The 144,179-nt window shown below is 38.2% G+C and overlaps 2 protein-coding genes across 2 annotated transcripts in view; one reads left to right on the forward strand and one right to left on the reverse strand.

Annotated features, from left to right (window-relative positions):
* Nucleotides 1-928: 928 nt before the first annotated feature.
* Nucleotides 929-71,641, forward strand: slc39a8 (solute carrier family 39 member 8). Its single transcript, XM_028805169.2, has 8 exons — nt 929-1,590; nt 36,205-36,388; nt 41,311-41,480; nt 51,038-51,157; nt 52,479-52,667; nt 58,460-58,667; nt 59,146-59,330; nt 67,910-71,641. Exons 1-8 carry the CDS (start codon nt 1,345-1,347, stop codon nt 68,057-68,059), a joined length of 1,452 nt encoding a protein of 483 aa, XP_028661002.1. The 5' UTR covers nt 929-1,344; the 3' UTR covers nt 68,060-71,641.
* Nucleotides 71,642-132,464: 60,823 nt separating this feature from the next.
* The window catches only part of LOC114654558 (B-cell scaffold protein with ankyrin repeats-like), a 315,631-nt gene continuing 303,916 nt past the window's right edge, over nt 132,465-144,179 (reverse strand). The window contains exons 14-16 of the mRNA XM_028805170.2: nt 144,115-144,179; nt 141,248-141,291; nt 132,465-133,889 (exon numbers count right to left, since the gene is read on the reverse strand). The exon at nt 144,115-144,179 is cut by the window's right edge and continues 3 nt beyond it. Coding sequence (XP_028661003.1) covers nt 141,253-141,291; nt 144,115-144,179 — 104 coding nt within the window. The 3' untranslated portion in view covers nt 132,465-133,889; nt 141,248-141,252. The remainder of the gene's footprint in view (nt 133,890-141,247; nt 141,292-144,114) is intronic.

Consider the following 144,179-nt stretch of genomic DNA (forward strand, 5'->3'; position numbering starts at 1 on the left):
TTCCTATTTAATATCCAGAGATATTCTGAGTTATGATTCAATCTTTCTCAGTTTCTGTTCAGAAAGGTAAAGTCATATGCATACATTGATAAAGTCAGAATAAATGATTTCTGTTTTATTATTTCATCAAGCAGAACTACAATTTTTAATTCCATCTTTTAATGATAAACCTCTAACAAATCTTGTTAGTTTAGTAAATAATCTTTTTGGAAGCTGTGGAAAAAAATCTGTTCATTTCAAACATTATGACATAGAGTTGTGAGCCTAATACAATATTGTTGCCTGTGCTTATAAGCTTTGAAGAATGCCAAAGCTGCTTGGAATTTTAATAATGTACTTGCCAAACCACAGACCTGATATTATATTTTAATTATTCTTTAGGCACTTTGTCCATTTGTCTTTCAATTTTTTCAAGCACACTTTTTATAGTATATTAAGTCATTTTGATCTGCATCACAGTCAGTCAGAGGAGTCTGCAGTTTGCAGCTCATGGCTTAGCTGCCAGGACATTGTTATTCCTTTTACTGAATTTAGTTAACCTCAAAGTAACTCCTTATTTTTCGTATTCTCACTGTAATGCTGACCTAGATGAATTACAGTTAAATGCATTCCTTTAACTTGGCGTCTCCTCCCTGTTTAGTTTCTGCCTTTTGCTTGGTGATCTGGATTATGTGGCCTGATAATACGCCGATGGGTAACTCGGTTATTACAGTATTGCTGTACACATATGAAATTATTTTATTGAATACAATCACCTGTATTGAAGCTGTCTTTTGGGATTACTATTGAAATGTTATTAGCTTTGAGAGTAATCAGAAGGTCTTCCTAAATGACATTTTATTGTACCTCATTTGTGTATTACAGTCTCAACACAATTACTGTCGGAAGTGTGATGAGGGCGATGAACCAAGGTGTCCTCACGCCACAATTGGCTATGTTTCTATGCGTGGATTGGATTAGCAGTTTGTGATTTTTTTTTTCTGCTGACTACTGATATTTCACTTCTACAGGTAACAATAAAAAGGAATGCAACGTAGACCTCGCAAAAGTAAAGAGGCGTCCGAGACCAGACCAAACATATACTTAAAGAGGATTTATCGAAGTGAGAAAGGTTTAAACAGCAGGAAAAAAAGAAAGTTCTTTGTGAGTTGATCTTTGAGCGGCGCGGACCCCCACTGCGATCACTCTGCCCTGCGTTTTGTTTGTACAGGTAATCTGACTGGACAGAGAGGAGCGAGCGCTTGGGATCGCGCATTGGAAAGCAAAGTCATTTAGCCAGCCGGCCTCTACAGCTTCTTCACACAGTCGCACCCGTTCTGTACTCCTTAACCCGTCATCACCATCATGAATAACCCTAAGCTCACTCGATTGATCAGCGCTTTCCTTCTCATCATCTCCGCCGTAACTAACACCTTGGAAGGAACTCCACAAGACTTAGTCACGCAGGGTTTTCTCCAACGTATCTTCACTTTCTTCGGTCAGAATGGAAGTTTGTCCGCTGAGAATCTCGAGGAGCTGCTGGATCGACTTGGAGCTTCGAAGTTACCGGACAGCGCAGAAGCAGCACAGAATCTGCAGCATGATTTACAGGTAGTGGCAATTTAGGCAACCGGAACGTGAGTTCTGGTATTTCTCCTCATACATATTTACGGTATATCTTGAATAAATGGTCTGTAAAAGGTCCTGAAACAAGAATATGGAGCATGTCCATGGTTTTAAAATGTTTTAAAAGTCTGTCGGTAGCTGCTGATTTTTGTAGAGGTACTTCTTCAATGCAGCGACGAGTTTAGATCAGGTTTTATAGGACATTCATGTAAATTTATTTTTATTAAGACTAAAATATAGCAAAAAAAGTCATCATATTATGCATTTATTTATTATGCTAACTTGTTTAAAAATAGCTCTTTACTTATTCGTCGGTAAGGAATTCGACACATGTTCGAAAAAGGCAAATGTTCAGATGTATATAAGATAGATAGATAGATAGATAGATAGATAGATAGATAGATAGATAGATAGATAGATAGATAGATAGATAGATAGTACTTTATTTGACCCAAGGAGAAATTTAACATGTGTGTGAATAAACTCTGCAATGGCCCGGTGCCATATCCTTGACTGGTCCCTACTTTGCATACAATACGTCCAGGATAGACTCCATCCCACATAATCCTGAACTGGACTGAGTCGAGAAAAGTATTTGTTATGTTAAAATATGCAATATACTCTACTTGAGTTAAACATTCATTTAATGAAGATCATTAACATTGCCAAAAATAGATTTTTAAAACAGTTTTGGAAGTGTCTTTCAAAAATCTAGACTGTGCAGTTTCTCACCCTTCTTATACATTTACTGAAATTGGTCCATTCATTTTAAGGGTTGCTGGGAGTTGAAGAATCTGCTGAAGGCATACACCTTCAACAAATAGACACTTACTTGAACAGTATAGTGAGTATATTCTCTAGGTCTGTAATGAATAAACATTAAATTAAAGAATCAGAATCACATTTATTGGTCAAGTACAGCATGTTCAAATACAATGAATTTGACTCTTTTCTTCTTTTTTTGATGACTACTAGTATAGTTGTATGACAGACATACACATAATTAATGAGTATGTTCCTGAGACAAACACAAGACAAAGAATGTAAATATATGCATACAAAGTGCTAGAAATACCTAAATAAATTTTAGCTATCTGTAAGCATGGGTGGAGTGGTGCCTCTGAGGATGGGGATCTGCGCTGGAAATTTGAAGGTTGCCAGTTCAAATCCCATAAATGCCAGAAGTGATTCCACTCCATTGGGCCTTTGAGTAAGTCCCTTAACCTGCAATTGCTCTGTCCTGGCTATGACGTTAACCTGCATGCAAACCTGCAAGAGGCTTCTCCAACTCTGGGACTGGCACTCCAGCTACTGTAAAAAACCTCACATTGTTCCATTCTGTTCGAAGTAGTGTGATGCTCAGCTTGGGTCCTAATTTGGGATCCTGAGATGAATGTGTTGTATGGTGGGTGCAGTAATGTGCTGTATCAGTGCATGAACTGAACCTCTGTAAGCATATTTCAAGATAGTGAATATGTTTCCATGCACTTTATTAACCTGGTAATTATAGAAACCTGGTTTCCAAAATACCATGTGAATCCTTATTACAGTTAAAGAAACTGTGTTATTGGTCTCAGAGAAATCAATTAAAGACACATAGATATCTCTGTGAGTATCCTGATTAATTGGCCATGCAAACCCTTAACTGGGTTACTGTTAAGAATTTTGTAGTCTGTGCATATTCCAAATAAACAACAAACAAATCTGGTAAATCAATTAAATTATTACTTCTAGAAGAGTCAACACTAATATGACTTAAATTGTGGGGAAATTTTTATCATTAATCCCAATTCTGATCCAAAAAAGAAAAAATATTCTCTACTGTAAGGAGATTGACATCTCTTAATTTGATTAAATAGGTTAATCTATAAATACACCTCACACACTTACAAATATTTTAGTTTGGCAAGGCTTTTGTAAATGACTCCGGCTCCCCATGACCCTACAATTGGATTAGGCTAGTTCAGTAAATGAATGTGTATACAAGTAACGGTAATAATTAAAATGATTTAAAATCAGATATAAGCAAACATCTTAAGTCCCAAATTAATACTTGTATAAAGCAAAAGCATTTACGCCAGCTGATGATCAGTGCCAGCATAATGTATATTTTTTTTCAAGGTAGGTTCTGACTTTTCACAACTCCATTGTCCAAAAAGGTGAGTCTTAAAATGGATGGATAAATATGTAATTTTATTAACTCCACTGACTACTTTAAATTTAACCAAGTCAACTTTTTTCTAGAATCCCTGAAGCCTACGAAAAAAGTTGTAATCCCAGGCCACCTTAAATTCCTTTGCACCTCTTCATCAGCGTCTTTGTTTTGTAAATGTGTCGATCAGCACAAGCAGAAATCAGCCTGCTTTCCCATCCTCCCACCGATGCAGCTGAAGTTCTCCCAGCTTAAGTCTCTTAATTTGGGTGTGAGGTGCCTAGAGTTTTATAGGGAAAATAAAATATTGTTATTTGGAATACATGCATTTCATGTGTGTTCTGTGTCTACAATGATCTGGGTAAATGCTGGATGACAGGAAATACGAGGCAAGAAATGTTGAACACAAGATAAACAGACTTGAAGCGGCCCGGCATTATGACTCTTATCGTAGGCTTCAGAGATTCTAGTGTTAATTAACAGCCACATATTCATTGGTAGAGTGCTACGGTTTCGTCATGGATCCAGTATCCCACCTTGAATCCTCCCATTTCCTTTATGCAGCTTAGGTTAATTTGTGTTTACATATTGGTCAGCTGTGAGTGTGTGCATGAGTGGGTCCTGTGATGGACTGGTGTCCTGTCCAGGGCCGTTTGCTGACTTGCATCCAATGGATATGCGCCAACTCACTGCCAGTATGAGAATGTTATGTTAGGTTATGTTACACTAGCAGGAGTACCCAGCATTTCCTGGGATGGAATAAAGAGTAGGTATGGTCACTGAATAATTTTCTCTTAGATAAACATTTTGGCCCCAACCCAAAATTTAATTGACTAAACTCACCGTGTGAGGTAACTTTGCATACCTGTGCCAAGTTCCAAACATGGAAGTCTGAAATACATTAGTGAAACCAATTATTCTCATGTCCCAACATCACCACGCACGTAACATAATTGTTTTGGCAAATGAAGGAAGATACACTCACCATCCACTTTATTAGGTACACTTTGCAAGTACTGGATTGACCCCATTTTGTCTTCAGAACTGCTGTAAATCTTCTTGGCATTGATATAACAAGGTGCTGGAAACATTCCTCAGGGATTTTGATCTATATTGACATGATAGCACCAAGCAGTTGCTGCAGATTTGTCAGCTGCACATCCATGATGCAAATCTCACCACATCCCAAAGGTGCTCTATTGGATTGTGATCTGGTGACTATAGAGGTCATTTGAGTACAGTGAACTTATTGTCTTTTTCAAGAAACGAGTCTGAGATGATTTGACTTTGTGATATGATGCGTTATCCTGTTAGAATTAGCCATTAGAAGATGGTTATACTGTGGTCATAAAGGGATGAACATGGTCAGCAACAATACTCAGGTAGGCTGTGGCATTTAACCAATGCTCAGTAGGTACTTAGGGGCCCAATGTGTTCCAAAAAATATTCCCCACATCATTATACCACCAGCAGCAGCCTTAACCTTTGATACAAGGCAGGATGTATCCATGCTTTCATGTTATTGATGCCAATTTCTGACCCTTCCATCTGAATGTTGCAGCAGAAATCAAGATTAATCAGACCAGGCAACATTTTTTCCAATCTTCTCTTGTTTGATTTTGGTGAGCATATGCAAATTGTAGCCTCAGTGGTCTCCTGCTGCTGTACCCCATCTGCTTCAAGGTTCGACGGGTTGTGCACTCAGAGATGTTTTTCTGTATACCTCCATTCTAATGAATGGTTATTTGAGTTACTGTTGTCTTTCTATCAGCTTTAACCAGTCTGGCCATTCTCCTCTGACCTCAAGTATCAACAAGACATTTTTACCCAGAAGAACTGCTTCTCACTGGATATTTTCCCTTTTTTTGGACTATTCTCTGTTAACCCTAGAGATGGTTGTGCGTGAAAAATCCCGTTAGGTCAGCAGTTTCTGAAATACTCAGACCAGCCCATCTGGCACAAACAACCATGCCACATTCAGAGTCAGTTAAATCGCCTTTCTTTTCCATTCTGATGCTTGATATGAACTTCAGCAGGTCTACATGCCTAAAATTTTTTTGAGTTGCTTCCATGTGATTGGCTGCTAGATATCTGTGTTAACAAGCACTTGAACAGGGGCACTTAATAAAGTGGCTGGTGAGTGTATTTAAACAGTATCTGCTAGATTTTGTGCAAGCTCACATTTTACCTTTGACACAATTTCATGCAATGCAATTGTAATCCATGAGTAAAGCATGTTTGAGTAAGTTCTCCTTTTTTCAATAAAACAAAGTAGTGATTTTCTTTTCTTTGTTGCTAAAATACTGAACAAGTTCCAGGCGGCTGTGGAGTTAACTGTGTTTGATTAACAATGACTCAGGATCTAGCATTTTGGGCAAAATAAAATGTGAAAAAAAAATAAAATAAAGTGTGTTGATGCTTCCAGGAGGTTCTGTAAGAATCAGGCTTTTGAGGGGTAACACAACTACTGTTGATATTGAATTATAGCTCTCTAAGTAGTCAAAGAAAGATGACTTTCTATTGGCACTATATTATTATAGAAGTGTGACCTCAGGGTTTATTCAGGTTAGGAGTATCAGAATGGTAAACAACATCTAATCTAAAGTTTATTAGTAACCTGGGGCCTCATGTATAAACGGTGCGTACGCACAGAAATGTTGCGTACGAACGTTTCCACGCTCAAATCGCGATGTATAAAACCTAAACTTGGCGTAAAGCCACGTACATTTCCACGGTACTTCATACCCTGGCGTACGCAATTTCTCCGCTTGGTTTTGCTGACTGGCGGCACCCAGCGTCAAAGCAATGCTTCTGTTCCTGTGTGGTTACCCTTTCTTTCTTAGACCCACATTCCTGACGCGGCTTTACAAATACACTGAAACTAACTGCATATTGTTTATTAGTGTAATGCATCTGATTGTAATTAACCTGTAGCAATATAATGGTCCAGGGAATAGTCATAATATTCCAAATACCATAACTGCTTTAGCGTTGTTACTCTCACTGCATCTTCTTCTTCTTTCAGCTGCTCCCGTTAAGGGTTGCCACAGCGGATCATCTTTTTCCATATTACTCTCACTGCACCACTCGGAGTATTTATATCACTGTATCTGAGTGGGGAATCACAGCAGCAGCTGATCGGAAAGAGAATTATCGGTATACAGCATCAAGCAAATGCTTCAAAGCCTTTCCTGTACGGACCTCATGGTTCACAGACAGTTTCATCCCAAGAACTATAAACACACTCAATCAAGTACTCCTTGTAGAACCGTTTGTACTTATAAGTACAATTACCTCACTGTAAACTTGCGTAAGCGCGTATGATGACGATATCATTTTTAAGATGAAATACATAAAAATATGTTGATTATATTATACAGATAAAACTTTAACTTCATTTAAATAATCTGTATTGTTAATAATTAAACATGTGAGGGACACGGTGCAGCAGCGCTAGCTAGTTCACGGATTGCTCCTGCCTTGCGCTGTATTCTTGCTGGTGCTGACGCGACACTGGAAGGATAGACGGATAGAATAATTAAATATGTACTACTAGATATATCAATGTTCCTTAAAAGTTTTGAAGAATCTGCGTTCTAAGCTTACAGATGGCTTAACGTCTATTACAGAGCTGATTGTGTGGCGATTGGGTATTTGGATAAAGAAAAGTAAGGACAGGAATTGGAGGTTAGTGCGTTTGAAAGAGACAGTACTTCTGTAATAAATTATTTCATCGAAGGTTGCGCATGGCGCAGCAAGCCTCTTGCGTGAGATATGAACAATCACAATAACATGCTTTCATTCCTATCATCATGAAAAAGATATCACGTATACATCTCAGTATTTTAATTATTCAGAGAGCTGAAGCACGTAGTGATTCACACACACAGAGCATATAGAAGATCAAATACGGAACAAAGCATTTAACGTGCTACTTTAGTTACGATGGGATTTGAGAAACTAGTAAAATAAATGATTTTAAGATGAAGTTTATGATGTTCTACTTTAATGACAAAATAAACTACGTGATTAAAGTGGAAATTTCGAGATTAAAGTTGACATTTTGTGCTTTTTCCCCACTGTGTGCCTATTTTTTTTCTCTGTACCCTAATAAGCTTTCATATGACACTCAGACAGTGGGCTATGACTCGCCTTTTCACGGCGACTTTGATATGTGACAACTTTTTTATTTCGGGCACTGTGCAACTTTGTGAACTTGAGCTTTCAAGTTTCTCCGACACTATGTCACTCGATAAACTTCCTTTTGTTGATTATACCACTGTTTAAACCAACAAATAGAACCGTTTTTCCTTTGCCTCCACTTGGTATTCGCTGAAATTGTTATATTTTCCCCCGTGCTTTTCAAAGTTGTCTTTTCACAGAAGGCTGTTTATATTGATTTGCATATTCAAAGAGACGTAATTCTGGGAGGAGTTGGGGCGGGACAGAAGGCACGTGCACGTGCACAGATTCCTGCATCTGGATTTTTCTGTGCGTACGCACATTCCCGCTTTTGTGCTTACGCCATGTTATAGTGTGAGTTCTATGCATGGCGTTATACATGAGGCCCCTGGTCACCACAAGGTCACTCTCAGAATACTCTTTATATGCTACTGGGATGTGTTTTGGGAAAGAGGATATTTCTTTAAAAACAGGACATACTTGTTTTATTTCCTGAAGAGGTGTGCCTCTGGAGTTACTTTATTAATGACTCATATCAAATGTAGAATTCCTTCAATGTATACACGCAATTGTTCTTTACAGGGGTGGCAAAGGATACGTGGGTTAGCATTATTTCGTCCCATAGTCCAGAGACCCTATACTGGACAAGGTAATAAATTGGATATATAGGTGGGTTGTATGAACTATAAACTATGCAGGGGCTTCAGTTCATGCATTGCATTGCATAGCTTTTTGCCTTGAATCTACTCATATTAATGTTTTTGCTGGAATCCACTTTGCAAAATTAATTAAAATGGTTCCACTAAGATTCAAAGAAAAACAAAACCATAATTGTAGACATTCCTTATTTTTAAATGAAACAAATCATTTAGAAATTGTTATAAGAACACAGTTATCTGGTCAGACAGCCATCTACCCATTCATATATTATCTGTATAAAGCTGTAGAGCAATTTGGGGATTGAAAGTGTTGAAGAATACAGTGGCAGAAATGTTCAGATGTTAGTACAAGGCCTATACTGAAAAATCCCAGTGAAATAAAGGCAAACTAGCAAGGATGGTGAACTGGGAGCAAAAAGTATAGCATCTCCATGATAAGATATGTCAGCACACATCACAAGTGGTATAATCTCGCTTTTCAGGCAGGCAGGAGTTTACCTCAACAGACAAAGCCAACAGTTTCCACTGTGTACTGTTTAGGGGTTAAAGGAACAGTCGACAGGACTTTGTTAATTTACCAACAAGTTTTAATAGCATGGCTGGAGAAATTTACCAAGCTGTATCAGGATGTGCTGTACAATGTTTGCATGATCTCCTAACAAATTACCTGTTTGTCAAAAGAAGTTAAGAATCTTGTCATATCAGAAAAGTTGAACCTGCCTAGTGGCTGCTTTGATATCAAATAGTTTTGACAGCTAAAACACATTTAATTTATGCTTCTCATGGTTGCATAGAGTTTGATTTGCTGAAGTATCCTCTTTAATAAAATCCCTGTGTGCGTCCATGTGTCTGTGTGTGTGTGTCTTCTGGTGAAGTACGCATGTGCGGGGCACGGTGCGGTGCTTCAAAGGCCGCCTGACGCGTCACACAAGACAGAGAGGGCGGGACCTATAAAATATAGCGCGGACGATCCAATTGGATTTCGGTAAATGAGATAAGACCTAAAACATAACGCATGAAAAATCCAATTGGGTACTGAGACGCGGAGACCAGCTTCCCCAAAGAAGTGGGATTAGTGTTTGTTGTTGTGCAAGTGTTCACTCTGAGGATGTCAGATTTGTGATTAACAAACTTGACCCGGTATAGTGTAAAGTATTTTCCTAAATATACGAATTTTCATGATATTACAATAGGATGATTTTTAAAAGTAGATGTATTTTCTCGCACATAAAATCCGTTGCTGGGGAGATGCCATACATACAATAATCAGCTGCACACCAGCACAGATTAAAATACTTGCTGGAGAGACATATTACTATGAGAGAAAATTAAAGGCACACAATACAGTGACGCATATTACAGCCACATACAAGCCAGTATTACTGTAACAAAAAAATAGACGGTCCTTTGCCATTTAATATAGACTGTTCCTACTAATGTTTATGCACTACTATTCTAGCGCCCGTTATTGTAACGGGCTTAATAGATAGATAGATAGATAGATAGATAGATAGATAGATAGATAGATAGATAGATAGATAGATAGATAGATAGATAGATAGATAGATAGATAGATAGATAGATAGATAGATAGATAGATAGATAGATAGATAGATACTTTATTAATCCCAGGGGGAAATTCACATACTCCAGCAGCAAAAAATATTAAATTAAAGAGTAATAAAAAAATGCAGGTAAAAAACAGACAATAACTTGAATAATGTTCAACGTTTACCCCCTCTGGTGGAATTGAAGAGTCGCATAGTTTGGGGGAGGAATGATCTTCTCAGTCTGTCAGTGGAGCAGGACAGTGACAGCAGTCTGTCGCTGAAACTGCTCCTCTGTCTGGAGATGACACTGTTTAATGGATGTAGTGGATTCTCCATAATTGATAGGAGCCTGCTGAGTGCCCGTTGCTCTGCTACGGATGTCAAACCGTCCAGCTCTATGCCAACAATATAGCCTGCCTTCCTCACCAGTTTGTCCAGGCGTGAGGCATCCTTCTTTTTAATGCTGCCTCCCCAGCACACCACTGCGTAGAAGAGGGCACTCGCCACAACCATCTGATAGAACATCTGCAGCATCTTACTGCAGATGTTGAAGGATGCCAGTCTTCTAAGGAAGTACAGGCGGCTCTGTCCTTTCTTGCACAGAGAATCAGTATTGGCAGTCCAGTCCAATTTATTGTCCAGCTGCACTCCCAGGTATTTATAGGTCTGCACCCTCTGCACACAGTCACCTCAGATGATCACGGGGTCCATGAGGGGCCTGGGTCTCCTAAAATCCACCACCAGTTCCTTGGTTTTGCTGGTGTTCAGTTGTAGGTGGTTTAAGTCGCACCATTTAACAAAGTCCTTGATGAGGTTTCTATACTCCTCCTCCTGCCCACTCCTGATGCAGCCCACGATAGCAGTGTCGTCAGCAAACTTTTGCACGTGGCAGGACTCCGAGTTATATTGGAAGTCTGATGTATATAGGCTGAACAGGACCGGAGAAAGTACAGTCCCCTGCGGCGCTCCTGTGTTGCTGACCACAATGTCAGATCTGCAATTCCCGAGACGCACATACTGAGGTCTGTTTGTAAGATAGTCCACGATCCATGCCACTAGGTATGAATCTACTCCCATCTCTGTCATCTTGTCCCTAAGGAGCAGAGGTTGGATGGTGTTGAAGGCGCTAGAGAAGTCTAAAAACATAATTCTTACAGCACCATTGCCTCTGTCCAAGTGGGAGAGGGATCGATGTAGCATATAGATGATGGCATCTTCCGCTCCCACCTTCTCCTGGTATGCGAACTGCAGAGGGTCGAGGGCATGTTGGACCTGTGGCCTCAGGTGGTGAAGCAGCAGCCGCTCCATGGTCTTCATCACATGTGATGTTAGAGCGACAGGCCGGAAGTCATTCAGCTCACCAGGACGTGATACCTTTGGGACTGGGGTGATGCAAGATGTTTTCCAAAGCCTCGGGACTTTCCCCTGTTCCAGGCTCTAATGTCTAGTATATACATAAAATACAAGTATAAATGCACAGTATAAGTATAACTTTATTTATTATTCAATAGCAATTAGCATACTGCTCTCTTACTCAGTAACTCTGCTGGTTTAAGAGTAAACTACTAATTTAACAAAATACCTAGGATTTTTCACCAGACTCTCCTTCCAATTTATATTTCAAATTAAAATAAAATAGCAATATGGAGTTAAAGCCTGATTTACCTTATCAATCCCTCTCTTTTGCAAAATGTCATCCAATCGAGTGTTGAAGGTCTCCAGATTATTACTGCCCACCACCATATGTGATAATTTATTCCATATACTGTAACTATGGATCTCTGTGTAAAGAGGCATTTTCAGACATTTGTAGGAAATTTAATCTTAACCAGCTTTCCTCCATGTTCTATCCGAAGAAGTCATTTTGAAGTATAAGCTGGCATCCGCCATACCAGTTCTCTTCCTATCTGTGAACGTTTTCACCATATTGCCTCTTAAACTCTGTTTTATTATATTCAAAAGATTCACAAACTTTCAATCTTTCCTCTTAGTTATTACCCCGTTGTTCTGAAATCAGTCCAGTACCTCTTCACTGTACTTTCTCTAGTGTTCTTACATCTTCTTTGTGATACAGAGAACTTACATACACATGATAGCTGATGCCCCCCTGGTTTTTTGAATATTTTAGGAATAACCTCCTTTGATTTTTGCTCAGTGAATTGATTCTATTTGTTTTTTATTCTCTTCTGTGTTTAAATGTTGACAGTCATGAGTTCCCTACAACTCCGAAGTTCTTCCTGTGAAGCGTACTTACTTTCAAGTTTTTGACACACATTTTGGATTCATATCTAACAATGTACAATGTGGAACAATTTACATTTACTTATATTAAATATTATCTGCCACATTATCTCCTCAAGTGCGAATTATGTCCAGGGCCATTTATATGTTGCTTCTGACTTAATAGTACCTGACCAGTCTACCTGATTTAGTGTTACTAGCAGTTTGATCAGCTTGTTAGGTCGATTTTTATCATGAGAATTTATAGAAATTAAGAAGTGCAGTGGATCAAGCCTAATTCAAAAAAGTTCCTCTCACCTTAACTTTCTGCTTTTGTGTTTGAGCTAAATTGTACGCTTCTAGCAAATGTGCTTTCAACTCCCAATTCTTTTAGTTTAGCCGCTAAATAGACCTTGACTTAGTACATGTAAACTGTTGGTGTGGGGACCTCAGATGGCATATCTGAAACCTTCATTTTAGTCGGAGACCGCAGCGTGAATAGGTAAATTGTGTATGTCATATGTATTGTTTGCAAACTGCATCTAATTTACCTTAGAAGAATTTCTTTTAGGAATTGGGAAAAACGTGGATACCTTCCCTGAGAAAGTTTGTACAAAGTCAACAGATGTGCACACTACATTTGGAGAAAAGCAGAGGACTGTACTCCAGTTACAATAATATTGACCTTTGGCAAACACAGGACACTGTTTAGTCAAAATTTCTTTTCACATGACAAAAATCAAAAACTACATTGCTATTGTAAAACCTTAAAAATCTAGCTCAAAAATATTAAGAAAATAAAGCAGGTGAAGAGCTGAAATTAAAATGAGAGCAAGAATAAAGGAAAAAAAGCAAAAAAGCAAAAATTGATATATAAATCTAGTATTAGTAGCAGGGAGTGAACACAAAGTGTTTTCCTGCCAACACTGCAAACATACATTCCATTCCAGACACAGGAGTACTTTGTTAAGCGCAAGCTTTTGTACTTTTCATTTGTGAATGATTCAAGGGGAGATTCAAAAGCATGAGGGGGAAATAGCAGAAGGTTTTATAATTCAGTAAGAATTGTTTAGCAGAATATTTTTTCTTGTGAAAAATTATACTTATTCATGTCTAGTTTAAAAACATATTGATTGTTTCACTCCAGTGTTTCCATTTAATACATACCTGATTAAGTTTACATTCGGGGAGACATGAGTAGTACTGTTGTGGACTTTTGTTTATAAGGATACTTAATAAATCAATAGTATGACTGTGACTGCTGTTTTCACTTCAGCTGCAATACTAATAGAACTCCAAAATATGACTTAAAGTCAATTATTTCCTAAATAAAACATCTTTAACAGTCAAATGTATTTGAAAAGTTTACCAGGACGGGCTTAATTAAGACTGTTGATGATGCCAAAAGTGGAGTCCCTTAAGAAATCGTGCTTAGATCTTTGCTTTTCCTAAAATTTTTGATAAAACCAAATAAATACTTTAGTAACAGCAAAATCAGTTAAGACAAATACTGTCAAACATCAAACATAGGAAAGTGTCTAAAACTTTACAGTGGCCAACTGCAAGGTGCTCCATGCAACACTTTTAATTTGAACTGGAAAACTACACTTAACTTTAAACTGGGAACATTCATTTTGAGAATACCGTTAGTCTATATAAAGCTCACATGGTTATAAGATGTATAATCTTTTTTTATCAATTTATAAGTTTAAAATACAATTAGTGACTGTTTTAACATACCATCCATCCATTTTCCAACCCGCTGAATCCAAACACAGGGGTCTGCTGGAGCCAATCCCAGCCAACACAGGGCACAAGGCAGGAACCAGTCCCAGGCAGGGTGCCAACCTACCACAGGGCACACACAAACACACCAAGCACACACTAGGGCCAATTTAGAATCACCAATCCACCTAACCTGCATGTCTTTGGACTGTGGGAGGAAACCGGAGCACCCGGAGGAAACCCACAGGGAGAACATGCAAACTCCATGCAGGGAGGACCCAGGAAGTGAACCCAGGTCTCCTAACTGTGAGGCAGCCGTGCTACCACTGTGCCACCGTGCCGCCCTATTTTAACATACCTATAAATGTTAGCCACTCTCCTAACTTGTAAATACAATGTGCACTTGAAGAAGGCTGATTCCAAGAGCATCTTAATAAACATGAACATGTACTTAACAGTAAACATAAATCTCAAAAGAGACAGTATGTGCATATAAAGAATAATCCTTATTTAGAAAACAAAGAGGTGAATTATTAAATATTTCATAAACAGATTAAAACTTACTTGTAGACAAGATCAACATAACAAATGGCTTTGTTACCTAAAACTGGTGCGTACTGAAAATTGAGATGAGAGATTTGGTGACAAAATAATATCTTCATAATTTCCAGATGATTCTTCAAAATTATGGTAGTGCTTCCAAAATTTTTTGATAGTGCAAGGGAAAATTGTGATTTAAAAGTAATGGTTTATGTTTTTCAACTTTGGCTTTAAAGGAGACTAAAGGTAGAAAACAAGCTGCTGACCTGGCATCTATTCATTTTATAATTTGAAATTCTCAAACCCAGTTAATCCAATTCTAGATTACAGTGAGGCAGAGTCTATCTCAGCATTGATGAGTGCAAGACAGGAAACAGCCTTAAACAGGGCACCATTCCATCATAGAGTTTAGTTATACACACACCTACACAGACACAGGACCAATTTAGAGTCACCAACTAACTTGATACATGCCTTTAGGGGTTTGTGAGGAAGATCAAAGTACCCATAGGAAAATTCAAATTCAAACAGACTATTGAGAGAACATTGAAATTCCATACAGACAAACACTGTGAGCAGAAATTTGAATTTGGATCAATGTGAATGTAGAATACTTGATTCATGAGGTAGAAATGTCCTTCCGTTTCTTATTTAAGAAAAGTTGTTTATTGTGTTTTAAAATGTATTGATCCAGTAACAAGTCACAGAGAGACAGTCCCTATCCCTGCTGTACAATGTGCAAGGTGAGAAGCAATACTGCAGATGATACTAGTACACTGTAGAGCACTCTCAAGTGCATATCCACACTTTCTCATAATGGTTCAGTTTAAGGTCATCAGTCAATATAACACGCATCCTTAGGATATGTGAGTAAAACCAGAAGACCCAAAGGAAAAACCCTGCAGACACAGGATGAATATTTATGCACCACACAGGCAGTACAAAAAAGAAAACTGGAGGAAAAAAAAAACACGAATATTGTGCACATTAATTTGAGCTTCTAAGGTGTCTGTATTTGAGGTTATACATCAGGAATGATGTTCATCCGTTGAATCAGGTTTTCTGTTCAGCCCAGTGACAGGTTACAGTCTTCACTCCTGCTTTTCTGAGGGAGTGCTGCAGGCAGAATTCAAAATGCATTTCTTTTCAAGCTGGCCAACTCTGGGAAGACTGACCCTGTTCTATTCTACTCTGTTCAAGCGGAGACGTGTCCCTGTCTGCCTTTTCAATTAGCCAGTACCTTTTCAGGTCAATTTTCGGTACTTCTTTGGTAGAAAGTCCAGGTCTTGGTGATTCGACTTTCTTTTAAGTACCTGTAAGGGAAGCTTGCTTGTGTCTGTAAAGTGTAATGATCCCGGTTTAACAGACTGTTGCTGTTTGATTAGCCTCTTGCCATGAAGGTGAGGTTTAGTGGAGAAGTGTTTAAAAAGTTGAAGTGAAGAAGCCTTGTATTAAAAAAAAAAAAAGAGTATGATTGTACCGACTTTGTCGTGTGATGGGTGTGGGAACACGCTGTACCAGTGCATGCTCCCCGACCTGACCTGACCTGACCTGATTGTACAAGTGCACCTATGACTTTACCTGTCAATAGCCCTAATAGTATGCTCAGACTAGTAGGGCTTTCTGGTAGTTTTATTTGCTATGAAAGTTTAAGAATGACTGCTCCATGAGGAGTGTTTCACTTGCGCTCCACTTGTGGTTAAAGACAAATATACTACAGAAATAAGCTTCAGTTTACTCGTACTGCTCTACATGTTACATTCACTAACTTAATCTTTCTATTTATATTGTTTATACTGTATTCCTCTTATGTATGTATTTTATTTTACATAATTGTATATAAGTTATTTACGTTTGTGTTTTGGAATATGTGTGTTCGTGTATGTTTAATGTTTTTGTTTTTGTTTTTAAAAACACTTTTTCTGACTTTTATTTCATACTGTTACCTTTTATTCTATGTAAAGTACTTTAGTCAACTTCTAGTTGTTTTAAATGTCCTATATAAATTAATAAAACTAAACCAAATACAATATGAAATATATCATACAGATTACAGTAAAAATTTTTACAATAAACATTAATTTGACTAAAACAGTCTTAAAATAGATGTTTTTCAAATTTAAAATGACCATTTAAGTAAGCATGCTTATTTTGATTAATTATAAAGTAAATATAAGACATAACTAACAGAGTAAACGTATCATTTCATATAAAGATCAAAAATGTATCTATTTAGTCTTATGATTTGTTACATATTAACCAAGTGTTTTTTTTTGGTTAAAATGCAATTGTGACAGAATCCTGTGCAAAAGGCAAACATCCTAAAGGTAAACAGCAGTAGTCATAATGGCAATATAGAACAGTAACTACAGTGTACAGTATTTCCTTGTATAGTTTAGTTTTATATGACCTTTGTTTTTGAAAAGAGACTTTGGAAGACTATTATAAAATTCAGTCATTAAGCAAAACATTCAAAAATAGTAATTCATTACATTTATATAGCGCTTTACTCACAGATCAGTGCCCTGCAGTGAAATTGCAGAGCAATGCTACTGTTTTCAAGAAGAGGGAGAAAAACCATCACAGAACAGGAAAAATGACAAAAGGAAAGGTGGTCAAAAGAGGAGAACAGGCACAGCTTATCTCACTTTGATACGTGATAATTAATAACGATTGTGTGGTGCTGTGAGTGCACAATGAATGATTAACTGGACAAGATTTACTGTTCTACTGCTGTAAGCCCCCCGATGTCTTCAGCTGTTGTACAGCACATTTTTTAAATAAAGATGCCAGAGGGAGTAGTCAGACTGTAAGAATATAACAAGTCCTACCCCTGCAAATTTAAACAAAATTGGTCCACTGGGAGATGAATTGTTTCATGCGGAGAGACAGACAGGCAGAAATGGCTATTGCAGTAGGAGCTTTTCGCATAATATGTGAACATGTCTGAAATAATCATTACTGTCAAAGAAACCCAACACACATTTTGTCTTTTGCAGTAATGCATAACAGTAATTAAAGAAAGCAAACTGAAAAGGAATTAAGGGTTTACATCATCCACCAGGTAATGTGCAAAGCAACTATAATGGTAAATAAAATTTTAGGCCACAGTATAAATCAATTCAATTGAAATAAAACATGTTATATTCACACTCTAATATATGTGTGCTACAGTGAAAATCATATTTTTTTATCTGTTCATGGCTGTGTGCTAGGATTGGTAAACTGAATAAAGTACTCTGAGTTCAACTGTATGTCTCTTAATTGCACATATCGCTGGAAATTAGGTGAAAGTGCTCTCAAAACACAAACTGCTGCAAGGATGGTGATCTATTTATTTTTTCAGTGGGGACCCCAGGAATGCACCCAGCCTTGGCTCGACTCACACCACTCACACACAGGGATATGGAAACAAATTAAACCATAATAAACATCATTCCACAGGTAATCAACATGAATATATTAAATAAAAAAATAGCAGGACTAATCAACTACACAACAAACAAAACAATCCTTCCTTCAGTCACATACAGTATATAACAAAACTCGTAACAGTGCACTGTCCATGTGAAATGGCACCTGATGATGTGGAAATGATGCAGATGAGATAATCCAGAGAACAGCTCACTGTAAGCAAATTTAAACAGTTCTACCGATATTTCTGATGTGTTGAGGGGTGATGAGATTTGGAGCGCTTCCTCCTAATGAAATGAGAGAAAGACAAAAGAATGAAAACCAATCCAACACAGTACTCACATAACAGGCAGGCACAAGGCACTCTGTATATCCGTACAGGTGCGGTGATCCAGGAAAAAGCGATAATCCAAAGACAGATAATATGGATGGCAAAACAGAACACAAACTCCAGACTTCTTTTCCTACAGACTATCCAACTACCCTTTTCAAAGCACCAGCTGGCCAATCTTGTTCCCAGCAACTCCTACGCTCTCCTCAGATGTCCCATCACAGGATGGTCTGGTGGGTGTTGAAGTTCTTAAGTGATATTGCGTTGTTACAAGGGCAACAAGTTTATTAGATAATCAAACACATATGATATATTGAATGATGGCATCCTGGTTTGAAATTATATTAGGACATAAATGTTCTAAATTTACTTAATAGTAGACATTTAATAATGAGAACAAACAGGTCCTAATAACAGTGAATTAATGTGACCTTTGTAGGACTTTGTAGCAACACAATTTTGCATAATGTTAGTTTTTTCAATGAATAAAAGATCTTCAACAAAGTATTTTAAAAAATTAAATACTAAAAGAAGAAAGTATGTTGTTTTTGATGAAACTAATGATAAGAACCCACCAAGTTTAAAAAGTTCAATCAATAGCAAAAATAGCTTCCTGTTAATAAACTAGATGAAGGATAATTATAACCATGAACGTCTGAGACTGAAATTCATCATCCATCTTCTGGAGCTTACTGCTTCTCATTCATTGAATGCAATAGGCAGTGTTCTTCAGGCATAATAAAAGTCTATCTAAACTAACACAGGTTGAATTATCAGTAATTTCAGTAAGAATTCTTATGCACATTGCTTTGTTACTTTGTTGTAACTTCCTGTGAAACAGAAAAATGTTTAATACCTAATACTGCAACTACATATAGGCATGGAACTAAATGAGTTAACATTTAGTAGTATTTAAAACTTACAATTTGAAATACAATGCAAAATTTCTTACTATATTCTCCAATGATTAATTCAAACGTGTGTAACAATCAGCTTCTCACCAAGTTGAGCTACTAAAACACCAAGGTTGAATTGTAGAATGCTACCAAAAAAACCCCCAAAAACATATACCCCCTTTAATTTACGATGTTACGATGTACAGTAACAAAACCAGGCTGTTGAGTATGTATTATACTTTTCAATGTCCTTCACACACAATGACTCAGTACTGGGCAAAGCATGTTCTGAAAATTAATGTAATATATAGATTCCTTTAACATGTTGAAATTAAAAATATTAGATTTTTATCCCAAAGATATTGAAGCAGATTTAATGATTTGACAAATAGACAAAAGTTTTTTTAAACTGGTGGAATAGTTATTTTTTTTCTGTGAAGATGAGAAGTAATTATTAAGCACAATGCCAGTCAGTTAACAGGAAGGTATGGGACCCATCCTGGTGTCCTAGATATTTGGCAATGAAAACTAGCAGGGAAAAGCCAGAACTCATGTAGAAGTTTAAAAATGCTTGCTAGTCACAGTCTGACTCACCTCTGCACATAGCATTATTAGCCCTGGAACCAGACTTCTTAATCAAAGAGAAAGCCTTTCCTACTCTGCAGTTGGCAGAGAGAGAGACCGAAATAGTTTTGGATATACTTACTGTATAATCCACAGATGAGGTACCAGCTGCAGCTAGTTCTGGTTGATAAGGTCACCTCAATAGGAGATTGTGTTGTAGAGGGTCAAAGTCTGATAATTTGCACACATGCAATAAACAGCTATTCTGAGTATTCTGCCTTTTTAGAGACTTTGGATTTGGTGCTACTGACCATAGTTTTAAAGTAAGACTTTAATATCTACAGCATAATAATAGAGCTACATGGAGAGGAGTGAATGGGAGGGATGGCTGGTCTTATATTAATATTCATGCTGATTGTTTGGCAGATTTCAGTTTTAGGCATGGATAGTGTGTAAAGAACATATTATTGAAATACAAAGTTTTTCATACATATAGCAGGTACTGGTCAATGATCAGCTTTATAGTTGTGAAATCTGATATGAGGCTACATATTCAAGACACTTGGGTAAAGAGAGATGCTGAACTGTCAAGTGTTCACCATGTGGTGGTGAGCTGGCACTGGTGAAATGAGCACCTGTTGGTTAGATCTGGAAGACTGAAATGGCAAGTAACAGTATGCCGTGAAAGACTGTGACACTAGGGAATGGTTTGGGATGAGCTTAACTCTCACCTCTAGAAAATCTTCTACATCATGGGAAAGGTAAGAGACATAAAATCTGAATTTAGGCATTGTTCAGGATCTCAACAGTAAATACATGCTCAAAATGTAATTGGTGTCTGCCATGGTGGCAACCCTAGGACCTCATGGTAGGTAGTACGTCTTATAAAAACTGCATCATGGCACAAAGAAGTTTTCTGTAGCAATGTTAGTGTTTGTGGCACCAGGTTTGACTGAGAGATAACTGGCAGCCCAAATATGACAGTAGTAAAAGCAATGGCAAAAGTAATTGATTTTCATATGACATTGAAAAGGTCCTGACAAACCATTCAACCAATTAGCAAGGGTAGGTAAGGTGTTAACCAGGCTTTTATCATCAAAGGAGGTAAAATCTTGAATTTAACTGGGGATATCATTGAGAGGTGAATGGAGTACCTTTAGGAACACCGAAACCCAATGAATGTGCCCTACTTAGAGAAATCTTTGCTAAAAATATAAGAATCTCAGTGGCCGTTGTGTTAATAAAAAACTCTGTATATAAGAACATAGGAAATTTGACAAATGAAAGAGGACCTTTCAGTCCATCTAGCTGTTCCAATATGTCATCCAGATATTTCTTAAAGATTTTCAAAGTTTCTGCTTCAACTACATTTCTCAGTAGTTTATTCCAGATTCTGACAACTCTTTCAGCAAAGAAGTGTTTCATGGCTTCAGTCCTAAATGATCTTGCCCTTAATTTCCACTGGTGTCCTTGAGTATTTGATTAACTGTTAAGTTGAAAGAATTCATCTGGATTTACTTTGTCAATGCTTTTGAGAATTTTGAAGATCTTGATTAGGTCCCCACACAGTGTCCTCTGTGGTAATAGTAATGGCAAGGCCCCAGGGTAAGGTGAGGTTCGACTATAAATGCTGAAAGCAGTCACCGAGTCACTGAGCACTCGTCAGTCTTCTTACAAACGTTTATACTAGGTTGCTTTAATGATGACTCTGAGTGCTAAAACTCAGATCCAGGAGAAGTGTGTGTGGGTAGTGTTGATCAGCGAAATTCAACAAAGTGTTTTTTACTCGGGGCTCCCAAGTAATGTTGTTTCACTGAATATTTATCTGAAAATTCTCTATGCAGCTAGCTTAGATTCATTTTTTGTTCCCAGTGCCCCATGATGCATTGCAAGGCCAGCGGACATCACAGAGCTGCAGCAGTCAATGTTGGATGGGCCAGTCCCAGGCTATATAACACTAATCCTAGTAGTAGGCAATAGGTCGGATCAACTGTTATAGAATAAAATTCTTCTTCTGGTATGACTTTAAAAAAATTGGATTGCTGCTATGTTAAAAATTAGCAAAACACATGTTAATACATTTAAGCTCAAAATACACATGCAGAAGGAAGATGTATATTCATGTCTTAAAGATAATGCCTTTATGTATGGACTTATACTGTATGTGACCTGTGTGTAATACTTTAGCCTACCCCTATAACAGTATTACCCATAGTGCTGTACAGGTGATGCAAACAGTAAGGAGTGAAGAATCCACGTGCATTAGTGTTGTGCTTATTTGATAGCAGCATCAGTGAGTAAAGAAGTGTGTTTGGGTTAAAAAAGTTATACTTTACGGTTTAAGAGCAGTGAGTACCTGATATGAACTCTGTGAGGACTAAGCTTTAGTGAATTTGTGCTTCTTGCTAATGTTGCCACTGTATGTGTATTGTGAGATGAGTATGGCGTGAATAGTTTTAGTTTGTACCCTTTTCAGTGGTTGCGGCACCGCCCATTGCTTTACTTGGGGTTGGTGCAGGACATGTTCATGTTGGCATTCACAATTATTAATTAATGATTGCCAGGTGACAGTGGCACAGCAATCACCGGACACCAGTTGAGGTTTATTTTGGAGAATAAAAGGGAGCAGGGTTCATGGAATAAGGAAAGTAAAAAGAATAAAAAAAAATGGGAAGAAACTAAATGGAAAGCAATCGCTGATTTTGAAGAGGTAAATGAGTAAGTTTATGGGGAGCAGGACAGAGGGTTAGAGGAACTCTCATTGGCTGACAGACTGAAAGGTGGAGCTGGCAAGAAGGTGAGAGAGGCCATGGGAGCAGGTGGAAGGATGGGGTCCTGATGTGGCGGCATCCAGGAGAAGGCAATGATACCTTAGGAGTAGTGGTGAACAATGGAGGTGGCAGCTCTGGATCTACAGTTACTGCCTGAGGTGGCGGATCAGAAGGATGCAGTGGGCTGTGTCCATTACACACCTATTGATCCTGAAAAGGATGTAGAAAGACATAGAATGAACATACGTGGATTTTACGTGTCTCCAGTCCTACAGTCCTTCCATTATGGCAGACAGTCCAGGTAAGAACTCTGTCACTTTCCCGCTCGGGATGCCCATCTCTCCTCAATGGCATTTACAATAGATATAGATATATATTTTCTGTGGTTTAGCTTCAAGCTACTCAACAATGACAAAGGAAAAAGCAATGATGTACACATTGTTAAAAAAAGACTGTTTTGAAATTATTAAAATGTACATAAAGACTAGTCTCTGTTACAGAGATTTTTAAAATTATCTCTGCCAAGTGAACATGTTATCTAGCCTTTAATGATGAGGTGAAGGAATCAGTCTCTGAGGGGAATAATAAGTTAAACATTGACTTTTTCAGACTCAACAGGTCTTTGTAACACATTGTAAATTGTATGTTAGTTGCCTGTTGTATCAAGTAAGGCTTTAAGTAAATTTTATCAATGAGGACTGTGAGATTTACACTGGATAAAAGAAAACATTTCCATCATGTTTTATAGATGTTTGGTATGGGCTTCTCCTATGAACTCAGTATAACGGCTGTACTTTAAAAACAGTAGCATGGGCCTATGCAGATATGTGCTGAATTATGCAGAAGACGATAGCTTACCATTATGTTTATCTTAGCACTGACTCATCTTACTGATGTTTAGGGAGTAGAATAGCTTAAGTAGTTGACATTAATCAAAGTTCATCAAGAAAGGTTGTATCTTTATAAAAAATGTACTATATACCTCTGTTTTCCAGAAAATATTTGTCTAAAGCGCAACAATCTGCTATCTTTGTTAATTATTGTGCTGAACTGATGAAAATAGTGAAAAATTTTGAGGTTCACTGCCAATTAAATTTTTAAAGAATTTAACTATAAAGCCTGGAAATATTCTTTAAATTTTGAACGAATGTGTCAGCATTTCTTTTCATGCCAATCAAGATAAACACACATTCACTGTTTAAATAATGTCTAAAGCAATGTTTTGGGTAATATTTTGCTGAGTAAGTTTATTGTTGGGTGAACAAATTCCTAGATAGATTGGCCACAGAATTGTATTAAAAAATCTTAGTAAGTTAATTACTGATGTAGTTTGAAGACCTTGCTTAATTATATTGCTTATTTATTTGTAGTATTGGACCTACTACTGCACTATGATTTACTGTGATTCTCACCAGGAAAATAGTTTTTCAAAATCTGAGATATTTGAGAAATACTGCATTGAACCAATCCAAGTGTTAAATGGATTTATTATAACTTTCACATCATGGACGCTAAGAAACAATTTTTATGACACCAAAATCTACCCTTACTAATGTTGCGGAAGAAGAAAACAGACATATAGATAATCAAATTATCTCCTCCCAGATCTGGACCAGGGCATCATTGAGGTCCTGGGCAGTCTGAGATGCAACCTGGTGGTGTCAGATGGACCGAAACATAAAGTCCCAGAGGTGTTCTATTAGGTTTAGGTCAGGCAAGCGTGTGGGCCAGTCATTTCCTTCATCCTCCAAGTACTGCCTGCATACTCTCGCCACATGAGGCCAGGCATTGTTGTGCACCAGGAGGAACCCAGGACTCACTGCACCAGCATAGGGTCTCACAATGGGTCCAAGAATTTCATCCCGATACCTAATGGCAGTGAAGGTGCTGTTGTCTACCCTGTAGAGGTCTGTGTGTCCCTCCATGGATATGTCTCCCCAGACCATCACTGACTCATCACCCACCAAACCGCTCATGCTGAACGATGTTACAGGCAGCATAACGTTCTCCACGCCTTCTCCAGACCCTTTCACGAGTGTCACATGTGCTCAGGGTGAACCTGCTCTCATCTGTGAAAAGCACAGGGCGCCAGTGGTGGACCTGCCAATTTTGGTATTCTATGGCAAATGCCAATAGAGCTCCACGGTGCCAGGTAGTGAGCACAGGGCCCACTAGAGGATATCGGGCCCTCAGGTCACCCTCATGAAGTCTGAATCTGATTGTTCATTCGCATTCACACCAGTGGACTGCTGGAGGATAATTTGTAGGACTCTGGTAGTGCTCATCCTATTCCTCCTTGCCCAAAGGAGCATATACCAGTTCTGCTGATGGGTTAAGGACCTTCTATGGCCCTGTCCAGCTCTCCTAGAGTAACTGCCTGTCTCCTGGAATCTCCTGCATGCCCTTGAGACTGTGCTGGGAGACACAGCAAACCTTCTGGCAATCCATCCTGGAGCAGTTGGATTATCTGTGCACCCACTGTAGGGTCTAGGTATCACCTCATGCTACCATTAGTGACACTGACCGTAGGCAAATACAAAACTAGTGAAAAAACAGTCAGAAAAGATGAGGAGGGAAAAATGTCAGTGGCCTCCACCTGTTAAACCATTCCTGTTTTGGGGGTTGTCTCATTGTTGCCCCTCTAGTGCACCTGTTGTTAATTTTGTTAACACCAAAGCAGCTGAAACTGATTAACAACCCCCTCTGCTACTTAACTGACCAGATCAATATCCCAGAAGTTTCATTGACTTGATGCTATACTCTGATTGAAAAGTGTATGTATATAAAGCAAAAAATACAACCTTTAATCATTAATTTTTAAAATTTATTTATTTACTATTTTTTTCACTCAAATTCCACTTTAGGGTTAACATACACATTGAAAATGTTACCAAGTTAGCTACTTAACCTTTAGTTATTATGTGTACAGCTCCTTGTTAATTGGATACTAGGTGTGGAAAAGGGAAGCTATAAAGGGGCCAGTGTCTTAAAAAGCCAAAACAAAATTATTCAGTTCCTGTGCACTTAAAGCTATGGTGATTCAAAGACAAGAGTAGCAAGCGCTTTTCTTCTTTTTTCTTTTAGCTTCTAAAATTGTTGGCAGAAAGCAGGATCCACATTATCGCCCTAAGTGACTGATTGAGTTAAAAGTAGAGAGTACCATATCCTCTCCCAATTTTTCTTTGGTATAACTGGACAAAAAATGCAACCTGCACTTGTGTGTGTGTGTGTGTCTGCGTGTTTGTAAAGATTCCAGAGTCACTGTTCTGTTCTGTTCCCCTGTAAAATGGGATGCAGCTTGCAGCATTTCAACCTCATCTCACTCATGTAGTAAAAGCTATCTGCACTCAAACTCTGTGCAGGTAATGATAAATGCAGTTATATTAGAGGGTGAATAAGGTCGAGATAGAAGCTACTCATTTGGTGAAGTCAGTAAATATGTAGAGTAAATAGCTGCAGTGACAGGCAGTGTCTTTGATTTGTCTTAATGTGTTGGAGTTTTAGTTAAGGAATCTATTATGTAGTGGTAATTCATGGATTTTGATTAAGTTTAATGTTGCATAATAATGCTTATTACATTTTTGTTTTGTTACATTATTCCTAATCTTTCATTGTTATTAAATAAATAGTAAAGAAGTAAGCAACACCCTCTTATGAAGCACTGTTCTTATAATGCAGGAGTTCTCAGTTTTGGTCCTGGAAGGTTGCACCAGCCAGAAGTTTTCTTTCCAACGAAGTTTTTAATAAGCAGCTAATCACTGCAGTTAATGAAAGTTGTTATTTAATTGATTGGCAGGTTAGCACTCTTATTGTTTTTCCTAATAATTTATATTTTCCTTTTCTGAGAAGATCATCAAAATGTTTTTGTGTACTGGAATAGCTTTTGCTCTTTTCTTTCCAAATAAGTGCCATAGTGAGCTGTTGATTTCTATGCCATGTGCTTCTCATTGTTAATTGACAGCTGGGTAAGAAATTAAGAAGTATTTAAAATTGTGTTCAGCTGTTTTAAGACTGAAAGAACAATTCAATGTTTTGAATTTTAAACAAATGTGCTATGCACAATCAACTTCAAATAAGTACAGTATATTGAATCAACAGCACTCATTCTATATTAGACTCTGGCTGGAACAAAAACCACAACTACAAAAAAAGCCTCTGAGGCCTTCATGAACTGTGATTGAGGACCCCGGTAATCTAAAAAGATTCAATCTGATACAATGCAGACAAACATGGAAGAGCTAGAGGAGGTCCTAAGACACGGTCAGCTGAAATTCAGTAGGAAACCTGAACCTGCAATACTGGGGACCCAAATAAACAAACATACACACACACACACACCATACACAGCACATTCATAAGCGTACATACTAATCAATCATCAGGGTACATTTAAATACTTGTCACATGATGCACAGGCAGCCTGCTATTACTGCTGAGCAGATTGCAGGATCAGTATACTATTGTATATAATCTTCTTTTTGAAAACTTGGTCATGATAACTTTCACGTGAAAAGTTTTGCCTTATTTACCCCCCTCATGCCCCCCCCCCCCAATTTGGTTTCCACATAATCCTTCCTTGGACAAGTGCCCTGGTCTGTTGAAATTCTCCTTAATCCTTTAATACTTCACCTACAATTTAATCATTTCAGTTTTCTGACATTTTGTCATTCGTAATTTACTAAAGGAAAAGTGCTTTCATTTTTTTGTTTGCATGGGGAGAGCAGTTGGAAAAGAAAATGTCAAAGTAATGAATAAGGAAAGAAAAAATGCGCCTAATATTGCCTGTCATTGGTACCTGTGGGAGTTATTGCAGTACTTCATTTGTACTTGCAGAAGAACATTTCTTTCTCAACTGCTGACTGCAATTTACATCTTGTGTGGTGGATCCCTTTGCTGTCATTCTTGCTTCATTTTGGTATTGCTTTGGGTCTTATGATTTAGAGGTTTATATGGTTATTATTGTTACATTCACAGGGTACATTGGAATTTTTACTCGCATGTGCTAATCAACATGTAACACATTGCTACTCTTTGGCACCATGACTATTGAGTAAAACAAGCTTAACTTGAAACTTTTGTCTCCCAATCAAAATAGATTGGAGTTTCCCCCAAGCTTAGCAGCCTAGGATATCTAAACAGAAAATGTGCTCAGTTACCTTTAAGTTAAGTTGTTTATTATGCATTAAAAAACCCTGTAGAATTCACTTCACCATGAGTTTGGTGAAATTGCTGAAATATTTGGGAATTTCACCAAACTGAGATACATTGAAGTGAATGGGGAACAGAATTAGGTTTGAGTGGATATTAATAAGGCTTATGGTGGCCAAAAATGTGACCTGAACTGTGAAGCAGCAGTGCTAACCACTGTGCCTCAAACAACAAAATGTACAGATGGAAAGGTAACCACAAAGCATATACAGCAAATGGCCACAAACTAGAAATTTATATATATATATAATATATATTGTAACAGCCCAGGCCACAGACAGACACCACGCTGTTGTCACACAACACACTTTTATTCAACGTACTGGCACAGCACATAATAACCCACAGTGCTGACAATACCCTCAGTACTCAGTCCTTTTTTCCTTTGCTCCAACAAGCTCCACTCCTGTGCTCCCCTCCTAGCTCAGTCCACTGCCACCCGACTCCAGCTCCCGAGTTGTGGCAACTGTCTCCTTTTATAGAGGATCCGGAAGTGCTCTAGCTGTTCCCTGATTAGCTTTCGGCTGCACTTCCGGGTGAGATGGCAGTCCTGCACAGGAGGGCTCAGCCATTCTCCATACGCCCCCTGATGGTGTTCGTGAGCCACAGCAGGGTTCAACATCCCTGCTCTGTGGCAGTGTAGCAAACCTGGAGGGCTGTCCTCCGTCGTCCCGACCGGGTGAGTATCCCGGCCGCCCATTACACTGCCCTTACCTGCCGAGCTCTGTATGGCAAGATGTCCAGTCACGCGAGGGTCGTCCTCCTCCAGGAGAGTCCAGAGTCCACCGAATTGCCACCTTACCCAGAAAGACAGACACAACAAATCGGCAGGGAGACACACTGCCAACATCCCCATAGGGATTTCCAGTATAGACAATGTCTCCAGGTGTGACCCTGTTGGCGACATTCGTAGCACACCTGCCCCTCTCCATGCGTCCACATCCTGCGGAGATGGACACAGGATGGAATGTCCTGTTCTGCCCCACACACAGCCGAGGTTGGCCCATTTCTCCACCTACGCAGAGAGCGACCCTCGGACGTGTGGATTCACGTGCTGAAACGTCACCCGTTCTTTTTCTTATGGCTCCCCTCTTTTCTCTGGGGTGCGACAACGGTCTGGATTTCCTTACGTGAGACAGGGAGTCCTCGCACTATCTGCACCCCTTTTTCTTTCCGTGTGCTGATCGCCTGTTTGGCAGAGGTTCGCAGGGCCTGGATGACGGGGCCAGTTAAATGCTCCGTCCCTGGCATTTTCCGTTCGTCCTCCCCCGGCGCGAGCATCGTCCTCGGGGAGATCCCGATGTCAGATATCTTAGCTGAGTGATCGGCCACCATGTGTCAGACCCGATACTGTTCGACTCCCTTCAGTAAACTCCGGGGTCAATTTGCATTGAGTCCCCTTTTTTGTGTGTTACAAGGTGTCACTTACCTGTACCGCTGTGTCAACCCTAGGAAGAAGCCCGTTCATCAGTTGCCGCAGATACAAGTCTGCCTTCTCCAGCGGCACCTTGGCAGTCTTCTCCAGTTCCTCGATCACCGTCTTCAGTGTCCCGTTGATCTGTAAAACATCTCGTACTGGACGGAGAACCCTCTCCAGCTCCCGTACATCAAAGTTACTAGCCAAATCGACTGGCGACGTGTCCAGACATTCGGAAGTCGTGTTCGCCAGCCCTGAGCCTCTGAGCATGCAACCTCCCTGCACATGCCCAAGCGGGTCTTGCAAAGGCTTATGGGGAATGGAGTTCCAGGGTTTAGCCAATAGCTGGCCGGACTCCACCTGCGTAAGGCTCTCGATGGGGCTCTCAGCCACCCCCTGTTCCTCCTTACCTTTGCCGGAGGCGGTACTTCCGCTAGTCACAACATCCGGCCCATCCAGAAAACCAGCGTCCCATGGTTTAAGGCTCAGGTTCTCAGAGCAGCCCTGTAAACTCCAGTCGACCAACGAGCATCTGGAGCGACGCAGCAGGTCCACATCCGGGAGCAGAGCCGTGAGATCCTTGAGACTTGAATCGTCCGAGCAGGGGGCTGCATCTTTCTCCCATTCGCAGCCATCTAGCTGCTGGCAGGCTTCTGGGTTTCCACCCTTAAGGAGATGCAAAGCTGCGAGCGAGATAAAACACTTCCAGGGCTTATCAACTCTTCCACTCGCACATACCTCCTCCAATTCCCCGGATTAGCCTCCTTCTCTCCTGGGCCGGTTCCCTTGCTGTCAGTGACGCTGCTACGCTGGCCCCTGGCCGCTTTCCCAGGTTGCCAGGCTTTCCTCTTGCCCATAGTGGACGGGAGGGGACTTAGGTTAGCCTGTCTGGTTCTCAGGCTGACTGTAGCACGTGTTGCCGCACTGCCGTATGCGTGCGTGTGCGTGTGCGTGTGCAGTTGCTCTTTCTGTCTGGCACTGTCGTGCTGGGCCAGTTACAAAATTATTTAATGGGGCTCTTGCCAATAGACGGCCCAGAGTCCCATCTGGGATGCCACTGTAACAGATAGCCCAGACCACAGACAGACACCACGCTGTTGTCACACAACACACCTTTATTCAACGTACAGCACACAATAACCCAAGTGCTGACAATACCCTCAGTACTCAGTCCTTTCTTCCTTTGCTCCAACAAGCTCCACTCCTGTGCTCTCATCCTAGCTCAGTCCACTGCCACCCAACTCCAGCTCCCGAGTTGTGGAAAATGTCTCCTTTTATAGAGGACACAGAAGTGCTCCAACTGTTCCCTGATTAGCTTCTGGCTGCACTTCCAGGTGAGATGGCAGTCCTGGACAGGAGGGCTGAGCTGTTATCCATACGCCACCGATGGTGTTCATGAGCCACAGCAGGGTTGAACATCCCTGCTCTGTGGCAGTGTAGCAAACCTGGAGGGCTGTCCTCCATTTTACTGTATATATATATATATATATACAGTAAAAAAAGAGACAAGTGATGATATATCTTTTGGGCACCCAAAGGCCACCCACATATCTATATATATAAAATCCCTATGTGCGTCCAGGTGTCCGTGTGCGTGGGGCACGGTGCGATGCGCGATATTACTGTCAGAGAAAGTTAGAGGCGTTTTACGGAAATACAAACCAGTATTACTGCGAGAGGAAATTAAAGGTACACAATACAGTGACGCATATTACAGCCACATACAAGCCAGTATTACTGTCAGAGGAGATTAAAGGCATATTACCGACGCACACACCTGTATTACCGCCAGAGAAAATTAAAGGTATATTACGGACGTACAAGCCAGCGGACGTACAAGACGGTATCCTTCAATAAGGGAGCGCACAAAAAGGCGAGCCTCAAAAGGGCGACCTCAATTGGGCGCAGCGAATAAAGGCGCGCGTAAATAAAGATCTGCACCTTTGTTGCTCTTCACATATTCCAGAGCCATTTGAACTAAATTATCTATGAACGCCTTTATTCGACGCGCTCAATTGAGGTCGCCCTTTTGAAGCTCGCCTTTTTGTGCGTGCCCTTATTGAATAGAGCCGTACAAGACAGTATTACTGTCACAGAAAATTAAAGACACACAATACATGGCGGCAGCCCACGAAGAACGGTCAGCTCAGCAAGTAAACATCAACAAAAGAAAGGCTGAAAGAAAGAAAAATACGACCAACAAAAAGAATGAGGTCAAAGTCCCTTGCCATTTAATATAGACTGTTCCTACTAATGTTTATGCACTACTGTTCTAGCGCCTGTTATTGTAACAGGCTAAATGACTAGTATTATAAATAAAATACAAGTATTGACAAGTCAAAAAGAACAGAAATTGTTGTAATGATGCAAGTCTCCAAAACAGACTGCTCAAGATGCCAGAGCTTCTTGTATTATTGGCTCCTGGCAGGAAGAGACAGATCCAGGCAGGCAGACACCGGAGATGACATCAGAGATGTTATAGTCGTCAATCATCCAGTCTGCAGAGAGGGGAAGAGAAAAGGCATCAGCCGAGAGCGTCATCTGGCTTTAATAAAAGTGTAAGGATAATCCCTACCCATTACTCCAGTTTGCAGTATCTTCGCTAATGTATGCAAAGAAGGCAACATAACCATCAAGGTATTGCACAGTGTCGTCTTTTAAGTGAGATAGTAGTAGATCTTTTAAGAGCGCCAGGAACAAAGGTATAGGCTGAGCTGCGTTTTCCAGCCGTTTTTCTGTGGTGGCACACTTTTTGTAACCCAAAAAATCCCAAGGCACACCACAATTCCAATAACTACAAAAGCATTAAATCTATAGATGTGCTAAACTGTCTGAAGGGGCAGGACAGGGGGCCGAAAAAAATGCAGCTCGGAGATTGCCATTCACAGACACAGGACTTAGTGAGCACTTTGAACATATTTCTTGTCTGCTTCATCCCTTTGCCCACTCATACAGGTTGTCAACTCTCTGCCTCACTCCTCTCACTCACTGTCAGAGGCAACTCATATGCCCACAGTCCCTAAACTCTATGAGAGTCACTGGCGAACACACACCCAGACAGATGTACCCCTGACATATCTCCTGGCTGCTAAAGTGCTCTCTAAGCACTGTTTATGCAAAACAGCAATCACGGAGCTGCTTTTATGTTGACTTCTCCAGGTGGTCTCATCCTCCTCAGTCTCGACCACTTGAGGAGAGTGTCTCTCTCAGCTCTGAACACAGGACCACTAAACTGTTATGGCCACAGAGCACCAGTTGAAAATCACTTGTGTGGGGTATAATTTTCAAGTCGTTGATGGTGGTGAACAATTGAGGATAGTATTTTGTGGAGATTTAGCACAAGTTTCCAATGTATTCCTATTTAAAAGTTTTGTATTATTTCAATTAAATCATTCTTTAGCAGTGCTTTCAAAGTCAATAGTCATTTCAATCATTTAATTTTTACTTTGACACATCTGTGTCTCATATTCTATGCCAATCTGATAATTAATTAATTGGCCTTGTTTTCTTATTGCCTTCTTTTCAACTTGCCCTTTAGGAAGGCATTCAAATTCAGATTGTACTTGCTCAATTAGTATTTTTTTTAAAGTTGAGGCTTAAGGTCATTCTTGTTTAAGTTTAAACTATCCCATTATTTTTTTAATTCCTTTGTGTTGATTCTTCATTAATTTTGTTATTCAGTGTGTATTTACTTCATGATTTATGTATTAACTTTATAACTACATATATTAATGTTAGATGCCATTTATCATGATTAATTACATATATTTATGTTATTAATACATTTTTTTAATCGAGTCCCAGCCTTAATATATATATATATATATATATATATACAGTATATATATATATATATATATATATATATATATATATATATATATATATATATATATATATATACACTCAATATATATATATATATATATATATACAGTAATTCCTCCTCCATCGCGGGGGTTGCATTCCAGAGCCACCCGCGAAATAAGAAAATCCGCGAAGTAGAAACCATATGTTTATATGGTTATTTTTATATTGTCATGCTTGGGTCACAGGAGGTTGTAGAGAAACAGGAACGTTATTCAAACACTGCAAACAAACATTTGTCTCTTTTTCAAAAGTTTAAACTGTGCTCCATGACAAGACAGAGATGGCAGTTCTGTCTCACAATTAAAAGAATGCAAACATATCTTCCTCTTCAAAGGAGTGAAGCAAACAAATCAATAGGGCTGTTTGGCTTTTAAGTATGCGAAGCACCGCGGCACAAAGCTGTTGAAGGCGGCAGCTCACACCCCCTCCGTCAGGAGCAGGGAGAGAGAGAGAGAGAGAGAGAGACAGAGAAAAATCAATACATGCCCTTTGAGCTTTTAAGTATGCGAAGCACTTTGCAGCATGTCGCTTCACGAAGCAGCTGCACACAGCAGGTAGCAACGTGAAGATAATCTTTCAGCATTTTTAGACGAGCGTCCGTATAGTCTAGGTGTGCGAACAGCCCCCCTGCTCACACCCTCTACGTCAGGATCAGAGAGAGTCAGCGCAAGAGAGAGAGAGAAAAGTAAGTTGGGTAGCTTCTCAGCCATCTGCCAATAGCGTCCCTTGTATGAAATCAACTGGGCAAACCAACTGAGGAAGCATGTACCAGAAATTAAAAGACCCATTGTCCGCAGAAATCCGCGAACCAGCAAAAAATCCGTGATATATATTTAAATATGCTTACATATAAAATCCGCGATGGAGTGAAGCCGCGAAAGGCGAAGCGCGATATAGCGAGGGATTACTGTATATATACTCACCAGATACTGACAAGCGTGTATTCACTGTAAATTGTTCATGCATACGCAAAACAGATTGGGCAGCACTGCAAAATATGAGATGGAGTACACTTACAGTACGTATACATAGAAGTTCTGTGCATGCATGATCAGGTAATGACATCCTCATTCAACATGGCTGCTACAGCTATGTGATATCAAGGCCTCACAACAAAATATGAAAAAAGTTTGCCTAAGCCGGTGACATGTTAGATTTTCCAGAAATAATTTAGCAAACAAAGTTGCCGGCAAATCTAGGAAATTCGTTGTGAAATTTTTTTGAACAACTCTAGTGTTTCCTCAAGTGAGTCTCATATATTGTTTTTGATTATTTCATTTAATTCAGCAAAATAAAAATCTGAGATATTATCTTTTTTAAGTACTTTGCCAAAAATAAGATTCTTGTGGCATGAAATTCAATATGCAAAACAGATTACATAACATAACATAACAATAAATAATTCCAAAACCAGATACACAACTGGGTTTTTAATAATTAATAATTGTGGAGTAAAATTCCCTAATTGGAGATACAAACAGAATCATGTCATACAGGGTCCAATAGGATCCTAAAAATTAATTGTCTGAGGAGAGTGTGGCATTAACTGTTCTTGATATGTCAGAATGTCTCGCACATGCTTGGTAGATAAAGAATGATGTCTCAGAAGACAGCAGTTGTATGTGAACAGACGTTGTCATTTTGGAATATGGCACTAGTCAGCCCAGCCACAAAAGTTCATCCAGTGTGTGACCAGTTTTTCCATCTCTTATAATCAGTAGAGAAAATCCACTGTTGTAAGAGATGGTGCATTTCAGAAATGTGTTTGGAAAAGATTACTCAGTGTTGGTTCATACTGATTAATACCCAAGTGAGACTGAGCTGATGATGGTAAATGATCATTGGTAGGCTAAATAATAGATGCCATCTCTACAACCTCACCTCTGTCAATCTACGGATCAGGGAGTTATACTCCATGGTTGTTCACCCATTGTAATTGTAATTGTTGTCCTGCAGTCATCTTGTGATGACCCTACCTAGTTATATTCTTTTTGTGTGACAAGCCCAATAACTACCTCTGAAGTCACAATAATGCAACCAAGACTGACCATGCAAATGTCACATGCTTAAGCTGATCTCCTTTTATGTGCAGCTGTTTTGTCATCAAGTGTAGTTTCTTAAAGAGTAGAACTCATGCAATTCCCTTAGAATAATATGCAACAATTCAAAAGCATGATAGCAAATATACCTTTTGTTTATTAAGTATGCCGAATATTTAAACACAAGCAAAAAAAAAAAAAAAACTGGTGCAAATGCATTCCTTTTTCTGAACTTTCAAACACTACTGAAATAAAATACAGTACAGAGAAGCAGATAGTGCAAAGCATATTATACTCCACCAATAAATAACATTGCATAATGCTACTCAAAAGTTGTTCACTTACAAAGAAATTCTGTCAATACCTAACCAGATATTATTCCAAAAAAGAGTCACTGCTGAGAACATCATGTTGAATATAATCTTTAAAAACATTACTGAGATAGCACATATCACATACGAAATAGTTTAATATGGTGACACATCCGGCACTAATTGCTGTGCCATAAACATTTAATGGGTTTAGAGCACACTGTCAGACTTTAAGAACATGAATTCAGCAGTAACAAAAACAGACCATAAAAAATTATGCTACAGAGGAAAATGTAAGTTTATGAATACAATTCATATTGAATACAGTTCACCCAATCTGGGCAAAGGTTAAAACTGGAGTGGGGGGCAATGCTAAAAATCCTTCAGTTTCTAGAATACAACACAGACTATTAAAGTATACACCTTTTTAAGCAAGATGAAAAGAAATGTTTTTCTTTCTAAATCTTATGATTTAAGTATTGAATAGTTACATCATAGTTAAATCTATCTATCTATCTATCTATCTATCTATCTATCTATCTATCTATCTATCTATCTATCTATCTATCTATCTATCTATCTATCTATCTATCTATCTATCTATCTATCTATCTAATGCTTAAACATTTACTACTTCTGGACAAAATGTTTCAAATATTTTTGTATCTGTAATTGTCATAGTATTTATTTTTTAAGGGGTCATTTTGCTTTGCAGAGTAATTATTATATTCTTCTGTTTTGTTTTTTCAGTGCCTATCAGTCAATGATTTCTTTTCACTTTATGGAATGAATAATCATAGTCGAATAACAGCAGAAAACTTAAAGAATATTTGCCCCGCCATAATTCAACAAGTTATTATTCGTCCCTGTGTCGTCAGAACACCTGAATCAGATGTTAATCCTGTTCATGCTGATAAACCATTACCTTACCAAGGTGAGAAATGCACTTGCTGCCTGGTTGCTGTCATCATCTGTATAACTAACAACGTTGCGTATAATTTGATGTTTCTTATCTTGTGCTTTCAGAATTCATTGACTTTAAACTGCAAGGAAAAATGTTTGTGGCATTTAAGTTATAATATTTGGTGGAAAGAAAATGTTAACTTTAGATATACTGTATTGTTATAATCCCAACCTTCATGTAAGACCATATTTGTATGTGTAAAAATTGATAGCCCACAAGTCTGTTACCCTTATATATATCAATAATTTGATGACTTACAGTAATAAATTACATTTGAAAGATACTGTATATGTTTAGGGCAGAGTATTGACAAAAAGTAGTTTTCTTTTTATTTCCTTTTTTCCCTTCTTAAAATTTTTCTAACATAAACCAATGTCACATTTAACTAATTTTGAGTTTCACCGGTTTGAAATATAGGGAATGTGTGTCTGTGTGCATTTGGATAAATCTAGTATATGTATGTCATCCCAGATTCAGCTAAACCCAATTCAGGATCATGAGGAGCACTGGATACAATGCTGGAAATTGCAGGAAACACCTGACAGGACTATTTTAAACTGACAGGTGCCCTTTCCATCCTTGCTCCTTTCAACAACCGTTTCAACCATTGTCTTCAGTGTCAATGTCCATTCAAGCACAAGGTCTGCTTTTTTAATGGCATATGCCACAAGTGTATTACAATTCATCCTCACAGGGACTCTCCTAACAGAACAATATGATAGAAATTTTGAAAGATGAAACTAACAAAGATAATGAGTTGTAGTACCATTCTGGTGACCCCATATAATTGAATGAAAGAAAATAACAAAAGCATGCAACAAATTTCAGCAACATCTTCTTAGACACGAGTGCCAAAGTGCCGTGAACAAAGCTGGCAGATCTTCTATTTATCAGTCCTTCTGGCAGAAAGAGGCAGGTCCAGTGGTTAGATACCGGAAGTAATGTCAGTGGTGGTGCAATCTTTCAGTCTGCAGAGAGAAAAAGAGAAAATGGCATTAGCACACAGTGCCAAGCCCTGACATGGCAGGAAATTATCATTACCAGAGCCCTTAAACTGTCCCCTGTGTGCACGCGTGTAACATAACAATAACCACAGAAATTCAGTAGCAAGCCATACATAATAGGACACTACAGACATTACCTACAATTCAAATAGGGCATTGAACACAAAGTGAAAATGTTATTATTACAATATTATAGTACAGCTGTACAGCTGGATTGCCTTAACATACTGACAGTATGTAAAAAACTGCCTCTGAATTGGCTAGTTTGTATAATCTGTGGAGTGTGACCACATGAAGACTGAGATGCCTGAGAACCCCAATAATGCTGAAATCATTAGTGTGAGTATGTTTGATTTTAATACACTGAAAAGAAGGCTTTTTTTCTGTGAATTTCTGTGCTGTCAAGATAGTGTTTTGAATGGCCTACATTGTAAACTGATGTGTTATCCTGGCATTGTTATTGGCAATTAATAACTCCATTCTCAGAGGTACAGATAAAAAGTACTAATAAATGTAAACCATTTTTGAATTCTTGTATAAAAAATGTCATGATCACTGCAGAAAGTACATCACTAAGTTAAAGATTTCATTGCCTATTTTGATAAACTTACAGACTGCATAGTTATCTTGAGAATGGCCTTAGAGGACTTGAGCTTTCTGACATACTTAAACAAAATAGTCACATTAAAAGCTCATTTAGCATGGTTTTTCAGGCCAAAGTTGCAGTAAGGTGGAGCATATGCCAGCAGAACTTGGTACAAAGCAGAAATTGGCCAGTGATGCCATTGCACTCCTACACACATCTAAACACTCTTATCTCTCTATTATATAAAAAAATCCTGGGACGAAACGAGACTTTTTAGCCTGGGATGAGACATGACTTTTTCAGAGAGATACTTTCAAGTCCCGCAAGACAAAACTTTGTGCCAAGGGATTTAACCACGCCCGGGGCTGGAAATAAAAGACAGAGCAGATGACAAAGTAGAACACCGTAAAGAGGTTCAAAAATGTTACGCAATACATGCGATACACATGCAGAGCAGGTTAGAGATAATGAAAGTACTAAAATTTGAAAGCCTGAAAAAAAATGATAGTAAAGATCGCATTAGCGCAAACAAATGGAAATTATATACTCAGTGAAATAACGGAACAGAGAAAAGAGATCGAATATATTGTTCGGATTTAAACTTTAAGTTGGAGACTTGTAGATCATCTAATTCGTGTTGCCATCAGGGAAAAGTAGTGTTTCTTCCTAATGAAGAGGTGTATCCGCGAGAATTAAAAGATTTGTCGTTTTGTGAAAGTGAAATCCACATACGCGAGCGGCAGAGACGCAAAGTGGCTGGCGCATAGTAAAGCCCCCTAGTAGTTAAATAAGAAAATAAATAAATGAAAGGTTATAGTTGCCCATCAACCTAACTGAATGCTTTTGGACTATTGGAAAAAGCTGGAGATCCTTTAGTTTCATAGCAGGAAGAAAACTGCATTTCACAAAGATGATGCTATCATCCAACACTACCACCTCCCACTGCTCCCTGCAGAGACAACATATTGCTGCATCATATGCACCTGTTTCTGCATTGAGGTGCTTTTTTCTATTTTTTTTATACAGAATGCTTCAACACATAAGTAATGATACGTTACTGTGAGGTAATCTTACGTGTGAAAGCGAGGTTTCATGCTAGCAGGTTAAAGTTGTCCTGCTTGACAAACTTCACCAAAGTAGCAATTCCTCAATCTTTCCTTCTCTGACTTCTCCTTAGTAAATACTCTTTTGCAAAAATATTTCGTAGCCCTTGATGCAAAAAAATCAAACCAAAATTAATTTTATTATTTATGATTGTCTACTTCTTCTTTGTATAAATGTGTGGTATTTGTGTTCCTCTAACAGCTAAAGCAAAAAAAAATACTTTTCATGAAACTTCACTTTTTACTTATCACTGTTACATTTTACAGTAGCAGACTTCGAACTTCCTTTGTGATAATTATATCAGTCATTGGCAAACTAAGTTGGTGTAAAGTGTAACCAACTTGATACTGGGTAATCTAACGATACACGTAACATTTCCTTAGCATACACATTCTTCTGCTAGGATTCTGCAATTCTAGCAAATATTTAAAACACATTAAAAAGCTTTACTACTTAAAGAATGAAGTGCAGCAAAAATATTTACAACCTGGAAGTGTTAGTGTCAACTCAAAAGCGTGTTGAAAAGCAATCGATTTATAACATTTTGGTTCTAGCCTTAACTCAGCAAATGGTCTTAATCAGACTTTTCTTTATTTGAAGCTATGATTGCGTACACAGATACTATAAACCACTTGTCTAACCTCTAGAGACGTCTGTTATATTCTCCCTCCAAAGATTGCAGAATGACTGTGTCACTTTGGACTCTGTATCATTGCTTTCTAGTTCTATACTGCACTCTATCTGGGGCACCTCCTGGGGTATGTTAATTTAAGATTCCAATCTTTTTTGAAGATTGAAATTATTCCTCTTCTCTCAGCTTTCTGAACCCGCCTAATCCAAGTCTCAGATTGAGGGGAATCAAAGCCTATCCTGGTAGAAAAAGGCATAAGACACTGTGCAGTCCCTTGCAGGGTGCTCTCAGTCAGACGGCTGCACTTTCAGTGTCTTGATTCATTTCAAACAACACATTTTTGTGCAAGAAAACCTTGCATAGACTTGTTCAAAAACCCCATAACACTGCTCAGTTTTGAGTTTGCTCTCCTGGAGTAGCAGTTTTAACCACTGTTCCACCATGCTGCCACTTATAACTTTTTGCAAAAGTTGATTCATTTTGAATTTACAGGCAAAATTATGTACTGTGAAGTCAGCCAGTTCAAGTGCTTTCACAGATCATTTGTGGTAGCAAAGAAAGCATTATCATATGGAATCTGCAGGTAGCACTGCTACAAAGAAATATGTTACGGAATTGATATTGTTTCTAAGAAATCATTAGTGGGTACAGTGCCTGCCTTACTAATTCACAGTGCTGTGATTTCAATTTTCAATTTTAAGTAGAGGGCGGCACGGTGGCACAGTGGGTAGCACTGCTGCCTCGCAGTTAGGATACCCGGGTTCGCTGCCCGTGCCCTCCCTGTGTGGAGTTTGCATGTTCTCCCCATGTGTGTGTGGGTTTCATCTGGGTGCTCCAGTTTCCTCCCACAGTCCAAAGACATGCAGGTGCACTGACGATTCTAAATTGTCCCTAGTGTGTACTTGGGGTGTGTGCGCGTCCTGCGGTGGGCTGGAGCCCTGCCCGGGGTTTGTTTCCTGCCTTGCCTTGTTGGCTGGGATTGGCTCCAGCAGACACCCGTGACCCTGTAGTTAGGATATATGATTGGATAATGGATGGATGGATGGAATTTTAAGTAGAGTATTTTGCCATATTTTTGTCAGATTTCACACAATGTGCTGACTTTAACAAACAGTTTAAAATATTTTGATAGTTTAATTGGTGATGTGATCAATTTGTGCCTGTGAGAAAGTGTGTGAAAGAGAGAACTGTGACAGCTCAGGATAAAGCACTGTCTTGAGCTTACTGTTTTTTTCAGTTAGTTTATAATCCTAAAAGGCACAGAGGCACAAGTGGCACATAATAGTCTCATAAAATTCTTTATTCAATATTGGGTCACAAGGCAGGAAAAAGACCAAGACAGGGTGCCAGTCCATCACAGGGTCAATTGGGGCAACTGACAATTGCCAATTAACTCTGCAGGGCTTGGTTATCAAATCAAAAATACTTGATCTGTAAGGCAGAAGCACTTACACTATTGTGCCAATGAAGGCATTGAGCCGATACTGAAAAGTGAAAAGATTTTCTCTGTGCAACTATTTTTTTTTAACAATTTACCATCACATTTTAATATTTGCTTGTTTTGCAGTGTGGGGGTTTGGAATCCTTGCAGTTACTCTTATCAACTTGGCAGCACTTCTTGGCCTGGCACTTATTCCTTGCACTAAAAAGCCATACTTCAACAAGGTCTTGACATATTTTATTGGACTAGCCATTGGAACTTTGTTTTCAAATGCTGTGCTACAGCTTATACCAGAGGTAAATTGTAATGCTTTTATAGTATATGTTTTCATTTTTGGAAGAGCATAGATTATCTATTAACTGTATTATTTTCAGGCTGACAAGAGGCATTTCAAATGTTTTCAATATGATTTAATTGTCTGCATAAAATATTTAGCAACCAGCTTTGTATCAGCCATAAATGACTTTACCTCCTTTAGCTTTAACTGCACAAGGTGAAAAAAGAATTTGAGCAGCGGCATGAATTAATGAATGTTAGGCAATGATCAGTTTAAATATATAATTTATAATCTATCTTTGATTGTTATTTCAGTAATGTAATTTTGTGTGTTTGTTTCTGTGGATGCTGCCATTTTATGTTTCTAGTTTTTATGTGCCCTGCAATTTTATATTAACACTAGAATCCCTGAAGCCTACGAAAAAACTTGTAATCCCGGGCCACCTTAAATTCCTGCCCACCTCTCCATTAGTGTCTTTTGTTTTGTAAATGTGTCAATCAGCACAAGCAGCAAGCAGCCTGCTATCCCATCCCCCCACTACCATAGTTCAACTCGGGCAAAAAGTTCTCTCAGCTCAAGTTTTGTTTATCTGGATGTGAGGTGCCTGGCATTGTGTAGGGTAAATAATATATTGTTATTTGGAACACATGCATTATAGTACTAATGACAAAATTTTGACATGAAGTGTATAATGTGTGAAGACTGAAGTCCAAATATCAAAAAAAGTATACCTTGACGAGCTCCGTAAACATTGCTGTTTCGTTGTAGGACATGCATGTGGCAGATTGACTGGCAGGATGACAGCCAACCTGTTGCAGCATTCAAACGGTGTCATCTTTCACCTTCACGACTGGTGCAGCTGCATTGTTCTTATGTGTGAGTGGACATTTCTTGCAGGGAGGGCTTCTGTCTCTTTCTCCGATGTAGAACCCTCATCCTCATCTGAGCTCACCTCTATTATACCATGTTTTTATTTGTAAACAGAAGTGTCAGATCAGGGGGAGTGTGAATGTGACTGAGAAAAATTGAATTAAAAAAAAAAATGCTAACCTTTACAAGTACCATAAATTAACATCGGCTGTTACAGACTCAAATCAAATGTATGTTTTTATTGTATAATGGTACCATTTAAAGTAGCTCACTACTCAAAATGGTAATTCTGGGAAGCAGCTGGAATTGAACCCAGGACCTCTTGATTATGAGGCAGCACTTCTTAGCGCTGCACCACCCAAGTGGTCATATCAGTGTTGTACCCTAACCCAATTTTTTTTTCTTCGGTTATATTCTTGAATAAAAGTGCACTTGTTTTGTTATATGTGTACCTTTTGTGAAAGTGTTTATTTGATATTTGGACTTCAGACTTCACACATTATACACGTCATGTCAAAATTTTGTCATTAGTACTATAACATGAAAAACGTTTCTGTTTTAGCTATGTGTTCAACATTTCTTGCATTCCTCGCATTTCCTATCATCCTACATTTACCCAGATCGTTGTGGACATGGAACACATATGAAATGCATGTATTCCAAATAATGATATATTATTTACCCTATACAGCTTCTTGTACCTCATACCCAGATAAACAGACTTGAGCTGGGAGGACTTTTTGCCCGAGTTCAGCTGCAGCAGTGGGGGGATGGGACAGCAGGCTGCTTGCTGCTTGTGCTGATCGACACATTTACAAAACAAAAGACACTAATGGAGAGGTGCGAAGAAAATTAAGGTGGCCCGGGATTATTAGTTGTTTCAAGGGCTTCAGGGATTCTAATGTTAATGGTATTTATTATGCTTTGCGGTTGTTATACAGCATATGTGAGGACCAAGTAACCAATGTCACTGTAGTGGTCATGCTAAGTAAAATGACCACATGCATTAAACAGTGTCAGATTCTGGTTATGACATTGTTCTGGTTTTTGACCACAACTTTAGTTTTGTCCTGAGAACTATGGTTGTTGATCTAAGATTCTAATGCACTGTCCTCTTCTGTGTCAAAATGTCCTTTGAATCAACATAAAAAAAGAACCAAAAGTAAACACCAGAGAAGTTTAAAACTATTTTGAGGACTACGATTAAGACAAACAATATCAGACACTACTACACTTAACTGTATTAATGGAGGAGGAGGAGGTTGGGAGCATACACTGATATTGTGTTGCCACACCCAACACACGACAAACCACCTGGATTGGGATCAGAGTGCAGTGGGGACATGGTTAAAACTTACCTGCTTTTGCTTAGTGCCATCGAAGTCATGGCAAAGATTGAAACCTCTGATTGAATATTTGAGGATGGTTCAAGTGATGTTACAATCATCTACAAAGTATTTCTGTTTTATTCTTTTATAATACACTGGATAAAGATAGTCCTCAGGTGCATGTTTTCCTTTTTTCAAATGTCACTACAAAGATTATTAAGCACCACTTTGTTGTTAGTTTGCTGCTTTACCTACATAGCTGTCAAAATACTAAAACAAAAATTCTCTTGGCAGATAAGAAGGCTGACATTTAACCATGACATATTCCAGGTTAGATGAGTAGTATTTGATGGACTTTGTACATTCAAGCACCAGAGGCTTTTGATCTCAAAACACACAATTTCCCCTTTGTTCTCCATTGTCCATTTTCCCGTTCACAGCACATACAATTGTTTGTACATCAAAATGAATGAATTATAATGTGAGCAATACTTTGTTTTAGATTAGTGTCTGTAAATTCATATTGTCAGAAATGTATCTAGGATTATACAGTATATACAGTAATTAGACTGTGGCCTCGTTCACTAATAGGATGGAAAGACGGCACGGTCCATGGTGTCTTATTACTTGCTTAGTGTATTGTTTTTAGCTTAACTTTTTTGATCTTCTGCACGTGTGGTCAACTGTGAAAGACCAGGGGCCTCATGCATAATGCCGTGCGTAGAATTTGCACTATAACATGACGTAAACACAAAAGTCGAAATGTGCTTACACACAGAAAAATCCAGATGCAGGAATCTGTGCGTATGCAAACTTGCGCTGTTACTTAGAGAGTCAGATCGGGGGAGGGGTGATGTTAGAGCGGGTGAGCTTATTCAGTGCTGCGGAAACAACGCACATGTTGATTTTTTTTTTCTTTCAGTACATGTGCCTTCCCTGTTTATTTGTATATCTCTGCCTGTCTGTCTCTGTATTACACAGTGCTCTGTCTGTCTGTGTGTTATGGATCTTGAAAACATAAGTTATAAGGACGGTTTGCTGACTTGGAGCACCACTGCCTTACTGTGCCACAGAGAGGCGAGTTCGTTTCCCAGCTTTGAAGAAAGTGTTTTTTTTTTCCTCAAACGGACATTGAATTTATAAATTGGTATGCACTGTAAATCGTTAACTTTAAAATGTCAATCGCGGTTATTTCTGTTGATTAATTCATGCTTTTTTACTTAGAGTCAGAACAGGAGCTTTTTCAGCTTATTCAGCTTCTGATCTGACTCAAACAGCGGCAATATAATTTCACACCCAACCTGACGCTGTTCGTTTTCAAATAATATTGCATTACTTCGACGATGTTTTCTGATTGGTACTATTCGCGTCATAAAATGATTTCTTCAAAACGTCACATATATCTGTCTTTTTCTTTTTTTAAAATGTGCGTTGTAGCACTCAGCAACTGGCCACTTGCATGTTCTTGCGCACACTAAATCAGACAGCGCTATATGCAATCATCAGATTCAAATGTTAACAGTTATATAGCACAGAATGGAAATCAGCAGTTCTTAGCATTCCACCTACTGTAACTTGCTTTCTTTTTTCTTCGGTTATAGTCTTGAATAAAAGTGCACTTGTTTTGTTATACTTTTACATCAACATATGTTCCTGTGTTTGAGCTACATGGGCATGCTCAAAAAATACACGTATAATGCCACGAAAAGTGCATGCAGACACTTCAGTTCGCAAGCATTGGTACGACAATGCAGTCACAAGTACACTGCAGAGCTTTAGCGCGTCTTTATGTGAAAACAGCATCAGATGGGGAGTGTCTGATGATTGCATATAGCGCTGAAGTTACTGCTCTTTACTATGCTTTCCTCTGCATGTCCTGGAGTACAAAAGAAACAGCATACAGCAACACGTGGGGACTGGCAATACTGGAGGAAAAAAACACGCGGTCGTATGTATCATGATACACTGCAGAACTTTAGCGCGTCTTTATGTAAAAACAGCAGTGTCAGGTGGGGGGCGGTAGGGATGGATCCTGAACGTGACTGAGACAATGAAAAGTGAATTTTAAAAAAATAAAGCTAACCTTTACAAATATCATAAATTACACCGGCTGTTACAGACTGAAATCAAATGTATCATTTTATTCTAAAATAGTGAAAATAAGAACACTTCTCAGATGGGAGATGTGCAGGATCGAACTCATGACCTGCTGATTCCCAGTCAGCGACTGATACTGTTACGCTACGGAAGCAGTGGTAGTTAAGCCATGTCAATGTCTCACACTAAGACGGGTTTTTTTGCCGGTGGCTTTTTTTTGTACCTTTTGTGAAAGTGTTTCTTTGATATTTGGACTTCAGGCTTCATACATTATATAGTTTATGCCTACATTTTGTCATTTGCTACTAGAATATTGTAAACCGTTTCTGTTTTAACAATGTGTTTACACAGATTACTGTAGAAATGCAACACATATGAAATGCATGTGTTCCAAATAACAATCTTATTATTTCTACTCTAAAACTCCACTTCACTCCCAGATAATCAATCAAGGCATTAGCTGGGAAAAGCTTGTTTACGTTGTAAGTCGTTGGGGGGATGGAATAGCCGGCTTCTGGCAGCTTGTCTTTATCAGTACATTTAGATGACAAAAGACGCTGGCGGAGAGGTGAGAAAGGTTTTAAGAAGCGATTTAAGGTGGGCCGGATCTACGAGTTTTTTCGTAGGCTCTGGTAATTCTAGTGTTAAGGAACATTGAAATATCTTCGTAGTACATGTTTAATTATTCTATTGTTCACGCCTGTCCCAGTGAAGCATACAGTGCTTTTATCTGTATAATATAATAAACATATTTTCCTGCATTTCATCTTAAAAATGATATCGTCATCATATGTAAATACGCGCTTTATAAAGTGCCTCAGGTTGTGCAATATTATAACTATAGTGCAAGTTTACAGTGAGGTGATTGTACTTATAAGTCCAAACAGTTCTACAAGGAGCAGTTGATGGACTGATTGAGTGCATTTACAGCTCCTGGGATGAAACTCTTTCTGAACCGCGAGGTCCGTACAGGAAAGGTTTGAAGCGTTTGCCTTGTGAGAAGCAGTTCAAATAGGAAGCATGGCTGAGGCAGCGTGTGCTTGATGCTGTATACCGATAATTCTCTTTCCGATCAGCTGCTCTGAGTGGTGCAGTGAGAGTAATATGGAAAAAGATGATCTGCTGTGGCAACCCCTAACGGGAGCAGCTTAAAGAAGAAGAAGAAGGTGCAGTGAGAATAACAATGTTAAAGCAGTTATGGTATTTGCAATAGTTTGACCATTCCATGGACCATTATATTGTTACTGGTTAATTATAATCAGATGCATTAAACTAATAAATAATATGCGGTTAATTTCAGTGTATTTATAAAGCCGCGTCAGGGACGTGGATCTGAAAAAGAATGATAAACCCCACAAGAACAGTAGCACTGCTTTGACGCTGGGTGCTGCCAGTCTGCAAAACCAAGCTGAGAACTTGCGTACGACAGGGTATGAGGTACCATGGAAATGTGCGTGGCTTTACGCAAAGTTTAGGTTTTATACATCACGATTTGAACGTGGAAACGTTCTTACACAACATTTCTGTGCGTACGCACCGTTTATACATGAGGCCCCAGATCTCTTACTTCTATGTAAGAGAATCCTGATTTGTAAATTACAGCCAAAGCTGCATTTTCCATTAAGTAATTTTATTTATCTTCGCATGGTAAGTGAGTTATGTAGTATTTGCTCATCTGCTACCAACCCTTTCTCTGTGGAATTTCCATTCTTTACTGAGTAGGATACTGTAAACGAACTGGCTCACCTGAGGAAGGAGCTTCTGGAAGGGTGCTCTGCTTTGCAAAAATTTGTCTGAACTTGGATACAGATGATGTTCAGCAGCTGCTTGGTTACTCACTGTTAGGGACTGACTAAACTAGTCTTCCACTTAAACTTTAAGGTATAGGTGTCTACTTTTAACTGTTCAGATGGTAAGGTCATTTTAAAGCAGCAGGCAGTATGGTGTAATGGTGAAGGCTTTGACCTTCAAACCCATAGGTTGTGAGTTCAAATTACACTACTGACACTGTGTGACTGAGCAAGGAACTTAACCTGTCTGTGCTTCAATTGGTGAACCAAAAGAAATGTATCATTAATGTTATACGTTGCCTTGGATAAAGGAGTCAGGTAAAAAATTGGTCAATGTAAAATATTGCTTCTCATAGATAGGAATGTGCATGGAGGTCTCTTTATCTGCCTAGAGAATTTGTCCTCATTGTCCTTATGTCTGTTTATACAGTATTTCCCAACAAGCAAACAGTCGACAGCTAGTGGTAAAGAGCGCTGAGGTAGAAAATAGATATCCAGACTCTCTGATGTTAATTTCAACTATTTTAATCTGAAAAAAACTTTTTTCTCAGATATAACACTGCAGGTAAAAGTTGGATCCACAAACAACAACGTCCTGTTTTAATGTGACCTATAAAATTCCAAGGTTATTCATCCCAGAAATATACTATAATTTTCTCATTCACACATATCAAGACAACCTGGCAATTTCCGGGGTTGATGACATTCAAACTTAAAACTGTCATTCCAAGTAATCAAGTGAGCATTCAAAATGAGCATAAAAAGACCACAACCAGTGACTGCAGTCATTTTGTTGTTTTTTGGAAAAAAAAATAAATTTGTAAATAGTAGCACAAAATTATTAAGATTGAATGACATAGCATGACAGACCTGAACATTATTAAAAATTGTTTTTGGTTAAAAATAAAGTCTTGTATCCAAAGAATTTAGCAGTGCATTGCCATCTGCTATTATAGTCCTGTGTGGATCAAACCATATCACAGACTACTATTCATGGTGAAGGGACCAAAATGATTTTAAACTTCCTAAGTGTATGTAGAAAGTAACCAAAAAGATTAAGTTTCATGCAGTGCTGGTCGAAGCTCATGTGAAATCCTAGAAAAGGTTCACCCATGGCACATAAAAAAAAACACCATGCAAAAATAAATGCACAAACAATGGATGTACAAAACACAGTTTAACACAATAGACCAAAGAAATGGCAAACAAAAATTCATGCAAGGCTATTATAAATATAGTAATAATTAATGTACAGTATTAAACAGGTGCTTTGAGTCAAAGGCACAATTAAAATTGTATATATGTAAGAATACATTAAATAATACAATTGTCTCTGAAACTATGTACATTATACATTATATCACTTATACATAACACAATAATTGGAGTACTTTCACAACTGACATTTAACACAGTTTTAGGATTGATATGACATTCAGAGCTTTTCTGTTTACAGTTTTACCTTCTTGGACTTCTTTGCTACAAAGTGCTCTAGTGCATTGTCATTTGAAATATGACCAGCAACCTCAAGGTACTCATTACAGCCTGTTTAGATAGTAAAAATAATAATTCTTTACATTTACATAGCAGTTTTCTCACTACTCAAAGCATTCTCCATGCTGTGAGGACCTGGGACATGAACCCATGATTTCCTTACTGCAGGGCAGCAGTACTGCCTCTGTGTCTCATAGAATAATTATTATGACATTACATTAACTTCAGGCTGAATATGCAATCTTTTCTTTAAAGCCTTTCTGACCACTGCAGAACTTGGTGATGTCTATGATGTCTAGATAGCACTGTTATGCACAGGGACAGACTAAAGAGAGAAGGGGGCTCAGGGTTTGAACAATTGTTTATGTCTCCCCATTGGTGTTCTAAGGGACCACAGAAAAACTAGTATGTAATTTCAAAACTTAGGAGTCCTAAACTTGAAGAGGCACCGCACAAGAATAGCAAGGAGTATGTGAGTATGTAATATATGTGTGCATAGCAGGAAAAAAACACAAAAACAGCATGTGGGATTATAAGTGATAAAGAGTCAAGGAAGGAGTATACAACGACAAAGATTAAAATTATACTTGATAGCCATCAGAGCATAGTATGCCATGACAAATATCAAAACAAAAGACAGACTGATCCATCAACTATCTATTTTGAGAGAGTAACAGCCAAAAAAGGAGAGACAGAGGAAAATTTTTTAAAACTAGTATTTTAAGCTATTAAAATAAAACAAAGAATAATATGAAAATGAAAGTAAAAATAGATAAAAAATACATTTAAAATATCATTAAATTAAAAATGCATTAGTAGGTTTAGTTTTTCACCAGTTTTCACACTCTATAGGCATTTTTGTACTGCTTGTTCAGTATACAGAGATAGGACCAACTGAGTGATTTTACAAAGTACAATTTCTAGTTGGTCAACAACATTCTGCTTATGTATGTAAAGTGTAGAGAAATATTTTATTTTTAAAAAGGATTTTTTATGACTGTATGAAGTGGATGGAGTGGTGGCTCTGAGGCTGCGGATCTGCAGTGGCACTCGGAAGGTTGCTGGTTCATATCCTGTATGTGGCAGAAGTGACTCTACTCCATTGGGCCTGTAACCTTCCATTGCTTTGTCCTGGGTATAACGCTAACCTGCAGCCAGCCCTGCAAACAGGTCCTCCAACATGCAGGGAAAACTTGGGGGCTGGTGGAAGGGTCGAACTCACTTTGTTTTAGTGTGGTGCTGAGGTGTCACCCGCATTTGGGCCCCTATCTGGGTGGTTTGTGGTATGGTGGGTGTGGCAACGCACTGTAATTAGAGCACGCTCTCTACCTCACTCTTTCTCTGTGTGAAGTGACATGAAAGTTGACAAAAAATGCAAACACCTGACAAGTAAGCTGAAAGTGTTTCACTTGTGACCCACATCCAGGATGGTCCATGAGACGGTATGAGCAAAGGTTTTGTTGATCAATACATTTCAATGCTAGGTGTTTAAATTATTATATACAATAAGTGAAAAAAAAAGCCAGAAACTCGCAACAACTGACATCAGACCATATGTGCACCATGCAATTTTGTTTTAATGAGTGGTGCTGGACGAGAATCTGTGCTCATCTATTTAGCTCAGTTACAATTACACCAGGTTGTTCTCACTTACTGTATAAAAAAACTGATATTATGTAAGGGATCATCCATACATCATGCTTATGCCATTCACCCCAGAGATCAGTTAACATCAATTTTGAAAGTTGCTCATTTAGAAGTGGCATTCAGAATTTATCTTTTTATTTTTTACCAAGATCAGCAGCTAAGTGAATCCTATTCAAATCCTACATCAAAGGTCATGTGTTTCAATGTTCAACTTGTTTAGTTATATTCGCATTGAGAATGCAAGTGAGCATCTTTTTAAATCTTTTAGGAACTGGTATTAGCTTTTCTCTTATACTTTTATTTATTTTTTCTTCTCTTTTGTTAATTATTAATATATGACTTTTTAACAGGCTTTCGGATTTGATCCTAAGGTGGATGATTATGCTTTTCAAGCAGTTGGAATATTTGGAGGATTCTATGTGCTTTTCTTTATGGAAAAAGTATTGAAGATGATATTAAAAACAGACCAGGTAAGGTTATTCCTGGATGTAATATAAGTGTTTAATTTTTAGATTACAAATGATATTTTGAGCAAGTTGGTATACAGAAATCCTAATGTGTTTGATGGATACATTTACTTAAAAAATATGTTGCCAATAAAAGGAAGGGTATTTTGTGTCTACTTTGCAGAGTAAAGACGGTTGAGTTTTGATGCTTGTGCAGATTCATTAGAGTGTTTGAAATTTCTTGTATTTGCTGCTGCACAGATGGAAAGTGTGGTATAAAGGAGCTCCAGTAGTGTCTGTTTACACATTCTGATAAGTTACTTGTTGGCTGAAAGTACTCAGTGTTAGTGTGTCACAGAGAGTATGTGCAGCATTGTTCATAATGGCCATCAGTTTTTTTTTCATTCTCTCCATTGCTGCTATCTCCTGGGGGCGATAGTATGTCTCATAAATGAGCTTGCCTTTTTAATCAGCTTATTTATTCGGTGGGCTTCTCTTGAAATGATGTCACCAGCCCAGTATACCATAGCGTAGAAAATCGCACTGGCCACCGCAGTTGTGGAGTATGTAAAGAATGTAACTACCCACATTAAAGGAGTGCAGACTCCTAAGTAAAAAAGAGCCTGCTCTTCCCTTTCTTGTATAGTTCCTCTCTGTTCACTTCAGCTGAGACCAGTCCAGCCTTTTAGTAATTGTAGGAGTGCACCACTTCTATATTCATTCTCTGAATAGTGATCTGACATAGAGGCTCTTTGGTGCAGTGAAAGTCAATAACCAGTTCCTTGGTTTTGCTGAAATTAAGTTGCAGACAATTTTCTTTGCACCAAGAAACAAAGTTCTTCCCCTGACTCCACGATTCAGTCTCATCCCCTTTATCAGTACACCCCATAAGTGTAGAATCATCTGAGAATTTGTACAAGTGATATGACCTGGGGTTATATTTATAGTGTGAGGTGTACTGAGTGAAGAGAAAAGGAGACAGGCTTGTTCCTCATGGTGTTCCAGTGTTGCTCACATCCATTTCAGAAACACAGTCCTGATTGCTGCCACTGCTGTGAATATTGCATCATACATTGCATTTAACAGTTTTGTTATCATGTAAAAATCTGTTTTATTATTATGTAAATTTAGACATGTGAAAACAACTAATAACATATAAAGTATAATAACAGCATTAGTCTTAAAAAATACAGCTCTTATCTTTAGAAAATTGGTTCTTTTAGCATAGAAAGCACAATTGGGTAACTGTAGATATTGGATTTGTTTTGGTATTTTCAGTTGTTTTAAGCATATCTTTGCAGCTCAGTGATAGTCTAATGCAGATGCTATTCTTTTGCAATGACAGCATGGGCACAGTCATTCTCATCTTGGTCCTTCAGAAGAGTGTCCACCTCCATCTGATGGTGCTGAGAAAATGGTCATGGAGAGCAATAAAAATGGAGACACCATATTTAACACACAAATTGTCACCATAACCAATTTTGGTACCATAAGTGACAGGGGCAGTATTGATTCAAGCATTAATGCAATATCGGTAAGTTGCCTTGCAATGCAAGTTTAGATCTATGTTGTAAATAAAATTGAAATTGAAGTTATGTTATTTTTTTAATTTGTGAAATTAGCACCAGCCTGACTGAAAAAAAATACTTAGGAAAAGTCAAAAATATTTAAGTCCTTCAGGAACGTTAACTGAATTAAATTAAAAGTTTTCTTGTGCATCATTACTTTCTTTCACAAATTCTGTGAAATGAAGAGCTAGTGTAAAAGAAAACAAGATGTCTGGGTATCATTCAGTTTGGCTGCCATAAACAAATAAAAATAAAGAAAACAACTGGAGTTTGGCCTAAAGGTTTATTGCTATAGGAAGCAATCAGTTCTAAGCAGATCATTGCAGATGGATGTTTCACATTTGGCATGTTGATAATATTTTGATTACTAAGCAACATGTGGTATGTGCAGGGTGTACACATTTCATTACATTTAAGCAACTTAACAGTGAAGATATAACCTCCATGAAAAGCACTGTTAACTATTAACAAAGTATTTTGCAAGCTGTGCTATATACTGGCCTTGAAGCAGCTGCAACTGAATAAACACATTTATTTCTTTTTGAACCCAGCTGTATATCTAGGTATGTTTATTTCTATACTCTGTAGTACTTCTATATAGTATGTGCCATCAGTAGATTTTAAATTTAGTGGAATTATTTGGTCTTTACTATATCTTTAGTAATTGTTTTACATTATGAATTAATTCAAAAAGGCCCGCTGCATTGTGCAGGACCCTTCTCATCTCTCTCACGGATTCTTCATTCTTTTACCATCTACAGTATCAGAGTCAGATTCATCAGGTTATGCAGTAGCTTTCTCCTCTAGGCTGTCAGACACTTCAACATGATGCAGACCCCAATGATCTTTCACCTTACCTTAATATCTTAGATCACAATCTCTTACTCCGCTTTATGTGCAAGTCACATAATTTATCATATGAAAAGATCATTCACTGCATTGACATATCTAACTTGTATTAAATGAGCGTCTATTGAAGCGCAATGTGCAAAAACAAATTAAATCATGCAAAATCAGAAAACACAAAAACAAACTGGAAACACAAATCAGAAAATGCAAAAACAAACTGAATATACAAAAGCAAATCAGAATGTGCAAAAACAAATTTGAAACACAAAAACAAATTAAATGCACAAAAACATATTGAATGCTCATAAACACATTGGATAAGCAAAAACAAATGAGAAAATGCAAAAACAAATGAGAAAATGCAAAAACAAATTGAATACGCAAAAACAAATCAGAAACAACAAATGCAAATGGAGCAGCACACAAACAAAATGAAGACTGTGCAAACAAATTGAGATGCATGAAAACAGCGCATAACCCAAATGGAGGCGGAAAAAACAGTGAAAACTGAAGTTGTAGCGGGGCTACATAATAATAGTATGCTCAATGTTTGTGCTAAGTGTGTTTTGTTTTCATCGTCCCGTTTACTGTCCGTTATATGTGCGTCAGTAAATGTTGTCCCTGTAAGTACAGAGGGGAAGTTTGATGAAGGGAGGCTGCAGCCCTGAGACGGAAATCACCTGTTGGATCCACCAGTTACATTTGGGACATTTTGCATTTAAAAAAGAGGAGTGAAGGCGAGAGAGATAGAGAGGTGAGGAGAGAGGAGACAAATCGAGAGGAGAAAGGAGACAATTTACCCAATCATGTACAAACTCATCACTGCCATTTATTGCATTATTCCACTGCTTGCTTTTTCCACCACCGATTCAACATCACAACAACCAGAGCCGAGAAACCCTGGGGTTCGGATTCATGCCAGCCATTGCCAGGACTTTTCACGGTGAGGTTGTTTTGGTTTCGGGAAGGAGCACTATACACTACAGCCAGTATCAGTACCGCCGGACTTTATTTTGGACTAATTTTTCACCACATTTCAATTGTTGTATTAACCTAATCCGTGTTTGTATTTACTGTATGTTACATGTTTTTGTTTATTGTTTAGGGGCAAGGGAAGGTTCAATGTAAATATTTGTATATTTATGTTCTTATATAGTAATTAGTCACTGGTGTTTTTGGGATAGTGGTGTTTTGTGTGCACATATATATATTTTTGAATATTTGTTTGTCTTTTACAATATATCCGTGTTTGATTTTACATATCTGTTATTGTTTTCTGGTTATTTTGTCATGTTTGGAAAAGTAAGACAACTTGAAAAGAGTACGGCTTGTTATTAGAGCAAGATACCTCAGGTGATCCAAGGAATAAGTCTTGGTAGTATAGTGGCCAGTCTGAGTAAGGGGTCGGCCATTACAAAGTTCATCACGATTTAATCCCAGCTTTTCAACGAGTGGTGTTGGGAAAGCCAGAACGCTAAAAGGTAAAAGACAACTCTTATCTTTTTTAGGTATTTTATATACTTTAGCAGAAAAGATTACATAACTTTGAGCATTTTCAGCCAAAGCAGTGGCAGTGCTAACTGGAGTTTCACCAGTAAATGGGTTTGTATCCAGGAGAAATCTGCAAGAATAGCAGAAAGAATTTGACGTCTTGGTATCAGATATAATAGTTTTGTCTAAAATCAGCCAACTAACAAATCACGTTAAATCACTGGATCTGGGACTGAAATAATCAAAAGTGCTCTTGCAAGAAACTGCTATGAGAAACTCCACAAAGTAAAATAGTTTTCTGTTTCATTCACAAATGATAATACTATAGCAGCCCAGGTCTGAATGTGAGAGGGACACACTCTTCCGGTGGACGTGCACTGTCTGTCTGGAAATACCCATAGAAGCCATCTATAAAAGCTGTCCTGTGAGTAACAGGTACAAGGGGTTGTAGACCATGCTTCCCCCGACGGCTAAAAGCCGGTTGTGATGCTTGGCCTCTGGTGAGCATCATATGAGAAAGTTGGCCTTGGGTCGGTTCATGGAACCTGGTGATAGTGTGGTGTATGGGTCGCCTCTGACCCTGAGAGAGCAAAGTGCAATGGAGCCGGTTGGCGTGTATGAGCTGAAGAAGTGAATGATAATTTTTTAGGGACACATCCAGCAGTCTGACGTCAAGTTACTGATTCCATCTCTCCTTCTCTCTCACCCCTGAGTCGTTACAATACATTTTAGGTTGCCGCCTAATTCTACAACGGTGTTGACATGAAAAATGAAGAATACTAGGAATACAACCTGTCATACAAACACTATATTGAGCATGTTAAATAACACATCCATAGTTTGTATACTATTGTAAATAAACAAGGTCAGCATCAAACATTTTTTAGCATTCTTGCTTCCACCACACCACTTGTTGAAAAGCTGGGATTAAATCGTGGTGAACTTCAGTTTTCACTGTTTTTTGTTGTTTCTGAATTGTTTTTGCGTATTGTGATTTGTTGTTGTGTATGCAATTTGCTTTTGTACATTCAATTCGTTTTTGCGTTTTCTGATTTGTTTTTGCATATTCAGTTTGTTTTTGCAGGTTTTGATTTGTTTTTGCATTTTAAATTTGCTTTTGTGTGTTCAGTTTGTTTTTGTGTTTTCTAATTTACTTTTGTGTATTCAATTTGTTTTTGCATATTCAGTTTGTTTTTGTGTTTGCTAATTTGTTTTTGCATGATTTAATTTTTTTTTTTGCGCATTGCACTTCAGGGTCACCGTATTAGGTATTGGCATATTACAAATGAAAAATTGTACATTTCATGGTTTTGTCTATTTGTGTACAATGTCCTGTCTTAATTGCACTATTTGTACACTCTGAGCCTTGAGCTTTGTCATTTTGACTCTCTTTATACTTGTATGAGATTGGAATGACAAAGTTTACTTTGACTTAATGTGAAAATCAGAATTTGAATTCTGACCTTCAATAATAAAATGGTATTTCAATTCAAGACACATTTACATTCTATCAGGTCCATTGATTAATGGTGTGGGTGCCCAGGAGGAAGGGCAGGCATCCTGGCTGGGGTAACAGGTTTTATACACGGCAAGGAGGCCATAATGGAGGGACTGGGAGAATGGACTCACCAGGAGCAGATCATTCCCCTACACAGCAGGTGGCAGTGTCTGAGGTTTGGGGCTCTCTTGCACCACCTTATGGTTGCAATTGTTAGGACAAAGCTGTCTTCTCATGAAAAATACCCTACAATGTATTTCTCTTAACTATATATCAGAGGTTTTGCTTTAGAAACAGTGTGATCACACGCTGACAGTTTTAGAATACTGGATTTGAATATCTGCCTGGACAATGTCTGTGTGCAGTTAGCATATTCTCTCTGTATCAGTTTAGTTTTATTTCTAGATATTTTGATTTTCCTCAATTGTCAAAGAACATGTGCAAGTTGGACAGGATGTACACAATTGTGCCCTGTGAAAGACTAGCAACCTGTCCTGGGCCAGACCCAATGCCTGATAGAGCCCTCACAATCCTGAATTGCAGAATGTAGGCACAGAAAATTGATAAGTTAATATAATAATTGCCATGTATAAAAATTCAGGGCACTTAAATGTATTTTGGAAACACTGAAAAATCCTTGCTGCAGAGCATGGGTTAAATCTAACATCACATTACTGTTAGCATTGCTTATGGACATTTAACACAATGCAAATAACAGAGACATTACCTTTACTGAGATCCTTGTTTTTCAACAGTGATAACTGATGAAATACCTGAATTACTAGAGCATTAATGGTCAATATTATAGCATAGAAGCCAGCATTATGAGCACACAATGCCTGGATCCTAGCTTGATTCTGGCTGCTCAGTGTCTGCATGTTTTCCCCATGTTTGTGAGATGATTCTGGTTTTCTCCCAAAACTTTAAATACTTTTAGGTTTCTTGTAAATAGTAAATATTGCCCATTGTAGGCTCCAACTCTCAGCAATCCAGTAATTGAATAATTAATGAATGGAGTGCAATGTAACAATGCATTATTACAGTATGCTTACTGTATGTATAAGAACAAACAATATTTTAATTGAGTACAGACACTGTGGAGCAAAATATATGTATTTTCAAGTAACAGTTACAGTAAGACAATACTTGCTACTGGCAATGATGTACAAATGTAATTAGAAATACTTGCTGAAAAGTTAGATCACAGTGTGCAACTTGTGTTTTCACTGATTTTAAGACAAATATGATTATTATACAATAAGATGATTAAGTATAGACAACAGTATCAATTGCATTATTAAAGTAATAATAATATTTACAATTTAGATTAACTGCAAACTCTGTATAGGCCAGATATGAGTATGTGTAGAAGCTGGTTCATTCATTATGCCCATGTTGTGTCAGTGTAAATTCAATCTCCTCATGACCTAGAGATTAGATTAAGCGTATTCAGAAATGGATGGATGGATGTTCACAGTCCTAGGGCCATATGGTATTAGTTGTAGTTGGTGCTGCTGCCAGAAATCCACAACGACCAGAGACTGATTCCCAGCTCTGGTACTCTCTGTATTTTCTGGGTATATCAGTTTCCTTCCTCATCCTTATAATTTATGTGTTAATAACGGGTGACTGAATTTGTGTGGAGTGAAGAAGAGCAAGAATGGGTGTGAGTGTGCCTAGTGATATTCCTGCTTTATGCCAAATCTTGCTGAGAGAGGTGAAACCCTGTAGTATACTAAGGGAATTCTAAAAGTAGCTGCAATGATATTTACAGTGCTGTGCACCTCACAGTATTAAAATCTAATAACAGGAACAGCACACTTTCCTTTATTAGAGCTGTAACCTGCCTTATATTTAATAACCACTGTTCTTTCAAACCTTTTTTCAAGTAACATTGACTCTCTCTCAAACTGTTTTTAGGATACACAAGTCAAACAGAGCAGATGTTCTTGGATGAAGTGGCAGAAAATTGGTAACATTAAAACTATCGCTTGGATGATAACACTAAGTGATGCTCTGCATAATTTTATTGATGGCTTAGCCATTGGTGCATCTTTCACCGTCTCCATGTTTCAAGGATTGAGCACTTCAATAGCCATAGTGTGTGAGGAGTTTCCACATGAGCTGGGTAAGCTGCTGCTTTGTTTGAACATTATTAAGGAGCTTTCATTCTTAAGTTTTGTGTGCACACTACTAGAGCATAACTTGTGCATGGCGTTCATAAAGCAGTGTAGATATTTTCTTCCAGTAATTAGGTCTTTCTTGTTCAAGACATGGTAAGGAATTAAATCATTATTATTGTAATGGATTAACAGAATTATTCAATGTATTTTGAGATGCTATGACATGTCAAGTGTATTTTTAATTATAAACAAATGCAAAAACAAGTTATTGCTTTATTTAGTAACAAAAATATGTAAGAAATATTTTAATGGAAAAATACAGAGAAATTAAATATAAAAACCTGTGAACAAACTACGTTCTGCTCTTGGCTCATTGTCTCACAGAATTCTTCTGTCATTAGGCATCAATAATTTTTTATACAAAAGGATCTTTTTATAGAAAACATCACCCAGTATCCTCATCATTTTTTTTTGTTGTTGTAGGTGACTTCATTATCCTGCTGAATGCAGGCATGAGTATTCCACAAGCCATGTTCTTTAATCTCCTATCAGCTTGCTCTTGTTATTTTGGACTCATTTTGGGAATTATCATAGGAAACAACTTCTCTCCTAACATCATTTTTGCTTTGGCTGGTGGAATGTTTTTGTATATTGCGCTGGCAGATATGGTGAGTGATCCTAATTGCAAGTCAGGGGCCTTCTGCACCTGACCAAACTCCATTTCACAATGGCTAATTTACAAATAATGTGAACATGTGCCAAAATCAGAAGAATACCTACTTGTTTCTCTTTTCATAAGACAAAGGCTCACTCTTGTACTTTGAAACTGAGCTCCCTGAGTTTGTTTCTTATGTTACTTCAAATTTACAGCATGAAAACACTAAATTATTTGTTTTCAAAACTGTTGTACAACCGGAAAATATGTTTCCTACTGCTCAGCCTGTGAATACAGGAACATTTTTCATCATTGAAAAGACAAGTCCAAATCTAGTTGTGTACATATTGCGTAAGTTCCATGTATCCACAGCATTTTAATTCTGAAGGATTTCAGTGTATGCAATCTAAATCTTAACAAACTACTGCAGGGCCCCCTACTGAACACACATGAACATTACAAAAAGCCACATTTACAGTAGATAAAATATCATTCTTTTGAACTAAACTTTGAGAATACCATCCTAATTTATTATTTAAAAAATGTGACTGTGATTATGGATCTGTAATTATATCGTAGCACCAATATTGGATTTAGGCAAAACATAAATGCATGGATACACATTTTGATTATTCCAAATTCATTATAGTTAATAGAATATAAAATAAAATAAAAATTGGATCTATTAAATCTACTAAATTATAATAACAGCACAGAGATGCAGGAAAAAAGCATTATAATAAGAGGTGGAAAAAAAAATCATTACAACATTGTATAGAATTTTTTTTCTTTATAATACAAAATATTTTGAATTTATTGAAGTATCAGGATTTATGTTTTTGCATCATATTTGGAAATGCATCTTATTGCATGATTGAAAACAGAGCTACTTATTTTTTCTATAGATGAAGCACTAACATTAGCAATGCACCAACAAAGATTTCAATACAGAATGTGGCATCCACATTTTAGTACAGTATTTGGATTCATTTGGGTTTAGTTAGATTTTGCTTTACTGTGTTTGTAGACAAATTTATATAGGATTGATTTGGTAAGTTTTGCTTATGTTTAATTGTTATGATGTTAGTCCGATGTTAAGCTAGCAGGTTTTTTCCCCCTCAAGAAACCATTTAGTTTCGTCCTGCTGCAGGATTAACCATGAAGGAATGACTTTCGCCTTGTAAGGCTTGTGACAGCAAAGAGAAGGGGTTTGGATTGAGTAAAACTGTGTGTTCTACGCCATGTATACAATGTGGATGAAATAAAACAACACAAATATAGTCTAAGAAATTATAAATAATGCATTCAAGTTTGATATTTTTACAATATTAGGTTACAAATCTATGCAATCATTTGCGTTTTTTTATCTACAGTGAGTGCAGCATTATTTGGTAGTGTTAATAGCACATTCACGTATTTTTCCTTGAATCAGCAGGAAAAAGCAATAAAATAAAATGAAGGCCTGACTCTGTTTCTCCAATATTAGCTTCTTTACACTGGCAGCCTGTCAGTTTTTGAATTGATTTTAAAATCTTGTTGCTAGTTTTTAAATCTTTACATGGGCTTGCTCCTGCCTATTTATCTGAATTGTGTGATTTACACCAGCCATCTAGAGTTCCTAGATCTTCTGGTCAGTTGTCTCTTGTTGTCCCTCGTACCAAGTGTAAAACTAAGGGGGTCAGGGCTTTTGCAGCTGCTGCTCCTCGTCTGTGGTACTCTTTACCTCATCATATAAAGGAGTCGTCTACAATTGAACTGTTCAAAACAAGATTAAAGACTCATTTCTATTCACTTGCATTCCGTGACCTTCAGTAATACTGATGGTTTCCTCATTGTGAGTATGTAACCTTATTTCTATTTATTATCTATTTTATTTATGTTCATTTATTTTATTTCTATTTATGTTATTTATGTTAATTGTATGTTTTTTCTTCTTTTATTGTAAAGCACTTTGGCCACAGCATTCCTATGTTGTTTTAAATGTGCTATATAAACAAATTGACATTGACAAAATACATGGCTGTTAGGTGATATTACTGTACTGCAAAGCATTTTTCTAATGTGATTTTCAGAATGTGTGTGTTTGGCCTCCTGATTCAGATCTAGGCTTAAAGACCCTAGGTCAAAAGTAAAGGAAGAATCAAATGTATAAAAATAATTAAAAACACATCCCCGGAATTTATAATGTGTTTTTAAAACATTTGAGTAAAAAAAAAATTAGAAGCATTACTTTATTTAATTAATACCATATAGAAATTTGGTTAATTACCTAAATTATGGAAACATACAATCATAATTCCAGTTGGAAAGCCTTGGAATATAATTTAATCTTCTAGCAGATCCTGTAAAAATGGCAGCTTCAGCTAGATTTGAATGTAACGCTTTTTACTTATGATGAAATTGCTGGACATGGGTGTAATGGTTGCAGTGCCAAGTCAGTAGTACACTGCTTAATTAGCAATTTTTTAAAGAAAATTTCAAAAAATAAACAGAAATGTCCGTGTCTGCGTGGGTTTCCTCCGGGAGCTCCGGTTTCCTCCCACAGTCCAAAGATATGCTGGTTAGGTGGATTGGCGATTCTAAATTGGCCCTAGTGTGTGTTTGGTGTGTGGGTGTGTTTGTGTGTGTCCTGCCGTGAGTTGGCACCCTGCTCGGGATTGGTTCCTGCCTTGTGCCCTGTGTTGGCTGGGATTGGCTCCAGCAGACCCCCGTGACTCTGTGTTCGGATTCAACGGGTTGGAAATGGATGGATGGAAACAGAAATGAATACACACTGTTGCACTAGCCATGCCTTTGCTTCCGAGAGCTCCATCTCTTTAGCTGCCCTGCTTGTCTGGGCCATCTGTTTTTATGGGCTCAGGCCCCTGATTGGTGCTGTGGATGAAACGGGAGATGTTGTTAGAGACAGCATCCCCTTTCATCTTAGGGTGGTAGACTTACCAGAGCCTTTTTGGTGGTGACATGTATGACAAGCTGTAATCTTTTTATAAAGTTTTGGAGAGTTTTGATCAAAAGCAACACACATGAAATCATTTCCTTTTACTTATTACATACAGCATTAACATTCACAGGCTGTAAATTTACATGATGCATGTAACAAACTGAAAATTTTAGGCACAGTACAGGTAAGAATAGGTAAAATGAAATAATATTGTGAATTATGTACAGTGTCCACCTACTTTATGTTCTGTCCAATGTGGATCGTTTTACTGAACTGCACAAGCATTTAAACCAAGGCACGCTGTTGACCCTAACTTGTGTGGTACCCAGGATTTGATAGTGAGTTGGTACTCTGTACCGGCAGTTCCCTGTTTCTGCTTTACAAACTACAGCGTAACAGCACATTGTGGTCTGACCTCCAAGAGGATACCTTAGTTCTCCGCAGTACTGCATTTATTTTACCACCATTTAATTATGATAACAAACATTATAGTAAGCAAAAACAAACAACCACCATACATAGCCTCAAAAAATCCAGTTTTGTACAGAGAAATTAAGAGTAATGAGTGATTATCTAGAGGAACTATTTTCCAAGGAATAAAAAAATCTTGTCCCTCTATTATTTAGTGATGAAACATTTGGCGAGGTACCCATCACTTTGATACATGACTTGCTAACACAGATACAAAGAATAACATTCAAGGAGTGAATTATAATGATACGGTTGAAAAACATTGTAGGTCTGAAATAAAGGTGCTTACAGTGCTGCATTTCCAGTAAAAACTGTCCTCTTTCTCCTGCTGGTGCTCATTTTTAAATGTTAAATCACAGCTTCTAATTCAAGTGGGTCTGTCAGCTATTCTAAGAAACACACCGCAGAAGTCAGGTTCCACATTTGACATCTGTACTGGAGGTAACAGCAGGCAACACAAACACATTGTCACAACCCTTCTGAAAATAAATCCAGCAATAATTTTTAAAAGTATGAAACGACAGTGCTAGATGCATCAAGTGGAAATATTTAATAGGTCTGGACAGAAAGTGTAAATGTCTTAGAATTCACTCAGAATATAAAACATTATGCTGAATGGTGAATGTTATAGTTAGAATCTGATAAACAGCACACTAAACCTGTACATTCAAATGCAGCAGATAAATTCTGAAGTAATTATATGAAGAATTAAAAGATGAAGGAAAAAGCAGCACAATTATGATACGGAGAGTCCTATTGACAGACCAAGGAATGAGTTCTTTTGAAAACGAGCCACAAAGCTGAATGAATATTCATTAAGACTTGCCTAGCAAGATTTTAAGAAGCTAAAAGTCAACATTGCAGCTTTACTCAAGGTAATCAGTGTAGAGCAATATTCTGGGCTGTTGGAAATTTAACCTTTTAAGTTAAAAGCACAGTATACTAGGATGACTTGTGTCAGAAATTACATTCTCCTGCTGAGGATTATGGTTCAGGTTTTTGTTAAAATGCTTATACTTTGTGGTGTAATTTATATTTTATAATAATAATAATGAGTGTATTCTGCAATAAATATGTGTGCCATGCTGGCTTATGTTGCCAGAATGTGGCCCGGCTCTCTGTCTTCCAAAAATTTGCCTAATTGCATTTTGTAAATTGATGAATGGATAACAACTGCATTCAGATAATAAAAATAAAAAAGTAACAATACCCAAAACATTAGTAAAATCATTATAAAATACCTCCCCTGTGGTTTGAGCCTTTGTCTTTTCCTGCTCATGCAAACATAAGGATAACTTTTTCACTCCAAACCAGTGGTATTTTTGGCATAAAAATTCTGGTGGGGTCACATTGACTTAGGAAAGAAATGCTGTCAACCTCGGCAGATCCAATCTAAGAAGCCTTTCAGGTTGTGTGAGAGAGTAAATGAGTAAGAAAGAGACAGAGAGAGAAAGTGTGAGATATGACCAAGAACTTAAAGAGCAAGACTTTCAAAACCTGATCCTCAGCTTAAATCCATTGGCCTGGGTAGGTGACCACAGACAATCTTGACAAGGATCCTGCCTTGCATTGGCTAATAGAGTTGGAGAAATTGAGTGGAGATGGTATTTCCTCCAACCTCAAGTGATCAATGTGAGGTAGAGCTTGCAGTGTGAGTATGCAAACAGGATACATAGCTGAGAAAAGCTGCATGGCAGGGGCCACAATAGATGGTGGAAGTGCAGCAGCAGTGGCATTGTACGTCAACCTGAGAAAGGAGATGGCCTCTAGTAAACTTCACATGAGGGAGCAAGAGAATGGCACTGCATTTCACAGTGTAGGCTACCAACCTCAGTGATGATAAAATTTCATCCAAATAACGGCATTAAAAATTAACACAAAATAAAGATCTATCATCATATTATTTTGCCATACTGTACAACCACCAAATGATGGTTTTAGTAGATATACCAACAACAACATTTATTTACATAGCACATTTTTATATAACAATGTAGCCCAAAGTGCTTTACAAGATAACAAAGAACGTTAAAAGGAAATACAAACAATTAAGATTAGGACAATAATATTAAAGAATAAGTACAGTAACAACAAAACAAGGTAAGGTGAGACGGCCAGGAGGACAGAAATAACAACAACAAAAAAAACATTCATATGTTTCCAATTTTTGGGCATTGGGCAAAGTGCTAAATTATAATTAATGTAAGTAATTGACGTGATTCATGAAAATGAAGACAAAAACTCCAAAATAGCAGGATGTACAAGTTCATGCGTCCTTTAAATTGTATCACAACGAAAGGGCAATGGGTCATTTAAAAGGGCTCCAGCCATCAAGACCCAAAGCAGAACTAAAAGGTTCAGGCTGCATATTTGCACATAAGCCAAGGTATGCCAAGAACATTCTTGGGTCCCAGTGCTTGCCCAATCAATCCAGAAACAAGCTGGTCATTCTGGGAATAAAGAAAATTTCAACTCCAAAAATAAATATTTTTCTAAATACTTTGATAGAGCATTGAGCATATCATGGGAAACTGGAAACATTTGATTATGACAGCTTAGCTGAGTTTGCTATAAATATTTTAACAATGCATTAAATTGTTGCCGTGGTGCAATGGTAGAGCTACTGCTTCACAACAAGGAGGCTAAGTGTGTATCACTGGTCTATCCTGAGTGGAGTTGGTATGCCTTCCTTGTGTTCGCTTGGGTTTCCTCCCACAGTCCAAAGATATACAGGATAGTTGGATTTGTGATGCTAAATTGGCTCTAATGTCTGTGTGTTCTCCCTGCAATGGACGGGAGCTCTTTTCAGGGTTTGTTTCTGCCTAGTGCACTGTGCTTGCTAGAACAGGCTCCAGCTTCCCATGACCCTGTTCAAAATAAAGCAGGTTTAGAAAATGAATGGATTAAATTTTTGAGGTCAGTTTACTAATTATTTAATTTGCACTATAGTGCAATCTACTGGGAGATGGTGGGGTAGAGCCCCACTTGACCTTAACACAAAGATGCCATTGCTCCGAACACATGGCTTTCCACCCAGTGACTAAATTGGGGCTGAGGTCCTGCAAGCTGCATCCTAATGCAGTGCTCTACATCTGCAAAAGTATTGCTGAATAAAATAGATAAAATTTAAAAAAATAAACAAAAAGGAGCGTAACTTGTCTTTCGAATGTTGGGAGTTGATTTTAATGTATAATCTCTGGTATTTTATAATGTTGGTCATATAAGTCAAATGCGGAAAACACACGCTATTAGTCCAAGAGATTATGATATGCTAATGCCCACCTGAGAGAGTAACCTCGGAGTACATTGCCTTTTTTTTTATGTGGGTGCGGCAATGCGCTATATCAACACATGCTCTTAACCTCTCTCTATTGTGCCTACGTGATCACACGGTAATACCCAAACTATTCCGAAGCGACATTTGCACTGTTTTTTATTTTTTGTATCTCACACCCTCATACACCTTTATCGTAAGAGCATCCCTTATCTACGATGGAGCATTCGCTCAGAAGAAAACATGAAGCTGGTTTTAAATTAAACGTCGATGAAGTAGAGAAAGAAATTGGTAACTGTGCTGCTGCAATAAACTTCAATGTGCCTGAGAAAGTGATGCAAGATTGGAGGAGGCAACAAGATGTAAAAAAAAAAAGATTAAGCATTGCATTTTTGAACGGGTGTATAAGTCGGGGTCTGATTTTATGATCAATTTTTCGGGTTTCAAGACTTGACATATATGTGAGTACATACGGTATATGTAATTATAGACAAATGCAAAGAAAGTAGATGGTGACATTTGAAAATGACTATTATCAATCTTAATGTAAGGAGGTGGCACCCATACTAATAATGTGGGTGAATTTCTTGGAAAGCATTTCTTTAAAATACAGTTGTATATGATATTATAAACCAGAATGTAGGAAGCTGGGTGGAAAAGTAAATGTACTTTAAAACTGTTCTTTTATGTACTACATGAAATTGATGTTTTGAGGTTTTTTTTTTGCAAAAGGTTCATCACAATATGCAAAATCAGTGCATAATAATTGTAATTATTTTTTTTACTTGGAGTATTTAGTCTGAATAAGCTGAGTACATTTTATAAGTGATTTGGAAATTAGGATTTAGTGGAGTATTATTTAAATGTATTTCTTCAACTTAAAGCTAATATTAAAGATTCACTAAAATATTACATTTATGATTTTTCAAGCGAATGGAAAGAGTGACATTCCCCTTCTTTCAGCACCCTGCACACCAGAACAGTTCTTAAAGTGAATTGTTTTAAAGCATACATTCAAAAAATAATTAGGCACGTGTTGTCTTAATTTGGGTCACGCAGAGTTGTGATTCACAATAGTAATAAATTGGAAAGGGTCTCAAGGTGGCTTGGGGTGGGCATTTAAATCAAATTGCATTACTGCGTTATGCCTTGCATTGGTGATTCTCGAATGGGGAACACAGCAGATGACGATTGCCAACGATTCTAGTTCTCAAAGGCACAAAAAAGGCAAAACTGGGTCACAAGTATTTAAAACGACAGCTTTAAAGTAGAGTTCATCAACTCAGTCCATATGGTACTATAGTAAATCTCCTATTCAGAAGCTGACTCTTTTAATTGAATTCCATTGTTAGCCTGACTTCTTGTTTTCCTGCTTTTTTTAATTTAGAATGAATATCTGAAGAGAGCTATGTATTATATTTACATCAGGTTAAATGAGTTCCAAAGTAATTTTCTCTCTTTTTTTGAAACATTAGTCATTTTGCTTAGAACAGGCTCTACTGTGAGTCTAGAATATGTAGCTCTTCTGCAGGGCTCATTATATGCCACAATATTGGGTTATTTGAATTGCGCACACACATTTTTCAGTTGTTCGGAAAGAAAGCTCAACGGGCATATCAAAGAGGCAGATTTGTGAAGAAATTCCAGCCAGTGAGCTCATTTAGAATATTCAGTGTAAATGTAGAAAGTGAGAAACAATAATCGAATTAAACAACTAGTTAATTGAAGTTAAATACATATTAGCTTCAGATTAAAAGGGTGACCACAATAAAAAAGGTATCTTCTGCATCCCACCGTGGACTCAATTCAGTATTCTGGGTGTATGCTATAGACTGGTTAAGTGAAGTGTCCTTCTTTTACATTATGTACCATGTCTAATTTTTCTTTTCATTGTTATCTTTTTTAGTTCCCAGAGATGAACAACATACTGAAGGATGAAGAAAGATCTACTAGAAACAATATAATATTTTTTCTTATACAGAATGCTGGCATGATTACAGGGTTTGCTATAATCTTATTAATAACCTTGTTTGCGGGTCATATAAACTTTGGATGAGTCAAATTCAGACTCAAACAATCATGCAACTTAAAAAATCTGAATTTATTCTTAAACCCAAAAGCCAAAGATTTCAAGTGTATGAAGTAAATGTAACTGATCTTTAAGAAGTTTGGCTGTAAGTGTAAATTTTTTTATCAAATTCCTACTCTCCTGTTTAAGGTGAGTATCAGCTTTCATGTTACAAGTTTTAGCTATCAACTAACATTTGGGCAGTAGCATTTTTATTTATAAGATCCATGAAATAGCATTTGAAATATTAACTTGACTTTTTTATTGACTGCAATGTAATTTAATGTTTCCTACCTCAGCTCTTGAAGACACTTGTGGTTGCAGGTTTTCATTCCTATTACTTTCCTAATAAAACAAATATTCCTTCCTTTAACTGAAATCATTTTCACTTAGTTGGGCTCTTTCTACTAGTTTTCCTGTAAACTGAAGAAAACAGAAGTAAATAATTGAATTTTATTCAAAGTTAGAAACGTTTTTATTTTTGTCATAGATATTAGCATACTTGAATTTCTTTGCAGTTTTATTCATTTAAATATTTTTAGTTTACTTGCTACAGAAGTGCCTCCTTATATTCTACTTCATTTTGTTTAATTTTTAATAAAAACAACATCTGTAGAGTAAATGGCTTATCACGCCACGACTTTGTGTGAGAGTCCGGCTGTGCCTTGTGTGCTTCACTTGCCACAGTTTCAAAGCATGCAGACAACAAACTATACACAAAACCAGGGCTCCTTGTTATTTCATGCCATCCTGAAGCATTTTGCACAGTGATGACTACCCTTCCACATACTGTACCACTCTCACTTATGTAAAAGTCAAAGAAACTCCCCTTCTCCTCAGCTAGTAAAACAATTTCTAGTTATGTACACACTATTTTCAATGATTTCTCAACAAAAGGTACTTTGAAGCGCTAATGTAGCAATGTAATATATTAGAGTATGTGGTGCAAAAGCTTGATGCTGGTCAATACAAAATTGATTGTGGTGCACGCTCCCTCTCCAGTGAGGTAGGGTATGGTGTATTTGCCATGGAAAATGTATAGTGTAGTTATTTTTACTGATTTCGTGGTCCATCTATAGTATCAACTACTCATGCCAGGTGACTGTGTGGAGCACAACATGCTTACACTTCATGCAGGATACCATTGAAATTAATAGGTAAACTCCTAGGTTGAGTAAATAATGGCAAACATGACACAGTAATTTCTCAGTCCAAGTCCTTCTTTAATTTTACAGGTCTATGCATATGTGACCTAATCCAAAAAATTGCAGACTTAAGTAATTGTTCAGATAGTCGTATGCAGAACACGCTGAAATAATGTAAGTGAACCATTCATAAAAGATCTGGGTGGAAATGATTAATTTAATCATTTCACAAAAGTTTATTTGCTTTTAAATGCAGCTATTTGAAAAGGGACTGGAAATTAGACTGAGAAATAAGGGAACTAATCTTCATCTTGACAAAGAAGAAACTTGTTTGTACCTGTATGTAGTGTTTAAATAGGGGATGTCCCACACTTGTCTGGTGCAGACTGAGTTTGTACAGTTTCTGTAAACAGTAAAAATACAGTAACACATGCCACTGTTATGATCTTAGGGAAAGATCTGTCCTGCTGGACAGAGAAAGTAAAGTGACCAGGAGATGGGGAAAAAGGTTAAAAGCATGAGACAGAGAGTAAGCCGAAAGGAAGCATTAAAATGACAGTTAAAACCAAAAGCGCCACTCAAAAGTTTTTAGCTTTTTTTGACCAGGAGATAACAAAAAAAAAGGGACCAGGAAAAAACCTCTTGTTAGAGGAAAAGGCAAGAATCAAAAATGACTGAAATGAAATATTTACTAATTATTATGGGAATAGCAATGAGTAACCTTGCCATACACAGCATGGCAGCGACAATGTAAAACAAATGGCGGTACCATTGAGAACCCAACTTAAATCAGCGGGGTACTTGATGTCATCTACATAACAAAACACAATGGCCATAAAACTGCAGTAAATTTGCACAAAACCATGCAGAATTGAAGCAGGAGCTATCAGAAAGGATGCTAAAGGCCCTAACTATAATTGTTAATTCTCTCCTCTCATTACTCTAATCAATCATCATTTGCTTTTAAGTTTATCCAAAGCTTTGGCATCAGTATTGTTTGTTGTGCCACTTTCTTTTATAAAGATGCCATGATGATGTCACATGTAGAGCCATTATATGTTACATGGACAGTAAAGTGTGTCATTTTTGTTTAAATTGGAGTCACAAAATTACAGAGCTCACAGTAAAAAAATGCATGCACAGTGGCACTATGCTGACATCACCAAAACAATATTAAACTAAAGAAGAATAAGGAAAGGAAAATGAATAATAGACCCTGTATAAACCTGCCGGTAATTAAGCACAGTTATGATTGCTGCTGTTATCCAGTTTACCTTCCATAGTATTGTTTATATTTTGAAAAACATCTTTGTGATTAAATACATTCTGTATGATTTGTTGTTTTGGACATTTTGGATCCCTAACTCAAATCTGAGACTGTACGTGTGACTGTTGTCAGCCCAGGAGAGTATTAGATCATTCTCAAAGGAGTGAAAGTCCCATTAAATTCCTAGGATGGTTAACCCAGATTCTATGTATTGTCTGAAAGTGGCCACTGACTGTCACTCATGCTCTGTTACTACTGCTGTAACCAAAAAAGCTGCTTACTCCCACACTGAAAGGTACGTGGTGAGGCTTGCTAATGAGTGCTTATGCATTTGCAAATGTGTGACACGATTCTACAGTGTTGTAATATCCATGAGTTGGAGGCAGTGTAGCAGCTCAGACCCTTCAAGTGGGGTACTTAGGCCACTCTGTGTCCATAGCCACTCATGACTACGAAAAAATTAGGTGGAAAGCTTATAATTTATATATAAATATATGAAGTGACACATCCAGGTAAAGTCGGCCTTCTCTTTGTGTATAGACATACATTACAGAACACAAAAAATAATTCTTAAATTCCTTTGAAAACTATACTCCAGTGAGTATTCCTGAATGAATACAATAAAATCAAAGCATGGAAAATAACTCATATGACTTAAGTAACAGACCAGTTTAAATAGGAGTTCACTTATAATTAGAATATTGGCTGAAACAATCAGAGAGCCAAAGTTAAGAGCTGCTATTTTAATCCAAATGATGAATATACTCTATCATGAATGGTAAACTACACAAATAAGGTTAGACATTATAATTATTATTATGGTGATCTTTTTAAAACATTTTAAAATATTTAAAAGTAAGATATATGAAAGTGAACCCTATGAACAGGTTCCTTTTTAATCAGTGCCTTTTGTCTCTTTTCATATGCTGTACACTTAGAAATGGACCAAAACATGAAAAAAATTATGATGCATTCTGAGATACTGTACAGTAAATAGTTAAACTAATATGTATTATGTACATTTTTTAAATGTTATTATGTATGTTTTAGGGAAAGAATGCAGAATGACTGTTAAATTTTATGTAAACTCTAATACTTTCAACTGACATATAACATATAACTGACATATTTAACAATAAAGATTGAATCTTTGTGGAATGTGTGTCCTTTTTCAGTTATAAGTAAAATATTTTCTTTGTTGGTAGGTAAAGTTTGATATACAGTACATAGACCTATTCATGACCACACACTTATTCAGATGTATCATATGATTGAGTCCCGTTTTTTCTGCTCAATGTCACTAATATTTAAGGTATCCTGAGAAAACATTGTTGACACAAGTGAAAATGAAAAAACATTATTTGGAACACATCATTTTTATAGCTTCAAAGAAGAGGGCATATTATGGAGATCCTTAACTCCATGTAACAGTTCATTTTCTTACCCCACTTTACCACTGCATAGCATACTCACTCCTATGGACCAATTTAGATTTGCATTTCAACCTAAATATTTATTTCTGGGAAATGGGTGTATGCCTAACATTGGACACATAGCTCCCTATAAATATACAGTATATATATTTTTTTCTTTTTTTTTTGAGTTGCAGCAATGCTAGAACCATATATCCCTCACTAGTAACCACAGCAGAGATACAAAAACTAGGAAGTACAGCACAAAATAAAATATATTATTAACTTTTAAAGGCAGCTACGACTCATATATATACATATAAACATAGGCTTAAAGCCAAAGAATGCATTTTAATAATGCAATTGTGTTACATTTCTTCAGCGGCATTCCAGACAATCATATGTTCATCTCTTAAGAGTTGGTGGTAATTTCCTAGGCACAGGTTAAAGGGAATGTCTTCAAGAAGACCTTCATGACACTTAATTTACTCCCAAAGCAGCCTGTCACTGGCTGAAAGAATAACAACTTCATTCTGACCAGTGCTATGTGTGGATCAATCTCTGTTCCTACCAGTATCTTATCCAATCCTATCCAATCAATTCCTTATCTTTATATGGCTGCTAATGTTGCACCAGTCTCACTCATTAACCTTCTAAAAGCTCCTGGGGAGCCCATCAAAAAAGTAGAAAGTACTCAGTCCCTACATCCCACAGTCATTACTGGTGCGGTTGAATATAATTTCCTTTGTTACATATAATAAGTGAAAAAATTGTCAGGTATGAATGACCGGACATATTCTCTCCCCCTACGCTTTCACTATACATTCTTCCATTGCAAACAAATTTACAATTCAGCATGTACAAACACATACATTATTGTGAAAGATCATTTCTTATTTTTTAACCCCTCTTTTAAAATGATTTTGCCTGATTCTCTATACAGTGCCTGTCTAACCCAGTGGTTTGTAGATAGTCATCTTTAATTGATTGTACCATACCGAAAATTATGCATTTTGTTCACTAATCTGCACAAGTTTACATCAGTATGTTTCATCTGTTCATAGTCATGGCATCACCATTGGCTTAATATTTTTAACACTTTAGCTATCAACTATAAGCAGCTATCAACAGTAAATACAGGGCAAATATTAATTAAACTAAACAATAATAAATAAGTCTTAAAAATAATTACACTCTTTAAATGTTATTATCATGTTCCATTGTTTTATTGAGTGCATAAAATTCACTGTACTTATGAATACTTTGTTTTTTTGTGTGGCGCCTTCTGACTTACTTGTATGAGAAAACCCGCACATATGAGGTGTGATCAAAAAATACGGTGAATGTTTTAAAAAAGAAACGTTTATTGCAGTAAAAGATTTACAACTACTAGTCCCCCTCAAAATACTCTCCACCACTTCGAACTCACTTACCCTAACGCTCCTGCCACTTTGTGAAGCAGTTCTGGAAGTTTTCTTTCGAGAGTGTCTTTAGTTGGGCTGTCGTGGCTGCCTGGATATCCGCAATGGATTGAAATCATTTGCCTTTCATGGTTATTTTCAATTTAGGGAACAGCCAGAAGTTGCATGGTGCCAGATCTGGCAAATAAGGTGCATGCAGACACAGCATAATGTTTTCATTTGGCAGAAATTGTCGTACTAAAAGGGATGTGTGAGAAGGAGTGTTGTCATGATGAAGACTGAAACTGTTTCAACATTTTCCTCGGTTATTGATGTTGAAGGATGTCCTGATCTTTTCTCGTCTTCAACCGAGTCAGATCCATTACGAAATCGATCAAACCACTTGTAAACAGTCTTAATTGTTGGTGCAGTGTCACCATAAACCAATTTTAACATCTGACGGGTTTTCTGAGCTTTTTGCAATTTGAAACCAAATGCCATGTTAATGCGTTGCTGGATATCCATTGTTAATGACAAACTTGAAAAACACACATGAACTCAACAGTGGCTCACAAACGACTTTCAGTATCAAACAAGTTGTCACAAACTAGGCTCTAGGATGGACATGTCAGAACCTGCATTGAATTGTTTTGCGTTGCTTTTTGGATGATGCTCTGCATCAACATTCACCGTACTTTTTGATCACACCTCGTATGATATACCTTGATGTTTAGATATGGTAAGCATTGTATGTTTCCCCTATTTTTGACCCTCAAGATGCAAAAAACCCTCATTATTTTGTTCAGGTAATTACACCCTTATGATAAAGAATAAACAAATAGGTGTCTTCAGGAAAAATGATCAGAAGGAGTTGAAGCTGTGCCTGCCACTTGAACTGACCCCATGGGATACGAGGGGTCAAAGTTACTTCTTTTCACAAAACTACAAAAAAATGGGAATCGTTAATAGAGGCATGTGGAATGTGGTTTTAAGCTGTTTCAAGGTTGCTGATCACAAAGATTATAATATTCTTGATATTTGATTCTTTATTGGTGGTCTTAGTCCTCTAACAGCCACTTGAAGAAGGTTAAAATGAGAAATTTCAAACATAAGCTTGTGGGGTATCATTTTAGACCAGTGTTTCCCAGCCTGTGAGCCGTGACAGCATTGCACCCATGATGGCTCATGATAAACAAACCTGTCCACTCCCACCGCTCTGATGATTATGCCCGATTCACAGCAATAGCATCGGAGGTGAATCGGATGGTGTAACCTCCACCTCCGCTTTTGATCTTGTGGGTCGTGACACAACAAAGTTTGGGAAACACTGTTTTAAGCTATTTCAGGGATTATAAATATGGTGTTATTTTTGATTTTCTGCCTTTTACAAGGGATCCAGCCCCTATTTGAAAATGACAATTTTCTGTTACAATTGTGAACATTTAGACTTTAAAGTGCAGCATACATTTTGATATTTCAAATATTTGTCACAACTATTCTTGTTTATTATGTGCTTCTACCTCATGAAACAGATCATTACATTTCTTCTGAACATGATGAATTAGTTCAGCTTATGCTACTGAAGACAATTATTCTTGGATCAGTAATATGAATATAAACTGAAATATGTACACAATATAATATATTAGTTAGATATTCTATAAATGCTTATTTTTGCTCTACACAATTTGAAAAATTTTACTTATTCTTTGTTTAGAACTTGTATGAATGTATCCATTATAGGCTGACAATTCATATTTATATTGAATACAATGATAAGTTTTGCCATATCTTAAACAGGAGATATTACAGTCTTCTGCGATATGGAGGTCAGGCGATTTAATTTGTAGAGAGGTGGCAGTAAGACAACAATAAACCTCACTGTGCAGAATTTTATAGTCCATGTTAACAAGAAATGTGATCAGAAGAAGGAGTAGCTCATGTATGGAAGTCAGACTATGTGTTTGGACATTTATTGCAGTCACCATATTAGATATGTGATGAATGATTTTTTTATCTTTGCACTACAGAAAGCATCCTGACCACTGGCATTACAGTGTGCTCTAGTGTCAGATATACGCAGCACATAATAGCCATTCAGATAGTTACAAGAACTGACTTATCCGTAAATTCTTTAGAGAAAAGCCAAGCAAAATGACACCTTTTATTGGCTAACTAAAAAGATTACAATATGCAAGCTTTCGAGGCAACTCAGGCCCCTTCTTCAGGCAAGATGTAATGTGATTACATCTTGCCTGAAGAAGGGGCCTGAGTTGCCTCGAAAGCTTGCATATTGTAATCTTTTTAGTTAGCCAATAAAAGGTGTCATTTTGCTTGGCTTTTCTCTACATTCATAATGGCTAACACGGTACAACACCCTAGTACTACAGATATACAAGACACCGTAATTCTTTATAAATTTAGCATCGTTGCTCTAGGTTAGTAGTTGTTTAGATAGGATGCATTTAATTATTCAAGATACAAACCTCAAGGGAGTATAAACTGATCAAGAATGTGGTAGTGTTGAGAACAGCTTATGTGCATTGATAGAATCCTTTATCAGGGACAAGGTGTTATTTATTTCAACATGTTAATTACAAATGATGGAAAATCAATTGAGCAAACATTATAATTAATTTGAAAGCCTGCATGTAATAAATTCTATTACATACCTAATAATACCTCCTTGAATTCATCCAGTATTTTTTCTCACTTAAAGGTTTTCCAAAGTTGTATCTGTCCTGGTGTCTATATAAACACAGGAAAATCCAGTTTCTGTATTACATCTTGCCTGAAGAAGGGGCCTGAGTTGCTTCGATCTTTTTTAGTTACCCAATAAAAGGTGTCATTTTACTTGACTTCTCACTACATTCATGAATAACGAAATTACTTTTAACAGCCTGATAAATAATGCATGTCATATTCATTGTGATGGATGATACGCATGGGCCAGGAAGGAGGGTGGTTCTTTAACCAGACAGGAGGCCAGCCCTATGCCACTCCAAGAAATGGGGCGAAGAAAATCCTATGTCACCCAGAAGACAGGCAGGGGATGCCTATGCCAGAATGAATACACTGGCATCCTGGCTGGCTGAGATCCAGGAACAATACCTAGCCAGGAGGCCTGTATATTGGAAGGACTAGGGAGGACATTTGATCCAGTACATTTCCCCCACCCAGACATTAGGTGGCAACCTCCCTGTTTTAAAGTTTCAACATGGGTTCTTGCAGGGCATGCTGGAACCTGTAATGCCTTAATGTAGTCATGTGGTGTTCTGTGGGGGCTGTCAGGGGGAGTTGAAGGGGCTAACAATCACTATACAGTAGGACCTCAAATTGACCCAGAAGTACTTCCATTGGGCTATGCATTAGCATTGGAAGTACTTCCGGTCCTAAGATAAAAGAGGCCACGCGACCTCATCCAGGTGAGTCAGAGTTGAGTGGAAGTGGACAAAGCTTGCCTGAGAGGTGCAGAGGAGGAGAAAAGGAAGAAGATATGTTAAGAGAATTGGGTTTATTGTGCTATTGGAACCTTTGTGGAAGGTAACTATAAAAATAAACCACTTTTGTTTAAACAGGTCTTGTGTCTGTGGGGTAATGTGTGTGGGGTTTGGGGCTCTCTGGTGCCCCTGATGATTCACAACATATTTTAAGCATTTTAACTTCATAGGCAATTGTATGAAAACTCGGGCATGGTTCCTATTGCTGATAAACCCATGCCCAATGTCGTGCCACATTGAATGCCATTTAAATCTTTAACTTTGCCCCTTCTCTAAATTAAATCCACATGTAATCTGTTGATACTGGCCTAAATGCATTGTCTGAATATTGGATTCTTCCATAGACTGAGCAGTCATTTGCATGGAGAAGGCTGGTTTACCTAATAAAGTGACAGACCCTGACCAAAATTTGACGTAATTTATATAAGCTTTCTTACTTTTTTAAATGACATTATAGTCCTTCCTAAAGTAACACTTCGGATATTGCTTTGTGGTAAGAAGCATAAGACTAATACTTCTGGATTTTGATTTCACCAGAATACTTTATGAGTTTGAACACCAGATGGCAGAATGTGACCATTAGATGTCCCATGAAAGACTTTAATGGAACTAACCTCAGCAATGCAAACAAAGCTTTCTGGCCTGATTTTTCTTGCTTAAGTTTGCTGGCAGCATTTGCATAATTACTGCCTAGTAATTTTTGCATAACTTCTGAACATTGAAATTTATTGAAAATGTAGAAAGTTAAACTATATCAGCTTAAGAAGTCATAGGGTAACCGGAAACCTTGAAGTGACTATGTATACATAAATTGGTGTGAGTGTGCTGCACTTTAGACTATTGTTCTGTACAGAGCTGCTGTCTGTCTTTTCCCAGATTCAACTTCATTAAACATCTAGGGATGTAGTATAGGAAAAGAGGGTGTGGAACATGAAAAACAGTATCTAGACTTCCAAAGATTTGGGTTAGGTTTAGCCCTAACCTTAACCTTAAAAGTATATGCCACGTGCATGTTCAATAAGCAGAAATTAATAATTTAAAAAGTACAAAGCCACATTTGGCAGCAATAAAGCTTTTTATCATAGAGACATCAGATTTTAGTGTTTCTTAATTTCCTATGTCTTCAAATGTACATTTGGAAAGCAACAGTTCAGTAAAGTTTATGTTCATGTTCTTAATTAATTATTTAGAAACTGGGTGCAGTGGCTACTGCTACCATTTCACAAATCTCAAGCTTGTTTTTGTGTAGTTTGCACATCTCACTCTGTCTGTGTGGATTTCCTCTCATATTACCCAAACACGTGTCAAGTTAACAGATGGATGTGTTCTGGACTGGGCCCCATGATGGACTGGCATCCTATTCAGAGCTGTTTCCTGTCTTGAACTAAGTGCTGCTGGGGAAATCTCTGATCCCCCAAAACCATCAATTAGACCAAGCATTTTCAAGAATTATACTGAAAAAAATAATATTTGTCTGCGGTGGGTTAGCACCCTGCCTGGGATTGGTTCCTGCCTTATGCCCTGTGTTGGCTGGGATTGGCTCCAGCAGACTCCCGTGACCCTGTGTTCGGATTCAGCGGGTTGGGAAATGGATGGATGGAAAATAATATTTTTAGAAATACATTAACCTCAAAAGAAAGATAACTCCTTGAGTCTCATTGCTGTTACATCTCATTCATCTATAATTACGTTTCCACAGACTCTAGGTGACGTCTTCCCCTTTAACTGTAGAATTGTGGCAGCATAATTTACCTGCATAAACACAGTCACTTTCACTTGTGCTATTTCAATTATTTCAAGTACTCTTTCCCCAAGAAAGAACATTTAATGGACCCTGAGTTGAAATCTGAAACTGTGCTTTGCACAGCTCATCAAACTATAAGCAGCAACACATGGAGCGAGAATTCTAATAAACACAGAAAATAACCTATCATGGTGCAAATTAATTAGTTATTTTTAGGAGTACACAAGTGCTGGGATGGGTGTTTTTTTATTGTTTTCACACATATATAAATTAAGCAAATAAAAAATGTACTGAACAACATTAAGGCCTGAATACATGACTTTTACATCGATTTACATATTCTTAGTAAGTCTGGGCGTATTGTGGCATGCTCCTGTGACCACCACTCGTGGAGTGAGACATATCCAGAGTTTCAGTCCAGCTAGTCTGCAACTTGCCCTGACAAAATCAAACCTGTCTTAAGTTTTATACAAGGGTTTAGAGTGCATTAGAGTTTACAACCAATCCCAAAAGGACAACACATGTAATAAAGCAAAAAGAAATAAGAAACTACGGTGTTTAGGACCTCACAAACAGAAGAGAGACTCGTCTGTCTGATGTCTTGTGTTTTATGTACCACGATGGAATGTAACAAAGGAAACAAGGGTCAAGATTGAGGCTGATCTTGCTGTATGTGTAAACCCATTGTAGAGCTCCGTCAGGCAGCACATTATTGCCTATCAAAAAAAAGGGCAAGCATGCAGTTGTTTGGAAGTGTGAAACTGTACTAGAAAGTTGTCAGGGAGTTGTGTAGTTTAACATTCCCAGTGGTTTCTTGTTGTATAAGCTGACATACACAGGAGACAATACACAGGCAAAATTTGACATTCCCTCTGACTGTAAGTCATGCGATGTGACATTGGCTTCTCAACACAGCCTAATCCAATTCAGGGTTACAGGAAGCCAAAGCCTATTCTTGCAGCATCAAGAGGAAGACAGGAACCAGTCCTTGACAGTCTATCATAGGTCACAAATACAAGTTCAACATATAATTGACAATTCACCTAACCCACATGTCTTTGGAGGAAAACCAAAACACTTAAGATAAACTCTTGTAGGCATGCGTGAAAGTTTGACATAAAGAGACACTGGTTGTGTGATTTTTAAAACACAGAACACGGGAACCATGAGACAGCTATGCTAATCAGTGTACAACTATGCTGCCTGGCTGGTGGAACGAACTGCCAACCTCCAATGGAAATTCTGACTCCATCAGTGTGTTTAAGAAGCCTTTGAAAACTTTTGTTTAATGAAGTTCTGTCTAACTGATATTAGCTATTAGGTTCTGTAAATTAGGAATTGTAATTAGATTGTATTTTGTTCTGAGTGCTTCACTTGTGATGATCAATTTTGTAACCTTGTCCTATAACACATGTTCCCAAACAGTCCCCAGAATGGTGGCTACTTAATTATTTTGACATATTTTGTAAGTTGATTTGGATATAAGGTTCTGCTAAGCAAAGAAATGTAAATGTAAATAGGACCCAAACTGGGATGGCATGTCACAATATGACAAGGCACACTGTGACATAACAAAACTGCCAATTACTTTAAAATAATGATGTGTAAAATATTAAAGGAAAGTGTAAGAGCCAATCTTTAAAAGTTAATACTTTAAGTTAAATTCATATTAGTGTTTGCTTAGTCATAGTCATAGCCAATGGAATAGTCTTTCCCCCAGTAAGTTAGTATGAGAACTTTCTTGCTATAACTAAGACACAATGTGTTAATTGAGTCAGTTGTTTAGAATACGTCCCAGTTCACATGGACTTAAAAGACCCACTTTCAACTTAGAAATGGGATAGGCATATAGTTTTCTAATGGTTCATAAACATTTGGAAATGCTTTAACTGAATAAGCTAACTTAAAGAAATAAAACAAGAATGTTAAGCTTTAAACATAATTTTTCTTAAGAACTTCTCTTTTATTGCTATATCAATTTTCTCTTTTTTGTGTGAACCGTTTTACTTAATTTTTTTACTAAAGCTTTTAAAAAACGAAGATATTTTGTCTGTGGAATCATTTCGACACGTCAGGCTTTTGCTGAATCCTATTTTGTATGCTAGAGCTGCTGAACTTTGGTAATTTTGGGAAAACACAGCTACAGAAAGCATACTAGGGGAAATGTAAGAGTCAGTTATACTGCTGGGAGAAAACTTGAATATTTTACATCTATTTAACTGAAGCATACTTGTTTTAAGAGAGAACACAATACAATTTATTTATAAATACAAAATTACAGAAATTGAAAAACTATTATTAACATGGAATGCAATGTTAATGCAGATTAGGCAAACATAAAAGAGGCTGTTCTTTGTTTTTTTTTTATTTTGCTGTCTAATTTGATTGTGTTAGTTAACACATGCCAGACCAAGGGGTGGCAGAGTGCACTGATCCTTCCTCTTTTTCATCGGCAGACCAACTTCGGGAAAATTTGCCTGGACTCAATGACGTCACTTCCGGTTCCAGTTCTGGGCCCAATGATGTCACTTCCCCTGCCAGACTTTAAATCCGCCGTGGTTGCCTGTCTGTACTATTCTGTGTTGGACTGAAGTCTGTTAAGACCTGTATCATTTGAACCACAACATCCAATATGGCAGGCTATTTCAAGTATATGGGAGACTGCCCCCAAACCATTCTCTGTGTTGTGTGAAATCCTTTCACCATAGATATATATATAATGAAGTACAGGACTGTGATACGGTTTGCATATTTGTAGCTAGAGATCCACAATGGGAGAAAACGAGTCAAATATTTTAATATAGTTTTTTATTCCTAAGCTTTCGACAACCTATCAGGTGTCACCATCAGAGGAAAATGATTGGACATACAGGAATCAAAGGCAATATATAAAAGGGGAGAGGTAGAGGGGGTTGTAAGGCGGAATGGGTTAATAAGGTGCGGTTTGGAAGGTGTTGGTCATGAAGTCTTTTTTATTATATGAGTGTTCTATTTTTTTTCTATTTTTTTCTGGGTTCAAGTCCAAGTGTCTGTTAATGGTATTTTCATTAGAAAGTCATGATTCAGCCAACTCTCTGGCACTCTTAGTACTGGCCCTGAATTTCACTTTCACAGTGTCCCACACATTATAATGTGACTGAAAAAAGCTTAAAGCAAAAGTGATTAAAACACATACAGACTTAGCCTAGTTTAATGAGAGTACTCATACTCTTAAATTAGAGTACAGAAAACTCGAGAGTCGATGGTGAGCAGCAAGGCTGCAAGTCTTCCGTATTGCATGGACAGACAGTGTTAAAATGTATAAAATTTAGACTTCTTAATGGGTGGCAGACAGACCATTAAAAATGCAGAACTTGAACATATTTACTTTACATTACATGTCACGTGTCATACATTGTTTGCAATATAAAGTTAATACAACCCAAATCTCACTTTAAACAACACATTTAAAACTTTGAAATTCTAAAAAGTTACACAAGGTCCATTAGCGATATTGAAGTGACACTATTTTGGTCAAGGATGTGACAGTCTCATGAAGAAGATGGTAGCTTGACTTCATCCAATTTGCTCACTTTTTAGCCACCCTTCAACAGCTTACCTGATTGCTGCCTCCACTCTACACAATGCTTTTGTCTTTTCTGCTGAGCTAGTTATTGTATATGGATAGAATACACATTTGCATTTAAATTTGGGTTAAATGTGGCTATTGCTATTGGAAACACTCCAGTGCTGAATTCAGAGGATAACAAAGAGGCATCTGTAATGAAATTATGCAAAAATGTCTGGATGTGTTCATTGAAGATTTATTCCACTTAGTAGAAAAAATTGAATTGTGATTCTTTTAAAGGCTGAGGTGGTCAGGTTCCATCCTAGGATACGGAAAACTAATGTTCAATGATTGGAGAAGTGAAAAATAACGATGTCCTAAAATGGACACCACTCCTAGGGTTTGTTCCTGCCTTGTGCCCAGTACTTGATGGACAGGCTTCAGCTTTGATGCCACCCTGCTCTGTAAAAGCAGATTAACAAAATAGATTGATGGATAATTTTAAAGTAATAACATTACTATTATTGAGAGAAATTTGCTAGTGCCTGTCCCAAAGACCAGGGGCCTCATGCATAACGCCGTGTGCAAAATTCACACTAAAACATGGCGTACGGACAAAAGTCAAAATAAATCCCAGTCTGCGTGAAATGTAACACTCATGCATGCGCCTGCAGCCCCTCCCAGACTCATCCCAGAATTATGCCTCTTTGAATATGCATGTCAATATAAACATTCCCTTAAGTTCAGCGTTCTGTGAAAAGACAATGGCAAAAGCATGGGGAAAAAAGAAGAATATCAGCGAATGCCAAGTGGAGGCAATGAAAAACGTACTATTTGTTGGTTTAAGCAGTTGTATAAAAACAAAAGGAAGTTGATCGAAAGTTGAAGTTCAAAAAGTCGCACAGTGCCCGAAGTAAAAAAGAAGTTGTTAGATATCAAAGTCACCGTGAAAAGGCAAGTCGTAGACAAACGTATGAGTGCCATATGGAAGCTTATTAGGGTACAAAGAAAAGAAAAACAAAATAGAGACTCAGTGTGAAAAAAAAGCTCGAAATGTCAACTTTATTCTCAAAATTTCCACTTCAATCACGCAGCTTATTTTGTCATTAAAGTAGAATATCATAAACTTCATCTTAAAATCTTTAAATTTACTAGTTTCTCAAATCTCATCATAACTAAAGTAGGATGTTAAATGCTTCGTATTCTGTTTGTTCTTCTATACTCTATGTGTGTGAATCACTACATGCTTCTTAAAAGGGCTTTCTCTTCCTCCTACAGGACACAGAATCCATTACATTCATGATATTATAACTCTCTGAACAATTTAAATACTAAGATGTATACTTGATATCATTTTCATGATGAAAAGAATGAAAGCATGTATTAAACATGGGGCCACAGTGGCGCAATGGTAGCGATGAGCTGGCGCCCCGTCCAGAGATTGTTTGTGCCTCATGCCAGATGCTTGCTGCACCATGCGCAACCCTCGATTAAATAATTTATTGCAGCAGTACTGCCTCTTTCAAATGTACTAACCCCCAATTCCTGCCCTTCCTTTTTTTTCTCCAAGTAACCAGTCACCACACAATCAGCTCTTTAATAAATTTCAAGCTATCTGTAAGCTCAGAACGCAGACTCTTCAAAACTTTTAAGGAACATTGAAATATTCTTGTAGTACATGTTTAATTATTCCACCCATCAATCCATCTAGGGTCACGCCAGTCCCAGGAAGCATACAGAGCGAGACAGGACCAATCCCTGAATGTTTGCCAGTTTGTCGCTACCACTGTCCACCGTGTCCACACATTTAATAACAGTATACATTATTTAAATGAAGTTAAAAATGTATCTGTATAATGTAATATATATATACTTTACTGCATTTCATCTGAAAAATGATATCAAGAGCTCCAAAAACAGCACCTGGAAATCTAAATTGTCTTAGAAGCCTGTCTTCATCACCTGTAAATTGAATTGAATTGAATTCCTTTATTGTTATTGTATGATACAATGAGATTCAATGAGCAAATCCTCCATAAACTTATTTTCTTATAAAATGGTAAAATAACAACAACAAAAACAACAACAATAATAATAATAATACAATAAAAACATTGAAAAATATACAATATGAAAGTATAAGTGGCTCAGGTTGTGCAATATTACAACTGTAATGCAAGTTTACAGTGAGGTAATTGTAATTATAAGTACAAACTGTTCTACAGGGAGCACTTGATGGACTGATTGAGTGCGTTTATATCTCTTGGGATGAAACTGTTTCTGAACCACAAGGTTTGAGCAGTAAAGGCTCTGAAGCGTTTGCCAAATGGAAGAAGTTCAAATAGACTGTTTGCATGGCTGAAGCGGCGTGTGCTAGAAGCTGTACCTCGATAATTCTCTCTGCTCTTCACACAATCTGCGGTAGAGTTTTCCGATCAGCTGCTGTAGAGCTGTGATTCCACACTCAGATACACTGGGTTAAAATACTCGGTGCAGTGAGAGTAATAACGCTAAAGCAGCTATAGTATTTAGAATAGTTTGGCCATTCCGTGCCCCATTATATGGTTACAGGTTGATTGCAATCAGATGCTTTAAACTAAAAAACAATATGCGGTTAATGTCAGTGTATTTGATAAAGCTGTGTCAGGGATGTGAATCTTAAAAATAAAGGGAAGCCACTCAGGAACAGTAGCACTGCTTTGATGCTGGGTGGCGCCAGTTTGCAAAACCGAGCTGAAAACTTGCATACACAGTGGTTTGAGCTGGTGTAAGAATGTGCATGGCTTTACACCAAGTTTAGTTTTTATACATCGCAATGTGAGCGTGAAAACAGGCGTATGCAACATTTTTGTGCGTATGCACTGTTTATACATGAGGTCCCTGGTGAATTAAAAAATGAATCCATTAACTGATATTCTATGAACATTGACACATCATTATCATCATTTTCTTCTTCATTCTGTTTTTCCTTTTAAAAGTCAGACTACTAACATATAGGCCACGTCTTCCTAATCACAACAACTTATCCAGGAGAGAGATATAATCCTTCCAGCATGACCTGGGTCTTCTCTAGTGGGTCTGTCTGGAATTTTTACTATGGGAGGCTACATCTGGGTGTCCTAACTAAATACTCACCTTTTATTTTCAGTGACGATTTAGCTTGAGGCTGTCCAGGTAACTTTATCTGCAGACTTAGCTTCTTACCTTCTGTTTCACCACCATGGTCTGGTACAACAAAGATACTTAACATACTGTAATAGAACAATGGCTGTCATTTCTGACATTTTATAAGTAAAGGGACTGGAATTACTATTAGACGGCGACGCACTGTCTAATATAATACTCATTTTAAGCATATCATTTTAATGATCAACAATATTGATGTCATTTTAATGTCTTACGCACCCTTCAAATTAACTGGCCAATTTGAAATGAATAGCTTTAAAACCTGGATGTGTTTACTGTAGATATGCAGAAAAAGGCTACTGTTTGAATGGAATGCCACACTATAGAACATCCTATTGTTTATCTTATTACTTTACAAGTAAGCCTGCGATTCGCTAGCGAATCGGAAATCCAAGAATGGCAATCAGTTTCTGTTCCCTCCGATATTTGGATGGATGACATATCATGGAGGGTGGGTGCGTCTGGGGAAATGTCATTTAATTCAATAAGCATATCTGTACTAAAGCGGTTTCGTTTTGTGGAGACGTGATTCTGTTGCCTTTGCTGACACCGACTGCTGGCAGAGTAGAGCACAGCACGTGTAGTTTACAGGTTATGGTGTTCGTGTGCCAGCCACTGAGTCGGGGAAGCCGCTGGATTTGAGTCTGTGACCGCTGCGTTTGACTCTGGGGCATGCGCCACGGCGCAATATGCGGCTCGGTGGGAAGCCGCTGCGTGATGACATATCATGGAGGGTATATGCGGTGGTGTGGGCGGTCGCGTCCGGGCGGCTGTACAACCTGGCATGCACGCTTCACCTCAGGTGTAGTTCACAGGATGTAGGCATGGTAAAGTTTCCATTTAATTCAATAACCCTATTTGAACTAAAGCGGTTTCTTGACTCTGGGGTGGGCGCCACCACGTTTTGGGAAGCCGCTGCGTTTGACTCTGGACTCTGAGGCGGGCGCCAAGGCCGCAGTGCGCATGCGCCTCGGTGCGTCCGCCGTGCATAAATTAACTGTGGTTTAATAAGATAGATCATATTAAAAAAAAAACTTTTAAATTTGGCTAAATTATCAAGTTATTTGCGAAGATGTCAAAAGAGGTGTTGCCTTTGTACAAATCCATTAGACACAAAAAAACAAGAAAGACAAACATATGAAAATCATCCATTTTTTCAGAGCAACACAAAAGCATAGGATAAACAAAGGGGGAACATAAGTTTCTAGGATTTGTCTTGTTGAGCAAAATGAGATGGAAGTATAACATGCATTATCATGATAAAATTTTCATTAACATTTCCTGCTTGATCTAGTATCTCCTTAATAAGCCTAATAAATATAATGATGCATCTAAAGATGTTACATAAGTACTTAACAACTGTCGTTCACTAAGTTTTCAAGCCATAGCATTCATTATGAATAAGTGAAGAAAGGTGCTAGAAAGCATCTCATGTAAGTAGGATTTGACTCAGGGTGTATCATTTACAGACTGAATGTAGAGGGGTGTACATAGTTGATCATTTTTGAGTTGGTTAGGAAATTTATTATCATTGTACAGGCATCTAATATTGTTAATACAATGCATACTGTATTCTGTAAAGTAGATATTGTTGATTTTCATAGTAACACTATTTTTTTTTAAATGTACCCTTACTGATATTACGGTCTCAGTGAGTCTTGAACAAGTGGATTTTAGCCATGTTACTATCATTTTTAGATTTTCTAGAAAATACATGGAAGAAAAAAAACTGTAGGCTCTTCTATCCATAGCTTGCTAAAATTGCAGGTACAAGTATGGGTTCAGTGCTGTTAAAGAGACAGAGAGAAAAAGAGACCATTGTGTCTATTCAAATATACATGCATTAAAAAAATATGTAAAAGACATTCTGCATTACAATTGTACAAATTCTCTGCTTTGTCATAAGTCCTTTACCAAACTGCAGGGGTGAAACAGCTGTTTTCAGAAGCAGGCCTATGTCACAGAGAATGCTTGGGATTCTATAGCTTATGATCCCCTCAAGCATGTAAAGCAAATAAGGCCTGCACAACAGCTGATATGGTGTAAACAGGCAGATCAAAGACAATAATAAAAGGTATGAAGTAAGATCAGGAGGTAGCTAAACATGTACTAGTACATGTACATGTAACCATCAGAAACTCCTGGTAGTTATTACCTGATAATAATATTCATGTTAATCTTAATCACTAAGATTTTATTGAACTCATTCATTGTATGTAAAATCAATTTGGCTAGTTTTCTAAACCATTATTCTAATCCATTCTTTGGAACTAATAAAATGTCTAGTTGATTCTGTAGGTAGATGCTAAGAGGGACAGCTCAAGTATAGAATCTTTCATAGCATGTACAGGATGCTTGACAGGTGCCAGATGTTTAGATGATGAATAAAATTTTATAGTATTAATTTTAACCAGGGCTTCCAGTACAGAATAGAACTTAAGTTTATATCTAATGTACAAACAAAAATTTACACAAGATGGGAAGTAAGTAATACCATTTAACTTTGTCTTCCGCATTTCAAGAGAGCAAGACTCTGAGATGTAGACAAACTGTTTCACTGAACATACATTCTAGTGATAGTGATTATCTGTAATAAAACAAGTTTGATTATGTTTAGGTGGTCTTTCATATTTGAAATCTTCTGTCCCAGTCTGTCTTTATTATCGAAGGAAGAAACCACTGCACATCTTGTATAATGAGAGAAAAACAATATGCATCTCAATAAGTTTTGCTTGTAGTCAGTGATCTCATAAAGTAAATAAATGAAGGTTTAGTTATAGCTTTCTTCACCCTCCTCACTCAGCTCACTGATAATATCCCATTAACTAATCTCTATAGAAATTCGTCCTATAGATATACTAATTCAAGAGTAATTTAATTTCCCTTCAGACATAAAGTAATGCATATGTAGATGACCTCTTTTACTGATTCCAGATTAAATAAAATAGTCCTCTAGACCAGGGGTAGGCAACGTCGGTCCTGGAGTGCCACAGTATGTGCAGGTTTTTGTTCCAACCCAGTTCCTTAACGAGAACTCAATTATTGCTGATGAAGCACATATTGCTTAAGTGACATTTTAATGCTTCATTTTAGTGGTCTCGCTTGTTAAGGTTCTCCAACCTTAATTGCTTATTTCAATCTTAAACTGCTGCATTCAGTGTTTTAATTGCTCCTTATTAGCAATAAGATGTAAAACAGGGGTAGGCAATGTCGGTCCTGGTGAGCCGCAGTGGCTACAGGTTTTCATTCAACCCAATTGCTTAATTAGAAACCAGTCATTGCCAATCTCAGACCTTATTTAATTTTGTGGCTTGTTAGTCTGTGCAATGTAAGGCTTTTATATCATAGATTTTTTTCCTTTCCAAGGATATCATCCAAATGATTTGAAGCCTAAAACAGATCATTTTCAGTCTGTCACATTTTTCTATTAAGTGTTTTATTAAATCAAACCGTGCATGACGAACACACACAGATGTAATTGGAAAAAAGCTAGCTGGAGAACTGCTGGCTGCTTTGTCTTTTACATCTTATTGCTAATAAGGAGCAATTAAAACACTGAATGCAGCAGTTTAAGACTGAAATAAGCAATTAAGGTTGGAGAACCTTAACAAGCGAGACCACTAAAATGAAGCATTCAAATGTCACTTAAGCAATATGTGCTTCATCAGCAATAATTGAGTTCTCGTTAAGGAACTGGGTTGGAACAAAAACCTGCACATACTGTGGCACTCCAGGACCGACGTTGCCTACCCCTGCTCTAGACCTTCTTTAAGCCTATTTAATTTAATTCATTTTTTATAATACTCTTTAATGATTGCAAGGTAATGGTGCTATAACAAGTTCACAGATAAAATGTCATTAGAAATTTTAGAAACTAAAAAAAACACACAATTAAAAATAAGCATTAGTTTTGATATGATCAGATGTTTTTATTGTTATGAATTATGTTCTTTTTCAATTAATTTCTTATCTCTTAGAGCTCTGAATATTATGCTCTATATCTGGACGTACTGTAGGTTTTTAGGATTGCAGAAATCAATTTTGGTCTCAGTTTTTGCATTAGACATCATTTTTTTCTTTATTTTTCAAGCGCTATCTCTGGTTTTCTGTTGGACATGTTATTTTGGGTATTACTTGTTATGATGTTGTTACACAATGACATTCATAGCTGTGCATGGTGTTGGCGTTATCACTGAAACAGGATAAATTGTCGAAACAGTGTAGTTTCTGGTCATGCAAGTTTGTTGATAAATCTAAAAGAAATGTCTGTGTGTAGTTGAGAATAGTCTAAATTAGTTTTACAGACCATTTTTTTCTGGGTTTGACTTTGAGTTTTGGTTTAACATTTTGGATTAGATGAAAAATAGAACTGATTCTTGATAGTGACTCTTTTTCTGTTTTGTTGTTGTTTTCATCCTGGTCACCCCCATTATTTGTAATTTTCCTTTTCTTTTGACAAAATAACATTTATTAAATTTTTGTGGGTTCCTCTGATATGTTTTAAGTAAAGTATATATCTTTTAAGGGGGGTTGGATCTAAATGATTGTGAAAATAGCATTTCTTCTTACAAGACTTTTTGAAAAAGTGCAATACACTTATAGTGTTATGCTGCAACTCAGTTGCCAGGAGTTGCCAGGAGTGTGGTTGAGAAGGTTGTAACATCTGATGTTGTTATTGTGATGCGTGACGCAACTGGCAGATGTGTTATTGTACGATAACAAGATAATCTCTGTTTACGGTGTGGCTTTTTTGGAGACAATTAACTTTAGAATTCCCCTGTTGTTTTCAATACCTTGATTTTTTTAAGTACCTAAATACATTTCCTCTCCAGAGCCTTATCATTAAAACCTTTTCTTATCTCACTCTGAGAACCTAACTGTACATGTCCATTAATGTTAATGTGGAGATAGTTGACAATGGAGGAGAGAAAAACAAAAAAATCATTCAGGAGAATGGGGTGGTCTATGGTTAATTTTAACTCAAAGTCACGGACAAAGTGAGACACAGACACAGTTCTTGAGACCTGGGCCAACTCCCCAGTATTACATAAGTCTGTGCTGGACAGTCTAATATGTTGACAAAATCCATTGTAATAAATAAATTCTAATCCTTTCAGTATCTCTTGTGGCTTTGTTATGGGCAAGAAAATAGGTTGGAAGTTAGTATTCATTATAATATTCATTTTAACACTTACATTTGTACAAATTATTAAGGTGTTGTACCGCGTTAGCCATTATGAATGTAGTGAGAAGTCAAGCAAAATGACACCTTTTATTGGCTAACTAAAGAGACTGCAATTTGCAAGCTTTCGAGGCAACTCAGGCCCCTTCTTCAGGCAAGATGTATCACATCTACAATTTTCTACATAAATTGATATGATTCATCTGGAAAGTGTGCTGAAGCAATTTTAACATTTTTTACAAAGAAGCAACCCATATTACAAAACCTACACTATTAGTTCTTTACATTTGTAAATGAATATTGGTGGTTTTTTGTCAGCATATTTCATAAATTGTGTAGAATGCTTTATTTGTGAAATGTTAAAAAAATAACATAAGGAAAAGGATTATCAAACTTAAGAACTCAAAATTTACTTGGAATTGAATAGATAAAGACAGATGATTTATCTATAAGTAACTTAAAGCTCAGGAGTTTTTTTTACAACTATCATTGTCTTTATGAGCCAAAATCTAATATCAAGCAAAACACAACGTGAAAAAACAAAAATGCAAGAATATAAGAGCAATATCTTTCACTAGGACCTGTTTCTGTTTTGAAATCTATTCATATCACCGTTTAAAGTTAAGATGTTCAAAATTTTAAGAGTGTCAGTGACATATCCTAATAAAATAACAAGCTGTCTGGTTTTTACTGTATCTTTTTTTCTACCAAACAGGTTAGAAGTAAATCATTTGACCTTCAAAAGCCTCTCTAAATTTGCAGAAGTACATCCTTTAAACTCATCCTTACAGGCTATTGTGTAAGTACTGTAAATACAATTTCTCAGTCATTACAGTAACAATTATAAAAAGGCGAGTAAACTAAAGAAATATTTTTATTAGAATCATGATCATTCATTATTCCCTTCATTCAGTTTTGAAAGTTTAAAGCATGGGTGGAAGTGTGAAAATCAGAACAGTTATCATTCAGAAGAATACTTACTTCATTGTTATCAGCTGTCACTAATACATGGATGTACACTCTCATTTGAAAGCATATCAGGAAAAGTGACAGCAAAACTTGAAGTTAATTAGATATTGTTGTTCTATAGACCACATTATACATTTGTATATTCCCTTTTTGTATTCTGCCTCAAATGCCTCCAAAATGTTTAAAGTAGGTTCCAGTTTTCACAATGATATACACCAGTATAGTAACCCTTAAATAAAATAGCCATATCTATGTTTTTGCTGTTTTATGTAGTATAATCAATCAGTTTGAATGCATCCAATGTATAAAACGGAGATAAAATAATTAAATAGTATAACAGCACTTAACTTACACCTGGGGGACCCATTGTGACTGCTGTTTTTCATTCTAGCCATTGCTAATTAAAAGTCAATCTTTGCTGTTAAATGAACTCATAACTTAATTAAATGGATTCTCTTAATGTAATTATTAATGTGTCTTTTTTAATTACAAAATGAGTATCTTTTTATGCATAAAGTCTGTCTTGATCTCTGTATTTATTTTTGTCTTTCTTTAGACTATTTCTTTCAGGTTGTGAGACCTTTGTTGCTTTTTTTTCCTTAACATTCAGTTCACAATGGTGTAGTTGATTTGTCAGTTTATATAATTTTTGTGTGTGTGTGTGTGTATGTGTTTATTATAAAGTAAAATAACAATAACATTTTTAATGGTGCCAGGTATTGGGTGCAAGGAAGGAACCAGTTCTACACTGCAGGGCCCACTCTGGGCCAGTCTACTGTCACCAGTTAACATAACCTTCTCATTTTTGGTGATATAGGTATGTGGTGCCTGAGTTGCCTGCAGCTGGCCTGTATCACTTGAACCGGGTCATTCATAGTCATAGATGAAGATGGACTAGGGTGAATTAGAACACACAACAGTTAATGGTACAAATTTACAAAGTGTAAAGTGCATTTATTAAAAGCTAAGGGGAAAGATGCTTAAAATACTGTGCAGATTAAGAATATTGATAAATACTCTATTAAAACAGTTCACATGAAAGGGATAAAAAACAAATAAATAGTTTAAAAACCAAAATGTTGGTGAGATAAAATCTCTGTCACTTCCTGTCCCCTCCTGTTCAGTGCACTATGCTTGTCCTTTGGTGCAACTCACCACATCCTGATCCCAAAAATGGATCTGAGCAGGACCAATATGACAGTGGCATTCCTCAGGGAATTCTGCCCCTCTACTGGAATCCGCAGTGTGTTTGAACTCCAGCCCACTCCACTAGCCTCCTCTTACTGTATGTCGCCTGCTCCACAGCTCATTGGACGAGATGGCAGCCTCTTCAGAGTCTCTGCAACTCTTGGTCTGGCTCCTTAAAAAGATAATTTACATCCAAGTTAAGCTAATTCTGCCTCTTCCTTCTTCCTATCTCACACACCAGTAATCAGACCTGTTCTCCATTCTCTACTACTTAGACCTTTATATTCTTTATAAATGCAAGAGCACAAAATGAGCCATAGAGCCCCAATGAGGTATGGCTGAGCAAACCAGTCTACTGCACATGAATGCTTAATCAGACCATTCCCCCATTAAGTCTCTGTGGCCATTCGTTGCTCCTGACCACACCCAAAGTGTCTGAGCCACACAGATTTAAAAACTACTGCACCAATCTGCCAAGAACCCCGTAAACACTTCATCACAAGGGGAAAAAACAGAATATCTGGAGAATAATTATGTAGGTATGGAAAGAACGTGCAGACTCCACACAGACAATGACTGGTATAGGGATTTGAACCCAGAATACTTGTCTCATAAAACATTAGCACTAGCCTAACTGCCACTGAATCACTTTCAAAGTAGCAGATTTAAATGAAATATTCATTTAAATTAAGTAATAAAACTGAAAAAAAATTAATATGCTGACATATGGTTGACATGGATGCTTCACAACTATGGAGTTTTGTTACCAAGTCGTGGTGTGATATTGTCATGATGGATTTTGTTTGCCACTAACCCTAATTGAAATGGGTCAATTCAAAAAACGAATGAATAAATGTTTAAAACGGTATTGGCTGATTTATTGGTAGTGATACAAATTAGTTCATGTAATATTTTGTTGTGCTTGTGAGAAACACAAAATACACATTGATAAAAAAATACACGCCTATATACAGTGTATACATTGTCACATACGTGCGCACAGGAGGAAGCTTAATGGACCAAATGAAGGTAACTCCACGCCAGAACAGGGGGTGGTGGGGTGCACTATACCTTCCTTTGTTGTTTCTGCAGACCAAATACTGGAAATTCTTCCTGAGGCAACCCTGACGACACTACTTCCAGTTCTGGCCCCCAAGAGTAACCTCACTTCTGGCTCCGGCCCCAAAAGTAACCTCACTTCTGGCTCCGGAACTCGATGACATCACTTCCCATTCCCTGCTTTAAAAGACCAGACAACATCAGTATACCTCCATTCAATCTTAGACTCCAAGCTATACACTTCAGTGTGACTATTCATACCCTTTTGCAGGCAGGGATAATATACAGATGGCTGCCCCAAACCTTTTTGTGTGTATCGTGGCTTATTATTTCACAACGAGGGTGAGCCATTATGAATTCCATGACTGTAGAGGTGCGTTTTAGGTGGAAGTGAAATTTATAGGGCAAAATATATGTCAGTTGCTGTCAGCAGATTTTATCCGAAGTGATTCTGATCTTCCAGTCTGGAGTTAAGAGAAGAGGATTATTTTGCCAGGGGTGATGTCAACATCCTAAAATCCTGCTGCAGCTATTGTTGAATAACACTGCCTAATATTCAATCCAGTAACACGCAAAATATAAATAAATGTGATCTTACGATGGCTGTAGGCTCTCCTATAGTATGGAAAATTTAATCAATAGCATTAACATAATTACCTTAATAAAGATAAAATAATACCTTTCGATTTGGGTGACGCACATGCATGTGAAGGGGGGAGGGGGGGGTAATTCGTCACAAAAATGGCAATACTTTTTTCTTGAATATGCAAGGGCACATACCCAGGTCACTCTGATGGTAGATCCACCCATGTTTTACATAGAGACAATTATGCTTCACATATGATTTTACTTATGTTTACCTTTCATCGTAATTACTTTCTACATTCTTTCCAAATAATTCATGGCCATTTCAGGCACTGTGAACAGTTAATAACATCTACAATAATTACAGGTGTGGCAGACAACCAGGGACCTTACCCCACCAGGACGCCTGGATCAGGGACAACACGCGCACACTCTCACACACACACTAGGGCTAATTTACCAATGGCAATTCACCTAACCTGCATGTGCTACTTTATTAAACTATTATTAAATTATATTAATTTGTTCTGAAAATGTGAAGGCTTTTAAGAGGTATTATCAAGTATGTTATTGAATATACTAAGCACATGCTGCATAAATACTTAAAATCTGAGCAGTTGACTTGCCCCATAATAAAGAGTTCCAACTAACATTTAAATATGAATTTACTTTATACAATATATATATATTTTAATATATAGTATTATTTGGCAATAACAACAATGTGCTCACCTTTTGTGTGCAAAATGTACCCTGATAAAAGATGCAGTGGTGACATTTCTGGGAATAAATGCAAGTACCAAAAAGTAAGCTCCAATCTGCCTGTATCTCATTCATTTGCATCTATTTTTGCCTTCATCAATAATGTGGTGACAGTTCATTGATATAATATTGCATCTTGTTAAGTAGTCAAAATATGAGACATTACCTCAATATGAACCTAATGGAACCATTAAGTTGGAAAGCTGTATTATATAAACTCTTTAATGTCTTGTGAGTTTACTTTATACTTATAACCAGCTGCAGTGGAGAAATATATTTTCACATCTGAAAACAGGTAAAAGTGCTTCATGTTTTACAATGGTCTCACTTGTAAAGTGAACTGTCACTTGGCAGCAACAAATGACAGATGAAAGAAAGTTCTTAGAATTTCAGTACACCTTACAAATCCTTTGTTTGGAATAAATCATTTATTGAGAGCCATGTTACAAGTTTCTGTTTAAGAAATATTTTGCTTAAAGATACAAAATAGAAAGGCAGATAGTGCGGATAACAAGAGAGTGCATTTCAGAGGTATAAGGGCTGATGCTCTGAATTTGTAGCCAGAAATTAAAGCTCTGATGTGGGCTAAGCACAAACGTTTATAATTTTTAGAACCCACACATTTCATTACAGGATTGCTCACTTACATATCTGGAGTCTCCATTCAACAGAATATTAGTAACTTTGGAAGGTTTAAGATATTTAGAACAATTGGAGAAAAAAATTTGTGTGCACATGGGAGGAACATACAAATCAAATATGAATTATGTTCAGGCTTGAATTTGAGCCCAATAGCATTGAGGCAGAAGGTGACAATAAAAAAAAAAAACAAAGAGAAACTGCATGGATGAATGAATTAATGAATAAATAAATACATAAATGAAATAAGTGAATAGGTGAATGAGTTAAGGCCCAAACTGAAAATCAAAATGGGGAGTGCAGTAATGTGGAAGATGCATATTCTCTCGTTTGAATAAACATAAGACTTAATGCCGATGTGAAAATATAATGGGAGGTGCAATGATTTGGAAGGCAGTACTTTCTTAATTAATGTATATGTATTACGGCATAATTTGTTTGTTCTTATTTGTAATTTCACTGCAATACATATAAGGTACTGTATGTATGTAAATATCATACATTGCATGTGTCGTAAAATACAGTATCATTGAATTGTATTTAGTGAGTCTGCTTTTTAAGATTTTTTTATCTATGTTAATTATAATTCAATTCTATATGATTGCATATAAATGAGTTAACTTTTTTAATAATTTGCATTAAGAGTCCATTTTCATTTTGTAACATTTTGAAGTTGCCAAGACCAGGGGCCTCATGTATAACGGCGTGCGTAGAACTCACACTATAACATGGCGTAAGCACAAAAGCGGGAATGTGCGTATGTACAGAAAAATCCAAATGCAAGAATCTGTACGTACGCAAACTTCCATGTTCTTCCGCTACATAAATCCCAATCAGCGTGAAAAGTAACGCACGTGCACGCACCTACTGTCCCACCCCAACTCCTCCCAGAATTACGCCTCTTTGAATATGCAAATCAATATAAATAGCCTTCTGTGAAAAGACAATGGGAAAAGCATGGGGGAAAATATAAGAAATTCAGCTAATACCAAGTGGAGGCAAAGGAAAAACATACTATTTGTTGGTTTAAACAGTGGTATACTCAACAAAAGGAAGTTGATCGAGTGGCAGAGTGTCAGAGAAACTCGAAAGCTCAAGTTCACAAAGTCGCACAGTGCCCAAAATAAAAAAGAAGTCACATATCAAAGTCGCCGTGAAAAGGCGAGTCGTAGCCCACCGTCTGAGTGTCATATGAAAGCTTATTAGGGTACAGACAAAAAAAATAGGCACACAGTCGGAAAAAAGCATGAAATGTCAACTTTCATCTCGAAATTTCCACTTTAATCACGTAGTTTATTTTGCCATTAAAGTAGAACATCATAAACTTCATCTTAAAATCGTTTAATTTACTTGTTTCTCAAATCCCATCATAAGTAAAGTAGCACGTTAAATGCTTTGTTTTGTATTTGATCTTCTATGTGCTCTGTGTATGAATCACTACCTGCTTCTTAAATGGGCTTTCAATTTCTCCGACAGGACACATAATCCATTACATTCGTGATATTACAGCTCTCTGAATAATTAAAATACTGAGATGTATACGTGATATCTTTTTCATGATGATAAGAATGAAAGCATGTTATTAAACATGGGAACACGGTGGCGCAGTGCTTGTTCATGTCTCACGCAAGAGGCTTGCTGCGCCATGCGTGACCTTCGATGAAATAATTTATTACAGAAGTACTGTCTCTTTCAAACGTACTAACCTCCAATTCCTGTCCTTACTTTTCTTTCTCCAAATAAACAATTGCCACACAATCAGCTCTGTAATAGACGTGAAGCCATTTGTAAGCTTAGAACGCCGATTCTTCAAAACTTTTAAGGAACATTGAAATATCTTCGTAGTACATGTTTAATTATTCTCTCCGTCTATCCTTCCAGTGTCGCGTCAGCACCAGCAAGAATACAACACAATGCAGGAAAAATCCCTGAACTAGCTAGCGCTGCGGCACCGTGTCCTCACATGTTTAATTATTAACAATACAGATTATTTAAATGAAGTTAAAGTTTTATCTATATAATATAATTAAATTATTTTACTGCATTTCATCTTAAAAATGATATTGTCATCATATGTAAATACGCACTTTATAAAGTGGCACAGGTTGTGCAATATTATAACTGTAGTGCAAGTTTACAGTGAGGTAATTTTACTTATAAGTACAGACAGTTCTACAAGGAGCACTTGATGGACTGATTGAGTGCGTTTATAGTTCTTGGGATGAAACTTTTTCTAAACCGCGAAGACCGTGCAGGGAAGTCTCTGAAGCATTTTGCCGTGGCTGAGGCAGCGTCTGCTTCATGCTGTATACCGATAATTCTCTTTCCAATCAGCTGCTGCTGTGATTCCCCACTCAGATACAGTGATATAAATACTCTGAGTGGTGCAGTGAGAGTAATATGGAAAAAGATGATCTGCTGTGGTAACCCTTAATGGGAGCAGCTGAAAGAAGAAGAAGATGCAGTGAGAGTAACAACACTAAAGCAGTTATGGTATTTGGAATACTATGGCTATTCCCTGGACCATTATATTTCTACAGGTTAATTACAATCAGATGCATTACACTAATAAACAATATGCAGTTAATTTCAGTGTATTTATAAAACCGCGTCAGGAATGTGGGTCTAAGAAAGAAAGGGTAACCACACAGGAACAGTAGCACTGCTTTGACGCTGGGTGCCGCCAGTCTGCAAAACCGAGCAGCGAAATTGCGTACACCAGGCTATGAGTTACCGTGGAAATGTGCATGGCTTTACGCCAAGTTTAGGTTTTATACATCGCAATTTAAGCGTGGAAACGTTCGTACGCAACATTTCTGTGCGTACGCACCGTTTATACATGAGGACTCAAGACATTTAACGCGTTGTGCTGCTTTTAGCCTGATTATCGCCCATTTAAAAGTCCTCTGATTTTTCTAGATTTAAACACACTAAATGAGGTGATATATTTGATAAAGTAACATTTGTATTTATTCATAAACTAGCTGTGTTACAGGCCTAAGATGGGTTGAAATCTAAGTAGTCAAAGTAGACATTAGTTTTAACATTTGATTTGTATGATGCAATGCATATGTCTCTAAAAAATAAAATTTGATATGGGATTCATAAAAGCAGTGTCAATGTTTGTGATACACCATCTACTGGAATGACAAATACAATGCATTTTATTACTAAAAAGTTTTGTGTGACACCACCGTTTGGAATGACAGAGAAATACCAACTGGACAGACATACAAACAGACATACAGACACTACTGTCCTTTTATTTAAGGTGGATACAGCTGAGTGTTAAAGGTACATTAATGTTAACAAAAGATATTTTAGGTTTCTGTAAAACTTTAGAAAGAAATGGTTAATTTGTAATCAGTCTAAAATTTGTTAAGAACATTTAGGCCTAATTATTTGTTTTAATTAAAGTCTATCATTGAGTACTTTGGAATGAATATACATATACAGTAATCCCTCACTATATTGTGCTTCGACTTTCACGGCTTCACTCTCTCGCGGATTTTATATGTAAGCATATCTAAATATATAATGCTGATTTTTCGCTGCTTCGCGGGTTTCTGCAGACAATGGGTCTTTTTACTTCTGGTACATGCTTCCTCAGTTGGTTTGCCCAGTTGATTTCACACAAGGGATGCTATCGGCGGATGTCTGAGAAGCTACCCAATCAGAGCACGCAGTTAAGTTCCTGTGTTCTGATTGGCTCAGCGACGGAGCGCCGAATTCAATTCCGCTGCGTTAACCAGGAAGTCTCGTCTCACTCATTCAGCATCAACTTGCTTCTGCTACTGCTTCAGGGGCCATGCCCAAGCGGCAACGGAAGATGCTAACGATTGCCGAAAAGGTAAAAGTTTTGGATATGTTGAAGGAAGGGAACAGCTACACCACTGCAGGACACCATTATAGCATCAATGAGTCCATGATTCTTTTTATTTAAAAAGGAGGAAAAGAATGTAAGATCTACGGCCACAGTGTTCTTTAACCAGGGCGCAAAACGAGTTGTAAGTGGATGTAATAAGGCGGTAGTTCGAATGGAATCTGCTTTAGGGATTTGGATTGAAAACTGCCGGAAGAAGAACAACGGCGGTGCTACACAGTCGCCTGAAGAGGCTCCTTTAGAAGAGCTGTAACACTCTCCTTTGTTGTGCAGTAAAATTAAACTCATCGTTATCGGACAAGTCGTCGTGTCATTGTTGGTGAGTAACCATAGTTAATTTTCTACGTACAGTACTTATTACATGTACATAGTTTAGTGTCACTGTACACACATTTTACTGTATACAGTTTTTCTTGAATTGTACGTATTTATTGCTAGTGGCCTGTCTGTCGTAATGGCTGTAACATATGTGATATCGGAGAAGCTCGATATCTTTAAAATAATATTTAGGTTTTACTGTATATAAACAGTGTGTTTACATATATAATTTCAACGAATCTTACCTAATATCCAAGAGAATACAAAGGGTGTATGCTGTATAATTGTGCGGGAAATGTTTATAATAGTGTGGGAGAGTTTATAAGGGCTTAAAATATATAAAAATAACCCTATGAACATATGGTTTTTACTTCGCGGATTTTCACCTTTCGCGGGGGAGTTCTGGAATGCAACCCCCGCAATTGAGGAGGGATTACTGTATATATATATATATATATATATATACTAGCATGTACACACATCCACATATACATATATATACATATATATACATATACAAATTTACACATCTACATATATATATATACATATGTACATATATATACATATAAATATTTACATATATATACACATAAATATATACATATGCACATATATATATATATATATATATAAATAAAGACATACATATATACATACATACATATATTCACATATATATATATATATATATATATATAGCAAAATACCCGCGCTTTGCAGTGGAGAAGTAGTGTGTTAAAGAGGTTATGTAAACATATATATACATAAACATATATACATATATACACATATCTACATATACATATATATATACATATATATATATACTGTATAGACATATCAACATATATATACATATATATATACACATATCAACATATATATACACATACATATACACATATACATAAACACACACATATACATCCATCCATCCTCTTCATATATACATATATACATACATACATAGTGCGTTGTAACACAGGCTGTGATTGTTACATGGGAGGGAGACGACAAATCACAGCTTCCCGCTTTCTAATCGGGCCTGTGATTGGTGGTTTGACTGATGCCCAGATCCCACAGTATGTCCCCTTAGGAGAGGCGTTAGGCAAGTGTAATTGAATAGTGGTGCTGCAAGTTTAGCTTTACACCTGTTTTTAAGGCTTATTGACTGAAAGGGGCTTTCATGAAAAAACTTAGGGCTTTGCTACAGGATACACCCTCCACAAGTTAAGGAAGTAAAAATAAAGGTATATATTTCTGTTTTATTTAAACCTTTTAAGTTTGTATGCGGGCGGCATGGTGGCGCAGTGAAAGGTGCCAGTTAGGAGACCCGGGTTCGCTTCCCTGTGTGGAATTTGAATGTTCTCCCCCGTGTCTATCTGGGTTTCCTCCAGGTACTCCGGTTTCCTCCCACAGTCCAAAGACATGCAGGTTAGGTGCATTGGCGATTCTAAATTGTCCCTGGTGTGTGGGTGTGTGCGCCCTGCGGTGGGCAGGCACCTTGCCCGGGGTTTGTTTCCTGCCTTGTGCCCTGTGTTGGCAGGGATTGGCTCCTGTATTTAGGATATAGCGGGTTGGATAATGGATGGATGGATATCTATATGCATAGCCCTGTTTGCCCGTTTTCATTTTTTTTCTTTCTTCAGTAATATTTCAGCAAACCTGGAGCTTGTCAGTTCAAATCCTGGTACTGACACCACTGTGTGACCCTGAGAAAGTCACTTCACCTGCCTGTGCTGCAAAAAACAAAAGTAATGTAACAAATTGTACCTCAGATGTTGCACGTTGCTGGAATAAAGGCATAAGTAAAATAGATAAATATGTATTATACACATAGGAACTAATAATTTATTTTCAGTTAAGTCATCTGCAGCAAACCTTTATAAATGAGGGTTTCTCCTTTTTAGATAGTGCAAACTGTTTCTTCTTCATTGACGTTTTCTCTTGGAGAGCTTTTTTGATTTCATTGAAAATTAAAGCAGCAGCTGCCAAAATATGTAGCTTTCTTATTAATTTTTCAACATTGTGTAAAATAAATTTATAAAGTAGCATAAAAGGTTTAAATACTGGTTATCCTTTTACACTAAAATATTACTAAAGAGATACAAAAAAAGTAAAATGGATATGTTCTTTTTCTTTAAGGAGATTAAATATTACTGAAGAAAGAAAAAAAAAATTAAAACAGCCAAATGGGGCTATGCATACGAACTTAAAAGGTTTAAATAAAACAGAAATATATATTTTTATTTTTACTTCCTTAACTTGTGGAGGGTGTATCCTGTAGCAAAGCCCTAACTTTTTTCGTGAAAGCCCGTTTCAGTCAATAAGTCTTAAAAACAGGTGTAAAGATATTAACAATAAGCTACGCAAACCCACCAAGACATGGAATCGTTTAAATCAAGTATCATTACATCTTCCTTTCTTAAAGAGAAGTAAGGCAGTACTTATAAGCTTACATATATATATAGACATATATATATATATATATATATATATATATATATATATATATATATATATATATATATATGTATCTATATATGTATATCTATATATATCTATATCCATCTATATACATATCTATATATATATATATATATCTATATACAGTGTATATATATCTATATACAGTGTATATATATATATATATATATATATATATATATATATATAGATCTATATATATATATATATATATATATATATATATATATATATATATATATATATATATATATATATATATATATATATATCCCTGCAAAGTACTGCTTTTAAATTTTTATTAAGAAGAAAAGCTTTTTAAATTGAGGGAAAATATCCCAATAACAATTTGTTAAGGATCTGTTTTTTTGTGAAGCAGCTTTAACACAGCTTTTCCGCTGTTTTATAAACGAACGCCATATAAGGTCTTCCTTTTTCCTTGCTTCGCCAAGAAAGGAGCCTTTTTATTAAATCCAGGGGTTCTTCGCTTTTTTTTTTTTGTTTGTTTATTACGATTGTTATAGTTCTGTTTGTATACCACATTGTCAGTTCAGCACTCCGGTTGTAATATGACCAAGCCATGCAAACACACTCTTGAGAATGCAACATATAGTTGTACAGGAGAAAAGCAATCTTGCCTGAAATCAATGGCAACCTTTTGTAGGTCTATGAACTTAATTTAAACTTTAGGTTTACACGGTGCTTTCTTTCCGAAGTACCTGCACTCATGAATATGTCTGTATGCGTCAGTCGCTAAAATCCACGCGCTTCGCACCGGCGAAGTACTGCTTTTAAATTTTTATTAAGAAGAAAAGAAAACCTTTTTAAATTGAGGGAAAATATACCAATAACAGTTTGTTAAGGATCTGTTTTTTTGTGAAGCTGCCTTCACTCGAGTGACCACTTCGATCTGACTTGCTGGCCAACCATAAGCGTTACCTGGTAGGTAACCACCCATACAATCAGATTGTGAATCAGACTACGAATGCTGTGAATGTAATTACCCCGATCTACATGCTGTCAAATAAACGAACCACACGCCGTGGCGCAATTTTAGGGGCTTTGCCTCTAGCGCAGATGTCCGAGGTTCGATTCCCGTAAGGGAGTGAAGTGAGTGGGTGGTTACCTACCAGGTAACGCTTATGGTTGGCCAGCAAGTCAGGTAACATCAGCCACGGTGCCTTCAGTTGTGAGAAGCAGATCATAGAATGGTTGAAAATAGTTTACTGTCAAATAATGCAAAGAGTACGCGACACGTGTTTCCCCCTTATTCTTGGCTCATCAGACGTACACACTCACTGCACTCGCTTATGGTAATCGAACCTCGGATGTCAGCGCTAGAGGGGCTTCGCAGCGGTGAAGTATTGCTTTTAAATTTTAATTAAGAAGAAAAGAAAACCTTTTTAAATTAAGTCTTAAAAAGAGGTGTAAAGATATTGACAATAAGCTACGCAAACCCACCAAGACATGCAATCGTTTAAATGAAGGCGCGAGTCGAAAAACACCATCCCATAATATTAGTTAACGATTAACACATTTCTATATGTATTGTAAGCATACAATACAACTGATAATATGTTGCGCTTATTTTTCTGGTGTACCGACATTTTTGCACGTTTAACGGCTGAAATCTAACGTGGTTTGTGCCCTTCAGAATGAAAACAGTTTGCATTTACCTTTTTAATAAAAGGCGAGCTTTTAAGCCTGAGAAATCACCCCGTAAATGCACACGTTTAACTGCACATGTGTTAATATGTATGCTTACACAGTATTAAAAGACACTCAACAATTACACAGTATTAAAAGACACTCAACAATTAACGTCATTTACCTTCGTTCCCGCGTTTGACTCGTGCTGTAAATCTCTTCCTTGTTTTCAGTTCACGTGATTACGTAGGAGGCGTAATACGTGATGACGTGATACGTGACTCCGCCTCCTCCATTAGAGTATATGGACAAAAAACAGGTTCCAGTTATGACCATTACGCGTAGAATTTCGAAATGAAACCTACCTAACTTTTGTAAGTAAGCTGTAAGGAATGAGCCTGCCAAATTTCAGCCTTCCACCTACACGGGAAGTTGGAGAATTAGTGATGAGTGAGTCAGTCAGTCAGTGAGTCAGTGAGGGCTTTGCTTTTTATTAGTATAGATATATATAGTAAAACAAGCACACGATAACACAGTTAAAAGGTTAGGGAACTATTCCCATATACTGTAGATTCAGGAAATTGGTTTGGCACATTTGTTATAGGCAACTGTAAAAACATAGAAACAAGACAGTCTTTAGGTGGAAAGATGACATATTTATGGAGGAGGGGACGGCAAAAAGGATGTTGGGAACAGCAGGAAATCCTGGGAAGATTGTGATGTCATCAGGAAGGGACGAGACATGTCTAAGGAATGCGGAAGTGGTGCATCTGTCTGGGCGAGCAACTGGCAATGCTGTTATGGTGTCGGACTCTTTTGTGGCTCGTCCTTCCTATGAGAGAACGGAGAGATGGTTTAGTACACTGGCTTTCTCCTCCTTCTTGTGGGTTCACGCGGTGCATCAAGTCCTTTGGTTGCCCTCACGTGTGTGACAATATATATATATATATATATATATATATATATATATATAGTGAGAGGTCGCCCAAACACCATCAGACAGACACCAGCACTTTATAAAACACACGTTTATTCACCACAAAAAGTCCCACACAGCACATAGTGCTTCTGCACCAAGCACCCTTAATTACGGGCCTCTCCAATGTCTGTGGGTCGCCTTTCCTTCTCTTGTCACTGGAACTTCGTCCACCTCCAGCTCCCGACTCTAGCTCCTCGACTGTAGGAAGGTGGCCCCTTTTATAGTCACCAGGATGTGCTCCAGGTGCTTGGTGATGTTCTTCTGGTGGCACTTCCTGGTGTGGCAGAAGTGTCACATGAGCACCCAGAAGCACTCCGGGCATCCCTGTAAGGTCCTTCCTCCACCTTCCCAGGTGTGGTGGAAGTGCAGATCTCCCGGGCTTCATGCTGTTTGGGGCACCCCCTGGCGGTAGCCATGGGCCCCAGTGGGTTTGAGCCACCTCGCTCCATCCCCGTGGTCCTCTCACTAACCAGAGTGGTTGCCCCATCGTGGCCCGGGGGACATATACACCGCCTCCTGGTCCTTCCAGGCGTCCCGGCTGGGTCTGCCTCCCAGCCTCCTGCCACAATATACATATATATATACAGTATGTCTTGAAGCTGTTGCAATTATTTTAAGTATGTTCTGCACAGTTACAACAAATATCATAAATAAAAGAGGGCTCAATGGTTATTTCCATGCAGAAAAGAAAAGAAGGTTAAAAACACAACATTTCAGCTGTTTAGCCTTCATCACGGGCCTCATGCATAATGCTGTGCATAGAAATCAAACTAAAACATAGCGTATGGACAGTGGAAATGTGCGTATGCACAAAAAAATTCAGATGCACAAAACTGTGCATAAGCCAACTTCCACTCACTTCAGCTCCATAAATCCCAGTCAGCATGAAAAGTAATGCATGTGCATGTGCCTGCCGTCCCACCCCTACTCCTCCCAGAATTTAGCATATTTTAATTTGCAATTCAATATAAATATCACCTTCCCCATTCAGTGTTTGGTTAAAAGACAATGGCAAAGGCATGTGAAAAAAAAATTCAGAGAATGTGAAGAGGAGGCAAGGAAAAATGTGCTGTTTGTTGGCTTAAGCAGTGGTATAAACAAAAAAAAACGAAGTTGATCGAGTGATAAGAGTGGTGGAGAAACTTGGAAGTTCAAGTTCAGAAAGTCTCATAGTGCAAAAAATAGATAGATAGATAGATAGATAGATAGATAGATAGATAGATAGATAGATAGATAGATAGATAGATAGATAGATAGATAGATAGATAGATAGATAGATAGATAGATAGATAGATAGATAGATAGATAGATGCGTTATTAATCCCAAGGGGAAATTCACATACTCTAGCAGCAGCATACTGATAAAGAAACAATATTAAATTAAAGAGTGATAAAAAATGCAGGTAAAACAGACAATAACTTTGCATAATGTTAATGTTTACCCGCCAGGGTGGAATTGAAGAGTCGTATAGTGTGGGGGAGGAAACGATCTCCTCAGTCTGTCAGTGGAGCAGGACATTGACAGCAGTCTGTCGCTGAAGGTGCTCCTCTATCTGGAGATGAAACTGTTTAGTGGATGCAGTGGATTCTCCATGATTGACAGGAGCCTTCTCAGTGCCTGTCGTTCTGCCACAAATGTCAAACTGTCCAGCTCCATTCCTACTATAGAGACTGCCTTCTTCACCAGTTTGTCCAGGCATGAGGTGTCCTTCTTCTTTATGCTGCCTTCCCCAGCACACCACTGCGTAGAAGAGGGCACTCGCCACAACCGTCTGATAGAACATCTGCAGCATCTTATTGCAGATGTTGAAGGACGCCAACCTTCTAAGGAAGTATAGTCGGTTCTGTCCTCTCTTGCACAGAGCATCAGTATTGGCAGTCCAGTCCAATTTATCATCCAGCTGCACTCCCAGGTATTTATAGGTCTGCACCCTCTGCACACAGTCACCTCTGATGATCTTGGGGTCCAGGAGGGGCCTGGGTCTCCTAAAATCCACCACCAGCTCCTTGGTTTTGCTGGTGTTCAGGTGTAGGTGGTTTGAGTCACACCATTTAACAAAGTCCTTGATTAAGTTCCTATACTCCTCCTTCTGCCCACTCCTGATGCAGCCCACGATAGCAGTGTCGTCAGCGATCTTTTGCACGTGGTAGGACTCCGAGTTGTATTGGAAGTCCGATGTATATAGGCTGAACAGGACCGGAGAAAGTACAGTCCCCTGCGGCACTCCTGTGTTGCTGACCACAATGTCAGACTTGCAGTTCCCGAGATGCACATACTGAGGTCTGTCTGTAAGATAGTCCACGATCCATGCCACCAGGTATGAATCTACTCCCATCTCTGTCAGTTTGTCCCTAAGGAGCAGAGGTTGGATGGTGTAGAAGGCACTAGAGAAGTCCAGAAACATAATTCTTACAGCACCACTGCTTCTGTCCAAGTCGGAGAGTGATCGGTGTAGCGTGTAGATGATGGCATCCTCCGCTCCCACCTTCTCCTGGTATGCGAACTGCAGAGGGTCGAGGGCTTGGTGGACCTGTGGCCTCAGGTGGTGAAGCAGCAGCTGCTCCATGGTCTTCATTACATGTGACGATTAGAGCAAAAGGCTGGAAGTCATTCAGCTCACTAGAACGTGATACCTTTGGGACTGGGCTGATGCAAGATGTTTTCCAAAGCCTCGGGACACTCACTTGTTCCAGGCTCAGGTTGAAGATGCGTTGTAGAAGACTCCCCAGCTCCAACGCACAGGCCTTCAGCAGTCATGGCGATACTCCATCTGGACCCACTGCTTTGCTGGCACAAAGTCTCCTCAGCTCTCTGCTTACCTGGGCTGCTGTAATTATGGGTGGGGGGAAACTCTCTCCTATGCTGGTGTCAGCAGACGGATGGGTGGAGGGTGCAGTAACCCGAGGTGAGAGTGGGGAGATATCAAAGTCAACATGAAAAGGTGAGTCATAGCCCACTGTCTGAGTGTTATATTGAAGCGTATTAGGGTACAGAGAAAAGAAGAAAAAAATAGGGACACAGTGAAAAAAAGGTTGAAATGTTCACTTTAATCTTGGAGTTTATTTTGTCATTAAAGCAGAATGTTGTACACTTAATCTTAAAATCAATGTTAAATTTACTAGAGTTTCTCTGATCCCATCGTAACTAAAGCATCACGTTAAATGCTATACCAACATGACACAGAACACATTACATTCTATTACATGTTATTACAGCTCTCTGAACAATTTAAATTCTAAGATGTATACTTGATTTCATTTTCATGATGAAATGAATTAAAGCATGTGTTAAACATAGGGGCATGGTAGCGCGGTGGTAGCGATGAGCTGTCGCCCCATCCAGAGATTGCTCCTGCCTCCGCAAGATGCTTGCTGGGACGTGCGTGACTCTCAATGAAATCATTTAATGCAGCAGTACTGTCTCTTTCAAACGCATTAACCCCCTATGCCTGTCCTTCCATTTCTTTCTCCATGTAACCAATCGCCACATAATGAGCCCTGTAATAAATAGAAAGCCAGCTGTAAGCTTAGAATGCTAATTCTTTCAAAACTTTTAAGGAACATTGAAATATCTTTGAAGTACATGTTTAATTATTCCATCCATCTATCCATTCAAGGTCACGCCAGTCCCAGCAAGCACAGAGTGCAAGGAATCACCAGTCCTTGGACAGGGTGCCAGCTCATCACTACCAGTGCGCCACTGTGCCCACATGTTTAATTAATAACAGTATACATTATTTAAATGAAATTAAAAATGCATCTGTATAATGTAATACACATAGTTTAATGCATTTCATCTTAAAAATGATATTAAGAGCTCCAAGAAGATATCTCTTAATCAATTTAGAAGCCAGTCATCATCATCTGTAAATACGCCCTTTATTCTACTGAATTTAATTGAATTCATTTATTGTCATTGTATTGTACAATGAAATACAATATGCAACTCCTCCATAAAGTAATTTTCCTATAAAATGATAACAAAAAAAAATTATAATACAATGAAAAACAATTACAACTAGACAATATGAAAAGCATAAGTACAATATGCATGTACATATAGTGCAGATAATTCCAATGGTTCAAAAAGTGTCTCTGGCTGTGCAATATTACAGTTTTAGTGCAACTTTACAGTGAATTAATTGTAATTCTAATTACAAACAGTTCTACTGAGAGCACTTGATGGACTGATTGAGTGTGTTTGTAGCTCTTGAAATGAAACTGTTTCTGAATCTCGAGGTTCATGCAGGAAAGAGTCTGAAGCGTTTGCTGAATAGGAGAAGTTCAAATAGACTATGCGCCTGGCTGAGGCACCATTTTTTATAAATGTTGTCCAGGGTAGATACTGTATCCCGATAATCCTCTCTGCTCTCGACGCAACCCGCCGTAGAGCTTTCCAATCAGCTGCTATACAGCTGTGATTCCACCCTCAGATGCAGTGGGTTAAAATACTGTGAATGGTGCACTGAGAGTAACAACACTGAAACAACTGTGGTATTTGGAATAGTTTGGCCATTCTGTAGATCATTATATTGTTACAGGTTGATTACTATCATTTGCCAGTAGAGAAAAGCCAAGCAAAATGACACCTTTTATTGGTTAACTAAAAAGATTACAATATGCAAGCTTTCGAGGCAACTCAGGCCCCTTCTTCAGGCAAGATGTAATAATTAAAAGCTTGCATATTGTAATCCTTTTAGTTAGCCAATAAAAGGTGTCATTTTGCTTGGCTTTTCTCTACATTCATAATGGCTAACACGGTACTACACCCTAGTATCAGATGCCTTAAATTTGTAAACGATATGGGATAAATTTTAGTGTATTTGATAAAGCTGAGTCAGGGATGTGAATCTAAAAAAGAATGGGAAACCACACAGGAACACTACTTTGACTATGGGTGCCGCCAGTTTGCAAAACCGAGTGGAAACTTGCGCATGCAAAGGTTAAGGCTGGCATGAGAATATGTGTGGCTTTACAGCAGATTTAGTTTTTATGCATGTTGAGGTGGGTGTGGAAATGGGCATACACAACATTTTTCTGTGCACCGTTTATACATGATGCCCCAGGAGTGCAACTGAAAAGAGAAGAACAGGTAACATCTATAAGAGAAGGAGAAATCAAAGTCAAAGCAGAAGTAAGGAGAAAAGGTGAGAGCAAGTGAGAAAACTCTGTCATTAGAGAAAATGTTAGTCTGTCATTAAGACCTAGAGAAATATGTGATCTCAAGCTGAGAATGAGCTTAACTTCTGTTTTTATTTAAAATGTGTCTTTGAAGTTCTGTGAAAGAACACAAGCTATGATTTAGGAGTGTGAAATGTTCTTCCATAGGCTTTGTGAGGTCTTTGACCTTAACAGCTTGAGGTTGTTCCCTGAAACTGTCTGCTAGCCATCTCCCTGTTTCACCTATGTAGATTAATGGACACTCTCTACAGACCACAACATCAGGAAATGATCTGTCACAGACACTAAATCGACATATGTTAATTTGACAGGTACAACATGAATGACATACAACTGTGTTTTTACACTTGCAAAATTATGACTGTGTGGATATTCTTGGTGAGTAATACAAAACTAATAAAATTGAACAAAAACTAAAGGATCATTGCTGAAAAACTAAATTTAAAATCAAATACAAAAAGAATGAAAAACTAAAATTAGAAAATGGCTAAAAACAAAACCTATATAAAAAGTAAAAACTAAAATCAAAAACTACATCTACAAAATATCTTAAAACTATAAAAACACTGCTATTAGATAATGTTTGCTTCTGTTTAATTTGAGGGAGCGTCTTATACTTTGCCAGGTTTTTAAATACAGTACTTACCACGTAATGTCATAATTTGATGTCTTAGGTTAAATAGATTTTTTTTGACGAGGAAAATATTATAACTATCATATGACACTATTGTCAATCAGAACCATGATTAAAAATATCCTCAATGTAGAAGCAAAAACAATATGTATCATATTTTGATCACTTTAATGATTCAAACTGTGCAATGTTAACAGGTCAACACTTAGAGATTTGTAATGGACTGGCATTTCATTGAGTTTGGTTTCTGCTTTCCACCAAATCTTGCAAACACAGTCTTTGACACCCATTGACCTATAAAGGGAGAAAGCAAGCAAGACTATAAATGGATGGATACATAACAGGTAAGAAGAAAATACAGATCCAAATGATAAGTCAGTGGTTTAAGGACAATAATCTAAACTGGAAATCACCACAATGAGTAACCAGTATCACAGATGAACTTTCAATTGTAAATGATTGAGAGTCTACCATAGTCTTGTCCTAGCTTTGAAATCGGAATTCTATAAATGCTTAAGTGGTGATAATGAAAATTAAAAATTAAATACTATACTAATAAATTCAGTTATGCAGCAAGTAATTAAGAGTGTGTAACTACAGATTCTCTATACCAGTATTTATTCAGTTTTCTAATATTAATCCAGGGGACAGTTTGGTCACTCGTTTTGTCTTAGCCTAGTATCTTTGACATAATGTCTTACAATAACTATTACCAGTTTCTGTTACATATTTCTTGTTTAATGCTTTGCAGGTGATAGTTTTATGCTTTGTTTTTGTGTATTGCAATGCAATATTTAAAAGATTCAACTGCTTTCAAGGAATATTACATGCTAAATTTTCTTTTGATATATGCCGCTCATGACTTTCTGATATGTCTCCAAATATGACTAAAGAAAGGGAAAGCTGGCTAGACGAGAGGTGTGTACAAGAATACATACAATTTCATGTGACACCACTTGATGGAGTCCTACTCCGTGACATACAACATTTATGGAAGGATATTGCTTAAACATTTTTGATAGCATTTAGTATATAAATCATTATGAAAAACAGAAAAAAAAATTCTAGATTAATTCTTTCAATTTTCTTTGGAGAAAATGATATACTAATTATTTTGTGTTAATTTATTCTTTTAGGTTTTTATTTTTTGGTATGCGATGAACATTGGCTTACCTAGCTTTTCTATAAATGATGATGTCTTCTTACATGTCTTTAAAGGGAACGCTGAATTACTGATACACATTAATTTTTTGCTATACAACCATCCACCTGTCAAGTAATCTCAAAATATAAAAATCTTATGATCATTGCCCTTAGCAGGTAAATCTAATTTGGGCATTTTCATATTCATCATTAAACTGCTTTAATTTGGGACAGAGCTGGTGAAACAATCCATTGCTGCATACATTCATTCACACATTTATATTCATTCAATCCAGTCCAAATTAAAGTCACCATTTAACCCATCTCACTCACATCCCAATGGTGTATACAGAGGAGAACATAATAAGCCGATAAAGGAATAACATACAAGCTCCTCATAGGCAAGGCCTGGCGGGTTTGACAGCATAAATCTGGAGCTGTAAGTCAGCTGTGCCAACTTCTCTCTCACCTGCTTTTCAGGTACAGTAAGGGCAAACCAATAAATTGCACAATTTAAGTAATTTTCTAAGTGCTGCTTTTAGCATGTTGAATATTTTGACTGTATCAACATTAATACAATATAATGTGCTATGCAGGTCCTTACATTATACCATTTCTGCTAAAGCACAGCCTGCTTGTTGTTGAGAACTGTTACCAGCTGTCAGCAGTTCATCACGCAACAGGTACCTTGTCTTAAAACATAAAGATTTAATTGCTTTCTTTAATGGAACAAAATATATAAGACAATGTAATTACAATAATATACAAATTAATATACAGTATACATAATTACTACTGTCACCAGAAATATAGTATGGTGCATTGGTAGCGCTGCTGCATAACAACAAAGAGAAGGGAGTTCAAGTTACAGATGCTCCCTGCAACGGAGTGTGTATGTTGTCCATTTAGGTTTCCTTCAGGTGCTCTGATTTTTCAATATGAACAATATTAAAAGATTACCATGTCAATTTACAATAATCTAGATTGAATTATACCAAACACACATAAACACAATATAATAAAGCAGGAAAGGAGGATTGGCGATGTGAAACTTGCCCAGTGTGTGTGTCTGTGTATTGATCCTTTGATGGGCTAGCGCCTCCGCCCACTCATTGTTCCTGCTTTGAGTCTCATGCTTACTGGGCTAAGCTCCAGTTTCTCCATGACCCTGCTCTAGATAAGTGGGTTTTGAAAGTGGATGAATTGATGGATCATGAATATATTCACAATCATGTGAAAACTAACCACATTTTGACTAAAAGGCGAAGTAAAGTATAAACTCCTTTGCTTCAGTTCTGACCACCATTTCAATCCAAATGATTCAGTTTTTCTTCTGATTTCTGGCAGGCTGGGAACATTCACAATTGTATAAAGCTTCTATATGCTGGAGAAAGATTCAAATTTTCATTTTACTTTATTTTCTATTATTGAAAATTAACCTAAATCTCTGTGAATTACCCAGTAAAGGTTTTTACAAGATTTTGTTATTCTGTGGTGTCTTCTGCTTCAGTTGTGCCATGACAAAAATTAACTCCAGACACCCTGTTTATCCAATACGTTGAGTTTGAATTTTGTCATTATAGGAAGGGTATTACAGTCATCTTTTTTTCTGAAAGAGGTCATCAAAAAACTTGTTTTATTTAGGTAGTACTGCATGCACTAAGAATCTGCTGATCTTGTCTGTTTCTCATTCTCAAGCATGCTTCTCTGATAAGATGTCAGCTGTACGTCAAGACAGGGGTTAATTTCTGCAGTACGTTTCTCATAAAAGTAAGGAAAAACATCTTTGCATTTAAATGCGGAAAAATTCTTCCATGCCTCTTCAGGTATGTTAAAGAGAAAATGGACGTTTTTCTATACCCCAATTGCACAAGGGCTCTGTTTATAAAACTTTTTGTATATTAAGTCCAACCTTAACTAGACACACCTCACAACATGTTTGTTAAATTAGTAAACAAATAAATGTAAATGTACCATTACCAAATTCAGGGTTTGAATTCCAGAAGGAGGAATCTGCCAAAGTGCTTTGTTCTACCAACAGCACCAGGTGGAGGTATAGTATTGCTTTTGTGGTGTTATTTGTTGTATTTTGATTTCTTGTAAAGCTAAACATTTTCAAACTTAAAGCCAGTAGCAAGCTTGAAAACTAAAAAAAAAAATCAGTTTTACTTTTTGATTTTGTATCATTTGAAGGTCATATTTAGCCCGATAGCAAACACACTACATTTCCATAGTATTCACAGTAAAATCTGCTCAACCAACAAGCATTTCCAGGGATTTCTAGTGCATATTTGCAACAATTAACAAATTATGTTTTTGCTTTTTCTTGTTTTTGGACAATTCCTGTTTGCTACCGAATGCTGTATCACTGCACGTATATCCTGTGTGGGAACCAGCACGGACACAAACAGGCAGACAGCAAAGGTTTAAACACCACACATGGTTTATTATACATATTTGACTATTTACAAAGTACCGCAAACAACCCAGTGCTCCTGCACCACACACCCTCAAGTCCGGGCCTCTTTCAATGCCTCTCTCTTCACCGCCTCCAGAGCTCCTCCGAGCTCTGTCCTCTTCCACCTGACTCCAGCTGACGAATGGAGGAAGGCAGCCCCTTTTACGTCCACCCAGACATGTCATAGGTGCCTCCTGACGAGCTTCTGGCGGCATTTCCTGAGGTGTCCCTGGTTGTCCTTCCACCAGCACCTCCGAGTGTGGCGGAAGTGCTGACGTCCAGGGCTACACAGGCATCTGGGCGCCTCCCGGTGGTGACTACGGGCCCCTATAGGGTTGAGCTTCCATGCTCTGTTCCTGTGGTTCCCATACCAACCAGGGCAGCTGCCCTCTTGTGGTCCGGAGGAGGCGTTGTCCCTCTCCCGGTCCTTCCAGGTGTCCCAGCTGGGTACCACCCCCAGCCGCTCACCACACCTGCTTAAAATAAGCAGATTGGAAATACACATAAATGATAAAAAATTACAACCATAATGTGTAATTAGACACTAGCACTTTAAGAGAAGGTGCACTTATCAAGATATTAATACTTTAAATCAGTCAGATGCATCATTCAGATATTAACTGCTATTCAAAATCGCAAAATTGTAAGATTATTGTTTTTTATTTTAAACAGAAACTTTTTTGACGATAAGGAAATGTAATCAGCTTTTTGGAAAATTACATTATTAATAGCCATGTTGATACTGAATATTTTTATAAAATAATTTTAATGTTACTATGATGTATTAATTAAATGTATGGAATATAAATTTCAGGGTATAATTTGTAATTGAATTTGCGTTTGAAAATTTTTAAATTCTTTGAATGAACAATAGAAATATTGAGTATATGAAGACCCATGTTAAATTTGAGTTGAAAATAAAAAAATCAGTTAAAATTACAATTCAAACAAGACTATAAACATATATATTCAAAATTACATTAGATCTAAATGACCACTCAATGTACCCCTCCCCACCAACCAATTCAGCCCCAATAAACAAGTGTGGAGAACATCTAGCATAGCTTTAAAAAAATAAAGGAGAGTGCAACACCTGTGACTTTAAGAATGAAGCGGATGGGTTGCATGGTGTATTATGGGATAGCTTGAAAAGTTAACAATATTATGTAATTGTAAAAAAACAGAAGAACATGTAACAGAGATGGTGACAATCTTTTTTTTTTTCTTAAATTTTATTTATTAATTTTATTGTAATCACTCCATACAAATAGATCAATTTATAACAAAAAAAAATTGAAGACATATCAAACCCCACCCCTGAGAAGGAGAGCTTAGCCAAAGGAGAATTGCTTAGGGCATTTTAATAAGGCAACAATAAACAAAAGAAAGGTAGGTAAATAAAAAATTGAGAAGGGAATTAAATGCAGTAATAGTTATTTCTCTTATTCTAAAATAATATTGATTAGATCCTGCCAGGTTTTAAAAAAATTCTGTACAGATCCTTTAACTGAGAATTTGATTTTTTCCAATTTCAAATAATATAAAACATTGGTTTCCCACTGACTTATCAGAGGAGAGTCAGGATTCTTCCAATTTAACAGAATAAGTCTGCGTGCCAAAAGTGTAGTGAATGCAATCACCGTTTGCTTGTCCTTTTCCACTTCAAGTCCATCTGGAAGAACACCGAACACAGCTGTTAATGGGTTAGGAGGGATTGTGACCCAAGGCTGTCTGAAAGGCACTTAAAAATTTTGGTCCAAAATGATGTTAGTTTGGTTCAGGCCCAAAACATGTGACCCAGTGAGGCAGGAGCTTGGTTGCAGCGTTCACAGGTTGGATCTTGCCCTGGAAACATTTTGGACAGTTTTAAGCGCGACAGATGAGCTCGATATATAATTTTTAGTTGAATAATTCTATGCTTTGCGCATATGGAGCTCGAGTGAATTCTCTGCTTTGCTACCTTCACTCCTTTTCTGATATATTGATTAAGAGATCTTCTTCCCAATGTCCTCTTGGGTCTTTGAAAGGTAGGGACTCTAATAAGATTTTATGTAATGCGGAAATGGTGTTTAATTCCTCGAAATTGAGCAGTATTTTTTCCAGCATGGTGGAGGGTACAAGGCGAGGAAAATCGGGCAGCTTCTGTTTAACAAAATTTCTAATTTGAAGATAGTGAAAGAAATGTGTAGCTGGGAGGTTTAATTTGGAACGTAATTGTTCAAAAGATGCAAATATGTTGTCTATATAAAGATCTCTGAGCATTTTAATCCCAAAACTTTTCCAGATATTAAAAACTGGATATGTTTGCGAGGGTTGAAAGAGGTGGTTCTCTTGCAGAGGTGCCACGGATAAAAGATTTTCCATCTTAAAATGCTTTCTAAGTTCATTCCATATTCTAAGTGAGTAAAGCACAATTGGGTTATTAGTATATTTGCGATAACTTGCATTTATTGGAGCGCAGAGCAGGGAGTATAAAGAAGTACTACAGGATTTTACTTCTATTGCAAACCAAACCTGTGTATGTTAATTTTTTTGTGTCCAGGTTTTTATGGTTTGTAAGTTTGCTGCCCAATAATAAAACTGAAAATTAGGTAAAGCCATGCCACCTTCTGCCTGAGGTCTTTGTAGGGTCGCTCTTCGGATACGTGGGTGTTTTGAGTTCCAAATAAATGAGGTTATTGTTGAATCTAATTGCTTAAAAAATGATTTATTCATATATATTGGAATGTTTTGAAATAAAAAAAGAAGTTTAAGAAGGATATTCATCTTAACAATGTTAATTCTTCCGGCTAGAGTGAGATGAAGGGTTGACCATCTATGCAAGTCTTGCTTAATTTTTTCCATACAGACGGCAAAGTTTTGTTGATAAAGAGCTTTATGTTTACTTGTGATATTTACCCCTAGGTATTTAAACTGATCTGCTATGGTAAAAGGTAGGGTGTCCAATCTAATATTATATGCTTGTGAATTCACTGGAAAGAGTATACTTTTATTCTATCTTATTTAATAGATTAATTCTAAGACCAGATATCTTTTGAAATTCTGTGAGTGCTGTTAAAGGCACAGTGTTTTCTGGGTTCTGATATATATAAAACCATATCATCTGCATATAGAGAAATTTTCTGTTCCAGTCCTTGATTAGTGACAATCTTTTGAGCAGTTGAAAAAGAAATATTTGATCTATAATAACACACTATTAAGAAAGTGAGAGAGGCTTTGTGGCAGTCAATAGAAGAATAATTAAATGTTTAAATAAGTTATGGTTCTGAATTTGTGTATTGCTTAATTAACAATTAACAGCTTTATTCAGATTAAAATTAAAATATGTATTTAAATTGCTGAGTCTAAACCCAGCCGCAGGGGATGCACAAACCAGTGTGTTTCTTCGTGCCAGTCCCAAGCCTGGATAAATGGGGAGGTTTACGTCAGGAAGGACATCTGGTGTAAAATTTTGCCAAATCAATATGCTGACAACAATACAAATTTCCATACCAGATCGGTCGAGCCTTGGGTTAACAACGACCGTCACCAGTACTGTTAGCCAACAGGGTGCTGGAGGAAATTGGGATACTGTTGGCCGAAGAAAAAGAAAGAGAAGGAGAGGGGGGAGACGTGTCCGGAGGCAGGAGGAGAGGAGGAAAGTAAAGACAGTGGAACTGAGGGTAGGAACTTTGAATGTTGGCAGTATGACTGGTATGGGGAGAGAGTTAGCAGATATGATGGAGAGAAGAAAGGTTGATATATTGTGCGTGCAAGAGACTAAATGGAAGGGGAGTAAGGCCAGGTGGATTGGAGGTGGATTCAAATTGTTCTATCATGGTGTGGATGGGAGGAGAAATGGGGTAGGGGTTGTTCTGAAGGAACAGTATGTAAAGAGTGTTTTGGAGGTGAAAAGAGTGTCAGGCAGAGTAATGATCATGAAGCTGGAAATTGGAGCTGTGATGATGAATGTTGTTAGTGCATATGCACCGCAAACTGGGTGTGCAATGGGTGAGAAAGAAGATTTTTGGAGTGAGTTGGATGAAGTGATGAACAGTGTATCCAAGGGACAGAAAGTGGTGATAGAAGCGGATTTCAATGGTCATGTTGGTGAAGGGAACTGTGGAGACGAGGAGGTGACGGGGTAGGTATGGTGTCAAAGAGAAGAAAGAAGAAGGTCAGATGATAGTGGATTTTGCCAAAAGCATGGCATGGCTGTGGTGAATACGTATTTTAAGAAGAGGGAGGAACATAGGGTTACATACAAGAGTGGAGGAAGATGCTTGTATCATCTGACATTTGAAATCTGATGATTGCATATAGCACGGAAGTGACCTCTGTACTATTTTTTAATATGCATGTCCTGGAGTACAAAAGAAACACACCCATGCACCCAAAAGTGGAGACTGGCAAGATAGAAAAAAAAAAAAACACGTGGTCACTGATTACAACCACAAGATGGTATGTGAATGTATGGTATGTTGCATGTGTGCCACAATGTTTCCCACAAATGTACTGTACAGGTCATAAAATGAATAATTCCAAATATCATATATACCTACAGGTATGTCTGGTTTTTTTTGTCAGTGCGGCTTTGACATCATGGACCATAAGGTGCATAGTAAGCGTGAGCAGGAACATTCAATAAAACTGAATAAAAAAAATAAAAAAATCAAGTGACAGCGAGATACGAATAAGGCAGATTCATCAGCGTTTGTGTGTCAGCTATTATCCATCCAGATCAGAGAATGTCCAGTTCCGTTTTCTCAAAACACCACTCACATCTACAGTTATTCCAAGTAAAAAACTAACAGTGTCAGATCCCCTAGGGTAGTAGTATGTATCGTGATCGTGACTGACAGAATAAAAGTGAAAAAAAAGGTAACTTTTACAAGTACTATAAATGTACACCGGCTGTTACAGACGCAAACCAAATGTATGTGTTTATTGTATATGTAATGGGCTAGAATTCAGTATTCTAAAGAAAATGACATTTCGGTGTGTTGATTAGTGTAGTGGGCTATAAACCAGTGTTTTTAAAGAAAAGGCAGAATTTCTGGAAAATTCTGCTACAGGTTATTGCTGATGGCTATCTACAAAACATAAATATTTACCTGTCTTGTGTGAGGGATTGCCGACTGTGTATCCTGGCCAACACCCCCAAACCGCCAGATGAAGCCATCCCTGCAACATGGAAGGGCCCCAAATTCCAGCAGGGCATCATGGAACTTGGAGTCTTCCATCACAGCCTTGCTGGATACCATGGGGGCCACCGGAGGACACTGCAGGGAGGCCCAGGGACTTATACTTTCTATATAGCCTGGAAGTAATTCATAATCGTGGAAACAGAAGAAATGATATACTTCCGGGCTGAAGAAAAAAAGAGTTTTGATCTGACCCGGAAGTGTTAGGAAATCACATGGACTGGGGGGATCAGAAGCACTTCCGGGTCAAAGACTTTAAAATGACTGTGGGAAATCCCAGCAGTGAGCTGAGCTGGGTGGAAGGGTGGCAACATGTCTGGGAGAGTGGAGGATTGTGATTTGAGTATTGATTAATTGATTGTTCATTGAAGAGTATAGTGAAGTGGAGGTGCTTTGTGCACATTGTTATTATAAATAAAATAACATTTGGACTTTTATCTGGTGTCTGGCGTATTGTCCGAGGGTTCAAGGGAGCGAGAGTGCCCCCCTATCTGTCACACTTGCTAAAGAGTCACCTGCTTGAATAGTCAGACTGCTTTGATTAGTATCTCATCTACACACAATGTGGGGATACAGAAATGTCTGCTTCCTTGGAAAATTAACGAGTTCTGGGGACATTGGTTTCTAATTAAGTACTCAAAGTAAATGTGTTTACACTATTTGTTATGCAGAGGAAATTGGCTTGCACCATTGTTTTCACTGATTGACATGTTGATCTATGCAGAAATTGAAGCATATATATATATATTTATGGGAAAAGGAGAATAAAAAAGAAGAGAACAGAGAAGTATGGTCTGAGACTCGGGACTGCTGTCTGTTTCTTTAATGCTTTACACCATATCGCTGTGGCTACACCCTGCAGCAACAGTGGCTTGTACCTGGCCCAAGTTCCCCTAGGCCTGAGGTCGATAACATATAATATTAACAATAAAAGCAGCTCACTACTCAAAACGTTAAACATATGAGGCAGTCAGGATCGAACCGGGGGACTCTTGATTTACAAGTCAGCAATTCTTACTGCTCGCACCACGGAAACTGTTGTATCATCTTTGAACCTTTTGTGAAAGTGTTTATTTGATCTTTGGACTTCAGGCTTCACACATTATATAGTTTATGCCTACATTTTGTCATTTATTACAAAAATATGAAAAACATTTCTGTTTTAACAATGTGTTTACACAGATTATTGTAAAAATGGAACACATAAAATGCATGTGTTTCACATAACAATCTATTATTTCCACTCTAAAACTCCAGTAATTCATTCCCAGATAATCAAGGCATGAGCTGGGAGAACTTTGTGGCACGTTCTGCGGCAGTGGGGGGATGGAATAGTAGGCTGCTTGCTGCTTGTCTTGATTGGCATATTTACAAGACAAAAGACACAGATGGAGAAATACTAAGGGATTTAAGGTGGGCTGGATTTACGAGTTTTTTCGTAGGCTTTGGTAATTCTAGTGTTAATCCTAAATGTTTTCTAGGACATTAAAAACTGCGTACGTTTGAGAGGGTGGAAAAAGGTGGTTCTTGTGTGGGGGTGCCCACAGATAAAAGCTTCTCTATCTTAAAATACCTCCTACTTTGGTTCCATATTCTGAATGAGTGAAGCACCATTAGGTTGTTAGTTGTAAGGGACAGCCGGCAATTTATCCCAGCCAGGACACCCCAGTAATGGAAGGATGGGGGAAGGCAGCATATCAAGGAAACTGCCTCCCCCAAGACTATAGATGGCAGCTTCCCTGGACTGCAGCTGTGCCCCGGATGCCCAAAGGGCACTATGGGACTTGGAGTTTTGGCAGCACAGCCCTGCTGGGTACTGTGGGTGCTGCCAGGGGATGCTGTGGGAAGTTGGTGTGAGAACAAATTCTCACCTAGCCCGAAAGTACTGATGAACTATGACAACGGAAGCCCCGAATTACTTCCAGGCTGATTAAAACTTGAATTCTCCAGCTGACCTGGAAGTGCAGGCAAGTCAAGTGGGAGGAAGAACAGAAGCACTTCTGGGTTAAGGACTATATAAAGAACTGGTGGAGGACCCCAGCAGGCGAGCCAGAGTCGGGAGGAGTAGGACAGACCTCACTGGGAGATGTAGAGGAGAAATTAGAAATTATTACTTTATTGTTGTGTTTATTGTGGCTGTGGTACTTTGGAGGCACTATTTCAGAAGAAGAAAAGATTAAAAAGTTTTCTTAGTGCTTTTAACCTGTGTCCTGCGTCTGTCTGTTGGGAAAAAGGTGGGCAACAGTGCCACCTAGCATCCATACTCTTATATAGTATATAGGCGATGACTTGTACTTATTGGGGTACAAAGCAAGGAATATAAAGAAGTACAGTAATCCCTCCTTTATCGTGGGGGTTGCGTTCCAGACTCCCCCGCGAAAGGTGGAAAAATCCGCGAAGTAGAAAGCATATGTTTATATGGTTTTTTTTATATTGTCATGCTTGGGTCACAGATTTGCACAGAAACACAGGAGGTTGTAGAGAGAAAGGAACTTTATTCAAACACTGCAAACAAACATTTGTCTCTTTTTCAAAAGTTTAAACTGTGCTCCATGACAAGACAGAGATGACAGTTCCATCTCACAATTAAAAGAATGCAAACATATCTTCCTCTTCAAAGGAGTGCACATCAGGAGCAGAGAATGTCAGAGAGAGAGAGAAAAAAGCAAACAAAAATCAATAGGGCTGTTTGGCTTTTAAGTATGAGAAGCACCGCCGGACAAAGCAGCTGCAAGGATGTACAATGTAAAGGTAGTCTTTCAGCATTTTTTATTGGAGCGTCTGTATCCTCTAGGCCAGTGTGCGAACAGCCCCTCTGCTCACACCCCCCTCCGTCAGGAGCAGAGAATGTCAGAGAGAGAGAGAGAGAGAGAGACAGAGAAAAACAATCAAAAATCAATATGTGCCCTTCGAGCTTTTAAGTATGCGAAGCACCGTGCGGGAAGCATGTCGCTTGACAAAGCAGCTGCACAGAAGGGAGCAACATGAAGGTAATCTTTCAGCATTTTTAGATGAACGTCCGTATCATCTAGGGGTGCAAACAGCCCCCCTGCTCACACCCCCCTTCCGTCAGGAGCAGAGAATGTCAGAGTAAGAGAGAGAGAGAGAAAAGCAAACAATACAAAAATCAATACGTGCTGTTTGATCTTTTAAGTATGCGAAGCACAGTGCGGGAAGCATTATCGCTTGACAAAGCAGCCATATGTAAGCCCAGCAAAGAAAGAGAGCAATGTGAAGGTAATCTTTCAGCGTTTTTTGAGGAGCGGCCCGTATCCTCTAGGAGTGCGAACAGCCCCTGTGCTCACAATATATTTGAGGTAGTTTACTTAATACATAATACGCACTCTGGTTGGGTAGCTTCTCAGCCATCTTCCAATAGCGTCCCTTGTATGAAATCAAACCAACTGAGGAAGCATATACCAGAAATTTAAAAGACCCATTGTCTGCAGAAATCCCCGAACCAGCAAAAAATCCGCGATATATATTTAAATATGCTTACATATAAAATCCGCGATAGAGTGAAACCGCGAAGTCGAAGCGCGATATAGCGAGGGATTACTGTACTGCAGGATTTGTTTCTATTGTGGACCAAGCCTGTATATATTCATCTGGAATTCACTGGTATTCATTTGTGTCCATGTCCAGGTTTTTATAGCTTGTATATTTGCTGCCCAGTAATAAAACTGAAAATTAGGTAGATCCATGCCACCTTCCGCCTTAGGTCTGTGTAGGGTGGCCCTTTGGATATGTGGATGTTTTGAATTCCAAATGAATGAGGTATCATGCACGCACGCATTGAGGAGCAGTGAAAACATCCGACGAGCAGTGTAACATATTGTGCCAGGGGATCAAGGCAGGGTACTAACCTTTCTTTCTCTTGTTCCACAGAAAGACAGAAAACAACGTCGCCATAATTTTCCATGGACTCACTAAACCACGCGCTGCCACTTCCGCATTCCATCCCTTCCTCTGGTCCCCTCTTGACGACGCCACGACTCCCATACAGCACCTCGGTTCCTCCCAGCATTCCAGTCACCAGTTTCCGGTTTCCTCCTCATATAAGTTCCCTCCACCCACTGCAAGGGTGTGTTTTGTAATGACCGCAAGTCAGAGGCATTGACCGCATTTTTTGTTTGTGTAAAATTCTGTACAGTATACGGGGCCGGAAACCCCAAACCTTTATACGTTTCTGTCTCCTTATTTACAGTGGCATAGTCGGCAGGATACATTTGTCCGGAAAATGTTGGAAGGACAGGACCTAAATACAGTTCTGACCAGTTTGGCGGGCCAGCTTCAGGTCCTACAGTTGGAGCAGGCCGCCACGAAGCAGGAGCTGGCGGAGACCAAGACACTGCTCGCGGCGGCTGAAGCGGCTAGACCGGAGCCCACGTGGCCTCCACACCCTCCGATTGTACCGCTCACAAACGCGGACGACATAGAGGTATATTTGTCAACTTTTGAGAGAACTGCCTCTCAGAATCAATGGCCACGGGCAGAGTGGGCTTCCATACTGGCGCTGTACCTGAAGGGTATCGCGCAGAAGGCTTATCACGACCTCCCCGCCGAGGAAGCCGATGTGTATGACCTCCTGAAGGCTGAAATCCTAAGCCGCTATGGCGTCACGTCGGACCCAGCAGGCGAGTGAGTGGAGGCTCTGGAAATATGACCCCGATCGCCCAGGCCGGGCCCAAGGTTTTGAGTTCTGGGGCAAAATGGGGCACTGTCTGAGGCCAGATATCAGCCAAGGTTGGCAAATAGTCAAGCAAGGTGGCCTGTGAAGGATTTATTAACGCAATGCCAGATTATCTCGCCCAGCAGGTCCAACAACACCCATTTAAGGACATGAAGAGCCTTCTAGACGTACTGGAGTGTCAACTAGCGGTGAACCAAGTCGGGGGGCCGGAGAGGTCTGCTCGTGGTACCCAACAGGGACGTGTCGCTGCTCCTGAGCCCTTCCACCGCACATCGGAGGCTCCCGGTAAGCCTAAAGAGAGAACCCTGGCTTTGCCGCACTGGTTCAAAGTGCGGCGAAGTCGGGCACACCCTACCCGCCTGTCCTCAAAACATGGAGATGATGGATTGCACCTGGGTCAAAGGAGAAAGGTACTGTGCTCTGTCTAATCCCCTGGCTGTCCCGAACACGGGAGTGGTTTTAGTTAATGGGCACTTGGTGGTGGCATTGTTCGATTCACGGAGTAACATTACCATTATTGCTCGCCGCTTTGTACTACCGCGACAGTGGGTATCCCAGCATGTGAATGTAACTTGTGTGTATTGGAAAGACCAAGTCGTATCGGTCTGCTAATTGTTACATAACCTGGAAGGGTGAACCGAGACGGCTCTTGGTGGCTGTGCTACCCGACCCGCCCTTTCCAGTTATTCTATGATAAGACTGGTCTGAAACAATTGCGGTAAAAAAAACCACCACTCCTGCCGCCGAGTTGGGTTTAGTTATGGATGGACAAGGCACTGTCCCCCGCGGCTCCCACGCCGTGCAGTTCGGCAACTAATGATTTGAGAGGGATCGGAGTCAATCTTCTAGGACCCCTGGGTGCCTTCGATACATGGCCATAAATATATTTTAGTCATGGTGGATTACGCTACTCGTTACCCAGAGGCGGTTCCATTGTGCTCCGCTACTACAAAGAATATCACACGGGAATTGGTAGCCCTTTTCTCCCGAGTGGGAATACCTAAAGAAGTCCTCACGGACCAAGGTACTCCCTTTACTTCAGATACATTCAAGGAGGTTGCCAAGTTACTCTGTATTAAGCATCTGTAAACATCTGTTTATCATCCCCAGACGGACGGGGTTAATGGAATGTTTTTAACCAAATTCTTAAACACATGCTCCGCAAAGTAGTCAACGCGGACAATAGGAACTGGGACCAACTTTTACCTCTTGTCCTTTTTTGCTTATCGGGAGGTACCTCAAGCCTCCACGGGTTTTTCCCTGTTTGAACTTTTGTACGGCCGCCAACCCCGGAGCATTTTAGACATTGTCAAAGAAGGATGGGAAGGGGAGGCGCTTCCCTCCACCAATATTTTGGAATATGTCACGCAACTACGCGAAAGGTTAGAGAAGATTCGAACCTCTTCTAAAAGAACACATGTCGAGAGCTCAAGCTGCACAGGTGCGAAATTATAATCGAAACACCACCCTCTGGGAGTTTCAGCCAGGGGATCATGTGATGGTACTCGTACCTACTTCCCACTCCAAATTGTTAGCCCATTGGCAAGGCCTGTACGAGGTAAAAGAGAGAAGGGGCGCGTCGACTATTTGGTAAAACAACCAAATCATCGACAGAGCGAGAGGGTGTATCATGTCAACCTTGGAGGGGATTGGGAGGACCACCCTCGCCCAACGAACACCCTCTCCCTTTTCTCAGAAAAAAACAGTCCTTTACCTCGGCCCCAATTTGATGGCCCATCAGTGGCAGGAGCTGGAAAGTGCAATCCTGTCCATCCCGGAAGTAGTCAGTGAGACACCAGGCCACACCTTGCGGATTGTGCACGACATTGTGACAGACCCGGGGGTGGTCGTAAGGGAACGGCCTTATCACCTCCCGGAAGCAAAACGGGCCAAGGTGGAGCTGGAAGTTCAAAGGATACTCGATATGGATGTTATCGAAGAGAGTCACAGCCCCTGGTCCAGTCCCATCTTCTTCGTTTCCAAGCCTGACGGCTCATGGAGATTCTGTAATGACTTTAGGCATCTTAATCAGGTCTCCAAATTTGATGCCTACCCCATGCCCCGAGTGGACGAGCTCATTGAGCGATTGGGTACGGCTCATTACCTGACTACTCTTGACATGACTAAAGAATACTGGCAGATTCCCTTAACGGCATCCGCTAAAGAGAAAACAGCCTTCAGCACCCCTAGCAGGCATTGGCAATATAAGGTCCTCCCATTTGGACTGCACGGAGCCCCCGGCGACCTTCCAGCGTCTGGTAGACAGAGTGCTAAAGGCCCACCAGTCCTATTGTGCTGCCTACCTTGATGACGTGGTCATCTATTCTGGCACCTGGGAGGAACATATCTTGCAGGTTTACGCCATCCTCTTAACGCTAGCGAAGGCCGGCCTCCGTATTAATCCGTGCAAATGTTTCTTTGTATTTAACGAGGCCAAGTATTTGGGCTTCCTGGTGGGGGGGGGAGGATTGGTGAAGACACAATGTTAAAAAATTAAAGACATCCTGGAATGGCCCTGTCCAATAACCAAGAAACAGGTGCAAGCCTTCTTGGGGTTAGCGAGTTACTACCGCCAGTTTGTACCCCGTTTGACGAAGAAACAGGCCCCTTTATATGTGGTATGGAATGACTTAACGGAACGAGCATTCAGTGACCTAAAGACAGTCCTGACCACGGCACCAATACTGCGGACTCCTGATTTTTCTTTCCTTTTTATCCTCCAGACCGATGCTTTGGACACAGGTCTAGGCGCTGTGCTGAGCCAGAGCATCGACGGTGTTGAGCACCCCGTGAGTTACCTGAGCCGGAAGACTGCTGGATCAGGAGACCAGATATGCTGCGGTGGAGCAGGATGCCTTGGCCATCAAGTGGGCGGTAACGCACCTGTGGTACTACCTGTTAGGGCGGGAGTTTACTCTGGTGACGGACCATGCCCGCCCTCCAGTGGATGGCTGTACACAAGGAGTCGAATCCCCCGAGTTACCAGGTGGTTTTTGGACCTTCAGCCATACAAGTTTGCCGTCACTTATCGTTGGGGTAACCTGCAAGCCAACGCTGACGCTATCTCCCGAGTTCACGAGCTCTCGGTTCAGGCCGCCCTCACGCACATGGGGAGCCGCGAAAAGACCTGACGAGCAGCATAACATATCGTGCCAGGGGATCAATGCGGGGTACTAACCTTTCTTTCTCTTGTTCCCACAGAAAGACGGAAACAACGCCGCCATAACTTTCCCCGGACTCACTAAACCATGCGCCTGCCACTTCTGCATTCGATCCCCTTCCTCTGGTCCCCTCTTGATGACGTCACGACTCCCATACAACACCTCGATTCCTCCCAGCATTCCAGTCACCAGTTTCCAGTCCCTCCTCATATAAGTTCCCTCCACCCCACTGCAAGGGTGTGTTTTGTAATGACCGCAAGTCAGAGCATTGACTGCATTTTTTGTTTGTGTAAAATTCTGTACAGTATACAGGGCCGGAAACCCCAAACCTTTATACATTTCTGTCTCCTTATTTACAGAGGTTATGGTTGAATCTAATTTCTTAAAAATGATTTATTGATGCATATTGGAATGTTTTGAAATAAAAAAAGAAGTTTAGGAAGGAAATTCATCTTAACAATGTTAATTCTTCCAACTAAATTGAGATAAATGGTAGACCATCTATGCAAGCCTTGCTTAATTTTTTCCATACAGATGGCAAATTTTGTTGATGAAGAGATTTATGTTTTTAACTGTGATGTTTACACCTAGGTATTTAAACTGATCTGTGATGATAAAAGGGAAGGTGTCCAATCTAATATTGTGTGCTTGAGAATTCACTGGAAAGAGCACACTTTTATTCAAATTAATTCTGAGACCAGAAAACTTTTGAAATTCTGTTAGTGCTGTTAGGACTGCAGGCACAGTTTTTTGCGGATCTGTTATATACAGTACCATATCATCTGCATATAGAGAAATTTCTGTTCAAGTGCTTCTCTAATAATCCCCTTTACCTCATAAGCATTTCGACTGTGAACTGCTAGTGGCTCAATGGCGATTGGAAAAAGCAGTGGTGACAAGGTGCATCCTTGTCTGGGTACCACATTCTAGTTTAAAGTAGTCTGAATTAATGTTATTAATACAGACTGAAGCCTTCTGGACTGGTATACAGTAGTTTGATTTATGCACAAATGTTCAGGGCCAAACCCAAATTTCTCCAATGCAGTGAAAAGGTAGTTCCATTCAACCATATCAAATGCTTTTTCTGCATTGAATGATAATGATCTCTCCAAGGTGTTAGACTTTGTGGGTGTATATATAACATTAAACAAGCATCGAAGGTTGGAAGCTAAGTGTCTGTCTTTAATAAATCCAGTTTGGTCTTGTGATATTACCAAAGAAAGCACTTTCCTCAATCCTTCTAGCTGGGATTTTTGGATTAACATCATTATTCAGCAATGAAATTGGTCTGTATGATACACATTGTAATAAGTCCTAATTTTGTTTAGGAGAAGATGGTAATTAATGCTTGGCAAAAGTTTGAGGTAGAATTTTATTCGTCTCTAGCTTCTGTAGCTGTTGCTAATAAAAGGGGAGCTAGCTAAGTTGAGAATATTTGTTATACAAATTTGGCAGGGTAGCCATCAGGGCCTGCTGCTTTTCCCACTTTGAACTGAGGTTTATAGCATCTAGTAATCTAGGTTTATCCAATTCCTCTGAACTGAGAGTATCTATTTGCGGGTATTTGTAATGTATCCAGAAATGGGTCCACGGTTCCAATTAGCTGGTGAACCACCCATTCTAACTGAGATTGCACAGATGGTGACCAAGCCGATGGTTGGGAAGGCTGCAGGGATCTATGGTATCCAGCATGAACTTCTCTGGGCTAGGTGGTAAGGCTGTCTTTATTAGATCTCTCAAATACTCATTAGAACACTCTAGACGAGAACAGACCATTCAGCCCAACAAAGTCTCGCCAGTCCTATCCACTTATTTCTTCCAAAAAAAGTTTTGAAGTCCCCAACATCTTATTGTCTACCACACTGCTTGGTAGCTTATTCCAAGTGTCTATCATTCTTTGTGTAAAGAAAAACTTCCTAATGTTTGCGTGAAATTTACCCTTAACAAGTTTCCAACTGTGTCCCCGTGTTCTTGGATGAACTCATTTTAAAATAACAGTCTCAATCCACTGTACTAATTCCCTTCATAATTTTAAACACTTCAATCATATCACCTCTTAATCTTCTTTTGCTTAAACTGTAAAGGCCTCAGCTCTTTTAATCATTTCCTCATAATTCAGCCCCTGTAGCCGTGAATCAGCCTAGTCGCTCTTCTCTGGACCTTTTCATGTGCTGCTATGTCCTTTTTGTAGCCTGGAGACCAAAACTGCTCACAGTAACTCAAACATGAGGCCTCACCAGTGCATTATAAAGGTTGAGCATAACCTCCTTGCACTTGTACTCCACACATCGTGCTATATAACCTAACATTCTGTTAGCCTTCTTAATGCTTCTGAACAATGTCGGGAAGTTGATAGCTTAGAGTCCACTATGATTCCTAAATCCTTCTCATAAGGTTGTACTCTCGATTTTCCAACCGCCTATTGTGTATTCAAACCTAACATTTTTACTTCCTATGTGTAATACTTTACATTTACTGACATTAAATTTCATCTGCCACAAATTCTGCCCAAGCCTGTATGCTATCCAAGTCCTTCTGTAATGATATAACGGACTCCAAATTATCTGCTGATCCACCTATCTTGGTATCATCTGCAAATTTAACCAGCTTGTTACTTATATTCATATCTAAATCATTTATATATATTAAAAATAAGCGGACGGCACTAGCACTGACCCTGTGGAACACCAACCACTCTTAACATTGGCCAGTTTCTGATGACGTTCCTCGCACCATCACCCTCTGGCATCATCCCAACTGACCTAGAAAACGGGACTTGTCGTCCCTATCTGAAAGGGAAGGATGATCACCGTGGATTGCAACAGCCTACAGGGGATAACACTGCTCTCTGTACCAGGTAAGGTCCTTACGAGGGATTGTCCTCAATAGGTTCCGTGATTACTTGTTCACCTACCACCGACCGGAGCAGTTCTAGTTTAATGCCTAAGAAGTCTACCATTGAACCGCATCCTGGTAATGAGGGTTCTCATGGAGCGCAAACGCGAATATCAGCTGAGTTTCTTTGTGGCCATTGTCCGATTTTCATAAAGCGTTCAACTCAGTTGATCGAGCTGCCCTTTGGACATCCTGAGACTTTGTGGGATCCCCTCAAGGTTGCTGGATATCATGGCCAGCCTGTACACTGGTACTGTGAGTGCTGTGCAGAATGGAAGGCAGAACCTCTGTGTTTTTTCCCAGTTGATTCTGGGTTCATCAGGAGTGTGTTCTTGCTCCTACTCTGTTCAATGCTTGCATGGGCTGGGTGTTGGGCAGGGTTATGGAGTCCAGCGGCTGTAGGACATCTGTTGGAGAAGAAAGATTCACTGATCTTGACTTTGCTGATGATGCTGTGATCTTTGCAGAATCGGATGATGTGATCTGGGCTCTTGAGGAGACTGAGCAAGGAGTCTGAGTGTCTGGGTTTAGGAGTGTCCTGGAAAAAAACCAAGATCCGGGCCTTTATGACCTCTTAGGCACAGCCACCAGCAGTGTGTCTGTCTACCGGACAGAGCGTCGACCTTGTTGAGAGGTTTACTTACCTCGGCAGTGACATTCATGTCTCTGATGACTCGTTCTATGAAGTCAGTAGATGGATTTGGAGAGCATTAGGGGGTCATGAGGTCTCTGGAAAGGGGGTGTGTGTGGCTCTCACGATATCTAAGCGAAAGGACGCAGGTCCAAGTATTTAGAGTGCTGGCACTTCCTGTTCTTGCTTTAGTGTTGTGAGACATGGACGCTATCCAGTGACCTGAAACAAAGACTAGACTCCTTTGGTACTGTGTCTCTTTGAAGAATCCTTTGGTACCACTGGTTTGAGTTTGTGTTGAATGAGCGGTTTCTCATGGAGTCCTGAAATGGGGCACACTACCTGCATTGTGAGGGGAGAGTCAGTTACGGCACTTCTGCCATGTGGCACAATTCCCCAAAGGTGATCCGGGTCACAGGATCCTCATTGTTGAGGACCCAAGTGGCTCAACCAACCAAGGGAACACCCACATAACTCCAGGCTGCGGCAGATAGAAGGTAATTTACAGAGGGTGGGACTGGACTGTGTGTCTGCGCTGGGGGGGCTGCCAACCAGGATCCCAAGCTGTTTCATTGTGTGGTGGGGTATGGCAACGCACTGTACCAGTGCATGCTCCCCAACCTGACCTGACATGATTTTCTATTCTAGATTAAGGCATTCTCCTGGCTTAATTTAAATCTTGTTCAGGAAACCACCCCCTACTACTTTGAAACTCTCTAGTCCATAACACAATGACAATGAATTTCACAGTTATGAGGAGGAGTTTCATTTCAGTGACATTTAGAGTAAATAAGGGTATAGCAAAACATGTCAGAACTTAGCATATAACACTTTGTCTTTTATATGATGCAACATTTTGGCTGTTTACAATAAAACTTATTATTAAGTATACAGTACTATGGACTGTTCTATAATACAGTAGGTCTCCTTGGTCTACATGTTTTCTCCCAGCATTCCTAATGATGTACAGGTTAAGTTACCTGGTAACTTTAAAATGCCCAATGTGAGTTCGAGTGTGGGTGTGTGAGTGAGCTGGTCATATGAAGAAATGGCACCTTGTTTAGGGCTGGGTTGTGCGATGTGCACTGATGCTGTTGAAGTGCCGAATGAGGATTAAAGAGGTTTATAGAACCTTATGTTTTTAATTGAATTGCATAACATGCCTATTAAGAAAACTCAAAACCTTTCATTGCTGTGACTAACACACAAACCAACCATATTGACACTGAATGAACTTAGATTTTTGCTGTTAAAATAGTAAAATGTTGGACTTGAAGAACAAATAATATCTATTTTTAAATCACAGAAGTGTCTGTTAGAACATAACAGCATTGTGTAGGAATCATTCCAGGAGGGAAAAAGCAATAGTATTAGATTTGAGATCCATGGAGAGGTTTTGGTGACACAAGATTAACTTTGAGCAGGTGGGACGTAGGATGAGATTTCCATGGAACAACATATGGCTTCATGACAGATTATAGTTGTAAATGAAAGATTCTGTAGGAAGCAAAAAAAGCTGAATTGCCATTTTATTCTTTATAATAAGCATAGCCCAGGGTTACATATTTCAATATTTGTATGCCACAGTTGAACAAATTAAGTTTTAATGTTTAAACATTCACACAAAATGTATTAGGTGTAAAGCCCATTTGTATTGCTTGCCAAGTGGATTAAGACATGTGGATATTTAATACATTTCTCCTCTTATGAAATCTTGATCCTGAGACAGGAAGTCATTATGCAAAATCATATTATAAAAAATAATTATTTAATGCAAAATATGTTAAAGGACAGAAAGTAATAGAGGAAGTAGAAAGTATTGATCCAGGAGATACAGGCTAGTGGGGATTTTAAGACTGGCATAATACTGTAAGACTATGGATTAGAAATCTTCAATTAAAATTTGGGGACAATTCCAAAAGTTGTGCTAAAACAGGCATTGCAGTAATATGTTCAATACACATGAACAATTTAGAAAAAGTAAAAATGGTTTGAGATGAGGCAACCTATCACATTTTAAGAATAAGGGAAAAAAGTTATAAAATGTTGACCCCACATAAAAGTGAGAAAAGATGAAGAAAAAGGTTGCCATAGTTTAGTATACAAAGGTACTAAATAAAATACAATATGTCCAGAATGCTTGTGCAGAAAAAAGCAAGGAGCTATTTACAGTGTGAACATGAAGTAACATCACAGTCTTAAATTGTAGATAAATCAATTATAATGCTACTGATGACCATTTAAAGTAAGAAAATATTACATACAAGTTAGAGATGAGCAGTGCCAGTCTGGCTCCACTCAGTAAAACAAAATCAGTGAAATTCCACAGTTAAAAATAATTAAATGGAATACACAGCTTTCTTATGATGTGATGAATATTCTTTTTAAAATAGTTTTTTCTTTGAGAAATTAATGTAAATCTATTTGCCTTTCCATCTTTAATTAAACGAAAGAACATGTATGTATGATTATCCACACATCCATTCATTTTGTAGCCTTCTTTTTCCCTTCAGGGTCACAGGATAATGTATGGATATTATAAATAATACATAAATGCATAAAAAACAATCAAAAACCAGAAAACTGAGAAAAGACATTCTCCCAAAAAGTAATGAAACAAATAGGTCTGAAGAAATCATTAAATAAAACTATTGTTAGCAACCATGAATAATCCTTATACCAAGCAATGTTCAGGAAGCCAGGTAATTTCTCTAAATGGGTTTGTGAACAGTCAATCTAGTGCCTATAAATCAATTTAAAAAACATGAAATTGAAAACAGAGATATTGTGATGGAGATACTTTTCAATAAACTTGTAAAAGGACAACGTCTCAGTTGCTCAGAGGAAAGGAAGGTAATGTTCCACCAATGCTGATGCCTATGAACCAACATGCTTTGCTAGTTTAGAATGCAGTGTTTTCAGTGTGAAATAATATTCCTATAAAATGAGGAAACAGAGCAATCAGAAAACAAACATAACATTTCCATCAAAAATAAAACATACAAGTTGAACTACAGTCATATGAAAAAGTTTGGGAACCCCTCTCAGCCTGCACAATAATTTACTCTACTTTCAACAAAAAAGATAACAGTGGTATGTCTTTCATTTCCTCGGAACATCTGAGTACTGCGGTGTTTTCCGAATAAAGATTTTTAGTGAAGCAGTATTTAGTTGTATGAAATTAAATCAAATGTGAAATACTGGTTGTCCAAAAATGTGGGTCCCCTTGTAATTTTGCTGATTTGAATGCATGTAACTGCTCAATAGTGATTACTTGTAACGCCAAATTGGTTGGACTAGCTCGTTAAGCCTTGAACTTCATAGACAGGTGTGTCCAATCATGAGAAAAGGTATATAAGGTGGTCAGTTGCAAGTTGTGCTTCCCTTTGACTCTCTTCTGAAGAGTGACAGCATGGGATCCTCAAAGCAACTCTCAAAAGATCTGAAAACAAAGATTATTCAGTCTCATGGTTTAGGGGAAGGCTACAAAAAGCTATCTCAGAGGTTTAAACTGTCAGTTTCAACTGTAAGGAATGTAATCAGGAAATGGAAGGCCACAGGCACAGTTGCTGTTAAACCCAGGTCTGGCAGGGCAAGAAAAATACAGGAGCGGCATATGCGCAGGATTGTGAGAATGGTTACAGACAACCCACAGATCACCTCCAAAGACCTGCAAGAACATCTTGCTGCAGATGGTGTATCTGTACATTGTTCTACAATACAGTGCAATGCGCACAAAGAACATGTGTATGGCAGGGTGATGAGAAAGAAGCCTTTTCTGCACTCACACCACAAACAGAGTCGCTTGTTGTATGCAAATGCTCATTTAGACAAGCCAGATTCATTTTGGAACAAAGTGCTTTGGACTGATGAGACAAAAATTGAGTCATCTGGTCATAACAAAAAAGTGCTTTGCATGGCGGAAGAAGAACACCGCATTCCAAGAAAAACACCTGCTACCTACTGTCAAATTTGGTGGAGACTCCATCATGCTGTGGGGCTGTGTGGCTAGTTCAGGGACTGGGGCCCTTGTTAAAGTCGAGGGTCGGATGAATGCAACCCAGTAGATAGATAGATACATAGACAGATACTTTATTAATCCCAAGGGGAAATTCACATACTTCATCAGCAGCATACTGATGCAAAAAACAATATTAAATTAAAGAGTAATAAAAATGAAGGTAAAAATAGACAATAACTTTGAATAATGTTAACGTTTACCCCCCACCCCCCCGGGTGGAATTGAAGAGTCGCATAGTTTGGGGGAGGAATGATCTCCTCAGTCTGTCAGTGAAGCAGGACAGTGACAGCAGTCTGTCGCTGAAGCTGCTCCTCTGTCTGTAGATGACACTGTTTAGTGGATGCAGTGGATTCTCCATAACTGATAGGATCCTGCTGTACTGTACTATTCTTCACTTTGTCCCTTACACAATTAAAATTATAAAATATTCCTGCTGATTGTGGCACTTTATAACTTGAGACAGCTAACGCATATAAATGGAAAGCTAGAAGCTATGATACATTCATATTACTGGGATGGCTGTCGAGGAGCCTCTAGAAGGCTTGGGATGCATGCACCTCTAGAAGAGACACCTCAGTTTTTAAAAGGGAGACATAAATGGAGCACAACGGAGATGTTACAACATAGCACAAGAAAAACAAGAAGTAACCTTTTTTAGAGTTGTTGAGACTGTCCTAAACATACATCCATCCATTATCCAACCCACTATATCCTAACTACAGGGTCACAGGAGCCAATCCCAGCCAACACAGGGTGCAAGGCAGGAAACAAACCCCGGGCAGGGCGCCAGCCCACCGCAGGGCACACACACACACCCACACACCAAGCACACACTAGGGACGATTTAGAATCGCCAATGCACCTAACCTGCATGTCTTTGGACTGTGGGAGGAAACCGAAGTACCCGAAGGAAACCCACGCAGACACAGGGAAAACATGGAAAGTCCACGCAGGGAGGACCCGGGAAGCGAACCTGGGTCTCCTAACTGCGAGGCAGCAGCGCTACCCACTGTCCTAAACAGCACTGCTTAAGCATTTTCCTGAACTTCTGGTGGAACTGCTTCATGAAGTCTTGACTGTGTGCTTCTGAAAGCATTTTTTTCGTGCTTATGTGTTCTACTTGTCCTTTCGGACTCTGATAAAAAAGTGGAAAGTTTGGGGTTCTGTTGTTACCAAGCCATGATCAGGTAGACCAACCAAGATTTCAGCCACAACTGCTAGGATCATTTGTTACACTGATATGAAAAACCAAAAAAACAACTTCAAGTGAAATACAGGCTTCTCTGCAAAAAAGTGACGTTGCTGTTTCATGATTCACAATAAGGAGGTACTTGAACAAAAGTGGGCTGCACAGTTGATTTGCAAGAAAAAAGCCTTTACTGTGCTAAAGCCACAAAAAAACCCATTTACAATATGCCAAATGGCATCTAGAGAAGCCTCAAAACTTGTGGAACAAAGTTCTTTGGAGTGATGATGTCAAAATTGAACTTTATGGTCACAACTATAAATGCTATGTTTGGAAAGGATGCCACAAGGCCCTTGACAAAAAGTATGCTATCCCTACTGAGAAGCATGGTGGTGGATCTGTGATGTTCTGGGGGTGTGTGAGCTACAGCAGCACAGGTAACTTAGTGAAAACTGATGGCAAGATGAATGCAGCATGATACCAGAAAATATTGGAGGACAACTTGCATTCATAAGTCCAGAAGATGAGCATGGCATCCACTTGGATTTTCCAACATGATCACATTCCAAAAAAGAAGGCCAAATTGACCAATCAGCAGAAAAAAAGTGATGGTGCTGAAGTGGCCACCACAGTCTCCTGACCTCAGTTTCATTGAGCCACTTTGAGGAGATCTCAAACATGCAGTTCATGCAAGGCAACCCAAGAATTTACAGGAGCTGGAGGCTTTTTGCCAAGAGGAATGGGCAGCTCTACCATCTGAGAAAATCAAGGGTCTCATCCACAGCTATCACAAAAGACATCATTAATGCTAAAGGGGCAATAAACAGTAGTAAGGACTAAGGGTATGCAAATTTTTAAATAGGAACCATCTCATTATTTCCCTTTTTACCATGTTTTGTTTAATGGAATATTGTTTGCCTGATCAGTCAACTTTTCTTTAAAGTATGGTGCACATCTTATAATTTCTGCCAGGGTATGTAAACTTGTGAGCACAATTATATTACCTATTCATTTGTTTTCAAGGTATGTAGAGTTTTGTGCAAAAAAACAAACAAAAAAACTGTAATAGATATGTCACATTATGTCAAAAAAATTAATTAAAAATCAATATCATCTGAAAAATGTTTTATGTTTATTTTTTGACATGTAATAATTCAATGTAGATTTAATAACTTCAAAAACATTGCATTGTCAGTATTCCCTAATGAAAACTTTGTTTCTAGTTTGGTAAAATCAATATAAAACGTGATTAAAGTCTTCGTTCCTTTTGAAAAATACAGCTTCTGGAAACAATAGAGAAACACACAGATTTGATGATGTCAGCTTTTCTTGTTACTTAACTTTCATCCCTGAGCAGTGGGTTCCAAGAAAAAGCACCTAAACTAACTTACTAACTTTAAGCACTAGATTTTTTGTATTTATTTTGGTTTGTGCATTATTTACTTAGTATGGAAAATGGATTAAATTAAGAAACATAGCAAAGTTAAAATCAAAGTACAGTGACTGTGTTTGATGGAAGTTCAAAGCCTTGATCTGCAGCAAAATGCAGTGTATAGGTATACTTAAAGATGCTGGTAGAAAAAGTATGGCTGCACAACATAAAACAGTACCAAAAAGAGTCTGTCACTACATTCAAACCACAGAGAAACTGAAGGATGATTTGCGAAGACTTTCACCAATTTCTGACCTTTGTTCATAAATTGGACAGATCTTTTCATAGCTCTGGCATTCTGGCTGGAGTGTGAAACACAGATATCCCAAACCATTAAAAGTTATTCATTTACCATTTGATTACTAGCAAAAGTAGTCATACACTGCAATATTCTCTGGAAAACAACTATGAGATGAATCTTGGAATTTGTACATGCTTGTTTCAGCATGAGGTAACAAGACATATTAATGCATCTCTTATGAATAAGTATGAACTTTTCTAGATGCTGGCCATTAGGAGAAATATGCCCAAAATCAAAACAACAAACATGCGGAAAAAGTACATTTAGGTTAATAGTTGGGCTTGTGGATTTAAACAACTGTCTCTTTCTAGAATCACCTTGCCTTTAAAAAATATTGAAAGGCAATTACAACTACATAAATAAATCTTTTTGCGAAAAGTGTCGGAATTAACAGCATCAGAATTAACAATAAGATGGTTTAATGAATGATGACAGATAAATATTCTGTTTTGCTATAGCAAAAATATGAAATCTGGAGTATATTACAGAGTGAAGAGAAACTACTTAATTCTAATTACTAATACTATTTTGGAAATGTAATTTTTCAAGCAAGCATGTCTAGTTATCCCTAATCACCTCTTCAGGTGTTCTTATAAAATGGGTAGGCCTCCTACTGGAATTAAATCAGCTAACAGCATGTCAGCTAGAGTTAAGAAAATTTCATAGACATTGTATAGTTTTTATGGTTGTATTATGTTGTGGAGCTAGGTAGTAATACTTAGCCAATATAGATGACTAGCCAACCCGCGGTGTAGCATACGCCGCATAATCAGGCCGCTTTTTTAATGATTTTTAAGCACAGGGAAAAAATGAACATTTGAAAAATCCGTAATTTAATAAACCACCAAGAAAAGTAACATTGCAACAATGCACGGTACGAACCAACATGAAAGCCAACTGAAAACTGGAGGACCGCTGTCGCACCTTCTCCTCCCAGAGCGAGGGACGGGGGTGGACTGTGTTCGGGTGTGGAGGGCGGAACGGGAGGAGAGGGGAAGGATGCCCATTCGTCATGCTAGTCTGCTTATTTCTCATTCAGTACGCACTGTCTGCTCATGTGCCCACCAGCAACTCATCACCTGAGTCGTTTTCATCTTTGCACAGTCCACATGCACCTCTGAGCCACGTAGACTTTTCATTGTTCTTTGCGGTTCTGGCTGCTTTTCTATATATAATCCACCAAGTCACCCGACCATGGTAGTAGCGAATTTAGGGGTGTGTACAAAGGGCAGGGACATAATCAGGTTCAATGGCTTACCCACGCCTCTCTGCGCCAGGTAGACACACGTTGATCCACTCAGTGTAGCGCGTGCAGTTACCTGATGCAGGAATCTGTATAACATTGAAAGAAGTGTTGTTTCCATGAAATACATCTGAAGTGGAAGGCAAATGAACAGTCAACGTGGCTCACAGCTGGATTGACGCCATGTTTTGTGTCACCCGACCATGGTAGTAGCGAGGTGGGGGGGGGTGTACAAAGGGCAAGGATGTAATCAGTGCGAGCATATGACCCACACTTACTGGGAATTCCTCGTTCATGGGGAACAATTGCAAGCCCCGGTTTCCAGCACGAATGGGGTTCAACGGCTTACCCACACCTCTCTGCGCCGGGTAGACACACGTTGATTCATTCAGTGTAGCGCGTGTGCAGTTATCTGATGCAGGAATCTGTATAACATTGAAAGAAGTGTTGTTTCCATGAAATACATTTGAAACGGTGGCCATGGAAGGCAAATGAACAGTCAATGCGGCTTACAGATGGATTGACGCCATGTTTTGTGTCACCCGACCATGGTAGTAGCGAGGGGGGGGGGGGGGGGTGTATACAAAGGGCAGGGACGTAATTAGTGCGAGCGTATGACCCGCACTTACTGGGAATTCCTCGTTCGTGGGGAACAATTGCAAGCCCTGGTTTCACGAATGGGGTTCAACAGCTTACCCACGCCTCTCTGCACAGGGGTTTACCAGAACCGAGTATGGGAAACACTGCTGAACACAGACGAAACCGACTCAGGTGAGGAGTTGGGGCAAGCAAAGTAGTTGCAGCTATTGATTATTCAGTGTTGTTTGCCTGGGTATCTGATCTGCTCGACGGGATCAGAAATAAAAGGAAAACAATGTGAAGGCAATGTCACAGGTGTTCCAGTGGTATAGCGGGTCCACAGCTCCCCTTCAAAAGGTCATTTTTAAATAAATAATCTTCGCGCTCACACCGTAGCGAGGGGCGTGGAAGTGTGGCTGAAACGGTTTCCGGGTGGAGTCGTGCTGTGGGTGTTTCTCCCCTGTGCAGTGTGCGAGCGAGTGAGGAGAGAGAGAAAGCCGGTACGTTAGAGTGAGCGAGAGCAGGCTCGAAGACAATGTGTTCCTGTGGTATAGCGGGTCCATAGCTCCCCTTCAAAAGGCCATTTTTAATCAGACGACTGACAGTAGTGGAGTCAGGCACAGAGAAGGTCAGCTACTGAGAGAGCGTCTCGACTGTTGCAGGGCCTGCATCGGTGAAGCAGGTGAGACGCTAATGAAACAGATGCACAGGGCTTATTGGTTTTTAAAGACTGCTTCCTTCATTGTGTTTTAACCTCAGTTTTAAAGGATTGTTTTAAGGATCCCATGGGATACCCCTCGCAAACTGTTTTATACGCTGCATATAGCGATTCACATCCGCAAGAAACATGCCTCTATGAACAGTCAACGTGGCTCAGAGGTTCATGTGGACTCTACCACAGACGAACATAAATGACGCAGTTTTTTTCTGTGTCGTCGCGTCCGAGTTGTTGGGCGTGGCTCTGCGAGTTGTCTGGTATCCAATGGTCTTAGAGTTGGTGGCCGTGGCTCCGTCCTGCGTGCTTCTATGGGTGTCTTGCTTGCTCTGGCGGCGGCTTAGTGAATTATATATATATAGATTATTAAAGATTTTGTGAGCCTGAAGCCAATATCAATGAATTATACTTTTTGTTCTGTATAATACAGAGTATGATAAAGGATTTTTTTTTTCTTTGGTTGGATACATTTTGTGAGAGTGGGTTAGACAGGATGCCAGCCTATTGCCAGAAGCAATGGCATTTTTAGATAATTCACAAGTCTTAATGGTACGTGCCTGACTAGCCATGGCTACACGGATATACAGTACCTTTATAGACCTTTATAGGTCTGCTTATAGCATAAAATGTAGTAAATAACCTTTGAATCATTCAGCTGTTAAGTATTTAACACACCATTTTCTATGAAGTGGTTAAAAAAATACAATAATTGATTAACAAACCAATAACTGAATGTGGAAATTACTTTTCTTCACTACTGATCAAGCGAAAAAGAAAGTATGGTCTAGCTGTACAGTATATTAAGGAAAAAATCTTACCTTTTTCATTTAGCATTCTTGGAATAATTTTTAATTGAGCGTTTCTGCAAATGTACAAGAAAGAGAAATATTTGTTGTGAACATACATTTTTCCTACAATACTGTATAATGACAAAATATGACTTACAAAAAAAAAATTATTTCTAATAGCCATTCACATACCTGTACAGAAAGAGGAATGTACTAATTATTACAGTGTAACCCCGGAATCAAATTGAGATCCTGGAGGTCTGCAGTAGATTTAGGAGTTTATTACAGTCATTTTCTTAACTCATAACCAATTGCTGCTGCTAACAGAACATATTCTTCTATTTCATAAATTCAGATTAACTTATGCTTTAAAACTTAAAAAAAAATAGATTCCATTTTTTTCTTATCCAACAGTCAATCAATAAAGAGATGCAAAGTAAGCTAACAGATGAATAACAAACTTGATCCCATTGACACCTGTGTTTCCGTCATACAATATGAATTCCAATAAAATATTTAGAAGAGAAATATTGATCTGTTGGGGTCCACAAAATATTTGGATTAGTGTTCTCAGAAGGAAAGGAAAATTTACAGTTTTGAAAGTGTCTGGTGTGCCAGAATGTGACTATTAACAAGCTATAGAATTAAATAATGTGCTTTACTAAGAGCAGTGACTGGCCTATTAATATAGAAGTATCAGAATTTGAGATCCCTGAGTCAGCTAGTCATCTGTTGGTCACTTTGCATCTCATTATTGTTCAGGAAAAAATAAACAATTAAGGGTTATGTATGTTAAAAAAGCAGGTAAAAATTAAGGTGAAAGAAGTGTGGTTCCATTAGGAGCAGCAATTAAGAAAGTGGGTGGTCCGAAAACCTGCAGGCCACAAAAGCCCTCCAACATCGGAATTTTGACACTCTGAAGCCATGGTTTTGTTATGTTTTCACTTTCAGAGAAACAGTTCAACTGAATAATGCAGTATTATTTTTATTGCTTGCATAGTATATATATTTTCATTCTTCTGGTCCTCCCTTACACATCTTGGGGCCCATATGTGATAGGTTTTAAAAAAAATCTAAGAGATAAAGATTAATTGCATCCACGGTTGGCTGTGATTTATTGTAAAAACAGCTTATTTGATCCACCTTTTAGAAACATTTATGTTTTAAAATCTCTATATACAGTAAGTAATACAGTCTTAATCAGTTGTGAAATATGGGAATTACAGGGTTTTACCAGTTGTGAGCTAGCAATGTACCACGAGCAAATACATTACGTTGATCACTGAGAAGGGATATTTTCAATGGAAGAGTTGCAAAGGTAGGTAAAATGTGCTTGGAGAGCTATGGAAACTACAAGTACCGTTTGTCTGGCATAAAAGTAAATATGGTTTGTCCAAAATGATCTGTACCTATGGTATGTGGTGCTAGAGCAAAAATATATGTACAAGAGAGGCCTGTGTCTAGTTGTATATCTTGAAGGTTCTTCTAATCTTGTATATATATTATAATGTAAGCTTGAGGCCATATGGTGTGACTGTTGTATCTTCTGGTGAGAATAGCAATGACACACACCTGCTGACTGTATGATTACTGAATTATTTTATTTAATTCCAACAACATGTGGAACAAGATCTTAATTTCTTACAATACACACCTATATTAGAACTTCATGTCTCTTATATCCAACAAACTACTACCCACTTCCATGATAACCCTGTATCAAATTAGCATAACAACACCACACTACTAATATCAGCTGGAACTGCAGTGGTTACATGGCTACTTAAGTCTGTTCAGGACACTACAATGAAGTACAGTGTTCTGTTTCATTAATTGCTAAGGACAAATTGAAGGACAATGTGTTAATAATAGTTTTCTACTCATTTTGTTTTCTTCTTAACATGTACGACGATCAATAGCCAAGCAGCTCTTTTAAAATTTCAAATTTACTGTGTTTGGCTTACTAATTTTTCACCAGATGTGTCTCTAATTTGAATTTCACTGTTATGTCTACCTCTGGAAGAATGCACTGTTTGGTGTTTTCTATCCTTTTCATACTCATGATGTGTTTTCTTTACATTGAATAAAGGACAGTCATCCAATAGATTAGTTATGTAATTTTAACCTCAACGTTTCTCTCTTGTGTGTGAAAAATACTCAGTAAAAATAAAGAAAATTATTTTCTAATAGTAAAAAAAACATATTGTGACTAGGGCAATGGCCTGGGAAAGACATTGTCAAGGGGTAGAAGGGGCATTAGGTACAGTTTAATAAGGTGTTATGGAAAATATAGTAAGAAATCACCTCCATATAAGGATATAATTTCCTTAAGAACTCAGGGATACTTAATTATTTAAAAGATGGATGAGATAAGGCTGGAAGCTGGAATTGTTTCCATACAATCTTAGTTGGCAATGCAGGTTCAGTTCTATAGAAATGGGTCTTGGTTCTTTAACCAACAGGGCCCAGTACTGCAGGGAGATATGGGCCCAACAGAAAGCAGCTCTGGAAGGGAAGGACATGGGACGTTTTTTGGATTCTTCCGGGAGCCTGAGAGTGCTTCCAAAGAGAGTAATGAAGCAGCCCCTTGGACAATGAAACTTTGATCTTAGAGATGAGAAGTTAGAAAGTTACAAGGACTATGTGGCAGGGCGGTTATAAAGCCACTGGAGAGAGATATTGAAGGAATTAAGGTGGTGAGTAGTTTGATATTTTGTTGCATATTCAATTTATTGTTTATTTAGTTTATGCTGCTCCTGGTACACCCCTCCTAAACATTACCCTATGTGTTTAATAAATCCTTATGTTTAATAAATACCTTTTTTTTGGTATTTTGTTTTTGGTGAGAGTGGCACATTGAGGTGCGTTTTTACAATATTTTTAATTTAAAATGTTACCTGCTGCCCTTTGGCTGGACTGCTGTATAAGGTTTCATCTTTGCTTCTTGAATTTTTTTTATCTG

The sequence above is a fragment of the Erpetoichthys calabaricus genome, chromosome 7 (assembly GCF_900747795.2).
Source record: "Erpetoichthys calabaricus chromosome 7, fErpCal1.3, whole genome shotgun sequence".
Taxonomy (NCBI): domain Eukaryota; kingdom Metazoa; phylum Chordata; class Cladistia; order Polypteriformes; family Polypteridae; genus Erpetoichthys; species Erpetoichthys calabaricus.

Excerpts from the sequence above, each read along its gene's own strand:
- slc39a8 (XM_028805169.2), top strand. The coding sequence starts at position 1,345 with ATGAATAACCCTAAGCTCACTCGATTGATCAGCGCTTTCCTTCTCATC. Across the intron at positions 36,389-41,310 it reads TAAACCATTACCTTACCAAG|TGTGGGGGTTTGGAATCCTT; the intron begins GTGAGAAATGCA and ends CTTGTTTTGCAG. Across the intron at positions 41,481-51,037 it reads TGCTACAGCTTATACCAGAG|GCTTTCGGATTTGATCCTAA; the intron begins GTAAATTGTAAT and ends ACTTTTTAACAG.